At 46.2% G+C, this 143,133-nt stretch overlaps 2 protein-coding genes across 2 annotated transcripts; both read left to right on the top strand.

Moving 5' to 3' along the window:
• Positions 1 to 23,183: 23,183 nt before the first annotated feature.
• On the top strand, positions 23,184 to 97,412 carry SEL1L (SEL1L adaptor subunit of SYVN1 ubiquitin ligase). Its single transcript, XM_082275297.1, has 21 exons — positions 23,184 to 23,370; positions 31,809 to 31,843; positions 34,889 to 35,219; positions 56,094 to 56,261; positions 56,749 to 56,854; positions 58,202 to 58,364; positions 62,044 to 62,097; positions 62,271 to 62,330; positions 62,710 to 62,791; positions 70,699 to 70,853; positions 72,058 to 72,114; positions 72,816 to 72,884; positions 73,193 to 73,270; positions 74,997 to 75,059; positions 80,973 to 81,060; positions 82,404 to 82,552; positions 85,367 to 85,532; positions 91,813 to 91,887; positions 92,410 to 92,582; positions 94,163 to 94,291; positions 96,174 to 97,412. The coding sequence occupies exons 1-21, from the start codon at positions 23,277 to 23,279 to the stop codon at positions 96,402 to 96,404; spliced, it is 2,526 nt and encodes an 841-aa protein (XP_082131423.1). The 5' UTR covers positions 23,184 to 23,276; the 3' UTR covers positions 96,405 to 97,412.
• A 6,466-nt stretch (positions 97,413 to 103,878) lies between these two features.
• LOC309569450 (phospholipase B1, membrane-associated-like) lies at positions 103,879 to 141,666 on the top strand (the record flags this gene model as incomplete). Its single annotated transcript, XM_082275289.1, has 16 exons — positions 103,879 to 103,966; positions 106,632 to 106,696; positions 108,563 to 108,653; positions 113,396 to 113,454; positions 113,538 to 113,605; positions 116,410 to 116,453; positions 118,934 to 119,054; positions 123,366 to 123,417; positions 123,589 to 123,669; positions 125,571 to 125,636; positions 129,577 to 129,668; positions 130,980 to 131,061; positions 132,978 to 133,085; positions 133,222 to 133,317; positions 133,408 to 133,479; positions 141,246 to 141,666. 16 exons carry the CDS (start codon positions 103,879 to 103,881, stop codon positions 141,408 to 141,410), a joined length of 1,350 nt encoding a protein of 449 aa, XP_082131415.1. The 3' UTR covers positions 141,411 to 141,666.
• Between the last annotated feature and the right edge of the window lie 1,467 nt (positions 141,667 to 143,133).

The raw sequence follows: 143,133 nt of genomic DNA, 5'->3' as shown, positions 1-143,133 counted from the left end.
GCTGCTGTTTTTATTATTTTTCTTCTTTGAACTCCTTCTTAATGCAAACCCTTAGCTCCCAACTGTCCCTGATTTCCAGGAACTGTCCCTCTGTCCCTCTCATTTGTCCCTCATTTTGGTCTGATCTATATAGTTGTATATAAAATGCACATTTTATCTTTCAAAACAGCGCTAAACTTTTCACCCAACTTCTAAATTGCTGCATTTGTAAATTTCAAAAGCCAATACAAAGGAATAGTAGGGGTTAAAAAAAAAAAAAAAAAACACTTGTGGCTTCAACTAATCATGTTTATGTGTATAATTCTTCCTTTAGGGGCGTGTCCTCTGCCTACTGACTTTTGCTAATAGGTGTCCCCCGTTCCCATCTCAAACAGCTGGGGATCTGCCAGTGTCACCACCACATTCACCACCAGCATGCATGGGGGGTCCATGTTTTTGTGTGTGTTGCACAGAGCTTCAGACATGACACCCCCAGAGAGTCAACACCCCCCGCATTCTCTGCGATACAAACCCTTGACCCCTGCACTCTCTGCATTGCACACTCCTGACCCCTGCACTCTCTGCGATTGGAACCCCTGACCCCTACACTCTCTGCGATTGGAACCCCTGACCCCTACACTCTCTGCGATTGGAACCCCTGCACTCTTTGCATTACACACTCCTGACACCTGCACTCTCGTCATTACACATTCCCGACCCCTGTGCTCTCTGAAATTTGAACCCCTGAGCTCTGCACTCTCTGCATTACACACTCCTGACCCCTGCACACTCTGCGAAACGAACCCCTGACCCCTGCACTCTCTGCATTACACACTCCTGACCCCTGCACTCTCTGCGAAACGAACCCCTGACCCCTGCACTCTCTGCATTACACATTCCTGACCCCTGCACTCTCTGCATTACACATTCCTGACCCCTGCACACTCTGCGAAACGAACCCCTGACCCCTGCACTCTCTGCATTACACACTCCTGACCCCTGCACTCTCTGCGAAACGAACCCCTGACCCCTGCACTCTCTGCATTACACATTCCTGACCCCTGCACTCTCTGCATTACACATTCCTGACCCCTGCACTCTCTGCATTGCACACTCCTGACCCCTGTACTCTCTGCGATTGGAACCCCTGACCCCTACACTCTCTGCGATTGGAACCCCTGCACTCTTTGCATTACACACTCCTGACACCTGCACTCTGCATTACACACCCCTGACACCTGCACTCTCTGCATTACACATTCCCGACCCCTGTGTTCTGTGAAATTTGAACCCCTGAGCTCTGCACTCTCTGCATTACACACACTTCTGACCCCTGCACTCTCTGCGAAACGAACCCCTGAGCCCTGCACTCTCTGCATTACACACTCCTGACCCCTGCACACTCTGCGAAACGAACACCTGAGCCCTGCACTCTCTGCATTACACACTCCTGACCCCTGCACACACTGCGAAACGAACCCCTGACCCCTACACTCTGCATTACACACTCCTGACCATTGAACTCTTAAGCAAAATGCTCATCTGACCCGTGAACTCTTTGCATTACCCAATCCTGACCCCTGCACTCTGCATTACCCACTCCTGACCACCAAACCCCCTGCAGTATGCTTTTCTGACCCCTGGACTATCTACAATATGAAACCCTGAACCCAACACTCTGTGCGATATGCTCTCCTGAGTCCTGCACTCTTTGCATTATGCATTCCTGAACCCTGCACTCTCTGCAATATGAACCCCTGGCCCTTCAATCTCTGCAATACAGACCCCTGGCTCTTCCATCTCTGCTATATGCTCTCTCCTGACCTATGAACTCTCTGCAATATGACCCCCTGGCCCTTCACTCTCTGCAATACAGACCCCTGGCCATGCACTCTCTGCTATATGCTCTCTCCTGACCCATGAACTCTCTGCAATATGAACCCATGACCTCTGCATTTCATACCCCTGAGCCCTGCACTCTCTGCAATATGAACCCCTGGCTCTTCCATCTCTGCTATATGCTCTCTCCTGACCCATGAACTCTCTGCAATACAGACCCCTGGCTCTTTACTCTCTGCTATATGCTCTCTCCTGGCCCATGAACTCTCTGCAATATGAACTCATGACCTCTGCATTTCACACTCCTGAGCCCTGCACTCTCTGCAATATGCATCTCTAACCCCAGTATATGAACCCGAGCCCTGTGCTTTCTGCGATGTGCACTCCTGACCCCTGCACTCACTGTGATATGCACTTGTGACTCCTGCACTTCCTTGAATATGCCCCCCTGACTCCTGCACTCTGTGATATGCAATCCTGAACCCTGCACTTTCTGCAATATGAACAACTGAACCCTACACCCTCTGCAATATGCTCTCCTGACCCCTGAAATCTCTGCCATAAGAACGTATTACCTATGCACGCTCTGCATTATACACTCCTGAGCCCTGCACTCTCCGCAATACGCATCTCTGACCCCTGCACTCTCTATGATATGAAACCATGAGCAGCTCTGTGCTCTCTGCAATATGAACCCCTGGCCCCTGCACTCTCTGCGATATACCCTTCTTACCTTTGGACTTACTGTGATATGCACTCATGATCCCTGCAGTATGAACCCCTGGCACCTGTGCACTCTGCATTACACACTCCTGAGCCCTTCACTCTGCGATATACAACGCTGAGCGATTCACTCTCAGTTATGCATTGGTGCGCCCTGCACTATAGACGCTATGTTGTACATTTCATACTCCTGGCTACTGCACTCCGCACCCCGCTATGGATCAGGATAAAGGGTTTTGAGGTGTTTTTTTAGCACAATTGTAGAAAGCCTGAATATGTGCGTGAATTTGATAAGATATTTGGATCTGATCATTCATACAGAGTAATTCTTTAGGGGTAAAGTGTGTTTGGATTACAAAGGGTCCTCAGGCTGAAGGCGGTACAGAGCAAGGGCAAGCTTAGCTTTGGTCAGAAGGATTTTGATGGTCAAATCTGGTACAAAGTCCGAGGCATACAAACTCAAGGCAGTTTTGCAGCTCCGTGATGAGCACTCTGGGCTTACAAATCAAGAGGCCCTGCTGGGCTTATAATGAAAAGCAATGAGCAGAGGATTTGCATTCAAGTTTGGGCATATCTGAGCCATTTGTGGCAGTAGTAGGCATCTTATATCTGATTGTATAGCAAAGGGATCAGTAGTAGGGGAGAGAAAGCTTTTTCATGGTGTCCCTGTTGGGGCTACTGCCTGTGACAGCGCACCTGGCATCCAGCCTAGGTGCTTCCGCCAAGATACAGCTTCCTCCACTCTGGAGCCAGGAACCAGGTATTAGAGCTGAATATTGTACCCAAGAACTAGACAACACTAGCTTAGGTGCAAACTGGAACTGACTTCATTGTAAACTCACACAGAATATATACCACACAAGATCAGGTAAGATTTTGATCACATTATCCTAAACAATGTAAACTGTAATGTAATAAGTATATTTAATGAATAGCTAATATAAACAGTAAGCTAATTAACAACTAGTCACCTAGACAAGCCTAGGTGTCAGTGCCCACCCAGACAAGTTCAGCATTAGTATTCACCCAGGGCTGTCCAAATCTCATTACCAGCTTTCTTTTCAAATACATCTTCTCACTGAGTTCCACGTTGGCAGAGACCATCATGGCTTCATTGACTGTTAAATGTGGTAACGTCATCTTGCATTATATAGGAAGACATCTTCCTGAATTCTTGTAGCATCCTTAAATGCCAGGGCCCATAGTCCGTAAGTAAGAGTTCACCCTACAGTCCCCCCCAACAGCCCCTGTCCCGATTGGGTCTGTCACACTGCCCATAAAGGAACGTTGTAGTCATCAGTTTCCAGCCATATCTCAAAGGTTGGTTGGCGAATGATGCCATAGCGCAGGGGAAGCCAACCTCAGCACTCCAGTGGTAAAACTACAAAGCCCATCATGTCTATGGTTATCAGTTTTGCAATGCCATAGTGGGTGAGGGGGATGCAGTATCAGCTTTTTGAGGATGTCAATGAGTTTAGGAAAAGTGGTGAAACTGGTCAGGCAGCTTGGTCTAAAATGTGTTAGAGGCAAATTTTTCATTAACAGCATGGCTTTAAAAGTGTAGCACTTTCCCCGCAGGAACTGCTGGATACTATCTTTACGGGCTCCCCTGGTTACCAGCACATAGTTACTTAGGAAAGTCTCGGAATCCTTCCTGGTTCCCAAAGGCTCGACACACAAATGAACAGTCTAGGTGTTGTTTTATTGTTAATTTGGGATGAGAGAAGGCAATGGTGGGATTTCAATTGAACTATTCACATCGTTTGAGGACTTCTATCTTCTGATCTCTGTTGGTGGATATGAAACAGCGAGGCTGTTGGTTTACCCTGCCACTAGGGTGAATGGGATTAAGTCTCTTGTTCTGCTAGCTCTCCGACAAGATGACTTAATGGACGATAATCTTTCCTCAGGACACTCGCACTAGCATCTTCTTCCCACTGACACCCATCCACTGACTATCCTAAGAGCAGGGGTGGCCCCCCTCAGGTCAGGACCCCTGACACAAGTTCTGTTGTATTGTTGGTGTCAGTGGCAGGAATAAGGGCCGGATAAAGGCAAGCAAAGGGTTGCAGTTTGGAGACCACTGGTATCGAGATTCTGGAGCTGGGTGCATACAAGCCTCAGTGGAGTCGGCGAGGCCCTGGCAGCGTGCTCAGTCATAGGGTGGCAGGCGAGGTGCCAAAATCTGTGGTAGGGCTCCGTGTTGTGGAATAAATGTTTAAAATTGTTTAGTAAACTTGGGTTTCAGCAATTTTTACCATAAAGTAGTACTGTCTTTATTGGGGTGACAACTGGGATTGGGACACCCAAACTGGAGAGTGCAAAATCTGGTGTAGCTTTGCACGGTAGCCAATTTAACTTTCACAATAAAATGTGGAAGCGGATTGGTTTTCATGCAGAACTTCACACTCTCCAGTTTTTGTAAATGACCCCCCGTGTGGGTCATCCCTGGGCAGACATTGTATGTTGGTGCCAGCACCGGGGACCCTCTACCTGTACTGAGGTCAAGATATAACGGGGAGTAGTACAGGCCAACATGTATTATTACCAGCCAAGTGAGAAATCCGTACCATCCAATAGGTCTTCGGCAGAGCTACACTGATGGCTGAAATTCTAGGCATCTGACACTTCTATCAACATAAAATAATCATACTGGTGCAATGAAGAAAGGGGCTAATCCTCATAGGTAATGAGATAAAATGAGAAGTTCAATAAATGTTCAAATTGTCTATCAAAATTAATCGTTCAGTTGGTTGGTGATGATATTCATGTGCTGGCTCTTTAAGACGGCTGCTCAGTGTGCAAGCAAGAAGGGGCTTGTGGATGGCTGGGGAGAAAACACAAGCGCCATCTGAGTGTAGCACATGCTACACTCAGATGGCGCTTGTGTTTTCTCCCCATCTGAAACTTCCATAAGTGTCTAATCCCTGCAGGAAGGTAAAGTTTAAGGGAGGTGATGGCACAATGCCCTAGAAATTTTGGAACGGCAATCACAAATAGAGAAGTAGAATGCAAAAATAAAAGCGCCAGGCTCCTTCGTAAATAATTAAAGTAATTCCAAAGTTTTTTTTTTTTTTTTTTAACAAACATATATTTGCCTGCTCTTTGTAATGGTTTTGCACAGTGCAACCCAGATCCTCCTCTTCTCTGGTCCCCCGTTGGCACTACTGGCCCCTTCCCAAGTGCCCCCACAGCAAGCAGCTTCCTATGGGGGCACCCAAAGCGAGCCGCTGCTTTGTGTGTCCATTCAGCTACAGCTCAGCCCGCCCCCTTTCTATCCACTGGCACCCGCTGCTGTGTCTCAGCCAAACAGCTGAGTCTCTCATGGGCTCAGGTAAGTATTTGGGAGGCTGCTGCACACAGGTTTTTTTTTATCTTAATGCATAAAATGAATACAATAAAATAAATAAAAAAAAATAAATAAATCCTTCTGCCTTTAGAAACACTTTACAAGTCAGCAGCTGCAAATACTGTAGCTGCTGACTTATCATAAGGGCATTTACCTGTCCAGGGATCCAGCAATGTCCTCACCCAAGCAGATTCTTCAAATTGACTACCAGGAGTTGGTGCCACCATCTTGACTAAAGGGAAACCAACAGCAAAGCCTTGCAGCTTCACAGCCATTTTCCTACTGTGCGTGCATAGAGTGCGATGCGCTTTGCAAATGGGAAGCAGTCCTCTAGGACCTGTGAATTGTCCCAGAAGGCTGCAGGGGGGGGGGGAGAGAAACTGAGCCGGAAGTTGGCGTGGGCAGTCTGTCAAAAGCAGGTGGGGGGAGGTTTAGGTGGCAGACAAGCGGAGCTTCTCCTTTAGGGTGGAGCTCCACTTTAATAGACAGTTAGTAGTAGTAATGGATGGTACATGGTAGGGGTCAAAGCATACCCCCTCTTCCCCGGGGCTGATAAAATAACCGCAGCAATCTCTGGCAGTGCTTTTCCGTAAAAGCCAATAGTGTGTAGGCCCATTTGGTGTGTGCACCTGCACCAAGTGCTGGCTTTTAAAAAGAAAGTAAAGTCTGCCTTTTTCCTGCACAGTAAAGGCATAATGTGCTAGTATACATCGCATAAATGCATAATTGCGTATGCATTCGACATGTCTTTTTTTTTTTGGGGGGGGGGGGGGAGCACATACCTGGTTTTTGACAGGTACCCTCTCCCACTTCCGCCTAGGCGGCTCACGCAGAAGTTCTCCTCTCTCCCTCCAATCTTATGGGACACGTCACAGTTCCTGGCCACTAAGAAAGCGCAGCGCGACATGCGCACCCAGCTGTGAAGCCGGAAGCTGTCACAGGTGGGTTCCCACACTAGAGATGCCAACGCCACAGGTAGAAGAGGGAGAGAACCAAGGCTCCCGCCGGCCGCATTGCTGGATCATGGGACAGGTGAGTGCGTGTTTATTAAAAGGCAGCAGATCCACTTTTTGTAGATGCTGACTTTTAAACACAAAAACGGCCGGACTCCTGCCTAAAAGACTAAGCCCCTTTGACACTTGTTGCTTACAAGTTAAAATGAGTATTGCTAGAAAATGTCATATTTTTTATATATATATATATATATATATATATATATATATATATATTTATTTTAGCAGAGACTCTAGAGAATAAAATGGCGGCCGTTGCAATGTATGTAACACTGCATTTGCGCAACGGTCTTTCAAACGTAATTTTTTGGAAAAAAGTACACTTTAATGAATTAAAAAAAAAAAACACCACACTAAAACAGTAAAGTTAGCCCAATTTTTATTTGTAGAATATAAAAGATTGTTATGCTGAGAATTGTGATCTTTATTCTAAGCAAAAAAAAAAAAAAAATTTAGATTCTCATTTTATCCAGAATGGTGCAGCTCTATAACATGGGATTTCATATGTCATGCGACTTGGGGGTCTCACAAGTCGGATCCCAAGTTGTGGCAGTGTGAACCAAGCCTCGCCCCTTTAATACTGAGAAGGATTGCAATGGGCCCGAGAAAAACACCATCTTGGTATCGTCTGTACCGGCCCATTTAGACACCAAGGCGTTGATTTACTAAAACTGGGAGAGTAAAAAATTTGGTGCAACTGTGCATGATGATCAGCTTCTAATTTAGTCTTGTTCAATTAAACTCTGACCAAACCTGGAAGCGGATTGGTTCCTTTGCACTGCTGGGCCAGATTTCAACCTCTCCAGTTCTAGGAAACCAAAGGCCTACAATTACATCCCCCTCATGCTGTGACAGGCAGTTGGGAAGCACATTCGGTCAGAGCTGTCCATGGTGTACTGCCGGCCCTTGGCTCCTGCCCAAGTTACCTTATAAAATATGTCCTGATGCACCATGACACACCTCCATCACTCAACAACATTGAAAGTTGCAAAGATTTGCCCTTGGAACTTAGAAATACCATATTATGAAACAGAAACGCGTCCGATTACCAGGATGCATTTTCATACCTACCATGGATTGCTCTATGGAATACTGAACTTGACTATGAATATACCATGTATAACATTGCAATCTGTTTCATAATTTGATACCTGTCTGTGTTTACTTGCTGACATTGTAGGTTTCAATAAACTTGCTTTTCCCATTGGATCATTGGGCGTATCGCACCTCATTCAATGTCCCAAGGGCAAATCTTTGCAACTTTCTAAGGGTCCTTTCACACAGGTTTTTCGCCCAACAGACTCCGTTTTGCTCAGCAAGGGGGGGGGGGGGGAATTGATCCTCCTATCCCCGCTGAGCCGGTGGAGGCCGGGGCTGTCTCCGCTCACTGTGCGAGGATGGACCTCTCAGAGCCCCGTGATTTCACACACAGGATTGGTCGGACATGACTCCAATGACATCAGCTGCTCCATAGAGGTGCATGGAGCATCCCATCAGGTCCGTCTGAAAAACCGGAAAGAAAAAAAATGCAGAGGGTGCACCAACCTAGGCAAAAATTTATATGGTAAGTCCACCAAGAAGGTCCACTGGGCATGGTATACAAGTAAAGACCGAATTGAGATGTGGAACCTCTAAGTGCCGCTTACGCGTTTCAGGGGCGTACCCCCTTCCTACCGATGAAAAACCGACAGGCAGACCTGATCGGAAAGCCCCTGTGAAAGGGACCTAAATGATCTAGCTTCAGTTCTGAGTGAAGGCAACTCAGACTTATGTGAGGGAATAAAAGGTTCTCAAATAAAACAGAGGCTACCATCCACGGATTTAAAAATCAACTTTATTCTGAATATCAAATTAACCTTTTACTTATTTCTCTTCAGACAAAGGCCATCACTTCCGCCAACCTGAAAAAATAAAATAAAAAGTATTAAATTAACCACTTGAAGACTGGGCTTTTTCTGGCACTTCATTTACAAGTAAAAATCTGTATTTTTTTGCTAGAAACACTCAGACCCCAAACATTATATATATTGTTTTTATCAGAGACCCCAGAGAATAAAATGGTGAGCGTCGCAATTTTTTATTTATTTATTTTTTTAAATTAATGTCATACGGCATTTGCACAGCAGTATTGCAAATGCAATTCTTTTGGAAGTACATTTTGATTCAAAAATACATACATATACTGTGAGTGTGTGTGTAATATATATATATATATATATATATATATATATATATATATATATAATCTCCAGGATCATAGAAGCTCTCAGAGATGATCTAGTCTCTGTTCACTGCTATGGCCAGCCGCACAAACTGTTGGATCTTTTCCGGGGCTCGCCAGTAAAAGGGGTAAGCCCGAGTAACAACGACAAGCGGCGGGAGACAACCCCCTTCTGCTGCTTCTGAAAGTGATTCAGCTGCCAATTAGCTTTCATGAGAAAGCCAATCGCTGGCTGGAAAAATATCTAAGACAGAATGACTCCAATATCCTGGTTACCTTAGCTGATGTCATACCAAAGGAATGTCATTACAAACTGACCAAATCCATAAAAAGGTCATGTTGCTTTAAGAGGAGTTGGCCAGGGGTTGGCCATTTCTTTATACACAAGTCCTATATACAACAGCTAAAACTTGGAATAACTGTCTCACCTCAGAGATGCCACCATGCATGCGCCCGATTCTGATCATCTATTCCATGCCATATAAAATGGCGGGACTCCGTAGTGAGACAGCATCTTTAGTTAAGTATTCTTGTTAAATTTTCTAATATTACATAATGTTATCTGTATTTGTCACTACTTTACCACTTTCCATCTGTGCTATAGCTGAATGATAGCTACAGTGCAGTCGTCCAGTTCTGGGAGGGCATCAATAGAAGTCTTCCCAAAACCCCACCCCCTGTGTGCCTCCTGTGGTGTGGATCACACGCTTTGCGACTGCTGTGTCCCTAGGACACAGCTGATCAAAGATCAAAATAAAGGACCAATCACAGTGACCCTTTACTTTGTGATCAGCTGTGTCTAACCACCTGTAAACAGACTTGCCAGTTATCAGCAGTCCTTTCCTCCTACGCTGTGTCTGTGGGAGTAAAGAAAAGCCGATAATTGACAAGACTGAGGACATTGTTCACTCTGATCAATAGTGCAGCCCATTAGTGCTCATCAGTGCTGCAGAAAAATTACTAAGGCCGGCCATACATTATACAATTTTCTTATTCAGTTTCCTTTAGGATTTACCTTTGACTATGTAGTGCAAGGGCCTGCCTGACTGCATATGTATTGAAAGTTTAGGTTTGAACTCATATTATATGGTTATGGTAAATCTAAAAGGGAAACTATAGAAGAAAAAAAAAAAAAAAAAAAAGAGAAAAAAAGAGAGACTCTCTCTGCCGACAGCCACTAAGGATGTTGGGGCTTCTAGTTCATTCAGACACAGAGCTGTGTGAATGAAGGACGTGGCTCTGCGGGTGGCACGGCAGCACAGTGACAGCTAGTATGGGGATCTTTGCCCCGTACTGCTGCCACAGGGAGTGAGGGCAGCAGCTGCAGCAGCATTGAGTACATGTTACACCCTATAATTGGGTGTAACATGTGCCCAAGGTGAAACAAGTCCCACTGCTCCAGGTGAGCAGGCAAGGCTGCAAACCCAAGCAATTTGTGAAGTAGGGTGCACGCCCTGTCACTGCTGTAGAAATCAGGATAAAGAAACTGGATGGCTGCACTCCCACATCGATGCAATTCAATTTTATTAAAGGAGATGTACGGGAAAGCTCATTTGGCTGTACATCTCCTATGGATCACAGGAGTGCAGTTCATTTTGCACTCCTGTGGCCAATTTTCAGCAGAGAGCAGACTGAAGTCCACTGACGTCACAGAAGTCAGTCCAGGCTCCGCGTCAACACGACCATGGAGTCTGGATCCGCCAGACCCCTGGACCTACAACCAGCTCAGCCTCTCAGCAAACCGCTAAGAGGCTGAGCCGGCCGCTCCCCACCCCCTCCACAGCCCAGCGCTCCAGTGAGCGAGGAGGGGGCAGAGCAGAGAGCTGTGACTGACCGGCAGCAGCTCTCTGCTCACGGAGCTGTAAGAACCAAGTGATCGACGGTGTAAGGCCGATGCTGCATCCACCAAGTATAAATCAAAAAAAAAAAAAAACAACAGAAACCCCATACTTCTTTTTAAGGAGATCAATAAAAGCATATCATAGTGGGCATACAGGCAGGGGAGGAACAGGTTGACACATTTCACACAATGGACATGCACCCAAGGTGTGGTTTTGACAAAGCACATCCATTACATGAAACGCGTCAACCTGTTCCTTCCCTGCCTGTGCATTGTGTTATGCTTTTATTGATCTTCCTAATAAAATTTGAATTGTAATGGTTTGTGGGAGTGCAGCCATCCTGTTTATTCAAATATGTTCCCAAAGTGAGCTTATCCTTTAATGCTGCAAAAGTGAATATATATTACACACATATGGTTTTTTTTTCTCAGAAAATAGGTGCAGGAACTCAACCACAACCCCTCAAAACCCGCCTCCACCCTCCACAAACCCTCCAAAACTCAAATAATGGGTGTGGTCAAATTTCACAAACAGTGGAAGGGTCTTACAGAGGCATTAAATACCCCCATCCCCCCCCCCCTTAAAAGCTCCCCAATCTTCCACATGTCTTACTTGTGTTGCGGTATTAAGCTGAAGCACACAGCTGGCTCTAGTAGGCCCCCACAAACTGTAGGTGGCTCTGCCTCTCTCACTTGCAGTGAGATCGTCCAGTGGGGGTGTCAGCATCCGTACTGCACCCTAGGCACCTGCATCTCCCTTGTCACCATCCTGCAGTCAGGGGGAGCCACTGGAAGACAAGCTGTCATTTGTAAACACAGAAGTCGGACTTCTGTGCTTACAAGTGATAGTGGTGAGCAGGGAGCAGAGGGCCTGAGCCAGAGGGGGTGGAACGGAGTTCCACCAAATTCCAGCTGAAAAAAAAGCATATATATATATATATATATATATATATATATATATATATATATATATATATATATTGTGACAAGCTTCCATTTTGTAAAATCCTGGTTGGTCGAGAGGTTGTATTCCATCAGTAAAGACCCCCCACAGCTGCCATTGTGTCTCTCCGGAGAGTTGAGCAAAGCAGCACCTCAGACAAAGTAATTACAATATAAGAAAGCGGATTTCACAAATGTAAACCCCACACAGACATCAGATTATACAGAGGATGGCATTCAATTTGTAAGAGTGGCAATATCTGCGATCCGTCCACATGAGGCGTCCGCACTGCTGAAATCACCGTCTGTTCATGTGCCTCCGGTTCTTACGCACCTATCAACAGGTATAACAGGCACGCCTTTGTGGGAGGGGAGGATCTCCTATACTTCATTACAATGCTAAGTGACAGAAAGCTTAGAGGAACCATAGAATCAATTTTCTGTATAATGGCAGCTGCAATGTTCTCCAGCGAGGATACTCCTAATTATCTCTGTAATAAAGAAATAAGTGATACCCCTGTAGAGATCGCTGCGCTCCCCAATAAAATATACAATATGTGGGGGAGATTTACTAAAACTGGTTAGCAGTGCATAGTAACCAATCAGCTTCTTAGGTTAGATGTACATATGTCCCGGCTGCAGTTTTGTTCAGTTCAGGTGCAAATTCAAGTAAAACCAGACCCCCCCCCTTGCATGTATGTTTAACCCTTTATATGAAATGTCATACCCCATATTCACAAGGAGCTTTGCCAGAAATGTGCCCGGTCGTCCTCGCCACATCCATCTCAGGAAGATTGTACCCGAAGAGGACTCCACAGAAATCTGAGCGATGAGCAGGTACGGTCTTATCCATTTCCTTCTGACATTCTTCCCTTCAGGTGTGGGCAGTCCAGACTTCCACTTAGAAAAAAGAAATCACATTAGATTGTAAGCTCTTCTGAGCAGGGCCCTCTAAATCCTCTTGTATTGTATATGTACTGTCTCCCTCTAATATTGTAAAGCACTGCGTAAATTTCTGGCGCTATAGAAATCTTTAATAAAAATAAAATATAAATACTTATGTTCTCGGTCATCCACAGTTTCCACGCTGTGCATATTTTGTTCTTGCGACTTATTTTTGCTAACAATGTATACGCCATTTATACGTATTACCCTGTGTGATATTTGACGACGGTCAATGTACAAGCTGTTATTTACTTGTTCATTTAGGTTTAAACCTAATCAATAAAAATCATTGAAATCAAAAATAAAATATAAATAAAAAGTGTAAAATACTAAAAAAAGCTGAGTTGGGACTTGAGAGGTGCTGGTGCCAGAGCCCGAGCCTGCTGCCTGAGCAGTAGCTGCAGAGGAGTCCATCCTGCTCTGCGTTTCACAGCCTCTGCTGGGTGTCAGACTACACCAGCCGCCCAGCAGTCCCCTGTTTGCGCCTTTGAGACTGGAACCAGCATCTCCGGCGCCCGCTGAGGACTTCACCGCGACCGGAAATGACGCTGCGCCACTTCCTCTGGGCCAGCATAGAATGCAGGAGCTCCACCCCTTCCGCCCTACAAGCTGTCAGGCTGCCGGCAAGGACGCCGTTTTTCCGGATGCATCATGCAAGGTAGACAGAGACCATCCTTCCTGCTCCCGACATCACCAGTGGTCTTGGCCCTCCCCAGGCACTGGAGGACAGGAGAAAAGCAGCCACTACAAACCTGCAGGTATGGAGGTATCGTACTGGGCAGGAGAAGGCTGTATAGGATTCTCTACCAAGTCCATAGGACAGATCATGAGACCCAAAGAACCAGGTTCCAGGAACATATTACCCCCCCCTGTCAGGAGAAAACCCTATTACTGAAGGGGGGAGATACTAGAGGACCGCCTTTTATCTGGTGGGGTTAACGCGTTTCCTGTCCTGGTAGGAGGAGCCCTAGGTCTCATGGGCTGTCCTGGAAGACAACTTGAAAGGAAGAAAAAAAAAAAAAAAAAACACAACTGTATTGGGTGGCTTTGTGTATAAGGTGTAGCAGTGTTGACTTTAAATACTATGTTATTATTATGTTTATTAAACTGGGAATAAACTCCCATGCATGATTTTTACCTATAGGCATGCCTATAATAAGGCTTACCTATAGGTACTGTAAATATCTCCTAAACTTGCACCGTTTAGGAGATATTCACTGTACATGCAGCCAGTGACGACACAGGCGCATGCGCTCTGAAGGAACGGCCTCCCAGGTCATTCCTCCAGAGCCCTGTCCCGTACACAGCGGCTCGCATGTGCATTCGCAGGAGTGATGTCACCGCGGCTCCAGCCAATCACACAGCTGGAGTCTGCAAACCCGGAAGGAAGACCGGGTGAAGACGGGAGCACCTTCAGCTGTGACAGCACTCCGCTGGAAGGCTTTGTTTCCAGGTAAGTTTCACATGCATACTACCCTGTTTCCCTGAAAATAAGCCCTACCCCGAAAATAAGACCTAGCATGATTTTCAGAGATAGCTGCAATATAAGCCCTACCCTGAAAATAATCCCTATTAATATCCTTGATCTCAGCCCCTCCGTCTGCAGTATTCGGAGAAGGAAAGTAGAGCTCCGGAGGGTCACGTGAGTGCCCAGCAGAGCTGTAAATAAGGTATTTTCCACAAAAAGGAGACACACTGCACATTACATAATCTTTTTACAAAATAGATTACATAATTTTACAATGACTTTATCCAAGGTTTATTTTTGGGATTACAGAATGTCATAATTGCTGACTTCTGAGCTGAGAGGGGGAGAGAACTTTTTTTTAACATTTTATTTTTTTATTACAGGTTTTTAGAACATAGAGAGGGCTAAATGACACAGCACAAGCACTGTGCTGTCTATCACGCTTTAAAGGATCAGAATATTTATTTATTTTAGGGCTCTTTCACACGGTCCGCCTCCGCAGGCGGATCCGTGTTGCTCAGCGGGGATCGATCCGCGATCCCCGCTGAGCCGGGCGGATGACAGCTACGTCTCCGCTTGCAGAGCGGAGAGGGAGGTGTCTCAGCACCCGCTGCCCTCTATGGGGGATCGGAGGAGAGCGGACCGCCTGTCCGCTCTCATCAGATCCGATCCGATTACTGAACGGATGGAAAAATAGGGTTTCCATCCATCCAGATTTCAGCACAGGATCGGATGCGGATGGCAGCGGGTGTCAGCAGAGGTGTCTCCGCTGACACCCGCTGCCCCATAGAGCTGCATGGAGGATCCGATCAGATCCGCCTAAAAAACTGACAGGCGGATCTTATCGGACCGCCCGTGTGAAAGAGCCCTTAGGGTTACAATCACTTTAAGATCGTCAATGTACGTACCGTAAATAAATAAGACATCCCCTGAAAATAAGCCCTAGTATGATTTTTGTAGCCAAAATTAATATAAGACCCGGTCTTATTTTCGGGGAAACACGGGTAGCACATTAGGACACTTTCAGGAGAAAAAAAAAAACCCCACACCTAGTGGTTTACTACTGCTTTAAGCATGTGTAAAGGGAGCATAATGAAATCACACCTCCAGCCTTCCCTTCAATCTTGCACATAAACGTGGAGCAGATGGAGGATATTTTGATTTTTTTGTAAGGAGCGGCGATAGCTGCGATCCGTCTACACGAGGCGTCCGCACTGCTGAAATCACCGTCTGTCTCTGTGCCTCCGGTTCTTACGCACCTATCAACAGGTATAACAGGCACGCCTTTGTGGGAGGGGAGATGTTCTATACTTAATGTAATCTTAAAGAATATCTAGACAATTTTTTTTTGTATTGGATGGAGTGGAGGATTGGAACATCTGTTGGGTTTTTATTGCCATCTGTCTCACCAAGAGACGAGAATCACACAGGTGTCATGCTTCAGGAATATTAAAACTTCTGCATGTATGTTTAACCCTTTATATGAAAGGTCGTACCCATGTTCACAAGGTGCTTTGCCAGAAACAGCGTGCCCAGTCCTCCTCTCATCACATCCATCCAAGAAATCTGAACGATGAGCAGGTACGGTTTTATCCATTTCATGCCGATATTCTTCCCTTCAGGTGTGGGCAGTCCAGACTTCCACTGAGTAAAGAAAAATCATAAAATAAAAAAAAAAAATTATACACACCCCCTTCAGTCTTGCACATAAATGTGGAGCAGATGGAGGACGATCTTAAATTTGTAAGAGTGGCGATATCTGCAATCCGTCTACACGAGGCGTCCGCACTGCTGAAATCACCGTCTGTTCATATGCCTCCGGTTCTTACGCACCTATCAACAGGTATAACAGGCACGCCTTTGTGGGAGGGGAGATGTTCTATACTTAAAGCGGAGTTCCGGGCACAAAATCTGCATTTTTTTTTTGTGCCCCTCCGCTAGCTACACATAACCTGAAAAGGAATTGGATCGTTATTTTTATTTTTTTTTGTATACTCACCTTGTAATCGAAGATCGTAAATACTCACCTCAGAGTACTTCCTCCTCCAGCGCCGAGGCTCTCCCCGTCACTTCCTGCCTCGCGATGATTCCTGGGAGCTGAATGTCATCGCTCCCAGGAATCAATGCGACGGCACCGGCCCCGCACGTCACTTCCGGGCGACGCCGCATTCCCCTGCTAAACCGCTTCTGGGCATGCCCAGAAGCTGTTTAGGAATGCGGCGCCGCACCGGAAGTGACGAGAGGGGCCGGTGCAGGCGCATTCTGGGAGAAGAAGACGCGGAAGAAGACAGAGAAGAGGACCGTGCCGGCTTCAGCTGCCCACAAGAGAGATGGAAACGCTGTGGAAGAAATTTTCAAAGTAAGTATTTCTTCTAAAAGGTAAGTGCGAACCGGGACAGATCAGAGGCTAGCCATTGTGGAATGTGCTAGCCCTGACTGTCCCGGGGGTATGTTCATTAAAAAATTAGATCTGTGCCCGGAACTCCGCTTTAATGTAAGCTTAACAAGATCTAGACTATTTTTTTTTTGTATTGGATGGAGTGGAGGATTAGAACATCTGTTGGGTTTTTATTGCCATCCGTCTCACCAAGAGACGAGAATCACACAGGTGTCATGCTTCAGGACAACAGGAATATTAAAACTTCTGCATGTATGTTTAACCCTTTATATGAAATGTCATACCCATGTTCACAAGGTGCTTTGCCAGAAACAGCGTGCCCAGTCCTCCTCTCATCACATCCGTCCCAGGAAGATGGTACCCAAGGAGGACTCCACAGAAATCTGAGCGATGAGCAGGTACCGTTTTATCCATTTCATTCCGATATTCTTCCCTTCAGGTGTGGGCAGTCCAGACTTCCACTGAGTAAAGAAAAATCAAAAAATAAAAATAGAAAAAAATGAAACACACACACCCTTCAGTCTTGCACATAAATGTGGAGCAGATGGAGGATGTTCTTAAAGCGGAGTTCCACCCAAATGTGGAACTTCCGTTCATTTGCTTCCTCCCCCCCCTCCGGTGCCATATTTGGCACCTTTCAGGGGGGGACGGGTACCTGTCTTTGACAGGTACCCTTCCCCATTTCCAGGAACTGCGCCGCGGCAAAGTGAGGTTCCCTCCTCCTACACTCCACCACTGAGCCACTCGGAATGCTTCGTGCAGTAAGGACCCGCCGGGTTCCCTGACCGGCAATGGTGGCGGAAGCAACCGACAGCCGATGGAAACATCGTCTGCTGTGCCGACAATCGCTGGACTCCAGGACAGGTAAGTGTCCTAATATTAAGGCCCCTTTGACATTTGTGCGACTTGTCATGCGATTTGGGACTGCAAAAAAAATCGCATTACAAGTCGTTCATTATTTCCAACGAGTGCCGTTCATATCTGTGCGACTTGAAGTCACACCGCCTTTAAAGTAGTCCCTGCACTACTTTGGCCCGATTTTGAAGCGTTTTAAAGGCAAAGACATTCAAGCCCAGTCAAACTCGCGGTAAAAAATTGCGCAACTTTGAAGTCGCACAAGTTTGAAAGGGGCCTAAAAGTCAGCAGCTACAATTTTTTTTTTTTAATTTGTAAGAGTGGCGAGATCTGCGATCCGTCTACACGAGGCGTCCGCACAGCTGAAATCACCGTCTGTCTCTGTGCCTCCGGTTCTTACGCACCTATCAACAGGTATAACAGGCACGCCTTTGTGGGAGGGGAGATGTCCTATACTTAAAATGTGAGCTTAAAGAATATCTAGACATAACTCTTTAGTATTGGATGGAGTGGAGGATAAGAACATCTGTTGGTTTTCTTTATTGCCATCTGTGTCACGAAGAGAAGAGAGAAGAGAAAAGAGAAAAAAAAAAAAAAAAAGGGAAAAAAAAAAAAAAAAGGGGAAAAAAAAAAAAGGGAAAAGAGAAGGGAAAAAAGAGAAGACATTTTGCAATGGAGACACCCGTTCCAGTGAACACTGGCCAAAAGGAGGATTTTTTTTTATTGCCATCTGTGTCACAAAGAGAAAAGAGAAGAGAAGAGAAAAAAAAGAGAAAAGAGAAAAAAAAAAAAAAGAGAAGAGAAAAAAAAAAAAAGAAGAAATTTTGCAATGGAGACACCTGTTCCAGTGAACACTGGCCAAAAGGAGGATTTTTTTTTTTTATTGCCATCAATGTCACAAAGAGAAACGAGAAAAAAAAAAAGAGAAAAGAGAAAAAAAAAAAAAAAAAAAAAGGAGAAAAAAAAAAAAGAAGAAATTTTGCAATGTAGACACATGTTCCAGTGAACACTGGTCAAAAGGAGGATTTTTTTTTTATTGCCATCTGTGTCACAAAGAGAAAAGAGAAGAGAAAAGAGAAAAAAAAAAAAAGAGAAGAGAAAAGAAAAGAGAAAAAAAAAAAAAAGAGAAGAGAAAAGAAAAGAGAAAAAAAAAAAATTTTTGCAATGGAGACACCTGTTCCAGTGAACACTGGCCAAAAGGAGGATTTCATTCACTTCCTGTTATGTTTTCTAGGTCAGAAGTTCCCCCGCCCCCCCCCCCCCCCCCCACAAACAAAATTGTTTGATTTGCTGGCCAAATAGTCTGAATCACAGACCAAAATACTTCTGGTTCAGCAACTCAAATGCCAGGAATGTATGATCAGTCTTCTCTCTGACAGGTCTAACTTAAGGCTAAACTCCAAGAATTCAGCTACTTAGTAAAAACGGCAGGTGCCTGTAGCCTCATAGACTTATCTCTATTACTGTCATCTGACAGGTTGATTGTGCTCCAGGAGGATATTTTCTGGAGTTCCCACACTGCTTGCTGTGATGTCAGCTCCTTCAAGAGCAGAGTCACAGAATCTGCTATACCTGCCCCTTCCCAGAAGCCTTTGTATTATGTGAACTCAAAGTATCAAACTGCAAAGGCTTCTGTGAATGGGCAACAGAGGGGATAGGAGGGGGGGGGGGGATGTGCATAGCTGCCTAGTGTACCTAGTCTTAGGTGCCACTGAAAATAACACCCAAACCTGCGTTTTGAAACTGCAGGCAGAATCACAGCAATTCTGCCACAATCTCAAACACACAGGTGTGAATGGAGCCTTAGAAGTAGGTCTAGTATGGAGCCAACAAGTGATGTCCAACTCTCACCCAGATATCCGCACCTGCCAATGGGTAGTTTGGCCCACTATTCTTGAGACAATTTCTCCAACTGTCTCAGGTTTGAATGGCGCCTTCTCCAGCTTGCACATTTCAGCTCCTTCTATAGATGTCCAGGGCTCACAGGAGGCCACTACGGAATAGTCCAAGTTTTAGCGCTTAGCCATTCTTGGGTGTTCTTTGCTTTGGGTTTGGAGTCATTTCGACACTGGGCTGTAAGTTTTGCTCCAGAATTCCTTGATAGTCTTGAGATTTTATCATACCCAGAAGATTCAAGGCCTGTGCCAGACACAGCAAAGCAGCCACAAAGCCTTCTCCATGTTTCACAGTTGGTATGATATCCCTTTCATTTTTTTTATATTAAGTGAACATAGAGCTGATGGGACTTCCAAAAAGCTCATTTTGCCACATCTGTCCTCCTAGAAGCACTGTGGCTTGTCAACATGCATGGTCTGTTTTTTTGCCTTTCCTCGTAGGTCCCCTTCCTTTGAGCCCGCTCTCGTTCAGGAAGCGGCGGATGGTGCGTTCAGACACAGATATACCTTGGCCCTGGAGGTCAGCTTGTATCTCTTTAGGGGTTTTCTTTGGCTCTTTGTCTACCATTCGCTCTATCCTGCTGATCAAGCTGGAGTTGATTTTCTTCTTGCGGCCGCGTCCGGGGAGGTTGGCTACACTGCCGTGGTCCTTCACCTTCCTGATAAGGCTGGCAACTGTAGTCACCGGGACCTCAAGCTGCTTGGAGATGGTCTTGTAGCCTTTACCTTTGATATGCTGGTCTATGATCTTCATTCTCACCTCCTCGGACAGCTCTTTCTTCTTTCCCTTTCTCTGCTCCATGTTCAGTGCGGTGCACAGCGACACCAAACACACCTCAAAGCCTATATCTGGGCAAATAAAGAAACAAATAATGATGATTTTTTATTTTTAATTATATACTTTTATTAGTTTTTTCAAAATAATGATGATTTTTTTATTTTTAAATATTTAAAAAAAAAAAAAAGGGGGGGGGGGGGGGGAGTATAAAAAGCGCTCACAGGAGCCTTACTACAAAAAAAAAATACTAAAGGTGTGAGCCAACTGTCCTAGAGGATTCCTTCCTGGAGTGGGGGGGGGGGGGGGGGGGAAGGGTTTGCAGAAGATATCACTACTGGGGTTCCCCCAAAATGTAACAACTGGAATCGTTAGATCACCCCCCCCCTCTCAAAAATATTACTAATAGGATTATCAGATCACCCCCCCCCCCCACAATAATAATTAAAAAAAAAAAAAAAGTTAGCAATTGGGTCACCAGATAATCCCTTTTACCCAAACTGTCACTACTGGGGTGACAAATCTATCTGTCCCCCCCCCCACCCCCATATCTCTACCAGTCTAGCATGTGTGCCACTCCTCCAACCCCCCCCCCCATACATCTCTACTGGAGTCATCAGGTCTACTACCCCCCCCCCCTCCAATATATCAATACTGGGGTCATCAGATCTGCCCCCCTCCCCCATATATCAATACTAGGGTTACCATATGTACCCCTCTCCTCAGGTCACTACCAGAGTCACTGTTTATTCTCTCCCCCCACCACCCAAATATATCACTAATGGGGGGCGTCACCATATGCACCCCTATCCCATATATCACTACTGGAGGTCACCATATGCACCCCTCTCCACCATAGAGGACTACTAGGATCACCATATGCACCCCTCCCCATTTATCAATACTGGGGGTCACTATATGAACCCCTCTCCCCCATAGATGACTACTGGGGTCACCAAATCCACCCCTCCCCCCACATATCACTACTGGGGTCACCAAATCCACCCCCCCCCCCCAGATATTACTACTGGGGTCACCAAATCCACCCCTCCCCCCACATATCACTACTGGGGTCACCAAATCCACCCCTCCCCCCACATATCACTACTGGGGTCACCAAATCCACCCCTCCCCCCACATATCACTACTGGGGTCACCAAATCCACCCCTCCCCCCACATATCACTACTGGGGTCACCAAATCCACCCCTCCCCCCACATATCACTACTGGGGTCACCAAATCCACCCCTCCCCCCACATATCACTACTGGGGTCACCAAATCTACCCCTCATCCCAGATATCACTACTGGGGGTCACCAAATCTACCCCTCCCCCCACATATCACTACTGGGGGTCACCAAATCTACCCCTCCCCCCCACATATCACTACTGGGGTCACCAAATCCACCCCTCCCCCCCCCAGATATTACTACTGGGGTCACCAAATCCACCCCTCCCCCACATATCACTACTGGGGGTCACCAAATCTACCCCTCCCCCCACATATCACTACTGGGGGTCACCAAATCCACCCCTCCCCCCACATATCACTACTGGGGTCACCAAATCCACCCCTCCCCCCACATATCACTACTGGGGTCACCAAATCCACCCCTCCCCCCACATATCACTACTGGGGGTCACCAAATCCACCCCTCCCCCCACATATCACTACTGGGGTCCCCAAATCTACCCCTCCCCCCACATATCACTACTGGGGGTCACCAAATCCACCCCTCCCCCCACATATCACTACTGGGGACACCAAATCCACCCCTCCCCCCACATATCACTACTGGGGGGTCACCAAATCCACCCCTCCCCCCACATATCACTACTGGGGGTCACCAAATCCACCCCTCCCCCCACATATCACTACTGGGGTCCCCAAATCCACCCCTCCCCCCACATATCACTACTGGGGGTCACCAAATCCACCCCTCCCCCCACATATCACTACTGGGGTCACCAAATCCACCCCTCCCCCCACATATCACTACTGGGGGTCACCAAATCCACCCCTCCCCCCACATATCACTACTGGGGTCACCAAATCCACCCCTCCCCCCACATATCACTACTGGGGGGTCACCAAATCCACCCCTCCCCCCCACATATCACTACTGGGGTCACCAAATCTACCCCTCCCCCCACATATCACTACTGGGGTCACCAAATCTACCCCTCATCCCAGATATCACTAATGGGGGGTCACCAAATCTACCCCTCCCCCCACATATCATTACTGGGGGTCACCAAATCCACCCCTCCCCCCACATATCACTACTGGGGTCACCAAATCTACCCCTCCCCCCACATATCACTACTGGGGTCACCAAATCTACCCCTCCCCCCACATATCACTAATGGGGGGTCACCAAATCTACCCCTCCCCCCACATATCATTACTGGGGGTCACCAAATCCACCCCTCCCCCCACATATCACTACTGGGGTCACCAAATCCACCCCTCCCCCCCCCCCCCAGATATTACTACTGGGATATCAATGACGTATCCTCTCTATACACACAGAGTGCTGTGAGCCCCTCCCCCTCGGGTCACCATTCATACCCCCAATCCTCCGATGTCTCCGGATTGTCTCTCCTCCTCCTTCCCGCACACTCACATGGCATCTCCGCACACGAGGATGAGTTCTGCCTGCACTATAGAACAGCGGCCTACAAAAATGATCGCCTTCGTAGATTGGCTGCTGGTCATGTGATGAGATAAGCCGCCGGCTGATTGGCCCGGCCTCCCTTTCCCACAGCCGCAAAGTACCCCGAGGCACGCCGGGATTTGGAGTTTGTTTACTATACCCCGCGAGCAGCCAATCAGGAAGGGCCATGTAGTGGAAGGCCGCTGACAAGCCCTCTCATCCGGAAACACCTCCCCTCGCTGTTGGTTGGTGGCTAGGCAGGCGCCGCGAGGTGATTGGTCCAGGTAGAAGAGTTGCGGGCTTCGATTGGTTGGGAGGGTGGTGCGGCTTGGCTGGTTTAGGCCGCTGCCGGAGCCGGGGACTGACAGACGGGAGGATGCGGGAGAGGAGAGCGCCGTGTGCGCTGCTGGTATTCATATTACTGAGCGGACTCTACTGCCGGGCCACCACCGAACTACCGGACCGTGCTGGTGAGACACGGAACCCACTGGACCTGACACCAGTACCTCCCAGCACTGATACCAGTACCGCCCAGCACTGACACCCCGACACCAGTACCGCCCAGCACTGACACCAGTACCGCCCAGCACTGACACCAGAACCTCCGAGCACTGACACCAGTACCTCCCAGCACTGACACCAGTACCTCCCAGCACTGACACCCTGACACCAGTACCTCCCAGCACTGACACCAGTACCTCCCAGCACCGACACCAGTACCTCCCAGCACTGACACCAGTACCTCCCAGCACCGACACCAGTACCTCCCAGCACTGACACCAGTACCTCCCAGCACTGACACCAGTACCTCCCAGCACTGACACCAGTACCTCCCAGCACTGACACCAGTACCTCCCAGCACTGACACCAGTACCTCCCAGCACTGACACCCCGACACCAGTACCGCCCAGCACTGACACCCTGACACCAGTACCGCCCAGCACTGACACCAGAACCTCCCAGCACTGACACCCTGACACCAGAACCACCCAGCACTGACACCAGAACCACCCAGCACTGACACCCTGACACCAGTACCTCCCAGCACTGACACCAGTACCTCCCAGCACTGACACCAGTACCTCCCAGCACTGACACCAGTACCTCCCAGCACCGACACCAGTACCTCCCAGCACTGACACCCTGACACCAGTACCTCCCAGCACTGACACCAGTACCTCCCAGCACCGACACCAGTACCTCCCAGCACCGACACCAGTACCTCCCAGCACTGACACCCTGACACCAGTACCTCCCAGCACTGACACCAGTACCTCCCAGCACTGACACCAGTACCTCCCAGCACTGACACCAGTACCTCCCAGCACTGACACCCCGACACCAGTACCGCCCAGCACTGACACCAGTACCGCCCAGCACTGACACCAGTACCGCCCAGCACTGACACCCTGACACCAGTACCTCCCAGCACTGACACCAGTACCTCCCAGCACTGACACCAGTACCTCCCAGCACTGACACCAGTACCTCCCAGCACTGACACCAGTACCTCCCAGCACCGACACCAGTACCTCCCAGCACTGACACCCTGACACCAGTACCTCCCAGCACTGACACCAGTACCTCCCAGCACTGACACCCTGACACCAGTACCTCCCAGCACCGACACCAGTACCTCCCAGCACCGACACCAGTACCTCCCAGCACTGACACCCTGACACCAGTACCTCCCAGCACTGACACCAGTACCTCCCAGCACTGACACCAGTACCTCCCAGCACTGACACCCCGACACCAGTACCGCCCAGCACTGACACCAGTACCGCCCAGCACTGACACCAGTACCGCCCAGCACTGACACCCTGACACCAGTACCGCCCAGCACTGACACCAGAACCTCCCAGCACTGACACCCTGACACCAGTACCTCCCAGCACTGACACCCTGACACCAGAACCACCCAGCACTGACACCAGAACCACCCAGCACTGACACCCTGACACCAGTACCTCCCAGCACTGACACCAGTACCTCCCAGCACCGACACCAGTACCTCCCAGCACCGACACCAGTACCTCCCAGCACCGACACCAGTACCTCCCAGCACCGACACCAGTACCTCCCAGCACTGACACCCTGACACCAGTACCTCCCAGCACCGACACCAGTACCTCCCAGCACCGACACCAGTACCTCCCAGCACCGACACCAGTACCTCCCAGCACTGACACCCTGACACCAGTACCTCCCAGCACTGACACCCTGACACCAGTACCTCCCAGCACTGACACCAGTACCTCCCAGCACTGACACCAGTACCTCCCAGCACTGACACCCCGACACCAGTACCGCCCAGCACTGACACCAGTACCGCCCAGCACTGACACCAGTACCGCCCAGCACTGACACCAGTACCGCCCAGCACTGACACCAGTACCGCCCAGCACTGACACCCTGACACCAGTACCTCCCAGCACCGACACCAGTACCTCCCAGCACCGACACCAGTACCTCCCAGCACCGACACCAGTACCTCCCAGCACCGACACCAGTACCTCCCAGCACTGACACCCTGACACCAGTACCTCCCAGCACTGACACCAGTACCTCCCAGCACTGACACCAGTACCTCCCAGCACTGACACCAGTACCTCCCAGCACTGACACCCCGACACCAGTACCGCCCAGCACTGACACCAGTACCTCCCAGCACCGACACCAGTACCTCCCAGCACCGACACCAGTACCTCCCAGCACCGACACCAGTACCTCCCAGCACTGACACCCTGACACCAGTACCTCCCAGCACTGACACCCTGACACCAGTACCTCCCAGCACTGACACCAGTACCTCCCAGCACTGACACCAGTACCTCCCAGCACTGACACCAGTACCGCCCAGCACTGACACCAGTACCGCCCAGCACTGACACCAGTACCGCCCAGCACTGACACCAGTACCGCCCAGCACTGACACCCTGACACCAGTACCGCCCAGCACTGACACCAGAACCTCCCAGCACTGACACCAGAACCTCCCAGCACTGACACCCTGACACCAGTACCTCCCAGCACTGACACCCTGACACCAGTACCTCCCAGCACTGACACCCTGACACCAGAACCACCCAGCACTGACACCAGAACCACCCAGCACTGACACCCTGACACCAGTACCTCCCAGCACTGACACCAGTACCTCCCAGCACTGACACCAGTACCTCCCAGCACTGACACCAGTACCTCCCAGCACTGACACCAGTACCTCCCAGCACTGACACCAGTACCTCCCAGCACTGACACCAGTACCTCCCAGCACTGACACCAGTACCTCCCAGCACTGACACCCCGACACCAGTACCGCCCAGCACTGACACCAGTACCTCCCAGCACTGACACCAGTACCTCCCAGCACCGACACCAGTACCTCCCAGCACCGACACCAGTACCTCCCAGCACTGACACCCTGACACCAGTACCTCCCAGCACTGACACCCTGACACCAGTACCTCCCAGCACTGACACCAGTACCTCCCAGCACTGACACCAGTACCGCCCAGCACTGACACCAGTACCGCCCAGCACTGACACCAGTACCTCCCAGCACTGACACCCTGACACCAGTACCTCCCAGCACTGACACCAGTACCTCCCAGCACCGACACCAGTACCTCCCAGCACCGACACCAGTACCTCCCAGCACCGACACCAGTACCTCCCAGCACCGACACCAGTACCTCCCAGCACTGACACCCTGACACCAGTACCTCCCAGCACTGACACCAGTACCTCCCAGCACTGACACCAGTACCTCCCAGCACTGACACCAGTACCTCCCAGCACTGACACCCCGACACCAGTACCGCCCAGCACTGACACCAGTACCTCCCAGCACTGACACCAGTACCTCCCAGCACCGACACCAGTACCTCCCAGCACCGACACCAGTACCTCCCAGCACTGACACCCTGACACCAGTACCTCCCAGCACTGACACCCTGACACCAGTACCTCCCAGCACTGACACCAGTACCTCCCAGCACTGACACCAGTACCTCCCAGCACTGACACCAGTACCGCCCAGCACTGACACCAGTACCGCCCAGCACTGACACCAGTACCGCCCAGCACTGACACCCTGACACCAGTACCGCCCAGCACTGACACCAGAACCTCCCAGCACTGACACCCTGACACCAGAACCTCCCAGCACTGACACCCTGACACCAGTACCTCCCAGCACTGACACCCTGACACCAGTACCTCCCAGCACTGACACCCTGACACCAGAACCACCCAGCACTGACACCAGAACCACCCAGCACTGACACCCTGACACCAGTACCTCCCAGCACTGACACCAGTACCTCCCAGCACTGACACCAGTACCTCCCAGCACTGACACCAGTACCTCCCAGCACTGACACCAGTACCTCCCAGCACTGACACCAGTACCTCCCAGCACTGACACCAGTACCTCCCAGCACTGACACCAGTACCTCCCAGCACCGACACCAGTACCTCCCAGCACTGACACCCTGACACCAGTACCTCCCAGCACTGACACCCTGACACCAGTACCTCCCAGCACTGACACCAGTACCTCCCAGCACTGACACCAGTACCTCCCAGCACTGACACCAGTACCTCCCAGCACTGACACCAGTACCGCCCAGCACTGACACCAGTACCTCCCAGCACTGACACCAGTACCTCCCAGCACTGACACCAGTACCTCCCAGCACTGACACCCTGACACCAGTACCTCCCAGCACTGACACCCTGACACCAGTACCTCCCAGCACTGACACCCTGACACCAGTACCTCCCAGCACCGACACCAGTACCTCCCAGCACCGACACCAGTACCTCCCAGCACCGACACCAGTACCTCCCAGCACCGACACCAGTACCTCCCAGCACTGACACCCTGACACCAGTACCTCCCAGCACTGACACCAGTACCTCCCAGCACCGACACCAGTACCTCCCAGCACTGACACCCTGACACTAGTACCTCCCAGCACTGACACCCTGACACCAGTACCTCCCAGCACTGACACCAGTACCTCCCAGCACTGACACCAGTACCTCCCAGCACTGACACCCCGACACCAGTACCGCCCAGCACTGACACCAGTACCGCCCAGCACTGACACCAGTACCGCCCAGCACTGACACCAGTACCGCCCAGCACTGACACCAGAACCTCCCAGCACTGACACCCTGACACCAGTACCTCCCAGCACTGACACCCTGACACCAGAACCACCCAGCACTGACACCAGAACCACCCAGCACTGACACCCTGACACCAGTACCTCCCAGCACTGACACCAGTACCTCCCAGCACTGACACCAGTACCTCCCAGCACTGACACCAGTACCTCCCAGCACCGACACCAGTACCTCCCAGCACCGACACCAGTACCTCCCAGCACTGACACCCTGACACCAGTACCTCCCAGCACCGACACCAGTACCTCCCAGCACCGACACCAGTACCTCCCAGCACTGACACCCTGACACCAGTACCTCCCAGCACTGACACCAGTACCTCCCAGCACTGACACCAGTACCTCCCAGCACTGACACCAGTACCGCCCAGCACTGACACCAGTACCGCCCAGCACTGACACCCTGACACCAGTACCTCCCAGCACTGACACCAGTACCTCCCAGCACTGACACCAGTACCTCCCAGCACCGACACCAGTACCTCCCAGCACTGACACCCTGACACCAGTACCTCCCAGCACTGACACCCTGACACCAGTACCTCCCAGCACTGACACCAGTACCTCCCAGCACTGACACCAGTACCTCCCAGCACTGACACCAGTACCTCCCAGCACTGACACCCCGACACCAGTACCGCCCAGCACTGACACCAGTACCGCCCAGCACTGACACCAGTACCTCCCAGCACTGACACCAGTCCTGACACCCTGACTGCACTGACACCAGTCCCTCCCAGCACTGACAGGTCATGTTTAGCTGAGTGTGTCCCAGCACTGACTGAGCCAGGAACGGCCTTCCCTGAACCCGGACCAAACCCAGATCTGACTGGAGCCGCCAGCTGGACCTGGCTCGGGCTGGAACCACCCGGGGGACCTCTCACAGACTGGGCACACCGGCTACACCTGTCATATTATGTAGTCCGGCATGGACTGGATCTCTTCTTGACTGCCCATCACCAGACAGTGCCGGAGGGGAGATAACGCTGTGCCAGGTCTGGCCGGCTGCTGAGTGAGGGGTCTGGGAGGAATACTGTCCTATACATGGTGCTGAGTGACCGGTGTGAGTGCGGTCCCATGTATGGTGCTAAGTGACAGGTTTGGAGAAATGCGGTCCCACACATAGAATGGGGAAGTGCGGTCCCATATCTGGTGCTGAGTGATGGGTCGGGGGAAGTGCGGTCCCATACATGGTGATGGGTCGGGGGAAGTCCGGTCCCATACATGGTGATGGGTCGGGGGAAGTGCGGTCCCATACATGGTGATGGGTCGGGGGAAGTGCGGTCCCATACATGGTGATGGGTCGGGGGAAGTGCGGTCCCATACATGGTGATGGGTCGGGGGAAGTGCGGTCCCATACATGGTGACGGGTCGGGGGAAGTGCGGTCCCATACATGGTGACGGGTCGGGGGAAGTGCGGTCCCATACATGGTGATGGGTCGGGGGAAGTGCGGTCCCATACATGGTGATGGGTCGGGGGAAGTGCGGTCCCATACATGGTGATGGGTCGGGGGAAGTGCGGTCCCATACATGGTGATGGGTCGGGGGAAGTGCGGTCCCATACATGGTGATGGGTCGGGGGAAGTGCGGTCCCATACATGGTGATGGGTCGGGGGAAGTGTGGTCCCATACATGGTGATGGGTCGGGGGAAGTGCGGTCCCATACATGGTGATGGGTCGGGGGAAGTGTGGTCCCATACATGGTGATGGGTCGGGGGAAGTGTGGTCCCATACATGGTGATGGGTCGGGGGAAGTGCGGTCCCATACATGGTGATGGGTCGGGGGAAGTGTGGTCCCATACATGGTGATGGGTCGGGGGAAGTGCGGTCCCATACATGGTGATGGGTCGGGGGAAGTGCGGTCCCATACATGGTGATGGGTCGGGGGAAGTGTGGTCCCATACATGGTGATGGGTTGGGGAAAGTGCGGTCCCATACATGGTGATGGGTCGGGGGAAGTGCGGTCCCATACATGGTGATGGGTCGGGGGAAAGTGCGGTCCCATACATGGTGATGGGTCGGGGGAAGTGCGGTCCCATACATGGTGATGAGTGATGGGTCGGGGGAAGTGCGGTCCCATACATGGTGATGGGTCGGGGGAAGTGCGGTCCCATACATGGTGATGGGTCGGGGGAAGTGCGGTCCCATACATGGTGATGAGTGATGGGTCGGGGGAAGTGCGGTCCCATATCTGGTGCTGGGTGATGGGTCGGGGAAAGTGCGGTCCCATACATGGTGCTGAGTGATGGGTCGGGGGAAGTGCGGTCCCATACATGGTGCTGAGTGATGGGTCGGGGGAAGTGCGGTCCCATATCTGGTGCTGGGTGATGGGTCAGGGGAAGTGCGGTCCCATACATGGTGCTGAGTGATGGGTCTTAGGGAAGTGCGGTCCCATACATGGTGCTGAGTGATGGGTCTTAGGGAAGTGCGGTCCCATACATGGTGCTGAGTGATGGGTCGAGGGAAGTGCGGTCCCATACATGGTGCTGAGTGATGGGTCGGGGGAAGTGCGGTCCCATACATGGTGCTGAGTGACGGGTCGGGGGAAGTGCGGTCCCATACATGGTGCTGAGTGACGGGTCGGGGGAAGTGCGGTCCCATACATGGTGCTGAGTGACGGGTCGGGGGAAGTGCGGTCCCATACATGGTGCTGAGTGATGGGTCGGGGGAAGTGCGGTCCCATACATGGTGCTGAGTGACGGGTCGGGGGAAGTGCGGTCCCATACATGGTGCTGAGTGACGGGTCGGGGGAAGTGCGGTCCCATACATGGTGCTGAGTGATGGGTCGGGGGAAGTGCGGTCCCATATCTGGTGCTGAGTGACGGGTCGGGGGAAGTGCGGTCCCATACATGGTGCTGAGTGACGGGTCGGGGGAAGTGCGGTCCCATACATGGTGCTGAGTGACGGGTCGGGGGAAGTGCGGTCCCATACATGGTGCTGAGTGATGGGTCGGGGGAAGTGCGGTCCCATATCTGGTGCTGAGTGACGGGTCGGGGGAAGTGCGGTCCCATACATGGTGATGAGTGATGGGTCGGGGGAAGTGCGGTCCCATACATGGTGCTGAGTGATGGGTCGGGGGAAGTGCGGTCCCATACATGGTGCTGAGTGACGGGTCGGGGGAAGTGCGGTCCCATACATGGTGATGAGTGACGGGTCGGGGGAAGTGCGGTCCCATACATGGTGCTGAGTGATGGGTCGGGGGAAGTGCGGTCCCATACATGGTGCTGAGTGACGGGTCGGGGGAAGTGCGGTCCCATACATGGTGCTGAGTGACGGGTCGGGGGAAGTGCGGTCCCATACATGGTGCTGAGTGATGGGTCGGGGGAAGTGCGGTCCCATACATGGTGCTGAGTGATGGGTCGGGGGAAGTGCGGTCCCATACATGGTGCTGAGTGATGGGTCGGGGGAAGTGCGGTCCCATATCTGGTGCTGAGTGACGGGTCGGGGGAAGTGCGGTCCCATACATGGTGCTGAGTGACGGGTCGGGGGAAGTGCGGTCCCATATCTGGTGCTGAGTGACGGGTCGGGGGAAGTGCGGTCCCATACATGGTGCTGAGTGACGGGTCGGGGGAAGTGCGGTCCCATATCTGGTGCTGAGTGACGGGTCGGGGGAAGTGCGGTCCCATACATGGTGCTGAGTGACAGGTCGGGGGAAGTGCGGTCCCATACATGGTGCTGAGTTGAAATGTTTTTTTGCTCTTCTCTTGCAGATGATAAGAATGAAGAAGACGCGGAGGAAATCACGGTGAGAAGTTGGCACATCTCTGACCTCAGCCCCCCCTCACTGCCTCCTCTAGAATTCAGTCAGTCAGTCAGTCAGTCAGTCAGTCAGTCATTCCCTGAAGACGGTCATCTCAATCCTCTGCTGATATTCTGATGGCGGACGAACATTCAGAGTCACCCAATCAGATTGATTGATTATTATCCCATCTATGCGGCTTCTCATTCAGCTGCCTTCTGTAGACGAGTTGGGGGGTTCAGGGCAGATTGTAGGGTTTGGTGTTGCATTGTCTGGATGTGTTGGAGGTTCATTGTGGAGAAGAATTGGGGATTTAGAGCAAATTGTTGTTGTTGGGGGGTTCAGGGCAGATTATGAGGTGCTGGAGGTTCATTATCTGGATGTGCGGGGGGTTCAGGACAGATTATAGTATGTTGAGGGTTCATTGTAGAGATGTATTGGGGGCTCATTATGTGGATGTGCTGGGGGTTCATTGCAGAGATATGTTGGAGGTTCGGGGCAGATTATAACATGATGGGGGTTCATAGTACAGATGTATTGGGGGTTCATAGTACAGATGTATTGGGGGTTCATTGTACAGATGTATTGGGGGTTCATAGTACAGATGTATTGGGGGTTCATTGTACAGATGTATTGGGGGTTCATAGTAGAGATGTATTGGGGGTTCATAGTAGAGATGTATTGGGGGTTCATTGTACAGATGTATTGGGGGTTCATAGTACAGATGTATTGGGGGTTCATTGTACAGATGTATTGGGGGTTCATTGTACAGATGTATTGGGGGTTCATTGTACAGATGTATTGGGGGTTCATAGTACAGATGTATTGGGGGTTCATAGTACAGATGTATTGGGGGTTCATAGTACAGATGTATTGGGGGTTCATTGTACAGATGTATTGGGGGTTCATAGTAGAGATGTATTGGGGGTTCATAGTAGAGATGTATTGGGGGTTCATTGTACAGATGTATTGGGGGTTCATTGTACAGATGTATTGGGGGTTCATTGTACAGATGTATTGGGGGTTGAGGGCAGATTGTAATATGTTGGGTGTTCATCATATGGATGTGTTGGGGGTTGAGGGCAGATTATAACATGCTGGGGGCTCATTGTAGAAACGTGCTGGGGGTTCAGGGCAGATTGTCATGTGTTGGGGGGTTCAGGGCATATTATATAGTTTTTTGGGGGTTCATTATAGAGATGTATTTAGGGGTTCAGTGCAGATTATAGCATGTTGGGGGTTCATTGTACAGATGTGTTGGGGGTTCAGGGCAGATTGTAATATGTTGGGGGGGGGTTCATTATAACAATGTGTGGAGGGTTTAGGGAAGATTATAACAAGCTGGGGGTTCAGGGCAGATTGTAATATAATGGGGGGGGGGGTCATTATAGAGATGTGTTGGGGGTTTAGGGAAGATTATAACATGCTGGGAGTTCATTGTAGAGATGTGTTGGGGGTTCAGGGCAGATTGTCATGTGTTGGGGGTTCAAGGCATATTCTAACGTTTTGGAGGTTCATCATAGAGATGTGTTGGGGGGTTTAGGGAAGATTATAATGTGTTGGGGGTTCATCATGTAGACATATAGGGGGTTCAGGGCAGATTATAATGTGTTTGGGGTTTATCATATGGACATGCTGGGGGTTCAGGGCAGTTTGTAATGTTTTGGGGGTTCCTTGTAGAGATGTGTTGGATGTTCAGGGCATATTCTATTTTGTAGAGGGTTCATTCTAGAGATGTGTTGGGGGTTCAGGGAATATTATAATGTGTTAGGGGTTCAATGCAGAATGTTATGTGTTGGGGATTCATCATGTAAATGTATTGGGGGTTCAGGGCAGATTGTAATGTATTGGGGGTTCATTATAGAGATGTGTTGGGGGCTAAGAGCAAAATGTAACATGTTGGGGGTTCATCGTGTAGACGTATTGGGGGTTCAGGGCAGATTATAACTGGTTTGGGGTTCAGGACATATTGAAATATTTTGGGGTTCATTGTAGAGATGGGTTGTGGGTTAATTTTGTACATTAGGTGGGGGTTTAGGACAGATTGTAATGTGTTGGGGGGTTCATTTTAGAGATGTGTTGGGGGTTCAGGACAGAGTATAATGTATTGGGGGTTCATTGTAGAGATGTGTTGTTGGGGGGGGGGGGGGGGGTCATTGTAGAGAGGTGTTGGGGGCTTAGGACAGATTGTAATGTGTTGGGGGTTCATTGTAGAGATGTGTTGTTGGGGGGGGTTAATTTTAGAGATGTGTTGGGGGTTCAGGACCGAGTATAATGTTTTGGGGGTCCATTGTAGATGTGTTGGGGGTTCAGGGCGGATTGTACTGTGCTGGGCTGTGTTTGACATGGTGGTGATCAGTCCATGGCACTTTGTAGGAGGTTTTTGCCATTACATTAAAATAAAAAATGGAAGAATTCTTGTTGTGGGGACCCCCAGCCGACCTATGCATGAAATCCTGCCCAGTGTTCACCTTGTAATCCCCTGCAGAGATGATATTCCAAGGCCAATAGAGTCCACAAGTGATAAAAGCTGATCAGTGATTACAGATTACACATAGAACTGATTATTTGCTGTCTTCTAACTTATATCTATGCATCATTGTACATGCTAAGTATTTCCTCTGCACAGGGTGCCCTCACTGTGATTGGATGGATCGGCTCTTCTAGGGGGTACAGTGTTGGGTGGGGTGGGAATATCATACAATGACATTCTGTCTGATGTATGATAGTCAGGTTTATAATATGATTGTGCACACTGGGGGGGGGGTGTGTCTGTGCACACTGGGGGGGGGGGTGTGTCTGTGCACACTGGGGGGGGGTGTGTCTGTGCACACTGGGGGGGGTGTGTCTGTGCACACTGGGGGGGGGTGTGTCTGTGCACACTGGGGGGGGGGTGTGTCTGTGCACACTGGGGGGGGGGTGTGTCTGTGCACACTGGGGGGGGGTGTGTCTGTGCACACTGGGGGGGGGGTGTCTGTGCACACTGGGGGGGGGTGTCTGTGCACACTGGGGGGTGTCTGTGCTCACTGCCGTCTCTTCTTCTGCCCCCAGCAAATTTCTGAGCCCAGAGAAGAGGTGGAATCGGAGTTCCCCACCGGAGGTGATCCAAAGACTGAACCCGAGGAGCAGCATGATGACAAAGCAGCATGGTGGGCAGAGAATGTGATCACCCTGGACAGTATAGAGACCGATTCAGAGACGACGGACGGTTCCCAGTCCTCGGAACCCTTAAATCCAGATCTGGAATCCCCATATGAGCCAGTTGTATTCTCAGAGAGCACACAGACAGTCACATTTCTGGAAGATACGGACAATCCGGAGGGAGAATCTGCAGTCCAAGATCAGGAGGAGAGACAACTGAACGCAGAGCCTCAGAGACCAGGTAATGCAGCCAATGTCCGCCTAATGAGCTGTAAGGGGCTTACATTAATTTTTTTTTTTTTAAATTGATTTAAATTTACTTTTCTAAGGGCTCTTTCACACTGTCCGCTCCGTAGGCGGATCCGTGTTGCTCAGCGGGGATCGATCCGCGATCCCCGCTGAGCCGGGCGGATGACAGCTCCGTCTCCGCTTGCAGAGCGGAGAGGGAGGTGTCTCAGCACCCGCTGCCCTCTATGGGGGATCGGATGAGAGCGGACCGCTTGTCCGCTCTCATCAGATCCGCTCCGCTCCGATTACTGAACGGATGGAAAAATAGAGTTTCCATCCGTCCAGATTTCAGCACAGGATCGGATGCGGATGGCAGCGGGTGTCAGCGGAGGTGTCTCCGCTGACACCCGCTGCCCCATAGAGCTGCATGGAGGATCCAATCAGATCCGCCTAAAAAACTGACAGGCGGATCTGATTGGACCGCCCGTGTGAAAGAGCCCTAACACTGTACCGTTTTTTCCTGATTTTGCTTTATTGCTATCACAAGGGATGAACAACATCCCTTGTGATAGCATGGGCGGTGACAGGTCCTCTTTATGGTGAGATTTAGGGTCTTTTAGACCCCAGATGTCTCCTGTAGCCTCCAAATCATCTGATCGAACAAAATCCTTTGTTGGTAATGACAGCTTCAAGACGCCTCCTGTATGGAGAAACTAGTCACATGCTTTGCTCAGGTGTGATTTTGGCCCATTCTTCCACAAATCTTGATGGTTCCATGGGCCTCTTCTATGAACTCTACTCATTCCATAGATTTTCTATTGGGTTCAAGTCAGGTGGTTGGCTGGGCCTATCACCAGCAGCTTTATTTTCTTTCTTTGCAACCGATTGAGAGTTTCCTTGGCTTTGTGTTTGGGATGATTGTCTTGCCGAAATTTCCACCCTCGATTCGTCTTCATCATCCTGGTAGATGGCAACAGATTTTTATCAAGAATGGCTTGTTACATTTTTCTGTTTCAAGTATTTTATTGAAGAATGCAAATGAGTAACAATGTTTGACATACAGAATAATGAGAAGAAGTGCAATCAAAGAGTCTTTATACATTTTTATATAGAGTCTTCATTCAATGATTTGAAGTTTGCCAGTACCGTATGCTGAAAGCCCCACACCATGATGTTCCCAACTCCAAACCTCACTGTTGGTATTGGGGTGTTTTTGGGGTGATGTGTCATTTCACCTCCAAACATGATGTGTATTATGGCAACCAAAGGGTTCGATTTTGGTCTTGTCTTACCAGACTATATTCTCCCAGTATTGCACAGGCTTCTCTAAGCCCCCGTTCACACTGGGGCGACCTGTGAGGCGACCTGGTCGCCTCACAGGTCGCCTCCCATAGGGAAGCTGCGGACCCGTTCTGATAGGAGCGACACAAGTCGCTCCGACCTAGAAAAAGGGTCCGGAGCTTCTTTGGGGCGACCAGGAGGCGACCGCCATAGACTTCAATGTTATGAAGTCCGTGGCGGCCGCTCCGAGGTCGCGGCGCGCTGCTCGCACCGCGACCTCGGAGGTCGCGGTGCGAAGTAGCGTCGCCCCAGTGTGAACGGGGGCTAAATGTTGTGCAGCAAATTTTAAACAAGCTTTAACCACTTAAGCCCCGGAGGATTTTCCTGCTAAAAGACCAGGGGGTATTTTGCGATTCGGCACTGCGTGACTCTAACGGACAATTGCGCAGTCGTGCGACGCTGTACCTAAACGAATTTGACGTCCTTTTTTTCCCACAAACAGAGCTTTCTTTTGGTGGTATTTGATCACCTGTGCGATTTTTTTTTTTTTTTTTTTTTTTGATCACGCGCTATAAACAAAAAAAGAGTGACAATTTTGCAAAAATAGCAATATTTTTCACATTTTTTTTTATATGAAATTCCCCAAAAAAAAATGTAAAAATCAAAATTTTTTAACATTTTTGGCCAATTTGTTTTATCCTACCTAAGTTTGGTAAAAAAAATCGCAAAAAGCGTATTTTGATTGGTTTGCGCAAAAGTTATTGCGTTTACTAACAAAGGGAAAGATTTTTGTCATTTTTGTTGTTTTTTTTTTAACGCGTAATGGCGGCGATCTGCGATTTTTTTTTTTTTTTTTTTTTTTTTTTTTTTGCGGTACTGCGACATTGCGGCGGACAGATCAGACCCTTGACTGACATTTTTGACACTTTTGGGGTTACCAGTGACATTTCTACAGTAATCAGTGCTATACATATGCACTGTTACTGTAAAAATACACTGGCAGTGAAGGGGTTAACTTTATTTGGGAGGGAGGGACTGTGTGTGTCCCTAGGGGCGTGATTCTTACTGTGATTGGCTGTGGCTCTAGCTGTAAGGACACTGATCAACGGATCTACATAGTAGATCCGAGTGATCAGTGTCTTTACAGCGAGGAGAATGACAGGTGGCTTGTTTACGCAAGCTGCCTGACATTCTCCCTCTCCCCCGACGATCGCCGAGTGACCGGCGGACATCGGGTCCGCTGGTCACACGCGCGGGGGGGTCCGTGACCGCGCGGGAGTGCGCCTCCGCGGGCGCGCGCTCGCTCCCCAGACCCTCCCAGGCTAGTGACGTTAATTAACGTCACTCTGCCTGGCAGGGGCTGACCGCCGCAGTAAATCTACTTGCGGCGGTCGGCAAGCGGTTAACATGCTTTTTATTCAGCAATGGAGTCTTGCGTGGTGAGCGTGCATACAGGCCATGGTGGTTGGGTGCATTACTTATTGTTCTCTTTAAAGTGTGGTTGTAAAACCGAAAATAATTTTTTTTTTTTTCACCCTGAAAGAGAAACCCATAATGAGCTAGTATGCATCGCATACTAGCTCATTATGAAATACTTACCTTAGAACGAGCCCCCGCCGTGCCGCCCACTTACCTCTATGACGGGCGACATGTTCAGTCGCCTGTCTTCCGGGATTGCGGTATCCGGCCATCTGATTGGCCGGAGCCGCGGTGACGTCGCTCCCGCGCGGGAGCCGACGGTCACGGCACGGGGCTCTGAAGGAACGGCACCAGCGGCCGTTCCTTCAGAGCGCATGCGCCAGTGATGTCACTGGCTGCATGTAAGGTAAATATCTCCTAAATGGTACATGTTGTTTAGGAGATATTTACAGTACCTATAGGTAAGTCTTATCATAGGCTTAACTATAGGTACAAGTTGCAGAGGAGGGTTTACTTCCTCTTTAAAACAATTGTACCTGCTAATTCCAGGTCTTTCTGAAGCTCTACACAAGTGATCCTTGGCTCTTGGATAACTCTTCTGATAATTATTTTCACTTCTCTGTCAGAAATCTTGCGAGGAGCACCTGGTCGTGGCCGGTTTATGGTGAAATTATGTTCTTTCCACTTCCAGGTTATGGCCCCAACAGTGCTCACTGGAACGTTCATAAGTTTAGAAACCCTTCTGTAAGCAATGCCATCAGTATTTTTTGCAACAATAATGTTGCAAAGGTCTTAATGGAGCTCTTTGCTTTGATCCATCATGAGATGTTTCTTGTGTGGTTGGTAATCAGACCTTTTTATAGGCCATCAGTTGAGACTGAACCGGCTGATATTAATTTGCACGGACAAGGGGCAGGATTGCTTTCTAATTACTGATAGATTTCAGCTGGTGTCTTGGCTTTCATTTACTTTTTGCACCTCCCCTTTCTTCATGTGTTCAATACATTTTCCCTGTCATTCCATTTTATTACACATAACTTAATTTCTAAAGGAATTTGTTTTGGTTTCTTTGTATGGATTGGATGGGTTGTTACTGACATGGTGAAAAGTTCATGTAAATAGAAACTTTAGAAATATACTTGCCTAGAAAAATGGTGACGTGTTCAATACTTATTATTTTACCTGCTGTATACTATATGGAGTACAGAAAATTATATGTTAGAATTCTTACTCCAGCGCTTGCAACTTACAACTTTAAATGCTGCTGGGTTCTTCTGTTTCATTTTTGCTTCTCTGAACTTCCCGTCTTCACAGAAAAGAGTTGGCAGTGGACAGGCAGTCTTAACCACTTTACCACCGGAGGATTTTGCTGTCTTACGTCCAGGCCACTTTTTGCGATTCGGCGCTGTGCGACTTTAACTGACAATTGCGCGGTCGTGCGACGCCGTACCTAAATGAAATTTACGTCCTTTTTTTCCCACAAACAGAGCTTTCTTTTGGTGGTATTTGATCACCTGTGCGAATTTTACTTTTTGCACTATAAACAAAAAAAGAGCGTTTATTTTGAAAAAATAACAATATTTTTAACATTTTTTTTATATGAAATTCCCCCCAAAAAAATGTAAAAACCAATTTTTTTAAAAATTTTTGGCCAATTTGTTTTCTGCTACATATGTTTGGTAAAAAAAATCACAATAAGCGTATTTTGATTGGTTTGCGCAAAAGTTATTGCGTTTACTAACAAAGGGAAAGATTTCTGTCATTTTTGGTGTTTTTTTTTTTAACGAGTAACGGCGGCGAACTGCGATTTTTTTTTTTGCGGGACTGCGACATTGCGGCGGACAGATCAGACCCTTGACTGACATTTTTGACACTTTTGGGGGTACCAGTGACATTACTGCAGTAATCAGTGCTATAAATATGCACTGTTACTGTAAAAATGACACTGGCAGGGAAGGGGTTAATTTTATTGGAGAGGGAGGAGTTAATGTATGCCTGGTGCTTACTGACGTGTGTGGGGGGAGGTGACTGAGTGACACAGGGACAGATCGGATGTCCAGCTATGCTGAACCCTGCAATCTGTCACTCCCTGTCACTTAGGAGATCCGCCCACTCTGTTTACACAGGCGGGCGGATCTCCACACTAGATCCCCGACGATCGGGGATGAGCGGCGGCGATCACCGCTGCTCCTCCCCTGGCCCGACTCCCGCTGTGACTGAAAACAGCGGGAGCGAGCCTCCGGCGGCGCGCAAGCGCCGCCCAGAAGGGGGAGTGTCTGACGACGTAGTACTACGTCGTCAGACGATAACGAGCCGCTCTGCCGCAGTAATATTACTGTGAGCGGAGGTAAAGTGGTTAAGCCAGTCTAGTCCAGAGGAGGAGAGGAGAACCTTGCCTTCCTAGGTTATGTGGCTGTGTGTTTCTATTGACACCCAGAGTGTAGGGAGACAGACCTCTAGCACCTGCATGCAAAGGTGGCTCCATAGGATGCTGCAAGAGAAAGGAGCCACCCTGAAACAAGAATCTTGGGGTAGTGATCATGTCACCAGCCTAAACCGGAATATAGGCAAGGATTAAAGAAGCTGCATATTCAGTAGGTCAGGGATTCCCAAACTATGGCCCTGCAGTTGTTCAGGAACTACAATTCCCATCATGCCTAGTCATGTCTGTGAATGTCAGAGTTTTACAATGCCTCATGGGATGTGTAGTTCCGCAATAGCTGCAGGGCCGTAGTTTGGGAATCCCTGCAGTAGGTGAATAAAACAGCTGCTGAAGGGAGGGTTGCACCGATACCGAGTAGTTGTGCAATTGCTCCAATACCTGAAATTGATACCTTTTGTGGCGCAATTTGAGCCCATACAAAATGAATGGGCTCAAATCGCACTGCAGAGAATTGCATGCAATTTGAGATGGAATGCGGTGTGATTCCTGTCCTAATCGTATTCTATATCCCACACTGCTCCTGTGTGAACCCAGGCTTGTCATTGTGACTTCAGCCTCTGTTCACACAGGAGCGCTGCAGGAAACCGCATGCAATTTGAATAGGAATAACACTGCATTCCTTTCCAAATCGCAGGCGATTCTTTGCAGTACGATTTGAGCCCATTCAGTTTGTATGGTCAAAAAAAAAATTGCACCGCAAAGGTATCTGTACTCTTACTCACTAGTTATAAAAATAAAAAAAAGGGAAATCGGTGCAATCCTAACTGAAGTTTTACTATCACTTTAAATGTTCATCTCTCTCCTAAAGGGTCATACACACTATACAATTTTCTGTAGATTTTTTCCTTTAGATTTACCAAAACCATATAATATGAGGTCAAACCTAAATCTAACAACAAAAGTTGTATAGTGTGTATCCAGCTTAAGAGTACTGGAGATCCTGTTTAGGGCTGCAACTAACCATTATTTTCATAATCGATTAACCACTTAAGCCCCGGAAGATTTTACCCCCTTCCTGACCAGGGGGTATTTTGCGATTCGGCACTGCGTGAATTTAACGGACAATTGCGCGGTCGTGCGACGCTGTACCTAAACGAATTTGGCGTCATTTTTTTCCCACAAACAGAGCTTTCTTTTGGTGGTATTTGATCACCTGTGCGATTTTTTGATCACGCGCTATAAACAAAAAAAATAGCGTCAATTTTGCAAAAATAGCAATATTTTTCCCTTTTTTTTTTTATATGAAATTCCCCCAAAAAAAATGTAAAAATCAAAATTTTTTAACATTTTCGCCCAATTTGTTTTATACTACTTATGTTTGGTAAAAAAAATCACAAAAAGCGTATTTTGATTGGTTTGCGCAAAAGTTATTGCGTTTACTAACTAAGGGAAAGATTTTTGTTGTTTTTTTTTTTTAACGCGTAATGGCGGCGATCTGCGATTTTTTTTTTTTTTTTTTTTTTTTTTTTGCGGTACTGCGACATTGCGGCGGACAGATCGGACCCTTGACTGACATTTTTGACACTTTTGGGGTTACCAGTGACATTTCTACAGTAATCAGTGCTATACATATGCACTGTTACTGTAAAAATACACTGGTAGTGAAGGGGTTAACTTTATTTGAGAGGGAGGGGCTGTGTGTGTCCCTAGGGGCGTTATTCTAACTGTGATTGGCTGTGGCTTCAGCTGTATGCAGAGTGATCAACGGATCTACATAGTAGATCCATATGATCATCTCTCATACAGAGGGGAGAATGACATTCTCCCTCTCCCCCGCCGATCGCAGAGTGGCCGGCGGACATCGGGTCCGCCGGTCACACGCGCGGGGGGGGTCCGTGACCACGCGGGAGCGCGCCTCCGGCGGCGCGCGCTCGCTCCCTAGACCCTCACAGGCTAGCGACGTAGCCCTACGTCACTTTGCCTGTGAGGGGCTGACCGCCGCCGTAGATAGTCGTGCGGCGGTCGGCAAGTGGTTAATTGGTCGATTCTTTTTTTGATTAATTGGATAATTAAAGTGTGGTGTATAATTTATATTATTAATACGAGGGGGTGGGGGGTTATTTGGGACTTTTACATGAGACTCCTACAATTGAGTCTCCATCCCTATATGCGACAAAGCAAAAGAACACAAAAGTGTTCAAAAAAAGTTTGGGACTTTCTATGAGGTATGACCAGTCTACAAATAATAATGATAATGAATAAAGGCACATTGGTAAACACAAAAAAACAAATATATATATAATGTATGTGTGTTTATTTATTAGACCATCCATTAGTAATAGGGTCAATACATCTGGATATAACCCAATCAATTGAAATAAACCTAAATGAATGATGCAATAAAACCATAAACAGTATTAAAGAAATATTAGAAAATTGTCCAAGTAATAATGTTGTTGGCATGGATACATGTTTTGAAAATTGTTAAGGAAGTAGATAATTGGAACTTGATGATGGATATGCCTCCTATTAGTGAAAAGTCACTTCACCAGGTGCAGGTACAATTCAAGTATCTATGAAGAATACATATATGTAAACAACAATGTATCCAATGAATAAAGACACCTAGATATCCAATCGGGAGTATAACTTGCAGTTGGCTGTCAACTGTTACTAAGGTTGCGAATCATCCAGAAGTACGTCCAACTATATACAGTCAGGTCCATAAATATTGGAACATCGACACAATTCTAATCTTTTTGGCTCTATACACCACCACAATGGATTTGAAATGAAACAAACAAGATGTGCTTTAACTGCAGACTTTCAGCTTTAATTTGAGGGTATTTACATCCAAATCAGGTGAACGGTGTAGGAATTACAACAGTTTGTATATGTGCCTCACACTTTAAGGGACCAAAAGTAATGGGACAATTGGCTGCTCAGCTGTTCCATTATAGATAAGCCTTATTATAGGCTTATAAATATACAGGGAAGTAGGATATATGGGCATTTTAACTAGGAGTCAGACATGAAGCTATATGAAGGGTGGAAGAGCTGCACTCTGTCCTCTGACATGTATGGAGGGTGTACTGAGCTGTATGTGTGCTGCACTGTGTCCTCTGACATGTATGGAGGATGTACTGAGCTGTATGTGTGCTGCACTGTGTCCTCTGACATGTATGGATGGTGTACTGAGCTGTATTTCATATGTAAACAAATGAATGCATTCTGCATGCAGGCCAACTAATAGATTATCAAAATAGTTATTTTCATAATTGATTAGTTGTTGATTAATTGATTGGTTGTTTCGGCCCTCATCCTGTTTAGTTGATTTTTCTGCTGGTGATTTCCAGTTTGGATTTATTATCTCTGGTTGAGTCATTTCACATGTAAATGTGCCCTTTGTACGGTCTTATATAAGCCTGCCGGCTGTTCTATGCCTCACAGTGCACCCGGAAAGTATTCACAGCGCTTCACTTTCTCCACATTTTATGTTACAGCCTTATTCCAAAAAGGATTCAATTCATTATTTTCCACCAAATTCTACAAACAATCCCCCATAATGACAATGTAAAAGACATTTGTTTGTAATAATTGCAAATTTATTAAAAATAAAAAAACAAAATAATCCCATGTACATAAGTATTCACACCCTTTGCCATGACACTCAAAATTGAGGTCAGATACATCCTGTTTCCACTGATCATCCTTGAGATGTTTCTACAACTTGATTGGAGTCCACCTGTGGTTAATTTAGTTGATAGGACATGATTTGGAAAGGCACACACCTCTCTATATAAGGTCTCACAGTTAACAGTGCATGTCAGAGCACAAACCAAGCCATGAAGTCCAAGGAATTGTCTGTAGACCTCTGAGACAGGATTGTATGGAGGCACAGATCTGGGGAAGATTTCTGCAGCATTGAAGGTCCCAATGAGCTCAGTGGCCTCCATCATCTGTAAATGAAAAAAAATTGGAACCACCAGGACTCTTCCTGGAGCAGGCTACCTGGCCAAACTGAGGGATCGGGGGAGAAGGGCCTTAGTCAGGGAAGTGACCAAGAACCCGATGGTCACTCTGACAGAGCTCCAGCATTTCTCTGTGGAGAGAGGAGAACCTTCCAGAACAGGGGTCTTCAAACTACGGCCCTCCAGTTGTTCAGGAACTACAATTCCCATCATGCCTAGTCATGTCTGTGAATGTGAGAGTTTCACAATGCCTCATGGGATGTGTAGTTCCACAACAGCTGGAAGGCCGTAGTTTGAGGATCCCTGTTCTAGAAGAACAACCATCTCTGCAGCACTCCACCAATCAGACCTGTATGGTAGAGTGGCCAGACGGAAGCCACTCCTCAGTAAAAGGCACATGGCAGCCCACCTGGAGTTTGCCAAAAACACCTGAAGGACTATCGGACCATAAGAAACAAAATTCTCTGGTCTGATAAAATGAATATTGAACTCTTTGGCCTGAATGACAAGCGTCATGTCTGGAGGAAACCAGGCACCGCTCATCACCTGGCCAATACCATCCCTACAGTGAAGCATGGTGGTGGTGGCAGCATTATTCTGTGGGGATGTTTTTCAGCAGCAGGAACTGGGAGACTAGTCAGGATTGAGGGAAAGATGAATGCAGCAATGTACAGAGACATCCTTGAAGAAAACCTGCTCCAGAGCGCCCTGGACCTCAGACTGGGGAAAGGTTCATCTTCCAACAGGACAACGACCCTAAGCACACAGCCAAGATAACAAAGGAGTGGCTATGGGACAACTCTGTGAATGTCCTTGAGCGGCCCAGCAAGAGCCCAGACTTGAACCCGATTGAACATCTCTGGAGAGATCTGAAAATGGCTGTGCATCGACGTTCCCCATCCAACCTGATGGAGCTTAAGAGGTCCTGCAAAGAAGAATGGGAGAAACTGCCCAGAAATAGGCGTGCCAAGCTTGTAGCATCATAACCAAAAAGACTTGAGGCTGTGATTGGTGCCAAAGGGGCTTCAACAAAGGCTATAAATACTTATGTACATGTGATTATTTTTTTAATACATTTTCAAAGATTTCAAACCAACTTCTTTCACATTGTCATTATGGGGGATTGTTTGTAGAATTTTGATGAAAATAATTAATTTAATCCATTTTGTTCCTCTACCCCCCCCTTATCCCTCTATCCCTAAACCTAACATAATTTAACCCTTGCAGTATGGATGGCCTCACTGTAAGTGTAGTTTAACCACTTGCCGACCGCTTACTGTATATTTACTTCAGGAAAGTGGCTCTCCCAGGCAGAATCACGTTAATAAATGTCATCTGCCTGGGAGGAGCTAGGGGGCCGCGCTCCCGCCCCCTGATCGTAGGCGGGGAAGCCAGTGCGGGTGTCAGGCGGCTCAGATTGCCACCTGACACCGACGATCTCTCCCCGCTGACAGAGAAGGAGGACGGCTGATGTAAACACAGCCGTCCGTCCTTCTCCCTCGGATGATCATAGAGGCAATGTGATCCTGCTATATAGGATCGCATGTCTCTATGGTCATCTCACAAGCCCATCCCCCCCCCCCCCCCCACACAGTTAGAATCACTCCCCTAGGCTCACATTTAACCCCTTGATCACCCACAGTGTTAACCCCTTCCCTGCCAGTGTCATTATTACAGTAACAGTGCATATTTTTAGCACTGATTACTGTAGTAATGTCACTGGTCCCCAAAAATGTCAGTTAGGGGTCCGATCTGTCTGCCGCAATGTCGCAGTCCCGCTAAAAATCGCAGATTGCCGCCATTACTAGTAAAAAAAAAAAAAAAATGAAATAAATCTCTTCCGTAGTTAGTAGATGCAATAACTTTTGCACAAAACCAATCAAAATACTCTTATTGCGATTTTTTTTTTTTTTTTTTTTTTTTTTTTTATTGAGAATGTTATATAGCAGAATGTGAAAAATATATATTTTTTTTTTTTTTTTTTTTTTTTATTGAGAATGTTATATAGCAGAATGTGAAAAATATATATTTTTTTTTTTTTTTTTGCAAAATTGTCGCTCTTTTTTTGTTTATAGCGCAAAAAATAAAAATCGCACAGGTGATCAAATACCGCCAAAAGAAAGCTCTGTTTGTGGGGAAAAAAAAGTACATCAATTTTATTTGGGTACAGCTTCGCACGACTGCGCAATTGTCCGTTAAAATAACGCAGTGCCGAATCGCAAAATAGGGCCTGGTCATTAAGGGGGGAAATCCTTCTGTCTGAAAGTGGGTTAAGTCCTGGTTCAGTTTTATTTTTGTTTTTTTTTCACTACTTGGAGTGAGGCTTTGGGCCCCTTGCACACGGGGCCATCCTTGCTGCTGTGGCAATTTAGACTTGTGTTCCAGAATTCGCTCCTGAACACATAGGGACCTAAATGCAAGTACCACTGGCCAGGTGCAGCCGGCCACAGACTTTGACAGTGCAGGCAGCAGGGCTTAACATTGCACCTGCACTAAAATTCTAAGAGGGCGCACAGCAGCCAGGCGGCTCGTCTCCAATAGGCCTTGGAGAGATCCAGGTGCAGGGAAAGCATGGTGTATGTGGAACCGGAACACATCCTAGGTTGCTGCCTTTCTGGTCATTTGGGTAATCCATTCCTGGGTATAGGGTTAGTAATATTATTATTATACAGGATTTATATAGCGCCAACAGTTTGCGCAGCGCTTTACAATGTGAAGGAAGACAATACAGTTACAATACAGTTCAAAACAGGAGGAACTAGAGGGCCCTGCTCGTTAGAGCTTACAATCTAGAAAATCTAGTAAAGACCGTCATTAAAGAGGAGCTTGAGATTTCCACAAAAAAAAAAAAAACATTTAAAATTCAGCAGCTACAGATACTGTAGCTTCTGACTTTCAATATAAGGAAATTTACCTGTCCAGGGATCCAGTAAAGGTAATCAGTCGATCCCTACTCCTAAGCCCATACCCAGGACCAAAATGTAAATTGTGGAAAAGATGGGGTTCTGGTGAGAGGACCCCCCCCCCCCCCCCCGAGGTTCCACTGGAGGGCTACCATTGCAATCTGATTTATACATGCCTGGGGGGTATCTTAGGTGTTCCCCCCCAGATTGCACAGTACTGTAGTGCTGACATGGGTTGTAGCCCCCCCTTGTGTTCATCATGACTCAGCTTCTCTATAATCTGCTAAGCCTATGCCTGTACTGCACACCACCTTGTATTGGGGTGTCTGTGTATGTAATGTGATGGTTTGGGGGGTGTCTGGGTATGTAATGTGATGGTTTGGGGGGTGTCTGGGTATGTAATGTGATGGTTTGGGGGGTGTCTGGGTATGTAATGTGATGGTTTGGGGGGTGTCTGTATGTAATGTGATGGTTTGGGGGGTGTCTGGGTATGTAATGTGATGGTTTGGGGGGTGTCTGTGTAAGTAATGTGATAGTTTGGGGGGTGTCTGGGTATGTAATGTAAAAATTTGGGAGGTGTCTGTGTATGTAATGTGATGGTTTGGGGGGTGTCTGTGTATGTAATGTGATGGTTTGGGGGGGTGTCTGTGTATGTAATGTCATAGTTTGGGGGGGTGTCTGTGTATGTAATGTCATAGTTTGGGGGTGTCTGTGTATGTAATGTGATGGTTTGGGGGGGTGTCTGGGTATGTAATGTGATGGTTTGGGGGGTGTCTGTATGTAATGTGATGGTTTGGGGGGTGTCTGGGTATGTAATGTGATGGTTTGGGGGGTGTCTGTATTTTGATGGTTTGGGGGGTGTCTGTGTATGTAATGTCATAGTTTGGGGGGGTGTCTGTGTATGTAATGTCATAGTTTGGGGGGTGTCTGTGTATGTAATGTGATGTTTTGGGGGGGTGTCTGTGTATGTAATGTCATAGTTTGGGGGTGTCTGTGTATGTAATGTGATGGTTTGGGGGGTGTCTGTGTATGTAATGTGATGGTTTGGGGGGTGTCTGTGTATGTAATGTGATGGTTTGGGGGGTGTCTGTGTATGTAATGTGATGGTTTGGGGGGGTGTCTGTGTATGTAATGTCATAGTTTGGGGGGGTGTCTGTGTATGTAATGTCATAGTTTGGGGGTGTCTGTGTATGTAATGTGATGGTTTGGGGGGGTGTCTGTGTATGTAATGTCATAGTTTGGGGGGGTGTCTGTGTATGTAATGTCATAGTTTGGGGGTGTCTGTGTATGTAATGTGATGGTTTGGGGGGGTGTCTGGGTATGTAATGTGATGGTTTGGGGGGTGTCTGTATGTAATGTGATGGTTTGGGGGGTGTCTGGGTATGTAATGTGATGGTTTGGGGGGTGTCTGTATTTTGATGGTTTGGGGGGTGTCTGTGTATGTAATGTCATAGTTTGGGGGGGTGTCTGTGTATGTAATGTCATAGTTTGGGGGGTGTCTGTGTATGTAATGTGATGGTTTGGGGGGGTGTCTGTGTATGTAATGTCATAGTTTGGGGGTGTCTGTGTATGTAATGTGATGGTTTGGGGGGTGTCTGTGTATGTAATGTGATGGTTTGGGGGGTGTCTGGGTATGTAATGTGATGGTTTGGGGGGGTGTCTGTGTATGTAATGTCATAGTTTGGGGGTGTCTGTGTATGTAATGTGATGGTTTGGGGGGTGTCTGTATTTTGATGGTTTGGGGGGTGTCTGTAATGTGATGGTATGGGGGGTGTCTGTTTTTTGATGGTTTGGGGGGTGTCTGTGTATGTTATGTGATGGTTTGGGGGGTGTCTGTAATGTGATGGTTTGGGGGGGTGTCTGTTTTTTGATGGTTTGGGGGGTGTCTGTGTATGTTATGTGATGGTTTGGGGGGTGTCTGTGTATGTTATGTGATGGTTTGGGGTTCTCTGTGCTCTGTAGATATTCAGCGGCTCGCCTGCAGCAATCATTATAGAAGAGATTTATGCCATACATGTCAGGAGTTTCATCAGCCAGATGTCTGTCCATGTGAAACCACCATCTGTCATTCCTGGCTGTACACGGCGTCCCCAAGCTCAACAGGTGAGGAGGTGTCACCTCTTCCTGCACTTTCATTGGCCCACGACAGTGTTTCATGTGAACGCTCTAGAAGCCTGCGGTGAGGAAGTGAACTGAAACCGGTTTCTCAGAGCTTGTTTATATCGCTAACCGGAAGATAAACACTTGTATGTGGATGTATATACACTGATATTTAGGTGCACAGCAGGTAAAACACTGGACAATAGTTACATTACAAAGACTGAATCCCACTCAGCAATGCCGGCTTCTCTTCTGTAGATATCAAAGAAGACGCCTCCAGTGCATTTCTTGCAAGCTTTCAAAATAAGCGCAAAGTAGCTCTGCCTTTTCCGCTGCATTAAACTCCGGAGCATCGTGTTTTTTGAGCAGATGAGTTATCATCTCTCACCATTTGTTATGTTTTTCAGCTTTTTCATCCACTTTTATTAATTATTAATATTCGTTTATTACTTTTCTTGTAAGGGGTAGTGTTAGCTTTTAATATTAGGGTTAGGGATTAATGCTAGGGTTTAGGATTAGGGGTTAACATTAGTGTTTGGTTTTAATATTAGGGTTAGGGGTTAATATTAGTGTTCGGTTTGGGGTTAGGGTTTATGATTAGCGTTAAGGTTTAAGATTACAGGTTAATATTAGGGTTAGGGGTTAATTGGGTTATGGTTTAGGATTTGGGGTTAATGTTAGGGTTTAGGATTAGGGGATAATAGTGTTCGAGGTTGGGGTTAATTTTGGGATTTGGGGATTAATATTCGGGTTAGGTTTAGGGGTTGGGGTTTAATATTTAGGGTTAAGGTTTAGGATTAGGGGTTAATAGGGTAAGGGGTTAATATTAGGGTTAAGGTTTAGGATTAGGGGTTAATAGGGTAAGGGGTTAATATTAGGGTTAAGGTTTAGGGGTCAGGGTTTAATATTAGGGTTAAGGTTTAGGATTAGGGGTTAATAGGGTAAGGGGGTTAATATTAGGGTTAAGGTTTAGGATTAGGGGTTAATATTAGGGTCAAGGTTTAGGGGTCAGGGTTTAATGTTAGGGTTTAGGATTAGAGGTTAATAGAGTAAGGGGGTTAATATTAGGGTTAATGGGGTAAGGGGTTAATATTAGGGTTAGGTTTAGGGGTCAGGGATTAATATTAGGGTTAAGGTTTAGGATTAGGGGTTAATAGGGTAAGGGGTTAATATTAGGGTTAAGGTTTAGGATTAGGGGTTAATAGGGTAAGGGGTAATATTAGGGTTAGGTTTAGGGGTCAGGGTTTAATATTAGGGTTAAGGTTTAGGATTAGGGGTTAATAGGGTAAGGGGTAATATTAGGGTTAGGTTTAGGGGTCAGGGTTTAATATTAGGGTTAAGGTTTAGGATTAGGGGTTAATAGGGTAAGGGGTAATATTAGGGTTAGGTTTAGGGGTCAGGGGTTAATATTAGGGTTAAGGTTTAGGATTAGGGGTTAATAGGGTAAGGGGTAATATTAGGGTTAGGTTTAGGGGTCAGGGTTTAATATTAGGGTTAAGGTTTAGGATTAGGGGTTAATAGGGTAAGGGGTTAATATTAGGGTTTAGGCTTAGGGGTTAATGGAGTAAGGGTTTAATATTAGGTATAAAGGTTTAGGATTAGGGGTTAATATTAGGGTTAAGGTTTAGGATTAGGGGTTAATAGGGTAAGGGGTTAATATTAGGGTTAAGGTTTAGGGGTCAGGGTTTAATGTTAGGGTTTAGGATTAGAGGTTAATAGAGTAAGGGGGTTAATATTAGGGTTAAGGCTTAGGTTTTAGGGGTTATTGGGATAAGGGGGTTAATATTAGGGGTTAATAGGGTAAGGGGTTAATATTAGGGTTAAGGTTTAGGGTCAGGGTTTAATATTAGGGTTTAGGATTAGGGGTTAATGGGGTAAGGGGTTAATATTGGGGTTAAGGTTTAGGATTAGGGGATACGATCAGTGTTAGGGCTTAGGTTTTAATATTGGGGTTAGGGTTTATTAGGATTAGGGGTTATTGTTAGGGTTTAGGATTAGAGGTTAATGTTGGGGTTTAATATTGGGATAAGGGGTTAATATTAGCGTTCGGGTTGGGATTTGTTTTTTTTTTTTATGTATTTTATTTATATTTTTATTTTATTTTTTTTTAATTTTGGTATCACATTTGAGCAGGAAATGCTTCGAAGCCCCCTATAGGTCATCAGTTTAACGTTACAGAGGAGGTATTTTGCTAGGATTATTGCTCTGACTCCGGCGTCCACGGCAATATGTAACATGTATCACAATCAATGTTTTCATGCGTAGACGCCCCTAATGCGTGCATTTATGATCATACATGTGTGTGTGTATATACACTGCTCAAAAAAATTAAAGAAACACTTTGAAAGCACATCGGATCACAATGGGGAAACATATAGGATACTAAAGTTTTTTGCTATATCACGGGTGCACATAAATTTAAGGTTTGACATGTTGGGTATCTTTTTACTCCCTGTGCAACCTCGTCTTTTATATTTTACCAAAATTGTAGGTAGTTTATTACCTTTGTTTGCCCTAAAATTTTCTTTTATTGTGTTTTTTACTGAAATTTTGGATTTCCTAGACCTTTGCAGTAATATTGCGTGACATTAATAAATTGGAACTAACACTATTTTATTCTCTAGGGTGTCTGCTTTCAGAAAATTAATAATGTTTGTGGGTTTTGTGTAATCTTCAGGCCTAAAATTATTTTTTAGATACGTGTAAAAAAAAATTAATTAATTAATAATATATGCAAAAATGCTTTTGGCAGTGAAAAGGTAAATAATAAAACTTTGAAGCTAATTGGATTCCCTGCTGAGCTGCACCATATTCTGTGTGCTTTAGTTTTGGTAAATAACCCCCTGTATCAGATCTGCAAATCCCCTAGCGTCATGTAATCTTTGATCTCTGCCAAACTCCGCCCATTGTTAGCTCCACCCACCGCCTTGCGTTATGTCATCATCTTTGGGCCCCCACTTGTAAGTACGGTACCATCCCTAAGCATGATGAGATTTGTAGTTTTATGAGAGAGACCGAGAAAAGGACGTGCAGCACCAGAGGCCCCTCCCATTTTTTTAGCCCCACCGTAGCAGGAAATCAAAGTCCATATGATGACATCACAGGTACATTTAGATTTGTTTTTTTTTTTGGGTGATTTTATGTTTCATAGTAAACGGCTTCAATCTTATTTTTAGGAGCTGTGGAAAGTTCTAACATATACAGATGGTGCCCTGTGGGATGGGTATTAAGGTGCGCCTAGTACAAATGCTTATATCACTAATGCCTCGTTTCCACTGAGCGGTTCGGTTCGGTGCGCAATTTTTGCCGTTTCCATTTTCCAAAAGTTGTGAATGGTACCCTAATTCCGAGCTGTACCGAACTAATTTTTTGGGACCTGTTAATTGGGGTACCAAGCACAATTGTACCATACCAACAGGGTGGAGCTACACTCTGCAGAATGTTGATTGGTTGATTGGCCTATCACCACGCCTATCAAGTGACGCTGATCACTACTTTCTGGCTACACCACGCCTATCATGTAAGGGTATGGCGGTGGAAACGCAAGCCTGATAAAGGTGTAATGTTCCGAACCGTACTGAACTGTACCAAACCAAGCCGTACCGCTCAGTGGAAACGAGGCATTAGAGGGCTTTTTGAAAGGTTTATTGGTAAAGCCCAACTCTCGGGGGAAGTAGTTCTGGGTGTGCGCTGATGTGACTCCTCCCCTGACACATCTGGCCCTTAAAGGATAAGTCCTGCCTAAAACTAAAATCCCTGCATCTATAGATCCTCTTGTTATAACATTACCCTATCTAGCCCTGTAAAGAAGAAATCAGTATACATACTTTTTTTTAAGCCGATCCGACCCGATCTCTAGCTGCGGAAGCTCGGCAGAGGACACGGCCAACAACGGCTGTGAAATGAATGGGAGGTGACGTCACCCATAGAGTTACTATGGGGTTTCCGTTGTCGGCTGTGTCCCCTGCACCTGCCTCCACAGCGAGGCCGCGGCTGACAGCTCAGCGTAGGATTGGGTCGGCTTCAAAAAAGGGAAGTATACTGATTTCTTCTTTACAGGGCTAGATAGGTTAGTGTTAGAATGTGGAGATCTATAGATGTAGGGATCTTATAAGCGTGGACTTATCCTTTATTGGTGGTAAACCTCAGACATGAATAAAGCATATCCCTCCTCCATAGTGTGTACTTGTCTCATTCCAGAGCACCAAGTATCATTTCTCTCTGCTACCTTGTTCCTCTGCTATTAGCATTAATCACTTCTGACACCAAGAGATAAAAGGTGACATGGGGAGAGAGCTCCAGCACACAAGTCTTTGATTGGCAGCCTCCGCTTTGTTACTGTGTGCTCATTGAAGGGGGGTGTGTCACTTCTCTCCAATCACCTCTGTGCTCTCCTCACTAAGTGTAACTTCAGCTCTCCGCCCCCTGTTTTTTTTTTAACGTTCAGACAAGCGTTCTAAATTCTGCACTTTGAATGGATACAGGGAAAAGATAGCTGTAGATAAACCAATGCAATTGATGCAGAAGGATTTGTTTCATCTCTGTGTATCGCTTTACTGGGTATATGTAAGGGTTTAAAACCACTTTAAATTGCCATGGGTGCGGGCCAGCCGTGGTATTAAAGCTTTGTTTTTTTGTTTTTTTCAAATAAACATGTTCTACTTCGCTGCTCTGTGCAGTGGTTTTGCACAGAGCACCGATCCTCTTTTCAGGTCCCGTCGGCACTCCTGGCTCCTCCCCCTCAAGCAGTGCCTCCAGAGAAAGCCGCTTGCCCCGGGGGTCACCACTGCTCGCTCCAGAGCTGCTGCTCTTTCCCCTCCGCTCTCTCCTTATTGGCTCACTGGCTGTGTTTGACAATGAGGAGGAAGAGTCTCAGTATAGCCGTGGCTATTGTGAACATCACTGGATCGGAGGGGGGGCTCAGGTAAGGATCGGGGGTTCACACAGAAGGTTTTTTACCTTTTATGCTTCGAATGCATGAAGGTTAAAAACCTTCTGCCTTTAGAACCACTTTAAAGCGGAGTTCCAAAAAATGTTTTTCGATAAAAATACCCCCCGGGACAGTCAGGGCTAGTGCATTTCAGCAACTATAGCCTCTGTACTGTCCCCGGTTTCACTTACCTTTTAGAAGAAATACTTACCTTAAAAATGTCTTGTCCAGCGCTGCCATCTCAGGTGTGGGCAGCTGAAGCCTGAGCGTCCGTCTTCGGTGACGTCAGAGTCCCAGAATGCCTTCATGCGTCATCCCTGTACAGCTTCTGGGCATGCCGGAAGCTGTACATCAGGGAATAACGGGCCTGTACTGGAAGTGACGAGCGGGGCCGGCGCATTGATTCCTGGGAGCAAAGATGCTCCTCTCCCAGGAGTCAATGCAAGCAGGAAGTCACGGCGTGGGCCGCGGCTGCAGAGGGAGGAAGGGGAAGGAAGGTAAGTATATTTTCTTTAATAACAAGGTAAGTAATTAAAAAAAAAAATTGAAATGATCCAATTCTTTTTCAGCTACATTACAGCAAGCGGATGGGGCAAAGTCGATTTTGAGGCCGGAACTCTGCTCTAGGGCCAAGACACAAGGTGTCCCACCAACACCTAATCTAGGGCAGGCAGCATGCTGGGCCACCCAAGCCTAAGGGAGAGAATGGAGTGCACTCCAGACCTTTTATGCCTCACATGGGTATCCTTATGTCCTATTAACGTCACTAGCCTGTCACTGGCTTGTGAGTCAATAGCGGGCGAGCGAGCGCCCGCCCGCCCCGGCTCGTTCCCTAACAAGTCAGTGCGTGTGACCGGCGGACCCGATGTCCGCCGGTCACTCGCGATTGTTCGCCGGGAAGGGAGAAAGGCAGGCGGCTAATGTAAACAAGCCGCCTGTCACTCTCCCCTGTGTAAAAATGGAGATCAGACGGTTCTACTATGTAGGACCGTTGATCTCTGTTTTTACACTAGTAGCCATGTCCCATCACAGTTAGAATCACGCCCCTAGGGACACACTTAACCCCTCCCTCTCCAATACAGTTAACCCCTTCCCTGCCAGTGTCATTTTTACAGTAACAGTGAATATGTATAGCACTGATTACTGTAGTAATGTCACTGGTACCCCCAAAATTGTCAAAAATGTCAGTCAAGGGTCCGATCTGTCCGCCGCAATGTCGCAGTCCCGCAAAAAAAATCGCAGATCGCCGCCATTACGCGTTAAAAAAAAAAACACCAAAAATCTTTCTCTTTGTTAGTAAACGCGATAACTTTTGCCCAAACCAAAATACGCTTTTTTTTTTTTTTTTTTTTTTTTTTTTTTTTTTTTTTTTTACCAAACATATGTAGCATAGAACAAATTGGCCGAAAATTTTAAAAAATTTTGATTTATACATTTTTTTTTTGGGGAATTTCATATAAAAAAATGTGAAAAATATTGTTATTTTTGCAAAATTGACGCTCTTTTTTTGTTTATAGCGCATGATCAGAAAATCGCACAGGTGATCAAATACCACCATAAGAAAGCTCTGTTTGTGGGCAAAAAAGGAAGTCAAATTCGTTTAGGTGCAGCGTCGCACGACCGCGCAATTGTCTGTTAACTTCACACAGTAAAAAATCGCAAAAAACCCCCTGGTCAGGAAGGGGGTAAAATCTTCCGGGGCTTAAGTGGTTAAGTCCTGCAATGTCTTGTAAAATATAAAATTGACAAAAAAAAGGACTTTTTACGTAACCGTTATGCTAATGGGTAGAATTGGTTCATCACAGAACATATTCAGTGGATTCTTCGGTTTTTTTTTTTTTTTTTTTTTGTTTTAATTATTTAAAGCAGGATTTTTAACCCGTATGTGTTCTTTTTTTAGTCACTACTGCCATTGGAGGGACAGCAGACGGGGAGCCTTGTCACTTCCCTTTCCTCTTCCTGGAGAAGGAATATGACGAGTGTACATCGGATGGGCGGGAAGACGGCAGGCTGTGGTGCGCCACCACCTATGATTACAAGAGAGACCTAAAGTGGGGCTTCTGTGAAAGTGAGTGTTTAGTGGATGTCTTCACAATATAACACAATCCTGATAATGGGAAACGTTCTGCATAGATAGATATTACCTACTCCAGATCAGACCCAGTTCCCGCACCTTCCCACCTCAGATCAGACATAACCACCAGCACCTATCTTCTCCTTTCTATCATGACTGTGCTTCCCCTCTCTTTAAACACTCCTCTCACTCTGCTCTGTGATTCTTGCACTTCCACAGCCAGCTAGCTGCATTCTGATTGCCATAATGACACCCAGCAGTATGCTTAGATGATCTTGAGTAGAACCCGTGCTTAGCCAGAACCACCACTAGAGGATGCTGCATTCCCACAGGAAGAAGTGTATTCAGTGCAGGAGGGACAGCAGTGGTTGCCACTAAAGAAGTCATTGTGTGCCAATTGGTGATATTTTTGGAGTGCCCTGCATGTTGCGGGTTGTACAAGGACTGCAGTATTGATGCTTTCTGTATCTTATGCCCACAGCGGAAGAACAGGCTAGTAAGAGACGGCAGATGCAGGAAGCCGATGACCTGTACCAGTTGGGCATGAAGATCCTGAATGGAAGCACAAAGAGGTCTCAGAAAAAGGAGTATGTTGTCTATATTGTGTGTTCTCCCCCCACATCCCACCCATCTTGCACTCTAGCCTAGCTTCTCTATAAGACTATGCACCTCTTATATTTATCAAGTATCCTCTGATGTGGATTGGCTAACCCAAGTAACCCTTTAAATGAAGGTCCACCTTACATTGATGGGCAATAGGAGAAGGTCTGCCTTGCATTGATGGTCAATGGGAGAAGGTTCACCTTACATTTATGGGCAATGGGAGAAGGTCCGCCTTGCATTTATGGGCAATGGGAGAAGTCCGCCTTACATTGAAGGGCAATGGGAGAAGGTCCGCCTAACATTGACGGGCAATGGGAGAAGGCCCGCCTTGCATTGATGAGCAATGGGAGAAGGTCTGCCTTACATTGACGGGCAATGGGAGAAGGCCCGCCTTGCATTGACGGGCAATGGGAGAAGGCCCGCCTTGCATTGATGGGCAATGGGAGAAGGTCCGCCTAACATTGACGGGCAATGGGAGAAGGCCCGCCTTGCATTGATGGGCAATGGGAGAAGGCCCGCCTTGCATTGATGGGCAATGGGAGAAGGCCCGCCTTGCATTGATGGGCAATGGGAGAAGGCCCGCCTTGCATTGATGGGCAATGGGAGAAGGCCCGCCTTGCATTGATGGGCAATGGGAGAAGGCCCGCCTTGCATTGATGGGCAATGGGAGAAGGCCCGCCTTGCATTGATGGGCAATGGGAGAAGGCCCGCCTTGCATTGATGGTCAATGGGAGAAGGTCCGCCTTGCATTGAAGGGCAATGGGAGAAGGTCCACCTTGCATTGAAGGGCAATGGGAGAAGGTCCGCCTTGCATTGAAGGGCAATGGGAGAAGGTCCGCCTTGCATTGACGGGCAATGGGAGAAGGCCCGCCTTGCATTGACGGGCAATGGGAGAAGGCCCGCCTTGCATTGAAGGGCAATGGGAGAAGGCCCGCCTTGCATTGAAGGGCAATGGGAGAAGGCCTGCCTTGCATTGAAGGGCAATGGGAGAAGGTCCGCCTTGCATTGACGGGCAATGGGAGAAGGCCCGCCTTGCATTGAAGGGCAATGGGAGAAGGCCTGCCTTGCATTGAAGGGCAATGGGAGAAGGTCCGCCTTGCATTGAAGGGCAATGGGAGAAGGCCCGCCTTGCATTGAAGGGCAGTGGGAGAAGGCCCGCCTTGCATTGAAGGGCAGTGGGAGAAGGCCCACCTTGCATTGAAGGGCAATGGGAGAAGGTTTGCCTTACATTGGTGTCTGATGCCATATAGCTTCATGGGCCTTTTTTCTAGCAGGATGCAAGATCTTGTGATTCAGTGCCCTGTCCAACCCTCTGTGTTCTCTCCCTGCAGGGCCTTCCAGTACTTCATCAAAGCTTCAGACATGAATCATGTGAAAGCTATGGAGAAAGTGGCGTATGCTTTACTGTTTGGGGACCCCATAAAGCAAGATATTCCTGCAGCTAAAGATCTCCTGGTAAAACTGACCGAGCAGGGATCCCCCAGAGGACAGACGGTAAGGTGGCCTTGTGATTTGGAGCTGTAGAATGTGACACTTCTCCTTGCTGCCAACTCCTAATTGTTCCTGGTAATATTTTTTTCCTGATACACTTCCTGTTTTTCATATTCACCTTCGACTAAACAACGTGCTACTTCTCTCAGCCAGCCTGCAGTCTTCAATACTGTTCAGAGCTGTTTTGAGTATTTTTTTTCTGATGCATATATGACTTCTGTATGAGAGGACCGAGGACCGATTCTCTCTCAATAAATATTTTCCTACTGTGTGAATATGCAGCCAGTGATTGCTTTTTTCCTTTTTCTATAACAAAATGGATCTGTGGCGTCACTAGTGTTGGTGTCACCTAGTGCAGTAAAACATGGTGTCACTCCCCCACTAGCCTGCCACTGCAGATGACAGCAGGACAGTCAGTAGGGCACTGAGCAGGCTAGCACATCGGTGCAGCTTCCCCCCCCCCCCTTTCCTAGCCTACCACAGTGCTACTTGATGGTATCGCCCGGGTCTGCACCCCCATAGCGACACCACTAAAATAGATACTGATTTGGAATAGGAGGTTAAGATCACTTCTACCCAACCCTATGCTTAGGTGAAAGATAATATAATTTTTTATTTAACCCCTTGGCGCCGGCCTTACACAAATATGCGGCCTATCGTGTCTGGTGCTTAGCGCCGAGGGGGGGGGGGGGGGGGCGCATTTTTGCGTGAATTGCTATGTTTACACCTATGCTGAGAGCGCGCGTACTCCCAGCACAGTTACTGTCGCCGAACCGAAAGCTATGAGCGTTCAGGAGTTTTCGGACTACGTGACCGCTGTGACAGCCAATCATGGTGGTCACATGATCTTAAGCTGCATCCCACCTCCGGGCGTCATAAACCTCTTAAAGGACCGGGAGGAACCAGTGCTAAGAGGTTATATTTGCGCTTTCTAATATAAATGCTAGCTTGTGACGAATAACGACGCGCCCGGCCCCAGAAGGTCATAGAGATGGCTGGGGACCATCTGGTCCTCGGTCAGCTCTATGGTAAACGGGCAATTCATTCTCCAGCTAAGCCGATCGCACAGGCAAGCCGGTAGAAGCACCAGAAGGCGGCAGGGGGTGGTTGACCTCTCCTCCCGCCGCCTATAAAACAATCCAACCGCTATGATTGTTTTTACTTTGCAGAAAATCGTCGACAGAATTGAATGATATCTGAATGATGCCTGCAGCCCCAGGCATCATTCAGATATCTCCACTCAAAGTCCAGGATGTCATACGACATCCAACGGCCGGGAAGTGGTTAAAGAAGGACTCCAGCTTTTCCTCCCTTAAACACCAGATGCTTTGTATATGTGAATGAATCACAACCCTGCTGTCGGTTTGTGTAACTTACCTCCTTTCGCTGTATACAGCAGGTTTCTGTGTCTGATGCCATTCCTCCTGGCTGAATTTCTAAGTTCTCTGACTTCCTGCTTCCTTCCTTTTCAAGTCCTGATCCTATATGTCCCATGATCTTTAGCCTCTGTAGCTTCAGCTTTCCTTCTAAGATGAAAAAGGACCTGGGGGTACTGGTGGACAACAGGCTTGGCAGTGGCATGCAATGCCAAGCCGCTGCAAGCAAAGCCAACAGAATACTGGCATGTATAAAAAAGGGGATTCACTCCAGAAATAAAGAGATTATTCTCCCACTCTACAAGACTCTGGTCCGGCCACATCTGGAGTATGCTGTCCAGTTCTGGGCACCGGTCCTCAGGAAGGGTGCTGGAACTGAAAAGAGTCCAGAGAAGGGCAACAAAAATAATTAGGGGAATGGAGGACATCAGCTATGAGGAAAGACTACAAGCACTGAACTTATTCTGGAGAAGAGACGATTGAGGGGGGATATGATATCAATGTACAAATACTGTACTGGTGACCCTAGCATAAGGAACAAACGTTTCAGAGAAAGGGAATAATATAAGACACGTGGCCACTCACTAAAACTAGAGGAAAAACAGTTTAACCTTAAAATACGTAGGGGGTTCTTCACTGTCAGAGCAGTAAGGATGTAGAATTCTCTTCGGCAAACAGTCGTATCAGCAGGGAGCATCGATAGTTTTAAAAAAAACTATTAGATGGGCACCTTAAAGACCACAACATACAGGGGTATACAATGTATGGTTAACAGCAAACACATCATAGGTTGAACTGGATGGACTGTCTTTTTTTTTTTTTTTCAACCTCACAAACTATGTAACTATGTAAGGGTGGGCTACGGGAGTCACTTGTACCAGTTCCTGAGAGTTGATGTGGGTGAGTCCTAGGGCTACTGTGGGTGTTTATGGGCCTTCATGTGGGTGGTGAAAGGTGTAAATGTGTCATACCTCCTCCTATGTCATTCCTGTCTTGCAGCATGCCAAAGAATAATGGCTTACTGCAAGAACAGAGGAAGAGCTATAGGAGGTTACAATTAAGGCGTTTCATAGTGGTGGGACTCTCCTGGTTCACACTGGTCAGCATATTTGAATGGGCAGGATATAATTATAAATGTGATCCATTCAGTCCTCTCCAGCAGCAACACAGCTAGCTTAAGAGCAGGCTGTGTATAGGCGTATATAAAGGGGTTTCCTTCCTGAATAATGCTGTGATCTGTGACGCAGGACTTGGCAGGTTTGGACTCCTTCTGTAGCTGTGACTGGGCGGGATTGAATGCTGTTTAGGATGTTTTCAATCTCACCCACCCAGAGCTGTGAAGTAAGTTGCATCATTTGCATAGTCATAAAGACTAAAAGGGGAGTGTTAAAGATCCGGCACTGCAGGAAGGGACAGAGTCTATCAGCAGGATATATAGAGTGTCACATGGTACAAAGTCAACACTAAACCCAGAATATCAAGGGATCTGCAGACAACAGAGCAACATGGTACAGAGGTATGATTTACGATGGGATTGATCATTCCACTCAGTTCTAATGAAAAAGTTGGAATTCAACTTTAATGCACAAAAAAAAAAAGAAAAAGAAAAACACTGTTCCAGCTGTAGGAAAAAAATTAAGTCAGCAGTTACAAATACTGTAGCTGCTGACTTTTAATACATAGACACTTACCTGTTCAGGGAGCCTGTGATATCCGCACCCCAGCTGATTTTCGGATCAGCTACCAGGTTGCTGCTGCCGCCATTCGCTCTGAGGGAAACCGGCAATCAAGCCTTTCTGCTTCTCAACCGGATCCCTACTGCGCATGCGTGCTGTGCAGTCTCATTGGCTTTGCAGTGGGGGAAGGAGAAAAAGCACGTAACTTCCGAAGGACGGCGCCGCGGCGATGTTTCCCGGAAGTGGGGAAGGGTACCTGTCAAAAACGGGTACCCATTCCCCTCTCCTCCCTGAAAGGTGCCAAATGTGGCACCGGAGGGGGGGAGGAAGCAGATGAGCGGGAGTTCCACTTTTGGGTGGAACTCCGCTTTAAAGTATATTCCCTGTCTCCAGCAGTTTGTATAGCACATCTTTACTCACTGACCATCTCCTCTACCATAGCCATAGTCTTTAGCTATCTCCTGCTGCTCACCTGCTTTCCCTGACAGCTTTCCATAGCATTTCTGTATGTTTCTGCTTCTTTAAGGGGTTTTTATTTAAAGCTTACACATTGCACTATAGTATTTGCATCTCGCCGATTTGTTTCTAAACCATTTGTTATAAGCCTTTCGCCATCTTCTCACTTTCTAGGCTCTGGGATTTCTGTACGCCTCCGGATTAGGGGTAAACAGCAGTCAGGCGAAGGTAATTCCCTTGTCAGTCATTCCTGTTACATTGTTGGGTCTGTGTATGTACATTGTTGGGTCTGTGTATGTACATTGTTGGGTCTGTGTATGTACATTGTTGGGTCTGTGTATGTACATTGTTGGGTCTGTGTATGTACATGCAATGTCACTTAGGAATTTTGTCCCCTCCAGGCTCTGGTCTATTACACGTTTGGAGCTTTGGGAGGAAATCTGATCGCACACATGGTTCTGGTAAGTCTTCTGTTTTCAGTTCCTGACCTGCAGTAATACAATCACTGTGGTGATAGTTCACACCTGATAGTGGGGACAGCTGATGGCCCTCATTTCTGTGGCAGAAATTATCAGGAGTATGTCCACCCATAGGTTTTTATCTCTCAGCTATGTTAGAACAGCAGTGCAGGAAAGGAAGGGATGTCTTAAGGTTGTAGTAGATCTAAGGCGGCCACTTCGAAAATACAATAAAGCAAGTTTATTGGAAGGGCCAGATATGAGGTCTGCATTTCCCACACTCCTCCCTGACAAATAATGAATAAAAACTGAAGCACATGTGCTGTTTAGTGTGCGTGCGTTCGTGTTTACTGGTTCTGATTATGAATTCTTTCTGCTGCAGGGCTATCGGTACTGGGCTGGGATCGGAGTACTACAGAGTTGCGAATCTGCTCTCACACATTACCGCCTTGTGGCAAATCATGGTAAGGAACTGTAGACTGAAATAATATGCAGGAAATGTGTCATATCATTTCTTTCGTCGGAGATATACATACATATATACATACACATGGACAAACACTACTGTGCAAAAGTTTCAGGCAAGTGTGAAAAAATTATGTTAAATTAAGAATGCTTTCAGAAATGGAAGTGATAATAGTTCTCCAAGACTTTCGAAACAACCTACCTGCCGAGTTCTTTCAAAAACTGTTTGCAAGTCTACCTAGAAGAATTGATGCTGGTTTGAAGGGAAAGGGTGGGCACACCATATATTGATTTGATTTGGATTTTTTGGATTTCTCTTCTCTTCATTTACTTTTCATTTTGTTAATTGATGAAAATAAACTAATGCTTCTATTTCTGAAAGCATTTTTCATTTACATAATTTAACACCTGCCTAAGACTTTTTCACAGTACTGTGTATTACACTGTATATATTACAATTGCAAAGATTGCATTTACAATAATAAACCCAGTGAACAGACCCAGTGAATCACACCTGGACACATGTAACAGGCATAACTAACAGATCAGGCTCCCCTGATAAGCAGACTGGAGCAACAATGCTTTTAACCTAGCACCTATCTAGGAGGGTGCTACATCTATTTATATAATTTTATGATATTATTATATCATTATATTATTATATTATATTATTATTATCATAATAATAAAAATCATAAAATTATATAAATAGATGTAGCACCCTCCTAGATAGGTGCTAGGTTAAAAGCATTGTTGCTCCAGTCTGCTTATCAGGGGAGCCTGATCTGTTAGTTATGCCTGTTACATGTGTCCAGGTGTGATTCACTGGGTCTGAGGGAGTGTCCCCACTGTATCCAATAGGGGAGCCTGTTGGACAGTGGAGGGAACCTGGCCAGTGGCAAACAGGCTTTTTGTGGCAGTCCCAGTTACATAGTTAGTGAGGTTGAAAAAAGACATCAGTCCATCCAGTTCAACCTATGATGTGTGTGTGTGTGTTTGCTTTTAACCGTACATTGTATACCCCTGTATGTTGTGGTCTCTAAGGTGCCCATCTAATAGTTTTTTGAAACTATCAATGCTCCCAGCTGATACGACTGCTTGCGGAAGAGAATTCCACATCCTTACCTCTCTTACAGTGAAGAACCCCTTACGCACTTTAAGGTTAAACCGCCTTTCCTCTAGTCTTAGTGAGTGGCCACGTGTCTTATTGTATTTCCTTTCTCTGAATAGTTTGTTCTTTATGCTAGGGTCGCCAGTACAGTATTTGTACATTGATATCATATCCCCCCTCAATCGTCTCTTCTCCAGAGAGAATAAGTTCAGTGCTTGTAGTCTTTCCTCATAGCTGATGTCCTCCATTCCCCTAATTATTTTTGTTGCCCTTCTCTGGACTCTCTCCAGTTCCAGCACATCCTTCCTGAGGACCGGTGCCCAGAACTGGACAGCATACTCCAGATGTGGCCGGACCAAAATCTTGTAGAGCGGGAGAATAATCTCTTTATTTCTGGAGTGAATCCCCTTTTTTATGCATCCCAGTATTCTGTTGGCTTTACTTGCAGCGGCTTGGCATTGCATGCCACTGCCAAGCCTGTTGTCCACCAGTACCCCCAAGTCCTTTTCCATCCTAGACTCACCCAGAGGTTCCCCCCTAGTGAGTAGCTTGCTTTCTGGTTTCTGGCCCCCAAGTGCATTACTTTACATTTTTCAACATTAAACCTCATCTGCCATGTAGTTGCCCACCCCATTATTTTGTTCAGGTCCGCTTGTAAGGTTTCCACATCCTGCATAGAAGATATTGGCAAGCCTAATTTAGTATCATCCGCAAATACTGAGATTGTACTAGATATCCCCTCCTCTAGATCATTTATGAATAAATTTAAACAGGATTGGTCCCAGGACAGAACCCTGGGGGACCCCACTTTCCACACCCGCCCAATCCGAGTACTCCCCATTAATCACCACCCTCTGTACTCTCCCCTGGAGCCAGTTCTCTATCCAGGTACTCACCTTATGGTCCATACCTACCTTCCTTAGTTTGTACAGTAAGCGTTTGTGGGGAACGGTGTCAAAGGCCTTTGCAAAGTCCAGATACACCACATCCACAGGCCTTCCTTTATCTAGGTGGCAGCTCACTTCATCGTAGAAGGCACCACTGCAGTGCATCCTGGGATTGACCATAAAAGCCAAGAGCACATGTGACAGGACTTCTTTGGCGGGAAGCAGAGTCCCAGGAGGAGGGTGACGGTTGTCTCTCCTCCTGCTGTCTGAGGAAGGTTGTCACTGGCATCCGGCCTAATGGACCAGGTGTGGAGCTGAGCCTAAAGGATCCTGGAAAGCTGACGGTGGAGTTGCGGGCAAAGTCCTCTGGGAAAAAAAACAGTGTCCATGAGTACCAGGGGGCTTGCCAAGGGGTCCGCCTAGGAAAGGGGACCACTCCAGGGAAGTCAGAGGATAGACGGTCAGCTCACACGGTTAGCAAGAGTAAAAGGGGGTGCCAAACGTGACCCTGAAGAGTAAGTTCAAAGAAGATACCAAGCGGGGCCCTGAAGAGTGATTCACTGTATAATTCGCTTATTTTATACTTCACTACTGTGGCAAGGCGAAGCAGTGGCCTTGCCGCATTCAACATAGCTAGAAGTCCTCAAGTTGTGCATAGTTCATTTATATGGAGTATCCCACTCATCCTATCTCCCATCTCAAGTTCTACAATAAACAACAAAAAAACAAATTCCCTAGACTGTTTTCTGACTGAGCAAAGAACCTAAAGTACAAAGGATTTGCATGTTGTTGCTATGGGTAACACAGCTCCCAAGGGAGTAGAGCTATCTATATCTATCTATTCTATATATATATATATATATATATATATATATATATATAATATTTATTGTATATATTGCAGTATTTGCAGGGACCTGAAGGGGATTCCAGCACTGGGGTTCTGGGTTCCTTTCCCATCTCTTTTCACTCTGGGAGTTTTGCTTCATGTTTTTGTGGCTTTCCTTTGATGGCTCTGGGGTTCTGTCACAATCCAAATACACACTGCTAACTTTGACTTCCACCCATACTAGCCAATGTGTGTGATGAGAGGCAGAGGACGTACATCAGAAAGAGATGGTTTGCACTGACCCAGATAGCTGGCAGGCAGGTTGCTGATTGAATTATTCCAGTATGTAAAATTGGAGCAGGATCACCGCAGGATGACGGGCCCCTGACAGAGTGCTTGTGAGCCGGGTTTTGCTGTGAACCTGCTGTGATTGTGTCACACTTTTATTTGCTGGAAGAGAAGTTAAGCTTAAGTAATTCACTACAAACCTCTAGAAATGTTGTATCTGTCTCCATCAGTCTCCTGCTGTTCATCTCTCTGGGGCAGTACACTCTCTGTCTTTCTGATGTCAGCTCCTACTGTTTGGGGAGAACTGCTCCTAAGCCTTGTACACACTGCTAGTTTTTTTTTTCACTCAACCCAGCAGGGCTGAACGAAATAAGCTCAGGAGGAACCTGCTGTTCTTTTGTGTTCGGGAGTCGGACGGCAGACCTTTTTAAGTCGTCCCTCTTTGACAAAAGAGGAAGCGGCTGCAGTACACACGGCCCAAATGCCACCCGACTTTCAGCCCATGTCTACCAGGCATTAGGAATCGCATGGGACTTCTTGGAAGTGCAAGAACATTGCCTCTCCCTTTTGACTGTATTTGGGGCATTAGTGCTGAACTTTAGCCTTTTCATCACAAAGCAAATCCTTTCCTGTATCAAAACTGATTTAATCTCAATCCTCTGCAAACTTCCATCTGCACAATATAACCCATTGAAGCTGCAGCAGCTTTCTTAAGCTCACCTTTATTTCCTGTCTGAAGGATGCCAATCATCATCAATCACTAATCCACCTAATTCATCCTTTTATGCAAAAGGAGAGAATTTGTCTATGACTTGCCACATAACATGTCTAGTGGCCTCCATCCCTGTATGTATACATAAAAACAAGAGCAAGAATATGGGACTTTAGATGAGGTTAACTAGACATGAAAGTTTATTTCAATAATACATAAACATATAAAGATATTGTTGCATAAGCACATACAGAGATGTAGCATACAGTAGATAGCATAGTACAAATTGATACAAATAAAATACAATGTTTCTAGGATCACACAAGGATCTCTCAAAAGTAAATGAGTACAATAGGACCTCATGATCTCTGTGTGCTCACAATCTAAGATATGTCATAATACATTAAAACGTATGAGTAATTGTAGGCTCGACGCGTTTCATGGACCTCCGTCCATTCATCAGGAGCTTGAATATGCATTTTTGTGTCTAAAAATAAATAAAAATATGGATTGTAAAAATATGCTGGTATAATATAATGAATTAAACTGGGGAGTATAGTGGAAAAACACTACCTTAAGCAGTGTCGTAGATCCATGAGCAGGCCAGTGTAATAGAGGGAGACCAAAGCCGATCCAGGGAACGCCTGACCTGGGGCTGAGGCATGAATCCCCTCCAGCAAAACGGGACAACATGGAGGAAAGGGCCATAAACAGAGGAAAATACAACTTGAGAAATTTCAGGAATAACACTCCAAAGAGAAGAACTAATTGTAGGCACGCTGGGACCACAGTGGAATCTAAAATGTATATAAATAAAAAGGGAAGGAAATGAATGAGTGGAGACACTCCATACTCCTTATAATTAATTAAAAATATATTTACACAAGTGGGTCCCGAAAAAGTGCCAAGGCAATGAGGTCAACGAAAAAAAGCCAAGTAGTGGTAGCCAAAGGTGGTACGGGATGGTGCGTGTGAGAATGGGTAGGAACTGAAAAAGCGAAAAAGAAAAGTGAAAAGGAGGAAGACCTCTTCCAATGAGAAGGAGGAAAAGTGATCAAGGAAAGAGTGATGAGATAAGACTAAGATAAAATGAGAAAAATGCATATTCAAGCTCCTGATGAATGGACGGAGGTCCATGAAACTCGTCGAGCCTACAATTACTCATACGTTTTAATGTATTATGACATATCTTAGATTGTGAGCACACAGAGATCATGAGGTCCTATTGTACTCATTTACTTTTGAGAGATCCTTGTGTGATCCTAGAAACATTGTATTTTATTTGTATCAATTTGTACTATGCTATCTACTGTATGCTACATCTCTGTATGTGCTTATGCAACAATATCTTTATATGTTTATGTATTATTGAAATAAACTTTCATGTCTAGTTAACCTCATCTAAAGTCCCATATTCTTTCTCTTGTTTTTATGTAATTCATCCTTTTCTTTGCTCTTCGTCAAGTGTGGGTGTGAGCTTTAGGCCCCTTTCACACATACGGTCCGTTTTTTCATCCATCTGTTGACGGATGAAAAACGGACATCAATGCATCTCTATGTAATAACGGATGACAACGGATGATCATCCGTTAACATCCGTTTTCATCCGCTTCCGTCAATGTCCGTTTTTGGAACGGATGAATGCCCTATTTTTCATCCGTCAAAAAAAACGGATCGGACGGAAAACGGACAAACGGTCCATTTTTCATCCATTTTTAAACAAGCAAAAAATTGGGGGAGCAAACCCTGAACATGTATATCTAAAGCTGGTGCAGCTATGGACCAAGCGACATGTATATTAAAAAAGAATAGCACACACATGCAAAAGAAATGACTATCAAATATGGAGACAATCCATAAATAAAAATGGGGGTTTAGTCCCACCATATGGCCATATCGTGCTCAAGCCCACTACTGCGTCAAAGTACCCCATTATCAGTGGGTCCTACACTATCCATAAAAAAGGGGTGAATCCAGCCTCTCTTACCCTTGAAGACCACACTCCTTGCTGGGAAGGTGTGCTAATGCACTACAAGGGACTCCTCCTGTATCTACTTGATAGTGGACACTGATAGTGTACAGGTGTGTGTGGGGGGTGGGATGCTCAACCGAATACATAATAAACAAGCAAAAAATTGGGGGAGCAAATCCATTTTTGCATTGGTAGTGGATGTAAAAAAATTGATGAAAAACGGATGAAAAACTGATACATTTTGACGTGACTGAACTGATGAACTGAACGGACCGTATGTGTGAAAGGGGCCATAGGGATGGCATCATTCACTGTAGTGCTGTTTCTGAGCATTCTAAGAACACATCACCTGTGTTCAGTTATTACCAAGCAGGGTGTGCCAATAGAGATCCAATAATGTTGTCACTACCTCGTGTTCCGACAAGCATCGCAGTCTCAACAGATGTATTTCTTAAAGCGTAGTTCCACCCAAAAGTGGAACTTCCGCTTTAGGTAGTTCTAACCCCCTGACGTGCCACATTTGGCATGTCATTGTTTTGGGGGGGGGAGCGGGTACCTAGTTTTGACAGGTACCCGCTCTCACTTCCGCTCGGAGTGCCGCGGCACCCTGAGCGGAAGTTCTCTCCCCCTCCCTCCCTGCAATCTTCTGGGACACGTCAGAGGTCCCAGAAGATTGCCGGCCAATCACGACACGTAGCGCAACTCGCGCATGCGCAGTGCGTACCCGGCTGTGAAGCCGCAAACTGTCACAGCCCGGTGCCCACAGCAGTGATGCCGGCACCGCAGAGCAGAGAGGGAGAAGAGCGAGGCTTCGGGCGGCCGCATCGCTGGACCGTTGGACAGGTGAGTGTGTGAGGCTGGAACTCCGCTTTAAATATGAATATATTTTTGTGACAATTTTTTTTAACTGCATGTTAATCGGGGAAGTGGGGGAGAGAAGGTGGAAGAAGGAAGGTGTTCTATGTGTAAATTACATTTCAGCTTTAATCACTTCAGGTCCACCCTAAAGCCGTTTCACCTGTGCATCGGATCACATATATACACACACAGCGGGAGCCCAGTGGCGGGTTCCGCGGACTCGATGTCTGCAAGCACCAGCCAATAATTGAGCAGCGAAGCAGAAAGGCGGTTTGCCTATAAAAAAACAAGGCAGATTGTCGTTCTGTCAGTACAGAAGGCATGGATCCTGTGTTCCTGCAAAGCAGGGACATGGATCCATGCCTTTCCCTAGTAAAGGCACCTAGGCACACAGGTAACCCTTTGGTCGCCTCTGATGTTAACCCCTTCCCAGCCAGTGTCATTAGTACAGTAACAGTGCATATTTTTTAGCACTGGTCCCCAAAAAGTGTCAGTTAGGTGTCCGATTTTGTCCGCCACAATATCACATTCCCGCTTTAGATCGCTGATCGCCGCCATTAATATTAATTTTTTATTTTTTTTTAATTAATAAAAATATCCCATAGTTTGTAGATGCTATATCTTTTTGTACGCACATTGGAATATTATTTTACCAAAAACATGTAACAGAACATATATTGACCTAAATTTATTAAGAAATTTAAATTTTTTTTTTTTTTTTTTTTTTTTTTTATTGGATATGTTTTATAGCAGAAAGGGGAATATATATATATATATATATATATATATATATATATGTGTGTGTGTGTGTATATGTATGTGTATATATATTTATATATGTGTTTATATAATAAATATAATTTTTTTCTTTTTTTGTTTATAGCGCAAAAAATAAAAAAAAATGCATGGGGTGATCAAATACCACCAAAATAAATCTCTTTGTGAGGGGGGGAAAAAGGACATACTGTTTATTTGGGTACAGCTTCGCACAACCGCGCTATTTTCAGTTACAGTAGCAAAGTGCTGTATCACAAAAAATGGAAAATGGCCTGGTCTTGAAGGGGGGGGTTAAATCTTCCGGAAGTCAAGTGGTTAAAGTGATTATAAATCTATTTCCGTACATAAGATGCAATGTTCTAGCAAGACATTTCCCGCATTGTTTGTCCAGCTAAGAAAGGGGACCTCGGCCTTCCTGAAGCCACTTTTTTACCAGTAGAACATTTAACGATTTATCTCCATTATCTTCCAGTTGCCAGTGACATTTCATTGACGGGAGGCACTGTGGTACAAAGGATCCGATTGCCAGATGAGGTGGAGAACCCAGGCATGGCTAGCGGGATGCTAGAGGAAGACTTGATCCAGTATTACCAGTTTCTGGCGGAGAAGGGAGATGTCCAGGCACAGGTCAGCCTTTTACAGAACTTTGTACTGTAATTTATCACAGTTAAAGTATAACTTATGGCAAAACTTTTTTTTATTGTTTTTTTTATTTTGGATGGAGTGGAGAGCTGTCTGTGGCCGCCGTTAAGGAGATTCACCCTCTCTATTTCTCCTGTTTACCATTCTCATTGAAAGTGAAAGATAATTTTTGTTGTCCACAGAAAAGTAATAGAGGGGGAAATCTTCCAATGGGGACACTAGTTCTGATGAGCTGGGGGTCCCCAAAGCATTCCCCTAATTTTGAAGAAATTTCCTCTCACTTCCTGTTTGGCTATTGGATAGTGAGGGAAGGGAAATCTTCGCAATGGGACACAGATGGCAAAAGAAAATCTTGACTGGGGTTATAACCCTCCCTTACTCCATCCAAAATGGAAAACAAAATGTTTCCTATAGTTCTACTTTAATACTGTAACATATGACATAATGTGTGACAGACGGACTGGGTTTTTAGCTGACAAACCAAAAACACCATCTAGTGCTGGCTCCCAGGACTTTCCGAAACAAGACTAAAGGCAGGCATTGGTTTCAGCGGTGCAGCCCTCCTTGGACTGGGCGGTCCTCCAAACATTGCAAAAACATACAAAAGAGGGCGCAAACGCCTAGTGCATTACCACCAAAGCTATTTATTAAAAGCACATATCAGTGTTATCACAAAGTAGGAAAAAAATCAAGCTTCGTATAAAACGCTCCAGCTGGTGAGGTGGGTGACACTAAGGCCACGCGGTGGCAAAAAGCTTACATGTTTCGGGGGGACACTCCCTTCTGTAGAGCGTTTTGTATGATGAGCTTGATTTTATTCCTACTCTGTGAGTATAACACTGTTATGTGCTTTTTGGCTCTGGTGGTATTGCACTAGGCGTTTGCGCCTTCTTGTGTATGTTTTTGCAGGCTTTTCAGCTGGACTGTTATGGTTAGAGCAATATGGATACATCATATTTCTGAATACATGCACACTGGTTTATGGGGGGGGGGGGGGCGGGGGGAGAAAACAATCAAGATTTTTAGCTTCATTCTCTTTCCTGGACCTGAAACAGCCCTGAAATCTGGTCTAGGCTTTCCTAGTACTGTTGTGTTTTTTATATATATATATATATATATATATATTCCCCCTAATCTTTCTATGTATTGTCCACAAGTTGTGTTCTATTAATGGTCTTTTATGCTTTAGGTGGGTCTGGGGCAGCTTCACCTACACGGGGGACGTGGAGTAGAGCAGAACCATCAGGTATGTCCAAGATTATTTAGTGTCTAGCATTGTAGATCTTTAATCAGCGCCGGGGTGTGTACTGTATGGTCGGTGCTGGGTGTGTGTGCTGTATGGTGGGTGTGTGCTGTATGGTCGGTGCTGGGTGTGTGTGCTGTATGGTGGGTGTGTGCTGTATGGTCGGTGCTGGGTGTGTGTGCTGTATGGTGGGTGTGTGCTGTATGGTCGGTGCTGGGTGTGTGTGCTGTATGGTCGGTGCCAGGTGTGCTCTGTATGGTTGGACCTGTCTGATCTGTGCCGGGTGTGTGCTGTATAATTGGTGCCGGGTGTGCACTGTATGGTCGGACCTGTATGGTTGGACCTGTCTGATCTGTGCCGGGTGTGTGCTGTAGAATTGGTGCCGGGTGTGCACTGTATGGTCGGACCTGTATGGTTGGTGCCGGGTGTGCGCTGTATTGTTGGACCTGTATGATCAGTGCGGGGTGTGCGCTGTATGGTTGGACCTGTATGGTCGGTGCCGGGTGTGCGCTTTATGGCCTGACCTGTATGATCGGTGCCGGGTGTGCTCTGTATGGTTGGATCTGTATGATCAGTGTCGGTTGTGTGCTGTATGGCGAGACCTGTATGATCGGTGCCGGGTGTGCACTATATGTATGTTGTATATTGATCAGTGTTGGGTGTGTACATTGTGCCAATTAACACTGAACACGAATTCTCTACAGAGGGCCTTTGAATACTTCAATCAAGCAGCCAACGCCGGGAATTCTCATGCTATGGCATTCCTGGGGAAGGTAAGAGCCAAAGAGGCTTGGGGACTAAATAGTTCAGGCAGAGCTGGCCAATCAGCAGCTGGATAGTTGCCCCCTTTCCTCTTTCCCCCATCCCCATTCAGCAGACATGATTTGTGATCAAAGTCTAGAAAATATTGGCCTGGGTCCGCACATGTGTTGGAGACTGAACAGAAGTGGGAAATCCCCAGGGAGATGTTTTGAATTCTGTGTTGCCGGTGTACAGGAACCATGCAGACTCCATAGAGAATCTTGGCCATGTTACATTGGAGGTGTCTGTGTGGTCAGCTGTGTCTTCTCATGTCTTTCAGATGTACTCAGAGGGCAGTGACACGGTGATGCAGAGCAATGAAACCGCACTTCAGTACTTTAAGAAAGCAGCTGACATGGTAAGACTGGTTCCCGGAGGAAGAGAGGGGCACATGGTGGATGGATGGGATGGTGGGGGGGCGGGGGGGGATAATGTTATAATTGGTGGGGCTGGACAAGAAGTCAGAAGAATCAAAGTGATGATTATTAGTGATGAAAATTAGCTAAAAGGTAACATTTTAGTCTGAGATTCATTTTCTATACAATATTGTCAATGCTGTAGCTGGTAATGTGTTTTATTTACAATTCTAGACTCTCCATAGTAATTATTTTTCGATAGAGACCATGTGATCTAGACTGATATTTCAGAAGCTGCACTTTTTTATTTATAGCAAAAAAATGTATTTATTAATTGATGTTTTTTATGATCGGTCCACTACTTTAAAGGCAGATTTAAAAAAAAAAACGTCATATTTACCTGCTCTGTGTAGTGATTTTGCACAGAGCAGGCCCGATCCCCCTCTTCTTGGGTCTCCCGCTAGTGCTCCTGGCTCCCATAGCAAACGGCTCCCAAGCCATTGCTCTGTGTGTCCATTCACACACGCAGCGCTCAGCCCCACCCCTGCTCTCTCCTCATTGGCTCACTTGCTGTGATTGACAGTAGTGGGAGCCAATGTCTCCCACTGCTGTCCTCAGCCAATGAGGAGGAAGAGACCCAGGGGAGCTGCTACTTTTGTGCACATTGCTGAATCATGATGGGGTTCAGGTATTAGGAGGGGCTGGTGCCTACAGAAAGCTTTTTACTTTGTGCATAGAATGATAAAAAGCCTTGAGCCTTTACAAGCACAATAAGGGCTCTTTCACACGGAGCAGACCGCATTGCGATCCGCTCCGGCACTTTTTTTTTTTTTTTCACGGAGCGGATGACATTTGCGTCATCCGCTCTGTATGTCCGCATATCATCCCATCCGTTTGCGGATGATATACGGACATAATGTATGTCTATGGGCATTGCGGATGTCAGCCGATGACACCGCTGACATCCGATTTTGCATCCGTTCTGTTTTGTCACGGAACAAAAATATAGGGTTCTGTTCTGTTCCAAAAAACGGAACAGAACTGAAAGGACGCAAATCGGATGTCAGCGGATGGTATTCCGCTGACATCCGAAATGCCATTGACATACATTATGTCCGTATATCACCCGCAAAAAAATAGGATGATATACGGACATGCGGAACGCCCGTGTGAAAGGGCCCTAAAGCGGAGTTCCACTGGCTTTTGTGTTTATTAAAAGTCAGCAGCTACAAAAAGTGTCTCTGCTAACATTTAATAAACACTCACTCACCTGTCCCATGGTCCAGCGATGCGGCCGGCAGGAGCCTCAGTTCTCTCCGTCTTCTCCCCATGGCGCCAGCATCTCTAGTGTGGGCACCTGGCTGTGACAGCTTGCGGCTTCACAGTCGGTTGCGCACTGCGCATGTGCGAGTCACGCATGCGAGTCCTGAATGAACGGGCAATTTTCTGGGACCTGCAACAGGTCCCAGAAGATTTCAGGGAGGGGGAGAGGAGAACTTCTGCCAAAGCCACCTAGGCTGCCCGAGCGGAAGTGGGACCTGTCAAAACTAGGTACCCACTCCCCCCAAAAAAATGGCATGCCAAATGTGGCATGTCAGGGGCACTTAAAGCGGAAGTTCCACTTTTGAGTGGAACTCCGCTTTAAGCCATCACATTAATTTCAGATTGCAGACAGTAGGTGGCAGCATGTGACCAAATGAACCTGATACAACTTTACTCTTCCAACAGGGTAATCCGGTAGGACAGAGCGGTCTAGGCATGGCGTACTTGTACGGCAGAGGTGTTCCTGTGGTGAGTATTATCTTGGGTGTGTTGGGTCCATTTGTTTCCTGGTGATAATGCTCTGTATTGATGATGATGCTTGTATTAGCTGTATTCTGTAACTTCATGTTGCTGCTAGGGTGACCGGTCTCTGTTCTGAAATAGCAAGTCCTAATATCGTCTAGCAGCATGTCTGACCTAGTTATTATGTTCTCTATAATGGGCGCATAACAGATCTTTCTAGAATAAGTCATTTTCTGATGGGAGGTCATTTCTGTTGCTTTATAAAAAAATAAAAAATTGGACTTGATCATTAATGGAGTCTTCACATTTCCAGCAATGTACAGGAGCCTGTAGAAAATGCTGCAGCTGGTATGTTTGAGTCTGCCCTTCCACTCTCTGATATAGTTTAAGTGGTTGCAATTAACCACTTTAACTACAAAGCATATCCCTCTATATTGTGTACTTGTCTCAGTCCAGAGCACTAAGTGTCATTTCTATATGCTGCTCTGTTCCTCTGCTATCAGCATGAATCACTTCTGACAGGTTTTCTTGACACCAAGAGAAAAAGGTGTCAGGGTAGGAATCTCTAACTGATTGACAGCCTCAGCCCTGTTTGTGTTAGCTGTGTAAAGAGCGAGTGTGTCATTTCCCTCCAATCAGCTCTCAGACCTCTCCTCACTGAGCTTTGCAGAGTTTAATTTCAGCCCTCCGCACCTTTTTTTTTTTTTTTTCTGAACTCTCACACAAGCTTTAAAAAAAACTGAACTTTGGATGTGGAGGGGAGAAGAGAAGACTGCAGATAAACGGGTACAACATATGTAGAAGGATTTGTTTCATATCTGTGAATCACCCGAGGCCAGTCGGTTCACTGGGTATATGTATGGTCTCTTTCACACCAGCGGACCGATCGCGTCCGTTTGCAGGCGGACCCGATCAGAATACACATTGTTTTCTATGGAGCGGCAGATGTCAGAGGTCTTCAGTCACCTGCCAGTATCCGATCCGGTCCGCTAAAAACAGACCGGTGGGGATCCATTCCCCATCCGTCAAGTGGATCGGATGACATTCGGATGGAAATGGCCATGCAGTCCGTTTCCATCCGTCCACCTCATATAGAACAGCGGGCTATGTCCATGTCTGCTCTGCATAGCAGAGCGGACACGAACCTGTCATCCGCCTGCTTAGAGAGAGATTCCCCCAGCTGAGCCGGCGGAGAGATTCCCCTCAGCTGAGCCGGCGGAGAGATTCCCCTCAGCTGAGCCGGCGGAGAGATCCCCTCGACTGAGCCGGCGGAGAGATCCCCTCGACTGAGCCGGCGGAGAGATCCCCTCGACTGAGCCGGCGGAGAGATTCCCCCAGCTGAGCCGGCGGAGCGATTCCCCTCAGCTGAGCCGGCGGAGAGATCCCCTCGGTTGAGCCGGCGGAGAGATCCCCTTGGTTGAGCCGGCGGAGAGATCCCCTCGGCTGAGCCGGCGGAGAGATCCCCCCGGCTGAACCGGCGGAGAGATCCCCCTCAGCTGAGCCAGCGGAGAGATCCCCCTCAGCTGAGCCGGCGGAGAGATCCCCCTCAGCTGAGCCGGCGGAGAGATCCCCCTCAGCTGAGCCGGCGGAGAGATCCCCTCAGCTGAGCTGGCGGAGAGATCCCCTCAGCTGAGCCGGCGGAGAGATCCCCCCGGCTGAACCGGCGGAGAGATCCCCCTCAGCTGAGCCGGCGGAGAGATCCCCCTCAGCTGAGCTGGTGGAGAGATCCCCCTCAGCTGAGCTGGTGGAGAGATCCCCCTCAGCTGAGCTGGCGGAGAGATCCCCCCAGCTGAGCCGGCGGAGAGATTCCCCCAGCTGAGCCGGCGGAGAGATTCCCCTCAGCTGAGCCGGCGGAGAGATTCCCCTCAGCTGAGCCGGCAGAGAGATTCCCCTCAGCTGAGCCGGCGGAGAGATCCCCTCGACTGAGCCGGCGGAGAGATCCCCTCGACTGAGCCGGCGGAGAGATCCCCCTCTGAGCCGGCGGAGAGATTCCCCCAGCTGAGCCGGCGGAGCGATTCCCCTCAGCTGAGCCGGCGGAGAGATCCCCTCGGTTGAGCCGGCGGAGAGATCCCCTTGGTTGAGCCGGCGGAGAGATCCCCTCGGCTGAGCCGGCGGAGAGATCCCCCCGGCTGAACCGGCGGAGAGATCCCCCTCAGCTGAGCCGGCGGAGAGATCCCCCTCAGCTGAGCCGGCGGAGAGATCCCCCTCAGCTGAGCCGGCGGAGAGATCCCCCTCAGCTGAGCCGGCGGAGAGATCCCCTTGGTTGAGCCGGCGGAGAGATCCCCTCGGCTGAGCCGGCGGAGAGATCCCCCCGGCTGAACCGGCGGAGAGATCCCCCTCAGCTGAGCCGGCGGAGAGATCCCCCTCAGCTGAGCCGGCGGAGAGATCCCCCTCAGCTGAGCCGGCGGAGAGATCCCCCTCAGCTGAGCCGGCGGAGAGATCCCCTCAGCTGAGCTGGCGGAGAGATCCCCTCAGCTGAGCCGGCGGAGAGATCCCCCCGGCTGAACCGGCGGAGAGATCCCCCTCAGCTGAGCCGGCGGAGAGATCCCCCTCAGCTGAGCTGGTGGAGAGATCCCCCTCAGCTGAGCTGGTGGAGAGATCCCCCTCAGCTGAGCTGGCGGAGAGATCCCCCCAGCTGAGCCGGCGGAGAGATTCCCCCAGCTGAGCCGGCGGAGAGATTCCCCTCAGCTGAGCCGGCGGAGAGATTCCCCTCAGCTGAGCCGGCGGAGAGATTCCCCTCAGCTGAGCCGGCGGAGAGATCCCCTCGACTGAGCCGGCGGAGAGATCCCCTCGACTGAGCCGGCGGAGAGATCCCCCTCTGAGCCGGCGGAGAGATTCCCCCAGCTGAGCCGGCGGAGCGATTCCCCTCAGCTGAGCCGGCGGAGAGATCCCCTCGGTTGAGCCGGCGGAGAGATCCCCTTGGTTGAGCCGGCGGAGAGATCCCCTCGGCTGAGCCGGCGGAGAGATCCCCCCGGCTGAACCGGCGGAGAGATCCCCCTCAGCTGAGCCGGCGGAGAGATCCCCCTCAGCTGAGCCGGCGGAGAGATCCCCCTCAGCTGAGCCGGCGGAGAGATCCCCCTCAGCTGAGCCGGCGGAGAGATCCCCTCAGCTGAGCTGGCGGAGAGATCCCCTCAGCTGAGCTGGCGGAGAGATCCCCCCGGCTGAACCGGCGGAGAGATCCCCCTCAGCTGAGCCGGCGGAGAGATCCCCCTCAGCTGAGCTGGTGGAGAGATCCCCCTCAGCTGAGCTGGTGGAGAGATCCCCCTCAGCTGAGCTGGTGGAGAGATCCCCCCAGCTGAGCCGGCGGAGAGATTCCCCCAGCTGAGCCGGCGGAGAGATTCCCCTCAGCTGAGCCGGCGGAGAGATTCCCCTCAGCTGAGCCGGCGGAGAGATTCCCCTCAGCTGAGCCGGCGGAGAGATTCCCCTCAGCTGAGCCGGCGGAGAGATTCCCCTCAGCTGAGCCGGCGGAGAGATTCCCCTCAGCTGAGCCGGCGGAGAGATTCCCCTCAGCTGAGCCGGCGGAGAGATTCCCCTCAGCTGAGCCGGCGGAGAGATTCCCCTCAGCTGAGCCGGCAGATCCGCTTGACGGATTCCACTACGTCTGAAAGCGGCCTAAAGGTTTACAACTATTTTAATAAACACAAAAATGACTTTTCAAGTGATACAACAACATGGCTTTGTAAAAATTCACCTGTCAGCCAACCACAACTAAAATCATATGAACATACAAATAGTAAAATAAAACTTGGAAAGTGAAAACGGAACAGATGGAGCTACAGAATTAAAAAAGTAAAATGAATATGCCAAAACATGGATCCGACTTTTAGATGAGATGAACAATCCCAAATGTAGCCTAACAGGTTTAAAGAAACTTTAACTGAGACACGAGAACATTTTATTGATGAGATCCATTTGAACTAAAACTGCTGTATAGAATATACATTATATTGTCAAAAGTATTGGGACGCCTGCCTTTACACACACATGAACTTTAATGGCATCCCAGTCTTAGTCCGTAGGGTTCAATATTGAGTTGGCCCACCCTTTGCAGCTATAACAGCTTCAACTCTTCTGGGAAGGCTGCCCACAAGGTTTAGGAGTGTGTCTATGGGAATGTTTGACCATTCTTCCAGAAGCGCATTTGTGAAGTCAGGCACTTATGTTGGACAAGAAGGCCTGGCTTGCAGTCTTCACACTAATTCATCCCAAAGGTGTTCCATCGGGTTGAGGTCAGGACTCTGTGTAGTCCAGTCAAGTTCCTCCACCCCAAACTCACTCATCCATGTCTTTATGGACCTTGCTTTGTGCACTGGTCCAAATCATTTGGTGGAGGGGGGATTATGGTGTGGGGTTGTTTTTCAGGGGTTGGGCTTGGCCCCTTTGTTCCAGTGAAGGGAACTCTTAGACTCCGTTCACATCTAGGCATCCTGGATCATGGACAGAATCGCCGCGATTCTGCCCATGATCCCGAGTCACGGAAAATCGCGCACACAGAATCACGGGACGCCTGTCTCCCAAAAGATGTACATGAACTTCTTTTGGGCAACAGGCGTCCTGCGATTCTGTTTGCGCAATGTTACCATGATTCGTTGGGCGACAATTGAGGCAAAATCACGAAGTGATCGGGGTGGCATGGAAGTGATGGGGATCGACGGGCATCCCATGATTCGCCGTGATAAGGGATCGTGGCAATTCTGCCTGCAGTCCGGGATGCCTAGATGTGAACGGAGCCTAATGGTGTCAGCATACCAAGACATTTTGGGCAATTTCATGCTCCCAACTTTGTGGGAACAGTTTGGGGATGGCCTCTTCCTGTTCCAACATCACTGCAAACCAGTGCACAAAGCAAGGTCCATAAAGACATGGATGAGATAAAATAACGTTTATTTAAAAAAAAAAAAAAACTAAAGCCTTAATATCACTTTAAATTCTGTCTGTGCGCTCAGAATGTGTAAACCGCCTCAAAATAGCCTGATACTCTGTATTTTACATTTTTTAGCCACTTTGATAGGTCATAATGGGGTTGAGTTACTAAAACTGGAGCATGCAAAATCTGGTGCAGCTTTGTATTGAAACAAATCTGCTTCCAGGTTTGTTTTTTTGTGTTTTTTTTTTTTTTTTTGTCAAAGCTTAAAGTGGAGCTCCGGCCACGGGGGTGAAATTTAGCTAAAAATACCCCTGGGACAGTCAGGGCTAGTACATTCCACAATGGATACCCTCTGAACTGTCCCGGGTCGCACTTACCTTTTTAGAAGAAATACTTACTTTGAAAACTTCTTCTCCAGCGCTGCCATCTCGGATGTGGGCAGCTGAAGCCAGCGCGTCCTCTTCTGTGTCCTCTTCTGTGTCCTCTTCTCCCAGAATGGGCCTGCCCTGGCCCCGCTAGTCACTTCCGCTGCGGGCGCGTCATACCCTCCACAGCTTCTGGGCATGCCCAGAAGCTGTTTAGCAGGGAATGCCGCGCCTGCACCGGCAGTGACGAGCGGGCCGGTGCAGGCGCATTGATCAATCAATGCAAAGAGGAAGTGACGGTGCGGCCGCAGAGGGAGGAAGTGGAAGAAAGGTGAGTATATTTTTCTTCAATAACAAGGTAAGTAAACAAAAAAAAAATCGTAACTATCCATTTCTTTTTCAGGTGACCAATAGCAAGCGGATTGCCCAAAATCGGCTATGTCGATTTTGTGGCCGAAACTCCGCTTTAATTGAACAAGCAAAAGTTAGAAGCTGATTGGCTACTATGCACAGCTGCACCAGATTCTGTGATCTCCTGCTTTAGTAAATGAACCCCTTTTTTCTTTAGGTTGGTGTCACAGTACAAGGCCTGCTACTCATAACTGTAGATTTTTCCTTTCCCTGCATACTTATCTGGCCCTGGTGCTCCGACATCTTCCATCTCAATCTGACTCTTTTTCCTAACAGAACTACGACTTGGCACTGAAGTATTTCCAGAAGGCGGCTGAGCAGGGCTGGGTGGATGGGCAGCTTCAGCTCGGCTCCATGTACTACAGTAAGTGACACTTTGGATGCTATCTTGTGCACATACATTAAGCAGGGAGGGTGTTTAGTATGGTAGTCATTTATGGATTGGTAGAGCGAATAGATCGGGTAGTCTGACGGTGATGGCACTGATAAAAGTGGAAGAACATTAGGGGAACAGATGGCAAAGTATTAGGAAGCAGCTGTCACATAGCAGCAGTGATCCTAGCAGGAGATGCGTCTAGTTTGTGACCTTCTACCAGCATAATATGATAAGTGGCAGCTGAGTTGATGAGATTTATTATGATTAAAGTAATAATATTGGGCTTGGTGGCAGTATAGATCTGTTTAGGTTGTGGTGACCAAAAGAGACAAAAATCCTTCCACTAGAACAGTGGTCTCCAAACTATGGCCCGTGAGCCAAATGTGGCCTTTTGCTTGTCTTTATCTGGCCCTTGGGGCACCATTCCTCCCACTGACACCAGCAATGGAGAATTATTTCTCCCAATGACGCCAATGATGGGGCACTAGTCCCTCCCAAAGACACCAACAATGGGGCACTATTCCTCCCAAAGACACCAATGATGAGACACTATTCCTCCCAAAGACGCCAACAATGGGGCACTATTCCTCCCAAAGACGCCAACGGTTGTGCACTTTTTTCCTCCCGAACGACGCCAACGATGGAGCACACTCCCAGTGACGTCAACGATGGGGCACACTTCCTCCCAGTGACGTCAACGATGGGGCACACTTCCTCCCAGTGACGCCAACGATGGGTCACACTTCCTCCCAGTGACGCCAACGATGGGTCACACTTCCTCCCAGTGACGCCAACAATGGGTCACACTTCCTCCCAGTGACGCCAACGATGGGTCACACTTCCTCCCAGTGACGCCAACGATGGGTCACACTTCCTCCCAGTGACGCCAACGATGGGTCACACTTCCTCCCAGTGACGCCAACGATGGGGCACACTCCCAGTGACGCCAACGATGGGGCACACTCCCAGTGACGCCAACGATGGGGCACGCTTCCAGTGACGCCAACGATTCCGCACTATTCCTCCCAAAGACGCCAATGCCAGGGCACTCTTCCTGCTCCTACTGACTAGAGGTGCTATGTTCTTTTTATTTACTCCCACTGACCACCAAGTCATAGACATTGTTTACTGACACTGGTGCATTTTCTACTCCTTGAGGACCACAGTCCAGCCCCCCTATTGTCTGAAGGACAATAAACTGGCCCTTTGTTTAGAAAGTTTGGAGGCCCCTGCACTAGAATATTGTGAATCATGCAGGTGAAAACAGTGTATTGGATAGGAATGTAATCTTGTTGGGTGACACTGACTTGTTCTTTCTGTTCTCCCTGTAGACGGTGTCGGAGTGAAGAGAGATTACAAACAGGCCCTGAAATATTTTAATTTGGCATCCCAGGGGGGTCACATTTTGGCATTTTACAATCTGGCTCAGATGCATGCCACCGGCACCGGGGTTCTTCGTTCCTGCCAAACCGCTGTGGAGGTAACTGGGAAATAATATTCCTATAGAATACCATATGTAACACAATTCACCGACCCACATCTACAAATCACAGTTCATTTTTTATTGGTGCAGCATTGCAGTCCTTTTACTAATTAGAATGCACATACATTAGGCGTAGAAGTAGTTTGCAAAGCTTTAAAGTACATATACCTGTTCTATCTGTCCACAATCACATTTCACCACTTACTGCCAAATCACGTACTTGTACATCATTTGACTTCCAAGTGGTTGTGCTTGGATAATGGGCGCAGCTGCAGGTGTCATCCCAGTACTGTTTTTTAGAACGGACGCTCTGCTCTCTTCTAATAGCAATCTGAGTGGCTAACTAGCCACTCGATTGCTTTTAGAAGCAGCAGGAGGGAACGTCCTGCCATCTTCTGCAGCTCTCTCTCACTCTCCTGTCCCACCGGGGGAACCGAGCTTCCAGCCGGCTCGTCTGTCAGCTGCCCGGAGACCCATACAAAACCGCAGTCGGCTTTGATCTGGTCTCTGCTATAGTAACATGACATCACTTCCGGATTACCTGGCTGTCACTGGTGCCATTTTTTTGAAAATCGAAAGTATTAAAAAAATGCCCATCCTGGCATTTTGAATGCTTTTTAAGTGCAAAGGAGGGATCTGGGGTCTTATTCACCCCATATCTCTCCATAAAAGAGTACCTGCCTTTTGCTGTCACATCACAAGAATGTTTGTTTACATTCCTTGTGACAGTAAGAGCCGGTTCACACTGGGGCGACTTGGTCACCTGACAAGTCGCCGTGGGTCGCCTGCCATAGATTAGCACAGGACCGTTCCAATAGGAGCGACACAAGTCGCTCCGACTTAGAAAAAGGGTCCTGAGCTTCTTTGGGGCGACCTGCATTGACTTCAATGATATGAAGTCCGTGCAGGTCTCTCCGAGGTCGCGCTGCGCACCGCGACCTCACAGGTCGCCCCAGCAAGTCGGGTCGCTGCTATGTGAACCGGCTCTAATAAAGAAAAAAAAAAGTGTAAAAAATTAAATTGAATTAATAATAAAAAAATAAGTAAAAGTACCCCCGTGCTAGCACGCAAAGGCGAACGTGTGCGTCTGTCCCGCATGCAGACAGCAATCGTCCCAAACATATGAAATATGGCTGCAAACGTCTGATCACAGGCAGTAATTCTAGCACTGGACCTCCTCTGTGGATTCAAAGTGATAACCTGCAAAGGCATTCAAAGCGTCGCCTATTTATAGTAAAATGTGCGGCGTTTGTCACCGCTGCACGGGCGTGCGCAATTTTAAATCATGACATGTTTGGTATCTATTTACCCGGCGGGACATTATCTTTTTATATTTTACAAAAACATTTGGTTATGTATTGTGTTTTTTTGCATTATAATTAAAAAAAAAAAAAAGTGTATTTTGTCCCAAAAATTGTGTTTAAAAAGACTGCTGCGCAAATACCGTGTGGCAAAAAAATGGATGACATCATGATCTCCGCCTCAGCCAATCAGAGAAAGCTTTGTATTCGTCCATAGAAAACATAGCTTCCGATGAATGGCGCCCAACTCTTATTTTGTTCTAGTAGTGAGACGGAAAGTTCCGGTCCCACTGCCGGAACACAGCTGTATACTCTAACTATCTGAGGCTACCTAGAGGTAATACAGCTCAGCCAGCAAGTGCAGTAAATAGTTTGTGGGGGCCAGCTTGCGCCTTAACTATTTTAAAGGGACATTAACCGCTTGCCGACTGCTGCCCGACTATATACGGCGGCAGTCAGCCCCTCACAGGCAAAGTGACGTATGGGTACGTCACTAGCCTGTGAGGCTCTAGGGAGCAAGCGCGCACCGCCAGAGGCGGGCTCCCGCTCGCTCACGGACCCCCCCCCGATGTCCGCCGCTCACTAGCGATCCTCCGGTACAGCGGGAGAAAGGCAGGCGGCTAGTGTAAACAAAGCCGCCTGTCATTCTCCCCTGTGTAACAGCACAGATCATACGGTCCTGCTATGTAGGACCGTAGATCTCTGCTGTTACACACACACAGCCACATCCAATCACAGTTAGAAGCATGCCCCTAGGGACACACTTAACCCCTCCCTCTCAAATAAAGTTAACCCCCTTCACTGCCAGTGTCATTTTTACAGTAACAGTGAATATGTATAGCACTGATTACTGTAGTAATGTCACTGGTAACCCCAAAAGTGTCAAAAATGTCAGTCAAGGGTCTGATCTGTCCGCCGCAATGTCGCAGTCCCGCAAAAAAAAAGCAGATCGCCGCCATTACTCGTTATAAAAAAAAAAAACAATAAAAATGACAATCTTTCCCTTAGTTAGCAAACGCAATAACATTTGCGCAAACCAATCAAAATACGCTTTTTGTGATTTTTTTTTTTTTTTTTTTTTTTTTTTTTTTTTGGGGGGGAATTTCATATAAAAAAAATTTGAAAAATATTGTTATTTTTGCAAAATTGTCGCTATTTTTTTGTTTATAGCGCATGATCAAAAAATCGCACAGGTGATCAAATACCACCAAAAGAAAGCTCTGTTTGTGGGAAAAAAAGGACATCAATTTCATTTGGGGACAGCGTCGCACGACCGCGCAATTGTCCGTTAAAGTCACGCAGTGCCGAATCGCAAAATAGGCCCTGGTCAGGAAGGGGGTAAAATCTCCCGGGGCTTAAGTGGTTAAAGTAGTATATAAAAGGTCATTGACAAGATGGAGTCAGAAGACAGATATAAAAAAGGCTGTATCTGCTTCCCTGCACCCTCCAGCCTGTTATCCTGTCCTAGGCTTTCAGTCCTCTTCACTTGTTTTCCTTCTTCTCTGCCCAGCTGTTCAAGAACGTTTGTGAGCGCGGCCGCTGGTCTGAGAGGTTGATGACGGCGTATAACAGCTACAAGAATGGAAATGCCAACGCGGCTGTAGTGCAGTACCTGTTACTGGCTGAGCAAGGCTATGAGGTGGCACAGAGCAACGCGGCCTTCATCCTGGACCAGCGTAAGGGATTTTGTTATTGTGAAACCCGTGAGGTGTAATACAGAAAGGGTTAAAGTGGTTGTAAAACCTCAAGGCTTTTCTATGCATTAGGGTGAAAAACCTGCTGTGCTGCAGCTCCCCCCCCCCCCCCCCCCAGACCTCCCCTTTTTTCTAACCTGAGCCCGATCCGATCCAGCGCTGTGCACGAGAGCAGCAACTCCAGCCACTGCCTCTCTCCTCATTTGACAAATTGATAGCTGCAGGAGCCATTGGCTCCCACTGCTGTCCATCAAATACACTGACATGGAAGCAGGGGGTGGAGCCAAGTCCCGCTGTCTGTGTCAATGGATGCAGCAACGGGACTCAGGAGCGAGCTCCCATGGGTGCCCCCAGGTAAAGCAGCTTTCTGTGGGGGCACCCAATGAAGAGGAGGGGCATGGAGCGTCAGCAGGGCACCCCAGAAGAAAAGGATTGGGGCTGCTCTGTGCAAAAGGATTGCACAGAGCAGGAAAGTATAGGCATGTTTAGAGACTGAAGGTAATGGTCGTGGGACTTTAAGTGAGGTCAGTCATTGTTCTAAGTATAGAGAGAATTTGAAATCCTAGGATGATTAATAATTTTTTGGATGTTTCATGATTGACACAAAAGTATAAAATACAGATATGGATAATAAATATAGACATAAACAGATGGAGAATAAGACATGGGGTAAATGAGTTCATATAAATACTTTTTTATAATCATAAATAGCTGTATTATAAATATAGTATATCATAAACATGTAGTCAGTCTCCAAATAGTGTATCTTCTATTCATAAGCTCTACGCGTTTCGTGGCTCGTGGTCCACTCTTCAGGAGCGATTTAAAATTTATAACTGTAAATGTAGGCTAGTATTAGAAAACAAAAACGCATATAAGCAAAAGGATATAACAAATTATTCCAAATAAATATGGATATAAATAAATACTTACAAATGATAGGAAATGACCCGGTTATTATGGGAGGAAATGAGACCACCCCAAAGGCAACTGTCTGCACTCAGAGGCGCTCTCCCTTTCTTTCAAACAAAATTTATTACAGTGTTAAAAAATGTAGTAACTCACATGGAGGTAAGTGTTACAAAGTTATCCTTTTCTCCCTTTCTTTCATTCATATCTATGCAGAGCTAACTTCACTCTTCCAGAGAGCCTGCCCTGAGCAACAACCATCCATCCATCCATCCCTGGAACTGTTCTGGATCCCCTAGATCAGGGATCCTCAAACTACGGCCCTCCAGCTGTTGCGGAACTACACGTCCCATGAGGCATTGTAAAACTCTGATATTCACAGACATGACTAGGCATGATGGGAATTGTAGTTCCCAAACAACTGGAGGGCCATAGTTTGAAGACCCCTGCCCTAGATGGACTTTCACACAGTCCTTTTTAATGCCCTTCATCCCTGGGACATGCACATGGACTTTTAATCCCCCCCCCCCCCCGTGCCTGCTATCTTTATGTTCCCCCCCCCTCCCCTTTTTGTCCCTTATTGTAGTACAATTGTTCTTACACCGTTTAAGCGCCAACACCCCACTGTTTTTTACAAAGGCAACTGTCTAACCCGGGGCTGAGGCGGGTAAAAGCCGAGGTCCCCACGTGGGGGGGGGGGGGGGGGTATAATCACCCCCCAGGAGTATAGGCATGTTTGTTTATTTTTATTTATTTTTAAACTAAGGCTACATTCACACCTGAGCGTGGCGTTTTTTACCGCGATTTTTGTGCAGGCGTTTTTAGATTGAATAGAGATCAATGGAAAACGCCTGTAATCTGCCCAAAAAGAAGCTCATGTACTTTTTTGAGCGTTGGGCGTTTTGTATACAGCGTCAAAACACTCAGATGTGAACAGGGGCCATTGAAATGAATAGGATTTGTCTTGTTGGGCGTTTTGAGAGCTGATCCTAGAGCAGAAAAACGCCCCAAAAACGCCCCAAAACGCCTAGATGTGAACGGAGCCTAAGGGGTTTACCCCTTTAAGTCATGTAATATTTGGGATACATAAGAGAAAGAAAAGAAGGCACAACACCTAGTGCATTACCCGTGGTCACCGTATAAAATGTTTTATTAAAATGCCAAATGCATACTCACAGACGAGAAGAGTATAAAATCGCATTAAAAGATTCTACCACAGATGAAATGGAACACGTCCTTGTAGATGAGACCGCTAGCGCGTTTCGGGACTCAAGCTCCCTTCATTAGAGCCCTGATGTATGTATCACAGTTGGAGTTCCCCGTCTGAGGAGAGCAGCACGCCGGCCTTCCCCTTCGGAGTAAGCGCTTGGCTGAATTGATTGCATCTAATATTTGGGGTTATCTCTGACATTCCATCCATATTTATTTTTATTTTTTTTCTTCATTACAATTTATAGCGCCAAAATGCATGCAAAGCTATACGGTACATACACATCAGTCCCTGCCCTCAGGGAACTTACAGTCTAAGGGCTGTATATGGCATGCATGCATACCTATACTAGAAACTATGTAGACAGCAGCCAATGAACCTACAGCATGTCTTTGGGGAGTGGTTGGAAATCCACCCCCAGCATCAGAACATACAAACTCAATGCAGATTGTGTCCTGGCTGGGATTTAAACCAGGACCTCAGTGCTGCAAGGCAGAAGTGCCTGAATTCTTACAAGTCATTTGGAGGCGTGCTTTAGTCCTAAGTGGCCAAAGGTAATAAGTAGATGAGTTTTATAAACAGAACGTTACTAATCTCCTCATTCAGAAGCCCTTTGCCCGGTGATAACGACCTGAATGTATTTACTGTTTTATTATAGACACCGAGAGTCTGATTCACCATTTGCTGCACATCCATAAACTGACATGCAATTGGTGATAAAGGTTACTGTATAAAGCCTTGTTTTTTTTTCCTTTAGATTAATAAACACATCATACTTGCCTGCTCTGTGTAATGGTTTTGCACAGAGCAGCCCCAATCCTCTTCTTATTGGGTACCCTGCCAATGCTTCTGGCCACTCCCCCTGCCCAAGTGCTTTGGGGCACTCGTGCGTTGTCACTCCAAAGCCGCCTCTGTGGGTCTATGGAACACACAAGGCATGGCTCAGTCCCACCCCTCGCTCTCTCCTTACCAGCCAATGGCTCTCGCTGCTATCTCAGCCAATCAGGAGCGAGAATCCCAGGAGAGCTTAGGCTCTCATGCACATCGCTGTATCAAGATCGGGCTTAGGCAAGATTTAGGAGGTGCTTTTGGGGGAGCTGCACCCTGAAAGTTTATTGCCTTCGTGCATAGAATGCATAAAGGTGAAAAACTTTACAACCACTTTAAATTCAAAAGCAAACATTTTATTATTTTGCAGCTTACCAATTCTTAGATGTGAGGGCTGCATTCGTTTTTTTTCCTTTTTTATGCTTTCTTTCTTTTGCTTCCCCCTGGTGATCCACCCAGTAAGTCTGTTATTTTTCAACAGACCAAGCTCTCCTGCAGATGTAGCAATGGCAGGGATGAAACAAACCATTTACCACTGATGGGGGGAGATTCCCATGATCAGTTGTATTTATTCACTTAACCGCTTTACGACCGCCCACCGTAGTTGTACTGCGCCAGGCCGCCACTCCTGCGCGAATCGCCATAACTATACGTCGGTCGCGAGCATGGGGCTAGGGGGCGAGCGGGGAAGCCGATGCAGCGAGCAGGCGGCTCCAAATGCCGCCTGACAACAACGATCGTTCCCCGCTGAGAGAGAACGGTCAGCTGTTGTAAACCCAGCTGACCGTTCTTCTCCCTGAAATGATCATAGAGCGCCTGTGATCCTTCTATATAGGATCACATGTCTCTGTGATCATTTCAGAAGCCACGCCCCCCACAGTTAGAATCACTCCCCTAGGCTCACATTTAACCCCTTGATCTCCCACAGGGATTAAACCCCTTCCCTGCCAATGTCATTATTATAGTAACAGTGCATATTTTTACCACTGATTACTGTAGTAATGTCACTGGTCCCCCCCAAAAATGTCAGTTAAGGGTCCGATCTGTCCGCCGCAATGTCGCAGTCCCGCTAAAAAAAAAAACTATAAAAATGACAAATCTTTCCGTAGTTAGTAGGCGCAAACCAATCAAAATACGCTTATTGCGATTGGCCTAAAATGTTAAATTTTTGATTTTTAAATTTTTTTTTTTTTTTTCAAAATTGTCGCTCTTTTTGTTTATAGCACAAAAAATAAAAATTGCACAGGTGGTCAAATACCACCAAAAGAAAGCTCTGTTTGTGGGAAAAACATCAATCATTTGGGTACAGCGTTGCACGACAACGCAATTGTCAGTTAAAGTAAAACAGTGCCGAATTGCAAAATATGGCCTGGTCAGGAAGGGGGCAAATCTTTCCGGTCTTAAAGTGGTTTAATCATTTTTCTCAAAAGGAGAAAAAAAAAGTGTTGCTGCAGTGTTAGCTGGAGATTGGCTCCAATTTGTGTATCTAAATCTGCTAGTCCATCTGGCACTCCCCACCCCCCAGACTGACAATGCTGCTGTCCAAAGGTGCCCCCCTGTGCACCTTCATCCAGAGTGAAGCCACTTTAAAATAGGTGTGTTACTGGCCAGATCACCAGGTGAAAACAGAGGGAAAATAAAAGAAAAACGACTGCAGCCACCAAATCAAATGATTGGTAAGCTGCAATTTATCGCATTTTAGGTTTAATACTGCTTTAAGAAAGTGCTGTAAAACATGCATTGAACCTTTAGAGATAAATCCCACCCTTAATAGAACATGCATCGTATAGCGGGTATGCACGGCGAGGAGGAGGAGGGGCTTCCCCAGTCTCCACTGATATAAGCTGGCAGGGCAATGGCAGCAGTTTAATCACTGAAGTCACTGCAGGAAGATTCCATGATGTCATTGCACAGTCTTACCTATAAGTGAAACCCAGCTGGCAGACCCGGAGCGGTGCAGCAAATGCTGAGACAAGCAGTGACAGCTTGGAATGGAATCCTAGCTGCAGAAGACCATCTGTGTGCATATTTGGGGGGTTGCAGGGAGCTGCAGTTTGGTATCTTTGCCCTGGGCCCTGGGTGACTTTGTCCCGGCATTGTAGATCTGATCCTTGAGAGAAATGTCAGTAGTGTGTAAAGGGATGAATGGATATATTCCATTGTTGACTAGAAGGCTTCAGAGGAGTTTAGGTTCTACTTGCTTCTACCTACTTAACTAACCCCTTAGAACCAGGCGTCTGCCATCCCTTAAAGGTGTTTAGAATCCCGGGAGTCAGGGCGGGGCTTGTGGTCATGTGACCGCCATGATTGGCTTTCGCTGTGGTCATGTGATCGGAAAGCTCCCGATTGCAAGCGGTGAAAGGGAGCTTTCCAGTAACTGTGCCAGGAGCGTGCTATCGGCACAGCTGTATTGGCACTTTTGCACCCAAATATGTGGCCGCTCTGTGCCAAGGCCCGGCTGCTGAGAGGCCGCATATTTGCGTGGGCTCTGCGCCAATGGGTTAAACTCGGAAATTCAGTCTAACTCTAAATTCCAGGAAAACCGCCAATGCACAGATTAATTACATATAAGGAAGATGTTTTAGCTGCCAAAGGCTTTGTATTTCTGTCCATCCGGCCCTGAGGTTTTCTGTCCATTCGGCCCTGAGGTTTTCTGTCCATTCGGCCCTGAGGTTTCCTGTCCGCCCGGCCCTGAGGTTTCCTGTCCGCCCGGCCCTGAGGTTTCCTGTCCGCCCGGCCCTGAGGTTTCCTGTCCGCCCGGCCCTGAGGTTTCCTGTCCGCCCGGCCCTGAGGTTTCCTGTCCGCCCGGCCCTGAGGTTTCCTGTCCGCCCGGCCCTGAGGTTTCCTGTCCATCCAGTCCTGAGGTTTCCTGTCCACCCGGCCCTGAGGTTTCCTGTCCACCCGGCCCTGAGGTTTCCTGTCCACCCGGCCCTGAGGTTTCCTGTCTACCCGGCCCTGAGGTTTCCTGTCTACCCGGCCCTGAGGTTTTCTGTCTACCCGGCCCTGAGGTTTTCTGTCCACCCGGCCCTGAGGTTTTCTGTCCACCCGGCCCTGAGGTTTTCTGTCCACCCGGCCCTGAGGTTTTTTATATAGGTGCCAGACGGTAGAGCCAGGCTGGTGGTGACCTGACATTTCTCTCCTGCAGTCAAGCAATAATGCTTGGTCTTCTCCCAGCCCCCCACACTGTGATTGGACAGCAGCTCATCTGTCTGTCACTGTGCTTTTTCCTCCTATAAGCATGTTCCTTGTCACATGTGCTGCCCCCTCCCTCCCCGACCGCTTCAGAAATGTAACCTTCTTCATCTCTGTCCACAGAAGAAGCCTCTCTGGTCGGTGAGAATGAGACCTTCCCCAGAGCTCTGCTACATTGGAACCGAGCCGCCGCTCAAGGTTAGTGCAGATATTTTACATGAAGATATATCTGCCATATAAAGCGAATGTCCAGTCCAAACTGGGTTGTGTGGGGTTTTTTTTCTTTTTTTTTTTTGTTTTTTTTGATGGAGTGGATTAAAGCTAGACATGTTGTTTTGTTCCTAATTGAAATTTGAGCGAATTTTACATTGTTCGGAATTTCGGATGTATCCGAATTACAATAGTGATGAATTTAAAAGGAATCCGAAACAAAAAACACACTTTCGGACTAAATTTGAATCGTTTTCATATCGAATTTGAATAATTTTCGAATAGAATTCTGTACCAAAGAAGGATCAGGCGCCAAGATAATCAATGGGCATACGCCACTACGAAGGAGTCTAAGTAAACTGCTGCAAATTCACTGCAGGTGATCCCACATCAAAAATAAATGAAAAATATATCGGCCCAAAAAAAGTCTTGTCTGGACATGCACCTTGTGACTTTCATTAATTTCACAGGAAATAACACTGCAGTAATTTGTGTCTTGGTGTCTTGCAGGGTACACGCTGGCGCGGCTAAAGCTGGGTGACTATCATTACTACGGCTACGGGACGGAGGTAGACTACGAGACGGCGTTCATTCATTACCGCCTGGCATCAGAGCAGCAGCACAGTGCCCAGGCCATGTTCAACCTGGGATACATGCATGAGAAGGGTCTGGGCATCAAACAGGTCAGTGAGGAGTGAGACCTTTATACAGCATGTGACCTAAAAGTATGTGTAATATATTTACGTGTGTATATACAATATGTCTGTGTATATGTGTGTGTGTGTGTGTATAATTATATATAATGTGTCTGTATAGCGTGTATGTATGTGTATATATACAGTGCCTTGCGAAAGTATTCGGCCCCCTTGAACTTTGCAACCTTTTTGCCACATTTCAGGCTTCAAACATAAAGATATAAAACTGTAATTTTTTGTGAAGAATCAACAAGTGTGACACAATCATGAAGTGGAGCGAAATTTATTGAATATTTCAAACTTAACTAAACTTTTTTATTTGTTAACAAATAAAAAACTGAAAAATTGGGCGTGCAAAATGATTCAGCCCCCTTTACTTTCAGTGCAGCAAACTCTCTCCAGAAGTTCAGTGAGGATCTCTGAATGATCCAATGTTGACCTAAATGACTAATGATGATAAATAGAATCCACCTGTGTGTAATCAAGTCTCCGTATAAATGCACCTGCACTGTGATAGACTCAGAGGTCCGTTTAAAGCGCAGAGAGCATCATGAAGAACAAGGAACACACCAGGCAGGTCCGAGATACTGTTGTGGAGAAGTTTAAAGCCGGATTTGGATACAAAAAGATTTCCCAAGCTTTAAACATCCCAAGGAGCACTGTGCAAGCGATAATATTGAAATGGAAGGAGTATCAGACCACTGCAAATCTACGAAGACCTGGCCGTCCCTCTAAACTTTCAGCTCATACAAGGAGAACACTGATCAGAGATGCAGCCAAGAGGCCCATGATCACTCTGGATGAACTGCAGAGATCTACAGCTGAGGTGGGAGACTCTGTCCATAGGACAACAATCAGTCGTATACTGCACAAATCTGGCCTTTATGGAAGAGTGGAAAGAAGAAAGTCATTTCTTAAATACATCCATAAAAAGTGTCGTTTAAAGTTTGCCACAAGCCACCTGGGAGACACCAAACATGTGGAAGAAGGTGCTCTGGTCAGATGAAACCAAAATCAAACTTTTTGGCAACAATGCAAAACGTTATGTTTGGCGTAAAAGCAACACAGCTCATCACCCTGAACACACCATCCCCACTGTCAAACATGGTGGTGGCAGCATCATGGTTTGGGCCTGCTTTTCTTCAGCAGGGACAGGGAAGATGGTTAAAATTGATGGGAAGAAGTCAAAGAAATCAGATCAATATTCAGATGAAATACATATGATAGCTGTAAAACCTACCATAGGTTTTGTATTTCTGTCCATCCTGTTCTGTGATTTACACAGCTCTGCCACACAGAGTCACCCTGTCTGCAGTTCAATAACATTAACCGATATAATGTAAATTGCAGTGCAGCACAACTGGTTGACTCCTCGCCAGTCTGAGCTCTGTTGTACAGGGATTGATGTCCGGCTACATTCTGGTACTTTGTGGTGTTTGAATTTAAAAAAATGCACCAAATGATGTTCTAATGAAATCAGAGCTGTATTGTTCTTCGTCTTTTTATAGCTGCATGCAGTTCAGCCTTAACAGTTTCTCTCTCTCTCTCTCTCTGTCCCCTCTTTTTAGGACATTCATTTGGCCAAGAGGTTTTATGATATGGCAGCTGAGGCCAGCCCAGACGCACAGGTCCCTGTCTTCCTGGCGCTCTGTAAACTGGGAGTATTGTACGCTACACAGTACATGCAGGAACTGAATGTAAGTCGCACACACGCATGTATGTATGTATGTATGTATGTATGTAGGTGAATGTGAGTCACCCACCGTAGGAGCAAAGTCTGTGCATGTAACCAAGAATGGGAGTCTGCGACATCTGCTTATGCAGACCATTCCTTCTCTGATTTTGGGGTGTGTATTGTGTGACCTACAGTATGTCCATGTACCTGTGTACCTACCTACCTGAGAGAGATGTAGCCGGTGAAGGGGAAGGTGGGGAGAGAGAGATGTAGAGGGCGAGGGGGGAGAGCGAGACATGGAGGGGCAGGGGGAGAGAGATGTTGGGGGCGGGGGGGTTGTAGCGGCAGGGGGGATGGTGGGGGGGGGGGGAGAATGAGATGGGGGGGGGGGAGATGTAGAAGACAGGGAGGGGGAGAGAGAGATGTAGGGGACTGGGGGGGGGGAGTGAAATGTAGGGTATGGGGTGGGGGGGGAGAGTGTGAGATGTATGGGGGGGGGAGAGAGTGTGAGATGGGGGGGGAGAGAGTGTGAGATGGGGGGGGGGTGAGTGAAATGTAGGGGACTTGGGGGGGGGGGGGTGAAATGTTGGGGACTTGGGGGGGGGGGGAGGGGGAGATGTAGGGGACTTGGGGGGGGGGGGGGAGGGGGAGATGTAGGGGACCTGGTGGGGGGGGAGAGAGATGTAGGGGACGGGGGGGGGGAGTGAGATGTAGGGGACGGGGGGGGCGATGTAGGGGACTGGGGGGGAGAGAGAGTGAGATGTAGGGGATGTGGGGAGAGGCAGAGAGGGAGAGAGATGTAGGGGATGAGGGGGGAGGGGGATGGGGTAGAGGGAGATTTAGGGGACGTGGGGAGAGAGATGGGAGGAGAGATACAGAGGGAAATGGATGGATGGATGGAGGGAAGGAGGGAAATGTAGACAGACTTGCAGAAAGAGACAATGTGTGAACGAGGAAATTGTATCACCCAGAATAAAGTCAGACATGTATTAGCTGTATAGATGGAGAACTCCTAAGACATGGGTGCTCAACCTGTTGTCCTTAAGCTGTTGTGGAACTAAAAGTCCCATCATGCCTCTGCCTTTGGGAGTCATGCTTGTAACTTTTCAGCCTTGCAATGTTTAATGGGACTTGTAGTTTTGCAACAGCTGGAGGGCCTCAGGTTGAGCACCCATGTCTTAAGACTAAGCCCAGTTCTAGGGTAAAATACTTTAAAAAGGGGAGGTGCTAGACCAGTTTCTAGGAATAAGGTGACATTATCAGTGTGTGGGTGGAGTTTGTGATACGGCTTGTTTAAGGTGATTGTAGCCATATTAGTGCCCTACAAGTGTCCATGATACTGCTTGGACCTTGAAGAAGGGGTTACACCCACCAAAAACCTTGTCCTGAAAGATTTGGATTTTAGTGCAAAAAAAGAAAAAGAAAGTACCACGGACACTCGGACAGTACTCAATGGTTTGTGATACAGCTTGCATTGGGACTGTGGACTTGCTCCTATCTGCATGGACCAGACTTCTTTGGACACCAGCACACCATATAAGCCCGAGAAACTTTTTCTCAGTTGGTACAGCTGGGAAGGGCTGCTAATATGTAAATTAGCAAATTTCCTCTACCTGACACTTGGAATCATTTGTGGTCTGTGCCAGTTCTGCTTTTACTATCTGTTGAATTTGTGCCATTTCTGTGCCCTTTGTGATTCAAAGATTGTTAATCTTGTAATAACCTTTTAATGGAGTTGTAGCTAAACCATTCAGCCACTGCACACTAAAGATTTAGTTTAGACTGAGCTGTTATTTTTGGATTAATTTTCCTTTGTTTAGGGTGAAAACTGCTGACATGAGTCTTAGCATAGCCCCCCCCCCCCCGTCCCTACTTCTAATGTGTGTCCCCTGTTCCTCCATCAGGTGAAGGAAGTCATGTCCCGTGTTGATATGGATCAGTTACTGGGGCCAGAATGGGACCTCTATCTCATGACCATCATCGCATTACTCCTGGGAACAGTTATCGCTTACCGGCAAAGACAGCCACAGGTGGTCCCGCGACCTCCAGCACCCAGACCTGCCGCACAAGACCCCCCTCCTCCACAGCAAGATCAGCCCCAGCAACAGCCGCAGGAAGACCAGGCACCACAATGACATGGCGTCACTTGATGTTACCACGGACTGTCCCAAAGGCTTCCAGGAGTCGGCTCCGATCTGAACATATGCAACCACTTGGCCACACCGAGTGACATCTGAAACGAAAGCGAGATCAGTTTTTTGCTCTCTTCTTTGTCATTGTTTGTTTGCTGTACAAAGAAAAAAAAAAAAAAGCTTATTTTAAACAGCAGAGCACAGTCCGCAGTGATTTCCATTATTTATTACAGACTTATGGAACTCTACAAATACTTTTTATTCAGAATTTCAGTGCCGAGCCTGGGCTTTTATCGAAGGCTGTGGGGATGGACGTCGCTCTGGTTTTGCTTTCCACATGTCCAGTGACGCAATTCCTGCCAGTCTGCACATAATGTAACCGTCCCATAGTCAGACCATACGCCTGGGTGTTTCCTATAGATGGGGTGGCAGGTGGCACTAATAGGACTCTCATTTTCCCAATCTGTATCCAGCTGAGCAGGAGTTCTGCGGACATGGGGGCACCTTTTATAGGGCTTCACCATTATTCGATCAGCAACTCTAGGTGGAGGCATACTTCTTACTGATTTTATATGAACCCAGTTGATGCTGAAAAGATAACATTTTTTGGTTTCAGCATTTTTTTTTTCTTGTTTCTGTTAGTCACTTGCATAAAGGACTGTGCCAGCGGCTTCAGACATCTGCCTATTCGTTTGCAAATGTTACTGGGTAACGATGGCTTCCTCTGGAAGACTCTCTGTGCTGTCCCTTTGGAAAACCCTCTCTAACCTACTGGCTGCCAAGTGTACCTGTCTTCTGTACATGAACGGAAGAAGCCATGCTGTGCATATACAGTTGCCCGTCCTCGGGATTCTTTCAGAAACTTGTAAACTGCGTCCTCTGTGTGTACGTGACAGGTACGCTTGATCAGGAGAGGAAATAGTGCTGCTGTATTTGTACAGTGTAAATTCAGGGTTCGGCAAAGGGCTGTGACTTGTGAGTTTTATTTAAGTAATAAAATCTGAAAATAAATCTCTGGCTTCTTTTTCTCAGGTTTAATGAGCTGTGTTTATATTCTTCCTATTTTGAGTTTAAATATCAGCTAGGCCCCCCCCCCCCCCCCATTTTCACACACGGGGATGAAAAGTCCTAAAAAATGAGATCCACACTGCTACGTGTTTCGTTTTACATACTGTGAGTGGAGGATAGGTAGCAGGTACCAACCTCCCTGGGGGTGAGCACACCAGCCAGAGATACCAGTCCAGCAATGTAGTGACAAACAGTGGTGTGTTTATTTTTGCTATTTAGAAAGTGCTGTACAGTAATCCAAACCGAAAAAAAAAACCTCCAACAAACCAAATCCTAGCTGTGTCCTGGCACTAACTACACAATCAAAATCAACATGCACCATTTGACAGCTTTCCACCAACCTTTCAGCTCTAACAGACACGACTTGTCTGTTCCCCAGGCTCAAGAGCCCTGACTGTGTGTGCCCAGGTGAGTCTTAATTACCAAGAGAGAGGTGCAAAACCAGGACTGGACATCTGTACATGAACAGACGAAGCCATGCTGTGCATATAAAGTTGCCTGTCCTCAGGATTCTTTTAGAAAGTTGTAAACTGCATCATCTCTGTGTACGTGAGCGGTATGCTTGACCAGGAGAGGAAATGATGCTGCTGTATTTGTACAGTGTAAATTCAGGGTTCGGCAAAGAGCTGTGACGTTTTATTTCATTAATAAAATCTAAAAAAAAAATCTCTGCCTGTTTTTGATATTTTTCTTTTGTTTTTTTATTCTCCGGGTTATATGAGCCATGTTGTTGTTTTTTTTTTTTTTTCCCCTATGTTGAGTTCAAATATTAGCTAGGCCCCCCATTTCCACACACGCCATGAAGCTTCCTATTCAATGAAATCCACATTTATACGTTATCCCTTCTTACATACTGTGAGCTGGGGATAGGTAGCAGGTACCAATCTCCCTGGGGTGAACACACCCTCAGGCACAGATGCCAGTCCAGCAAAGTAGTGGCAAACAGTGGTGTGTATATTTGCGCTATTTACAAGTGCTGTACAGTGATCCAAAATTAATTACAAAAAAAATTCCAAAAAAGCCAAATCCTAGCTATGTCCTGGCACTAACTACACTATCAGGCTGTCCAAGCCTAATACTTGTCAGCCTTCACATACAGTTTGACAGCTTTCCACCAACCTTTCAGCTCTAACAGACACAACTTGTCTGTTCCCCAGGCTCAAGAGCCCTGACTGTGTGTGCCCAGGCGAGTCTAAATTACCAAGGGAGAGGTCAAAAATAATAATATAAACATGTGCTGTTTTGCTGTGCTCAATACATAACCACATAGAACGTGAAACAATGATCAAAAAGTGCACAATATAAATTTATAACACAATGTGGTAATATAATGTGATTTATATAAGTGAATGCAAATAAATCAACAAAACCAAATAAGTGAAGAGTCCAATTACATCATTGATCCAAAAAAATAATGAAAAAATCCAGTGTAGATATAGGTGAAAAAACTTTCAAGATATTCCTCTACCAGGTGCAAAGGGGATGTGGTAATTTTAACCCTGTGAGTAGTGTAGAACACATATGCTCACCAGAAAATTTCAGGCCCCCAGGACCTATATCACTTTCATATAAGATATTCGCATTCCACTACTGTAACACCCCAGGATATCCACAATTGAAGATCATCAATACATAGAAGACACAGAAAAGAGATAATCCCGATTATTGTCAAAAAGTAAGAACAGAAGGATAACCTGCTTACATTATACAGTGCCCATCCTGGCACTGGTGAGAAACGCCACAAGCAACTAGAGAACAGACATTACTTTCCGCATCAAACAGCTGACTCTGTCCCCTGAATCTGGCTCCTGTGGTTGCGGCCGGCATGCCTTTCACCGAGAACACAACCAGCCCGCAATGCATTTGGCCAGAGGTCGCTTGTGGCGTTTGTGAATATCTTATATGAAAGTGATATAGGTCCTGGGGGCCTGAAGTTTTCTGGTGTGCATATATGTGTTCTACACTACTCACAGGGTGAAAATAAACCACGTCCCCTTAGCAGCACCTGGTGGAGGAGTATCTTTAAAGTTTTTTCACCTATATCTACACTGGATTTTTTTTTCTTTTTGGATCAATGATGTAATTCTCTCTTCACTTATTTGGTTTTGTTGATTTATTTGTATTCACTTATATAATCCCATCATATTTCCACCAGTGGCAGCTGGCACGCTGGAATTCAGGGGGGGTGGCAAACCAATGCCCAAACCCCCCCCCCGGGTCGGTCAGGTCAGTCAGTCAGGTGACACATTCCTCCCCCCGTCTGCCTCCTTACCTCCTCCCTCCTGCCAAGCCAGGGAGTGCTGGATGGCTGAGCCGCTGTGTCTCTTCTGCCTCTTCCTGGCCACTGGCCAGTAAGATCGCTTCACCTTTTCAGCCGATTGGGAAAGGGGCCTCACAGCCCTCTTCCTGATTGGCTGGGAGGAGAGTCAGTGTGACAATAGCGAATATTCATTTGCTATTGTCACACAACTGGGTGGGCTCAGGGCGCACCATTTTTTGAAGCCTATTAGAGCCTCTAGCTCTAATCACGTGCTTCAAAAAGAAAAAAAAATCCCCGATTGGAATCCATGTGTCCGGCACACTGCATGTAGATTAGGGGGCCGGACGCATGGATGGGGGGGGGGTGGCACCCAAAATGGACGGGCCGTCCCTGATTACCACATTGTGTTATTTATATTGGGCACTTTTTGATCATTGTTTCACATTCTATGTGGTTATGTATTGAGCACAGCAAAACAGCGCCTGTTTATATTATTTTTTATTTCTGTATGTGTTCATTCACATTTAAAGGGACAGCAGTTTATTAGCATAATGCATTGTTATTTTTTGGCGCCTTCATCCTATTGCACCAAGGGAGAGGTGCAAAACCTGAACTGGACATCTGTACACGAAGAGAAGAAGCCATGCTCTGCATTTACAGTTGCTTGTCCCCAGGATTCTTTCAGAAATTTGTAAATGGCATCCTCTGTGTGTACGTGACCGGTACGCTTGATCAGGAGAGGACATTTTGCTCCTGTATTTGGACGGTGTAAGTTCAGGGTTTGGCATAGAGCTGCGACTTGTGAGTTTTATTCAAGTAATAAAATCTGAAAAGGAATCTCCAGCTTGTTTTGTTTTCTTCCTCCGATTATATGAGCCATGGTAATATTTTTTTCCTATGTTAATTTCAAATATCAGCTAGGACCCGCATCCCCATTTTCACACACCGCATGAAACATCATACAGTAGAAGTTCCATGTTGATACGTTATCCATTTTACTTACCTCCACATACAGTTTGACTGCTTTCCATACAACCTTTCAGCTCTAACAGACATGACTTGTCTATTCCTCAGGCACAAGAGCCCTGACTCTGTGTCCAGGCAAGTCTAAATTACCAAGGGAGAGATGCAAAACCCAAACTGGACAGAGGATTAGAGGTCTCTAAATGTGTATGAGAGGAGCCTGGGAGACCTGTAAATCCTGAATATGACTTTTCCAGGCTCCCTTTGAGACACTCTGCTTAAAAACATAAAATGATACAGAATAATCATTAAAGATGAGCTCCAGTCATATTTCCTCAAACTTTTTAAAGTCAGCAGCTACAAAAACTGTAGCTGCTGACTTTAAATAAACAGACACTTACCTGTCCCAGGATCCAGCCCTATGCTCACCCGATCTGTTTTTTCCACTGGTCTTCAGTCCCTGACTCTGGCATCTTAAAGTGGAGGTAAAGTCCACTTTTGATCGTGTACCTACAGGTAAGCATATAAGAGGGTTTACCTGTAGGTACAGTGACTACCTCCTTAACTTGCACTGTTTAGGAGATATTCACACGGGATGCAGCCAGTGACGTCACCGGCACATGCGCTCAGAAGGAATGGTATACCCGTGCCGCACCTTCAGAGCTCCGTGCCAAGGCCACATGTGAGGAACTGACGTCATCGTGGCCCCAGCCATTCATTCATACAGTCGGGGCCCATGAACCCTGAAGTAAGACCGGGTGAAGATGGAAGCGCTGGACAGCCATGACAGTGCTGCGCTGGAGGGCTTGTTGTGCAGGTAAGTCTGTCGTAATGTGCTACTACAGTATCATGACGACATGTGAATGGTCCAACAATCTTCTGGGACCTGTGGCAAGTCTCAGAAGACTGTGGGGAGGGAAAGGAGAACATCCACACAGATCGCCCAGGCGATCCGAACGGAAGCAGGAGTAAGTATCTTATCAATCCAGGTACCTGCAGCCCCCCCATTTAAAAAGAAAAAAAAAGCCAAATATTGCAGAGGAGAGGAGGAATACAGCAGAACTTCCCCTTTTGGGTGACCAAACACATGATCTTTGTTGTTCACAGAGCGTGTCTCTGCTAATAGGCAAAGTATCCAATGATCTAAGAATAAAGCATAGATAGTGGTATTGTAAGGCCATGGATAAAGTTGGTAAGATTGGTTACAGATTCTGCCTATCTGATGATACTGGAACATGGGTCCTAATGTGGTCATGAGGAAGATTGATTGGTGCATGTGATAGTATATCGGCAAAGAAGAAGGGAGGGGTGTAGGGAGGTGGCGTAGGAGGAGAGAATTTGGGAATAGGGGAGTTAGGGGTGATGCAAATGGTAGAGGGAGCATTTGCATTTTTTTTTTTTTTTTTTTTTTTTTTATTCTCAGGTTAAATGAGCCATGTTAATTTCTTCTATGTTGAGTTAAAATATCAGCTAGGACCTCCCACCAATTTTCACACGTTGCTACGTTTTCCATGTGACATACTTCCACATTCAGTTTTACAGCTTTCCACCAACCTTTCAGCTCTAACAGACACGACTTGTCTGTTTCCCAAGCTCAAGGGCCCTGACTGTGTGTGCCCAGGTGAATCTAAATTACCGATAGAGGATCAGAGGTCTCTAAATATGTACGAGGGAGACCTGTAAATCCTGAACAGGACTTTTTCCAGGGTTTGGTAAGATTGGTTATAGATTCTGCCTATAAGATGATACTAGAACATAGGATCTAATGTGGTCATGAGGAAGACTGAGTGGTTCATGTGGTAGTATATCGGCAAAGAAGAAGGTGGTAGAGGGGGTGTAGGGACTTGGCATAGGAGGAGAGAATTTGGGAATAGGGGAGTTAGGGGTGATGCAAAGGTTAGGTAGGAGGGAATGTAGGGAGAGAAGATAAGGTGGTAAAAGGAGAAGGTAGAAGAAGAGGGTAGGTGGGATGTAAAGATTGGGAAGGGGGGAGAGAGGTTGGAAAGCAGTGGCTAGTGATGGATGAGTAGGGGGAAAGCTATGGAGGGCAGATACCTGGCCCTCATTTATTATCCATAATAGCACCAAAGAGCTTTGCATTCATTGTCTGTTCTGTTGCCACTCCAAATTGAGGGACCCATTGTGACAAGCCAGCATGGAGGCCAATAAAGTATTTGGCAACCTAAAGGTTATGTACAGGCAGAACTTTTCTTTATGGTTTTGGATAGAGTGGTGAAGGATTAGAACCTAAGCAGAGGTGTGCTGGATGCAGATTTTTCACATATTGTGAAAATGTGGACAACGTTGTGGCTTGAGCCCAACTGGCCTGTATTCCGCATCTCATCACAAAGATGGGTGATCCCCCAGGAGAGTACATTTACTTGAACTGAGAAATTGTGTAATAGGTTGAGAAAGCCAAATGGAAAATCCTTAGGAGTCCAAAGTCTTTATAGTTCAACTGGTTTCAACAAGCAGGGCAAAGGATAGCCAATGTGTTTTCCCCCACATAATCCCCCTTCGTCAGGGCTCGCGCAAAAGTTTAATACAACAGATAAAATGATGATAAAGAAGAATTGCTGCTAAAAATCTATTTTATAATCAACAATTAGAAACTGTGAAGCCCCAACAGGAAAGAACAAAAGTTCATCCGCCTTATGTTTCATCCCATGGCTTCATTCACGGCCCTGGTTGTAGAAAACTGTCTTTACCTTACAAATAAAAGTCTCTTTCATTGATTGGGTTATTTATTAATGGGCAATCACAGATGTTCCCATGTGTGTTGAGATTTTGCATCCTTGGATGTTGTTGATATGTGAGCTTTGATCCAGAAGTGGAAGTCTTGTTGGCTCTCTATAAAGTGGTGAACGCGATAAGCAATTGATAATATTAGGGAGAAATCGCTGATGATGTATTTTGTCTCGTAATCTTGCACAAACAGTTTATATCGAACAATTATTGCAGCTCTTCTGCCAGGAAAATGACCCAACCTCCCCCTAAACTCTCACAAACATGCGGGAGCTATCTCTCCGGGGTATGGACTTTGACAGCGCAATTAAACTGATGCACAAAATAACCCCCTACAGGGAAATGCCTATTAGTGCTGCCAGCCAGCTAACGGACCACATTGCCCTGTGTTCCCCTTTCTTTTACCCTGCTGGGGGCTGACAACTCCTGGACATTAAATGTATGAAATGTACTAGAGAAGACAGAAGAAAGATGGCGGCATCACAGGAGACCCTACTAATCTGCATGCTGTGCCTGAACTGCGTATATGGTGAGTGGCTTATCCTGCTAATATAAGAGGTCTCATCCATCAAAGACAAGTACATAATATATTCTGCAGATTATCCCATCACTAACATCTATAGAGATCTGCAGAACATTGCTTTGTACTGTTTTTACCCCGACAGATACATAGTAATAAGTTGCAGATTATTTCATCATTAGTTTCTCTAGAGATCTGCTGAACATTGCTCCCTTCCATCCCCAAGAGCTGCACGTTGATTGATTCTTCTGAATAATACTGAACTTTCTACTCAGATTTGGAAGCTTTATGTGCCATTAATGACTATATGGAAATAAATGTGTGTAGTAAGGCACTGGGCCCTCTAATGCAGTCATTCCCAACTAGAGTTCTATCAAAGTTTGGTGTGGCTGACTGACCTCCCATTGGATGCTTAGTTCTGAGGCCAACTCCAGCCAGCATTATGACACAATCTTTAATTGCGTTTAGGGGAGGCATTCCAGCCACTACTGTAAGGTGAACATTCTTCCCACTGATCACCAATGTAAAGCCCCGTACACACGATCAGATTATCGAACAATCTGTCATCCGTTTTTTGTGGCATGCTAGTCTGATGTGGAAAGTGAAGAGGTTTTTTTCATACGAATTTTCCCGTACGACAGAATTCTACTTCAGAAGTGATGTCATGTGTTGGATTGCTTTTTATGTGTTCTTTCGTCTCTGAGCATGCCTAGTCTTGCTCTTAAGATTTTTTTCCGTCAAAATCTGTACTAATGAGACGAAAATCGGACGTTGTATTAACGGACAACAAAAATTTTATAGCCTGCACATCAGGATTTTGCCAGCCGAAAAGTCGGAGTCGGCTGTCGAAAAGCACCATACTAACAATCCGAAAATCGGCAGATCGGTCGTTGGACGAAATTTCCCTTCATATTTTCTTATCGTGTGTACGGGCCTTAAGGACCAATCTTCCCACTGATCACCAATGTAAGGACCATTCTTCCCACTGATCACCAATGTAAAGAACTTTATTCAAGCTCACTACCAATGTAAGGAGATTTTTCCCACTGGCTACGAAATGTAAGGGGCATTCTTCTCACTGGCCCCCAATGTAAGGACTATTCTTCCATTGACCACCAATGTAAAGAGCATTCTTCACACTCACAACCAATGTAAGGAGCATTCTTCCCACTGACCACCAATGCAAAGAACATTCTTCACACTGACCACCAATGTAAGGGACATTCTTCCCACTGATTCCCAATGTAAGAAGCATTCTTCCCACTGACTGCCAATGTAAGAAGCATTCTTCCACTGACCACAAATGTAAGAGACATACTTCCCATTGACCATCAATGTAAGGAGCATTCCTCACACTCACAACCAATGTAAGGAGCATTCTTTCCTCTGACCACCAATGTAAGGAGCATTCTTCACACTTTCAACCAATGTAAGGAGTATTCTTCACACTGACCACCAATGTAAGGGGCATTCTTGTCACTGGCCCCCAATGTAAAGAACATTATTCAAGCTCACTACCAATGTAAGAAGCATTCTTCCCACTGACCACCAATAAAAGGTGCACTCTTCCTTCCCACTGACCACCAATGTAAGAAAAATTCCTTGATGTGTGGCTGATTAACCTCCCATTTGATTGTGTATTCATAGTGCCAGCCCCAACATCACTTGACAGAGCGAGCAGCATGACACCCATGATCTACGGCTGTCTTTAAGGGAGACATCTTTTTTTTTTTTAACACAAATCGTCCCTCACTGTCAACTAGACTATGATGTTCCTGAAAGTCAAGGGACCGATGGACTAGCACACTCACCCCACGGGAGTAGGAGGTGTGCGTGGAGTGGTATTCCCAGCCCGCCCAGGCATAATGCAACCAGGATCGTGACTCAGCAGCCATCTAAGTGGGTCTCCTGCAACGAACAGATGGCTGGAAAATGCCTGCGCAGGGCCGAAGAGACCATAGACCACTTAAGTGGGTCCCTCAGTCCCCTAACATTCCAGGAAATAACCGGGACAGTAGTCATGGTGGGTGGCAGAACAGCATAATCCCGGATGGGACAGGGGCACTGGTCAGTGGACACCACACATGGTAGAGTATGGGATAGGGAACACGGCCATCACTAGCTAGGCATATAAGAAAGGCACATTTCGGACTCCAACCCAAGGAGGTCAACAGGACCTTCCAACTAAACAGTGTAAAGAACAGAGCTCCGGGCCGAGGGTGGCCCGACCAACCACACAGTCTCCTACTGTCAGGGCCCTCGGACACCGGTGTCACAGACATCGTCCCTGGGGAACACCCCAGCTCAGCTTCCCCTCCCACTGACCGCCAATGTAAGGAGCATTCTTCCCACTGATGGTGAATGTAAGGAGTATTCTTCCACTGACCACAAATGTAAGGGACATACTTCCCGTTGACCGTCAATGTAAGAAGCAATCTTCCCACTGACCACCAATGTAAGGGACATTCTTCCCACTGATCACCAATGTAAGGAGCATTCTTCCCACTGACCACCAATGTAGGGAACATTATTCACACTGACCAGCAATGTAAGTAATATTCTGCCCACTGACCACCAGTGTAAGGAGCATTTTTTCCACTGACCCTCGTTGAAATGGTCTTATGAGAGGTACCCTAAGACCTCTAATGAACCCTCTAAATCTTGTGCTCTGCAGGAGTGGACTGGATGGCAAATTATATGGATGGAATGATAGAACATATCTCTCGATACGGGCTGCAGGTAAGGGAGTCCGATGACTGTATTATATGTACAGTCTATATAGCAGATAGTAGATCTCACTTAGGAACAATAGATCCCCCACCAGCAACAGTAGACCCCCCCAACAACAATAGATTCTCTAGCAAACACCTGCAACAATTGAGCCCACCCTGTAACAGTAGATCCTATCTGGTAACAATAGCCCTCCCTCTAGCAACACTACACTCTCCTCCCCCAGCAACCATAGATCTGTAGCTGAAACAGTCTAGGAGAATGCAATCGAGGAGAATGCAAGTTTTTTTGTGCTATTATACACTAAGGGCTTAAGAACACAGGCATATGCAGCCATACAATGTTAAATACAAGTGTAATTCGGCACCCGGGAAGCCACAGGTGATATGTACAACCGCCTGTACATATCAATTACTGGATACAGTAGCAGATGAGTATATGCTGGTCCTAGTGTAAACCACGGAAGCATATGGACATACCAATTTGCATCTGCATTAAGCTCACAATGCATACTATCAGAAGGAATAATTTTCCTCTCTTCCCACAATTAATATTTGGACCTATGATAGATTAAATAATATTCCCTCAGATTGTTGGAAATGACAAACAACTGCAGTGTATAAAGACCAGGGATGAAGGTAGGTGAAACTGTCCTGCAGGAAACTGCCATATGACAGTAGACTGCCATCTCAATCTGATGGGATTCCCCACCCCACAGCCACCTGTAATAAACATTTAGGGATGATCATCAGCTCCATCTAGTGGCCATAATGTGGTATTTCCTTGATTCACGCTTACCTGTATGAATGACTTTTGACCTGGAGAGAAAATAGTCTAATAATATTCAATAATATTCAATTTGGCTCCCAGTTGAGAGTAGGAAAGCTCCATAGTGTCATACTGTTTAAAAAGGTTTATTCAAAAAACAGTAGCAAGGTACTCAATTTTAAAAAAACTGACAGGTGTATCACATCCACGAGCACCGAGCTCGTCTGTACATCTCTTTCCGGTATACCGAGGCCCTACGCGTTACGTCACTAAGTCACGCATGTGACTTCTTCAGGGTATCCTGAATGTGAAGTGCAGTACAGTGCAGTGACGTAACACGTAGGGCCTTGGTATACTGGAAGAGATGTACAGACGAGCTTGGTGCTCGTGGATGTGATACACCAGTCAGTTTTTTTTAAAAGTGAGTACATTACTACTGTTTTCTAAATAAACCTTTTTAAACAGTATTACGCAATGGAGCTTTCTTAACCTCTAACCGAGACTTAATCTGGAGTGAATCTAACATCTAAAAGAAAGGAATCCAGATGATACAATCTCTACTTTAGAAGTACTGAAAACAAAGGATCAGCAGAGAAAGGGCTTCTTATGCTGTTACCTTACAGCAGTAAGGTGAGCGGCTTGTGCACTTATAGGTGTCACTTGCACTGAAGACTCACACACTATTCAAACACCTGAAGATTACACAATTAATTGTATTCAACATTCACAGTGTGCTATTTGTCACATGGTGAAGGATAACATTTATTTTTTGACTATTGATTTAACAGTCGTCACCTCTTTTTCATTGTTTATGCACTTTATTCATATTATTACTGCTGGATTATTATTCATATAATTTTTCATTGATTATTTATTGATTCACTATTGAGATTTGAAGTCATTCATTGCTTAATATTAATTTTCAATAACACAGCACTAGCCCCACAGCGCAGCACTCCACTATCAGTATTTCTTCACACTTAATAGCTTGGGTATAGGCTAAATCTGTGTTTGCTAGCTGTTTGGGTTACTATTGGTATTTTTTGAGGATAGCGTGAGAGTCCCACACTACAAAATGTATGAACAATATCATTCAATCGTCTTCAGCAATTTCCAGAGAAGGCGGCAGGTCGAGTGAGCTACCACCGACAACTTACCTGTCCTGACACCTCCCCCTCTCCCCTGACACCCACTACAGGTAAGTGAATCATTTACATAATCTCACTCTTTATAGTGTATCTATCTTTTATAATGTATATATATATCTTTATAATGTATCTAACTTTTGGTTGGAGTAACGAATGGTTAAAACCCTAAGAGGCATGGGTTAAACTTATTGGATTATGTATTTTTTAGCTGGATAATGTTCCAGTAAATATTATTTTTTTCTGCTAACCTGAAATATAATATAATAAAATATAATATGATGTAGTATAATATAATATAATAAAATATAATATGATGTAGTATAATATAATATAACATAATATAATATAGTATAATATAATATGATGTAGTATAATATAATATAATATAATAAAATATGATGTAGTATAATATAATATAATATAATATAATATGATGTAGTATAATATAATATAACATAACATAACATAAAATAATATAATATAGTATAATATAATATAATATAATATAATATAATATAATATATATCTTACAATATAAGATTTTAGCACTCAAGCCCACCTACTTCATGTAACTTTCCCACCCTCCGATGCTGCTGCCCCATTTAGATTTTTTTCCCCAGTTTTTCTAATATAGAATTTCCTGACATCATTCCCAGAATTTATTTCAACTTCCAGAAATCAGGTAACTGCATCATTAGGCCCCATGCACACGGGGCGTTTTTAACGCCGCTGTAAGCAGCGTCAGACGTTTTCTTTTTGCAGCCTAAAAACGCCCCTCCATGTTATTCTATGGCCTCATGCACACTCAGACGTTTTTGAGCTGTAAGTGGCCTAGGCGTTTTTAAGCTGCAACAAGAACCCACGACCTGCGCGTTCTGAGGACCAGTGTTACAGCGTTAAAAACGCCTGACGCTGCTAAAAGCTGAATAACTTTGCTATAACGTTGCTTAACGTGCGTTAAGCCACGTTATACGTTTTTTTTTCTTCCATTCAAAATCAATGGTTCCCTATGGGAGCCTATTGATTTGAATGGAGGTCGCACCGCAACACCGCAAGTCGGATCCGACTTGCGGGGCGACTTGCGATGTGAGAATCTTGAGGGGGAACTCCACGCCAAAATGGGAAAAAAACGGCGTGGGGGTCCCCCCCAAGGTTCCAAACCAGGCCCTTCGGGTCTGGTATGGAATTTGAGGGTAGCCCCATGCCGAAAAAACGGCGTGGGGTCCCCCCTCAAAATCCATACCAGACCCTTATCCGAGCATGCAGCCCGGCAGGCCAGGAAAGGGGAGGGGATGAGTGAGCGGCCCCACCCCTCCTGGACCACACCAGGCCACATGCCCTCAACATGGGGGGGTGTTGGTGCTTTGGGGCAGGGGGAGCTCTGCACCCCCCACCTCAAAGCACCTTGCCCCCATGTTGATGAGTACAAGGACCTCATCCCCACAACCCTGGCCGGTGGTTGTGGGGGTCTGAGGGCAGGGGGCTCATCGGAATCTGGAAGCCCCCTTTAACAAGGGGCCCCCCAGATCCCAGACCCCCTCCATATGTGAATGGGTATGGGGTACACTGTACCCCTACTCATTCACCACATAAAAGGCAGTGTATGGAAATAACGACAAGAGACGTTTTGGAAAGTTTATTAAAAATCTTCATCCGACTCTTCTTGTCTTCTCCTCTCCGGGGTCTTCTCCTCTCCGGGGTCTTCTCCTCTCCAGGGTCTTCTGCTCTTTTGCTGTCCGCCCTTCTTGTCTTCTCCTCTCCAGGGTCTTCTGCTCTTTTGCTGTCCCCTCTTCTTGTGTTCTTCTTTCCGGGGTCTTCTGCTCTTTTTCTGTCCCCTCTTCTGCTGTCCACTCTTCTTTTCTTCTCCTCTCCGGTCTTCTGCTCTTTTGCTGTCGGCTGTCGGCTCTTCTTCCTCCGGTCCTCCGACGACGACGTCTCCGCTGATTATGCCTATCTCCGGTCTCTGCAGCTTATTATATAGCCATTAGGGGCGGGGCCTCCCGATGACGTCACCGGGAGGCCCCGCCCCTAATGGCTATATAATAAGCTGCAGAGACCGGAGATAGGCATAATCAGCGGAGACGTCGGAGGAGGAGGACCGGAGGAAGAAGAGTCGACAGCCGACAGCAAAAGAGCAGAAGACCGGAGAGGAGAAGAAAAGAAGAGTGGACAGCAGAAGAGGGGACAGCAAAAGAGCAGAAGACCCTGGAGAGGAGAAGACAAGAAGGGCGGACAGCAAAAGAGCAGAAGACCCTGGAGAGGAGAAGACCCCGGAGAGGAGAAGACCCCGGAGAGGAGAAGACAAGAAGAGTCAGATGAAGATTTTTAATAAACTTTCCAAAACGTCTCTTGTCGTTATTTCCATACACTGCCTTTTATGTGGTGAATGAGTAGGGGTACAGTGTACCCCATACCCATTCACATAGGGAGGGGGTCCGGGATCTGGGGGGCCCCTTGTTAAAGGGGGCTTCCAGATTCCGATGAGCCCCCTGCCCGCAGACCCCCACAACCACCGGCCAGGGTTGTGGGGATGAGGCCCTTGTCCTCATCAACATGAGTGCAAGGTGCTTTGAGGTGGGGGGTGCAGAGCTCCCCCTGCCCCAAAGCACCAACACCCCCCCATGTTGAGGGCATGTGGCCTGGTGTGGTCCAGGAGGGGTGGGGCCGCTCGCTCGTCCCCTCCCCTTTCCTGGCCTGCCGGGCTGCATGCTCGGATAAGGGTCTGGTATGGATTTTGGGGGGGACCCCACGCCGTTTTTTCGGCATGGGGCTACCCTCAAATTCCATACCAGACCCGAAGGGCCTGGTTTGGAACCTTGGGGGGGACCCCCACGCCGTTTTTTTCCCATTTTGGCGTGGAGTTCCCCCTCAAGATTCTCACATCGCAAGTCGCCCCGCAAGTCGGATCCGACTTGCGGTGTTGCGGTGCGACCTCCATTCAAATCAATAGGCTCCCATAGGCAACCATTGATTTTGAATGGAAGAAAAAAAAACGCTGCTAAAAGCAACGTGGCAAAACGTGCAATAATGCCAATGGAAAAAGCTACTGAAAGCACGTTTTTACAGCTGCTTTTTCCGGCGTCAGAACTAACTTTGACGTACGTTTTTTCTAACGCCCCGTGGGCATGGGGCCTTAAAGTGGAACAAAATGGCAAAATAAAAATATACAACGCAGTCTGTCTGTGGTAGTAACACAGCAGTTCTTATTTCATTGCTGCAATGTACTTTTAGGACAGGTTCATCCTGCCAGTCAATACATTATATACCCTGTTCTTCCTGTAACAGGGTGACAATGCTGCAAATTTGCACAGCAGCGTTCCCCCGTTGTGGACAGGGGAGTCTTTCATGGACATGTCATTTTTAATGGCCTTTACCTAACCACTTGCCACTGTGCCACTGCACCACTGTACATTTATTGCGGTGGGGTGGCATGGCCAGGCTCAGTCATGTACAGTAATATACAGTGTATGTGACTGCGCTCTTACGGGTCTGTGGGCGCCCGCTGCCAACCTGCATTGTGATTGGACTGACAGTGATTTTGTCAACAAGTATCAGCCAATGATTTTGGCTAAAACCTACTGATCAGCTGTGTCCAATCACAGCCCAGAGTTCTGTGTTGACAAACACACAGGACTCTGTGTAAACAGAAGACCGATCTTGCGGTTTCTTCTCCCTGAAAAGCAGGGAGAAAGAAAAATTGGAAAGATTGCAAATAAAGGCAACTCATATTACACACATTACACATTGTTAGACACACAGGTAACCCCTTGATTGCCCCTAAATGTTAACCCCTTCCCAGCCAGTGTCTTTAGTACAGTGACAGTATTACAGTATCTCACAAAAGTATGTACATCCTCAACATTTTTGTAAATAATTTATGATTTCTTTTCAACAACACTGAAGAAATTACACTTTGCTACAATGTAAAGTAGTGAGTGTACAGCTTGTATAACGGTGTAAATTTGCTGTCCCCTCAAAATAACTCAACACACAGCCATTCATGTCTAAACTTCTGGCAACAAAAGTGAGTACACCCCTAAGTGACAATGTCCAAACTGGGCCCAATTAGCCATTTTCCCTCCCCGGTGTCATGTGACTCGTTAGTGTTACAAGGTCTCAGGTGTGATTGGGGAGCAGGTGTGTTAAATTTAATGTTATCGCTCTCCCTCTCTCATACTGGTCACTGGAAGTTCAACATGGCACCTACCGGTGGGACGGGAGACCCGGGCGAGCCGCGGAAGGCGGGGGGAGGGGAGGAGCGTCCTCTCCCTCTCCTTGTGATGACAGCTTAGCGGCTTCTCAGCCGCATCGGTTGTAATTACAAGACTGCCGACTGTCGGCTATGGACGCCGGTACCGGTGGTGATGCCACTAGCTGCAGGCATCACTCCGGTACAGCACTTTCCCGAAATATCGGCAATATCGGTAACCTCAGGGGCTAATTCCGATATATCAGGGAAAGTGCATATCGGCCCCCGATATATCGGCATTGCCGATAACCGGTCGATCCCTAGTTTTTTTCTTAACAAAAGTGGAGTTATGCTTTTAAGCAGCATAGTGCTCAAATCTTCCGGAGGTCAGGCCGTTAAAAGACAAACTATATGTAAGAGACAAACTAAAGTCTAACTCCGGCTAACACGTTTTAATTAGTTACAGCAACATTTTTTTCTTTTTTGAAAAAAAGGTTTGAACCACATTAATAAAAGCTCAATGTTGTAAGCACTCCTGCCAGTGTTGTCTTTTTCTAGCACATATAAACTCATACAGCCACTGACGAATCATCTTCCCGACAGCCGACCGCGTCAAGCCTGCCGATGTTAAAATCGTAGCCGCCTTGGGAGACTCATTAACGGTAGGAGATGCCGGGTGATCTTTGAGTGTTTGGGGACTCTGGTTGTATTTCTGAGCCATCCAATAATGTGTTTATTATTACAGACAGCCATTGGGGCCAACGCCACCAGCGTCCTGCAGCTCCCAACCGAATACCGACAATTCTCCTGGAGGTAGGCAAGTCAACCGCACTCAGATTGGGGCTAATTCACTCTATATGCGGTGAAAGGCGTTTTATGGTATGGTAAAATATCTGTCACCGCAGAGACACACAGGAAACAAGTGTTTGCTATGTGTCCCATTCATACTCCAACACAGGCAAGTGCTGTGCCGCAGCGTGCTGCAGAAAGTTGTAGACATACTGCATTATATCGCAGCACACTGGCCCGAATCGCACCGCAATGTCAGTCAGTGCAGCCCATCGAGTTTCCCGACATAGCAGTGAATGAAGTCTATGTTTTGTACACTTCAAATAAAGCTTATACAAAACCCCCCAAAAAGGGAGCCATGTGATGCATAGCTCCCAACCGTCCCTGATTTCAGGGGACTGTCCCTGATTTGGAACACTCTTTCCTCCTCATTTGTCCTTATTTTGGTCTGATCTATGTACAGTAGTTGTATAAAAAATTCACTTCTTATCTTTCAAAAAGTGTTTCCTAGTGCTAAACCATACCTCCCAACTTTTTAAAATGGGAACGTGGGACGCCTATTAGCAAAAGTATGCAGGCATAGGCCACACCCCCTGCCACGCCCCCTTAAAGAAAATTATAAAAAAAAAAATGATTAGTTAAACTTTTTTTTACTGCTATTCCTTTATACTGGTTTTTGAAATTTACAAATACAAGAATTTAGAAGTTGGGTGAAAGGTTTAGCACTGGGAAATACTTTTTGAAAGACAAAAAGTGCATTTTTCTATACAACTATATAGATCAGACCAAAATGAGGGACAAATTAGGAGGAAAGAGGGACTTTATTCCCTATCAGGGACAGTCCCTCAAAATCAGGGACAGTTGGGAGCTATGGCTAAACCTTTCATCCGATTTCTAAATTTCTGAATTTATACATTTCAAAAGCCAATATAAAGGAATAGTAGTGGTAAAACAAATGCACTTGTGGGTTTAACTATTTTTTTTTTGTATAATTCTTATGTTTACATTTTTTTAATTAAATTTCTTTACATACATAACAGATAAAAATATGACATTAACAAAAACATCACTTTATACAAGACAATAAAATGTTGGTCTCCAGCATATATGTGTTACCCTTCAACTATTTTTCTTTTCATTTCCCCTTTCTTTTTCTTCCTTTTTCCCTCCCTTCCTTCCTTCCTCCCTTCCCACCTAATCTCTCCACCCCCCCCCCCCCAAAAAAAACCCTAAAAAGTTGTGCTCAATTTATGTATTAGCGATTAAAGTAAGGGGTGTATCTCAGGGTAGAAACCATGTTCATCCACTCTATATAATGTGAACAAAAACCTTAAAACATTTGTAAATGTTACACTAAATAATTTATTTAAGGGTATATATATATATATACACAGTATCTCACAAAAGTGAGTACACCCCTCACATTTTTGTAAATATTTTATTCTATCTTTTCATGTGACAACACTGAAGAAATGACACTTTGCTACAATGTAAAGTAGTGAGTGTACAGCTTGTATAACAGTGTAAATTTGCTGTGCCCTCAAAATAACTCAACACACAGCCATTAAGGTCTCAACTGCTGGCAACAAAAGTGAGTACACCCCTAAGTGACAATGTCCAAATTGGGCCCAATCAGCCATTTTCCCTCCCCGGTGTCATGTGACCCGTTAGTGTTACAAGGTCTCAGGTGTGAATGGGGAGCAGGTGTGTTAAATTTGGTGTTATCGCTCTCACTCTCTCATACTGGTCACTGGAAGTTCAACATGGCACCTCATGGCAAAGAACTCTCTGAGCATCTGAAAAAAAGAATTGTTGCTCTACATAAAAATGGCCTAGGCTATAAGAAGATTGCCAAGAACCTGAAACTGAGCTGCAGCATGGTGGCCAAGACCATACAGTGGTTTAACAGGACAGGTTCCACTCAGAGCAGGCCTCGCCATGGTCAACCAAAGAAGAATAGCCTGTCACTGTAGCCTGCCACCAGAAGTAGCCTGTCACTGTAGCCTGTCACCAGATGCAGCCTGTCACTGTAGCCTGCCACCAGATGCAGCCTGTCACTGTAGCCTGCCACCAGATGCAGCCTGTCACTGTAGCCTGTCACCAGATGCAGCCTGTCACTGTAGCCTGCCACCAGATATAGCCTGTCGCTGTAGCCTGCCACCAGATGCAGCCTGTCACTGTAGCCTGCCACCAGATATAACCTGTCGCTGTAGCCTGCCACCAGATGCAGCCTGTCACTGTAGCCTGCCACCAGATGTAGCCTGTCACTGTAGCCTGCCACCAGATATAGCCTGTCGCTGTAGCCTGCCACCAGAATCAGCTTGTCACTGTAGCCTGCCACCAGATGCAGCCTGTCACTGTAGCCTGCCACCAGATGCAGCCTGTCACTATAGCCTGCCACCAGATGCAGCCTGTCACTATAGCCTGCCACCAGATGTAGCCTGTCACTATAGCCTGCCACCAGATGTAGCCTGTCACTGTAGCCTGCCACCAGATGCAGCCTGTCACTGTAGCCTGCCACCAGATGGCCTCCCCAGCTTTGTGGCCTCTCTAGGAATCCAGCATTCAAGTACAGAAACAGGGAAACTGGCATATGCACAGTACAGGACAGGGTTCTGCTCCAATCAGTTTTTGGAATGTATGGAGGTGGATCCAAGAACGGTGATACGGGAGGTGATGCAGTCTCTCTGCTCCCCCGCTGCTCACCATTCCCCAGCTTCAAACAGGGCACAGCATGGCACCGGTCTGTGGCCCAGGACCTATAGACAGGACCTTCACCTGCTACAATCTTACACATTGATATAATTATTATTTTTTTATCTTTCCAGTATTGGAGGTTATGGAAATATGTCTAATCTCATCACCCTGCCTAGTAAGTGTTTTATAATGATTCATATCGTTATTATATTTTGTTTTATTTTAGATAAACCATGAAATATATTTTTAGAAAGACTAGTACCGAATTCTATAATTATATCCGCTACCTACCATCCCCTCTACAGCAGTGCTAAGGGCTCTATTCCTAACATTGACAATGCTAACAGGAGGGGCAGAGACACAGACTATTGAGAGGAAATCTCATCATTGTGGGAGGAGCAGAGACGCAATCTACTGCAGGGAAACCTCCCCATTGTGGGAGGGGCAGAGACACAAACTACTGCAGGAAATCTCACCATTGTGGGAGTGGCAGAGACACAAACTACTGCAGGAAATCTCACCATTGTGGGAGGGGCAGAGACATCAACTACTGCAGGAAATCTCACCATTGTGGGAGGGGCAGAGACAAACTACTGCAGGAAATCTCACCATTGTGAGAGGGGCAGAGACACAAAATACTGTAGGAAATCTCACCATTGTGGGAGGGGCAGAGACACAAAATACTGCAGGAAATCTCACCATTGCGAGAGGGGCAGAGACATTGTGAGAGGGGGGGAACCTCTGGGTGAATTTAAGTTGGAAAAGGATCTGGGGGTCCTAGTGGACAACAGGCTTGGCAGTGGCATGCAATGCCAAGCAGCTGCAAGCAAAGCCAACAGAATACTGGCATGTATAAAAAAGGGGATTGACTCCAGAAATAAAGATATTATTCTCCCACTCTACGAGACTCTGGTCCGGCCACATCTGGAGTATTCTGTCCAGTTCTGGGCACCGGTCCTCAGAAGGGATGTGCTGGAACTGGAGAGAGTCCAGAGAAGTGCAACAAAGACAAATAGGGGAATGGAGGACATCAGCTATGAGGAAAGACTACAAGCACTGAACGTATTCTCTCTGGAGAAGAGACGATTGAGGGGAGATATGATATCAATGTACAAATACTCTACTGGTGATGACCCTAGCATAAGGAACAAACTTTTCAGAGAAAGGGAATACAATAAGACACGTGGCCACTCACTAAAACTAGAGGAAAAACTGTTTAACCTTAAAATACGTAAGGGGTTCTTTACTGTCAGAGCAGTAAGGATATGGAATTCTCTTCCACAAGTAGTGGTATCAGCAGGGAGCATCGATAGTTTCAAAAAACTATTAGAGGGGCACCTTAAAGACCACAACATACAGGGGTATACAATGTACGGGTAACATCAAACACACACACACATCATAGGTTGAACTGGATGGACTGCTGTCTTTTTTCAACCTCACAAACTATGTAACTATGTAACATAAACTACTGCAGGAAATCTCCCTATTGTGGGAGGGGCAGAGACACAAACTAATGCAGGAAATCTCATCATTGTGGGAGGGGCAGAGACATAAAATACTGCAGGAAATCTCACCATTGTGGGAGGGGCGAGGCACAAACTACTGCAGGAAATCTCATCATTGTGGGAGAGACCAAGACTAGATATGTATTGTTCAATTTGTTTCGAATTAAAATTCAGAAGAACTTTTCGTTATTAATTACAAAAGTAACAAATTTAAACAAATCAGAAATAACAAATCAAAATTTTGGACAAAATTTGAATTAAAATAGTTTTCTACTCAAATTTGAATTTCCAAAGAGAAAAAAATAGAATAGAAAATAAAGGAATAGAATAAAAAAGAATATAATATAAAATAAAAGAAAAGACTAAAATAGAGTAGAACAGAACAGAATACAAAATAAAAGAATAGAAAAAATAGAATAGAGAAAAAAAAGGTTAGAATAGAAAGTAAAAGAATAGAGTAAAACAGAGCAAAATAGAATATAAAGAAAAGAACAGAATAAAATAAAATAGAATAGAAAAAAGGTAATAGAATAGAATAAAAAACAAAATAGAAAATAATATAATAAAAAAAGAATATAACCATGTTATAAAATACGAATTTTGAAAAGCATAAATTCAAATTCAAATAGAATAGAATAGAATAGAAAAGGAATTAATAGAATAGAAAATAATAGAATAGAATAAACAATAGAAAATAATAGTATAAAATAGAAAGAATATAACAACTCTACTGTTTTCTGAAATTCAAATTTCGAATAGAATAAACTCAAATTTTTAATAGAATAGAAAAGAAAAGAACAAAGCGGAAATTAAAAAATAGAATAGAAAAAAACAATAGAATAGAATGAAATATAAAGAATATAATTATCTTCCACAATTCAAATTTCAAAATGTTATAAATTTGATTAAGAATGGAATTACATTTGAATGCAATTCAAGTGGAATTAGAAAAATTCTAATTGATTTGAATTCAAATGAATGAAACGAATTCCAAAAATGAATTAAACTAATTTAACTAAACAAATTTATGTAAATAACAAATTGAAACAAAACAATTTTTTTTTCGATCTGCACATGATTAACCAAAAGAGTTGCACTTGAATAATTTTTCTTTAGTTATTTTAGTTATATAATGTTTTTTACTTAGATATTTTGAAGATTTTTAATCCGGATGTTGTTGGCTTTGCAAAGAAAAGCACCTTGAGCTACCGACCAGCTGAGCTGGAGGCTACTGGACTAAACCTGGCCGTAACTGGAGCCAATTCTAAGTAAGGATTATACATCTAATATATTATGTATTTCATAACTATTGCATTTTTTTATAGTGTTTATATGTTATACCTGGAGAGCGCTGATGTCACTTCTGTACAATATAATTTGCATCTAGAAAGCGGTGATGTCACTTCTGTATAATATAACTTACACTTGTGCTCATAAGTTTACATACCCCGGCATCTTGGCCATTTTTCAGAGAATATGAATGATAACACAAATACTTTTCTTTCACTCATGGTTGGTGTTTGGCTGAAGCCATTTATTGTCAATCAACTGTTTTTACTCTTTAAATCATAATGACAACAGAAACTACCCAATTGACCCTGATCAAAAGTTTACATACCCCAGTTCTTAATACAGTGTATTGCCCCTTTTAACATCAATGACAGCTTGAAGCCTTTTGTGATATTTGTGGATGAGGCTCTTTATCTCCTCAGATGGTAAAGCTGCCCATTTTTCCTGGCAAAAAGCCTCCAGTTCCTGTAACTCTTGGGCTGTCTTGCATGAACGGCACGTTTGAGATCTCCCCAGAGTGGCTCAATGATATTGAGGTCAGGAGACTGAGATGGCCACTCCAGAACCTTCACTTTATTCTGCTGTAGCCAATGACGGGTGGACTTGGCCTTGTGTTTGAGATCATTGTCATATTGGAATGTCCAAGTACGTCCAATGCGAAGCTTCCGGGCTGATGAATGCAAATTTTCCTCCAGTATTTTTTGATAACATACTGCATCTATCGTGCCATCAATTCTGACCAAATTTCCTGTGTCTTTGTAGCTCACACATCCCCAAAACATCTGCTATCCACCTCCGTGTTTCACAGTAGGAATGGTATACCGTTCATCATAGGCCTTGTTGACTCCTCTCCAAATGTAGCGTTTATGGTTGTGGCGAAAAAGCTCAATTTTGGTCCCATCACTCCAAATGACTTTGTGTCAGATGGTTTGAGGCTTGTCTCTGTGTGGTTTGGCGTATTGTAGGTGGGATACTTTGTGGCATTTGCGTAGTAATGGCTTTCTTCTGGCGACTCGACCATGCAACCCATCTTTCTTCAAGTGCCTCCTTATTGTGCATCTTGAAACAGCCACACCACATGTTTTCAGAGAGTCCTGTATTTCACCTGAAGTTATTTGTGGGTTTTTCTTTGCATCCCAAACAATTTTCCTGGCATTTGTTGTTGAAATTTTAGTTGGTCTACCTGACCATGGTTTGGTTTCAACAGAACCCCTCATTTTCCACTTCTTAATTATAGTTTGAAAACTGTTGATTGGCATTCTCAATTCCTTGGATATCTTTTTATATCCCTTTCCTGTTTTCTACAGTTCAACTACCTCTTCCCGCACGCAGATCCTTTGACAATTCTTTGCTTTCCCCATGACTCAGAATCCAGAAACGTCAGTGCAGCACTGGATGAAAGATGCAAGGGTCTGTCAGGAGTCCAGAAACTCATCAACCTTTTATAAACACACACTAATTACCAGCAAACAGATCACAGGTGAGGATGGTTACCTTTAATAGCCATTCAAACCCCTTTGTGTCAACTTGTGTGCATGTTATCAGGCCAAAATCACCAGGGTATGAAAACTTTTGATCAGGGTCATTTGGGTAGTTTCTGTTGTCATTATAATTTAAAAAGAGTAAACACAGTTGAATGATAATAAATGGCTTCAGCCAAACACTAACCATGAGTGGAAGAAAAGTCTTTGTGTTATCATTCATATTCTCTGAAAAATGGCCAAGAAATCATTTATTCTGCCAGGGTGTGTAAACTTATGAGCACAACTGTATATCTAGAGAGCGGTGATGTCACTCCTGTATAATATAACTTATATCTGGAGAACGGTGATGTCACTCCTGTATGATAAAACCTATATTTAGAGAGCAGTGATGTCACCCCTGCATAATATAAAATATCTAGAGAGCAGTGATGTCACACCTGTGTAATATAATTTGCATCTAGAGAGTGGCGATGTCACTTCTGTATAATATAACGTATATTTAGAGAGCGGTGATGTCAGTTCTGTATAATATAAGATATATTTAGAGAGTGGTGATGTCACTTCTGTATAATATTGTTATGTAACGGTATGAGCCAAATGATCAGACCAGTGGTGATGTGCAATTTCTACTTTACTTAACAATGAAAATCAACTTAGATTACACAGGAGATCATGTGAACAAGGGTTTGCAGTACAAAACAGCAATATAAGAGCAGGGAAACAGGCATAAAATATATGAAAACAATTCTACTGCATTTCTACTAATGGCCACTGGATGGCAGCAGAGTGCTCTGAGTTCAGTTTACTGATAGAATAGAGAGCTAGAGAAATCTCACCTGTCCAAGATATTAATCATAATTCAGCAGACTATGAGCTGAGGGGATTTCCTGCTGGCACAGACTTCACACTGGCACTGCTGATGCTGACTTTGGCCAGGAGGCTCTGGGGGCTATAGATATGACCACCCCACTATTTGGACAGCTTCTCCACATGGACTGTAACAGAGTCCTCTCCAGTGACTGGGGCTTGGACAGATGCTGCGTGCTCTTGTGCTCACTGCTGGTGGCCCGCACACCAGACTTATCAGGTGAGGACCCAGCACCTGGGGACAGCACACTTTCCCAGTCACTGCTGTCCCATCAGGCAGGATCTCTCTGAGCACAGGAAGCTGGGAGGGACTTGTGATAGTGGCAGGTATTAGACCCCTGGCCTTCTCATCCACCTCGTGACCAAAGACTAAGCAATCGCACACCCTGCCGTCACTTGCGTTACCATGTCATTCTCATCTGCACCCGGCACACAGATTGTCCAGCTTGCGGGACTCCAATCTAGATGCCAGCAGACTGAGAGCGATTGTCACCGGGCTAATTAAACAATTAACCCTTTCTCTGCCACCACCTCTACGTTATAATGAGCCTAGAGGACACTCCTGATTTTACAAATATCAATTATGACTTTAGAATAACCGCCTGTAACACACACTGTCACCTCAGACAAGAATGTTTCAGATAGGTTAGCCTAAACAGTAGCGCGCTTTCAGGAGGCAGGTTCGTTTGGGTCAGTTTGCGTGTAAGAGCTTAGAGACAAAGTTACCACTTTTCAAAATAAGGTTTAATTATAAGAAAGGTTAAAAGTGGTGCGAATAAAAATATTTACAGAAAAATGGGTTACAAAGAAATAGAGACACAATACAGCAATTTAGAAATATGAATATAAAGAGTGAAAATACTTGCATTAAAACGGTCCTTGTATTACCTTAGTTTCAGAAGCTGAACAGGTATGATTGGTTCCCCTTGGGCGATGTTATGGCTTCGATGGTAGGATGAGAACTGAGCTCTCGATCAGTTCCTGCCCTTTTTCACTGACCCCCCAGGGGGTGTCATCAGAAGTACTTGGCCAATAGGCTCTGAGTCTATAAACTTCTAAGGGACCTCCTGGTTTGACAGATTATTAAAAGCACCCATATCTTGAGATATGTAACGGTTACATGCTTGAAACCGATATTTTATGGTCCGGTTTTGATATCCTATCTTTAGACACTAAACATGGGTTATCTCGGAATAACCTCTGACCTGTAAGGCAGCTGATCAATAGCTTGTCTTTCCTAGGCATGAAGGTGTTCAAGTTTGATCTTAATTCGATCTGTATTTTATCTGGCATTCAAATATATATTTTCTAGAGACATATCTTGCTTGTGTATGAAATTAGGATGTTTTGTGATTAACTGTGTCATTTTCGAATGACCTAGGAGCCATATGGCTGTGTTCAGATTACCAATTAACTCTGAGGACGGGGAGACGGAATGTCTGTGCGGTCAGTCGGCTTGTATATATTAAAGGTGTGAAAAATGTCAGCTGTGCAGGAACCTGGCATTCAGTGACCCAGGGGGTCATTAACACTGCCAAAAGGCTGGGGGGATGAGGGCTGGTAAGAAATGACCCATTTGAGCTCGAAACACAAGATGGATGCTTGCGACAGCGCTTGAACGAAATGGCTGCCTGATAAACTACAATTACAGGGCTGGCATTTATGCTCCCTGGGCATGTCCAGGAGCTCATGGGATGCTGGGAGCCCAGAGGATTGTGGGGAGTTGAGTTAAAGGGACTTGCACCTGAATCTGGATAAAGGGGCACACCACTACAATATAACATATTTAGAGAGCAGTGATGTAAGACCTTTAACTTATATCTGGAGAGCAGTAATGTCACTGGTGTCACATGACTTGGCTATTTAGTGCTCCTAATGGAATTAATCATGTTTGTAGATATTTTCTATCACCTTCTGCTTAATTTCCTTTCATTTCAGCAAGTTTCCGGAGCAGACCAGACATTTGATTGATACAATGAAAACTCTCCCGGTAATAGTCTGTGTTATATAAATCTATAGACAATACTGGGGGGGGGGGGGGATTATGTGAAGTATGGCTTGTTAGTGGCTCTGTCCTTGGTGACACCGATTGGCCACACAATAATTTGCCACATTGTATTTTTCCGCTGGATCCGCTCTCAGTGTCTTCCTGTCTCATTAGGGGATAAACTATGGAGAGGATTGGAAAGTCATCACCATATTTATTGGCGCCAATGATCTGTGCGACTACTGTAAAAATAAGGTAAGAGGAGCACTCATGAATTACCATGCAACATTTCTCCATGACAGGTCCACTTTAATATCATCGCACTCCCGGATGATTTATACTTGGCTACATTCTGTCTGAGGATACATCTGATTGGTTGCTGAGAGTTACTGTCCCTGTCCACCATAATCCAAGGATCAGCATTAAAACGTTATTAAACCCAAAATCAAACATTTATTATATTGCAGCTTACCAATTCTTAGATATGATGGCTGCATTTGTTTTCTTTTTTAGACTTTCTAAGTCTGTTGTTTTTCAAAAGAATAGGCTCTCCTGCAATTCTTTTCGGCTTACAGTGTTTAGACAAACCATTTACCAGTGGCAGGGGTGCTTACAATGATCAGCTTTTATTTATTCATGTAAAACCTTTAGGCTAAAAGGAGAAAACTTTTACTGTAACTGATTATAAAGTGTGGGCTGAAGCTTGTCTTTAATTTGTTAGTGCGAAAAAACTCACAGTTGTTTAGACTAGCAGCTCATTTTTTATCCTTCTCTATTTTAATTTCCTATTGATCTTAAGCGAGATTTTCCTAGGCGCGATCACGTGAGTGTACAACACTTAACATTTCCCATTTAATTTGTTAGTGTATCTAAATCTGTTAATACATCTAACACTCCCCTCCCCCCAGACTGACAATGCTACTGTTCAAAGGTGCCCCCGGGCTCCTTCATCCACAGTAGGGGCGCTCCTATACAGGAGGTGTGTTACTGGCCAGATCACCAGGTGAGGGGGAAAAGCTTAAAAAAAGAAAACGAATGCAGCCACCACATCTAATGATTGGTAAGCTGCAATATATTACATTTTTGGTTTTGGGTTTAATATTGCTTTAACCAGTTCTGGACCGGAAGGATTTTCGTGCGTTATTTTTACGGACAATTGCGCGGTCGTGCGACGCTGTACCCAAATAAAATTGATGTCCTTTTTTTCCCACAAACAGAGCTTTCTTTTGGTGGTATTTGATCACCTGTGCGATTTTTATTTTTTGCATTATAAACCAAAAAAACGCGACAATTCTGAAAACAAAAACAATATTTTTCACATTCTGGTATATGACATTCCCAAAAAAAATAATTAAAAAATCGATTTTTTCATCATTTTAGGCCAATTTGTATTCTGCTACATATTTTTGCCCAAAAAATACCAATAAGCGTATTTTAAATGGTTTGCACAAAATTTATCGCGTCTACAAACTAGGGGAAAGATTTATGTCATTTTTTTTTTTTTACTAGTAATGGCGGCGATCTGCGATTTTTAGCGGGACTGCGACATTGCGGCGGACAAATCGGACCCCTAACTGACATTTTTGACACTTTTGGGGGGACCAGTGACATTACTACAGTAATCAGTTCTAAAAATATGCACTGTTACTGTAATAATGACACTGGCAGGGAAGGGGTTAACACCAGGGGCGAACAAAGGGTTATTTGTGAGCCTAGGGGAGTGTTTTCTAACTGTGGGGGGGATGGCCTTGTGAAATGATCACAGAGACCTGTGATCCTATATAGAAGGATCACAGGCGCTCTGTGATCATTTCAGAGAGACAACCGGTCAGCTGGGTTTACAACAGCCGAAGGCTCTTCTCTCTAGACGGGAAGCGATCGCGGATGTCAGGCGGCAATCATTGCTGATTGCCGCCAGTCCCGTGCATCCGCATCCCCACTGCATAGTGGGGGCGAGAGCGCGCCGCTGGTGGCGTGCGCCACCAGGAGCACTACCGCAGATCGCCGTACAGCGAGCCGAGCCAGCCTGCAGTTTTTATGCAGCGGGCGGTCGGCAAGTGGTTAATGTCATATACTGTGTACTTACTGTATAAAATATTGTATACTGACAGATCATCATAGAGAAGATTATAACATCATGTATTATTATCTTGCAGACGCTGTACTCAGTAGAATCATTTATCAGCAGTGTGACTGAGTCTCTGGATATGATGCAGAAAGAGGTACAGTATAGCATAGGAAATATGAGATTGTATGAGCTAGAGGCTTTACTGCACACATCTGTCATACCAGAGGCATAACCAGAACCTTCAGGAACCCGGTGCAAGAAACCATCAAGGCCCCCCCCGACAGGAAGGGGGACCATGTGACAGGAGGGGGGGAGTGTGACGGGGGAGGGGCAGCATTACAGGAGGGGAGGGCCAGTATTACAGGAGGGGGGCAGTATGACAGGAGAGGGGGCAGTGTTACAGGAGGAAGGCAGTATAGCAGGAGTGGGGCAGAGTGACAGGAGGGAGGCACTGTGACAGGAGGGGAGCAATATGACATGGGGCATTGTGACAGGTGAAGGGGGCAGTGTGACAGGGTGGGAAGGCAGTATGACAGCAGGGGGTTGGTGTGACAGCAGGGGGAGGCAGTTTGACAGCAAGGGGGGAAGTGTGACAGGAGTAGGGAGCAGTTTGACAATATAAGCCAGCAATACCAGCCAGCAGTACCCGCCAGCAATACAAGCCAGCAGGTACTAGCCAGCTGTACCAGCCAGCAGTACCCACCAGCAGTACCCACCAGCAGTACCCGCCAGCAATTCAAGCCAGCAGTACCAGCCAGCAGTACCCACCAGCAATACAAGCCATCAGTACCAGCCAGCAGTACTAGGCAGCAGTACCCACCAGCAGTACCCACCAACAGTACCCGCCAGCAGTACCCACCAACAGTACGTGCCAGAAGTACCTACCAGCAATACCAGCCAGCAAACCAGACAGCAGTCCCCTCTATTAGTAGCCGCCAGCACTACCTACCAACAATACCAGCCAGCAGTACCTGCTAGCAGCTTCAGCCAGCAGTACCCATCAGCAGTACCAGGCAACAGTACCTACCAGCAGTACCAGCCAGCAGTACCCACCAACAGTACCAGCCAGCAATACCTGCCAGCAGTAACCACCAGAAGTACCAGCCAGCAGTACCCACCAGCAGTACCAGCCAGCAGTTCCCCCGCCAGCAGTACCCACCATTCTTCAGCAGTACCCGTCAGCAGTACCAGTCAACAGTACCCGCCAGCAGCACCAGCCAGCAGTACCCACCAGCAGTACTTGCCAGCAGTACCCACCAGTAGTACCTGCCAGTAGTACCAGCCGCAGTATCCACCAGCAGTACCAGCCAGCAGTAGTGATGGGCCGAATACCCCCCCCCCCTGTTTAGTTCGCACCAGAAAATCTCGAACAGGGAAAAAGTTCTAGTGAACATGCGAACTCTATTAAAGCCTATTGGACACGAACATGAAAAAACAAAAGTCCTCATTTTAAAGGCTTATATGCAAGTTATTGTCATAAAAGGTGTATGGGGACCTGGGTACTGCCCTGGAGGATGCAAAATACATTTTTAAAACGATAGTTTTTACAGGAGCAGTGATTTAAATAATGCTTCAAGTGAAACAATGCAAATTAAAAATTCCTTTAAATATCATGCCTGGGGGTCCCCTTAATGTGCCCGTAAAGTGGCACATTTGTGCAATGTATGTAGCCTGTTGCCGCAATACTGACATTGCTAAAGGAAAATATGTAATTTAAACTTGCTCACGGCTGTAATGTATTGTCGGCTCCCAGCAATACAGATAAAAAAAAACATGAAAAAATGGCTTGGGGTCCCCCCCCAAAATCCTTACCAGACCCTTATCCAAGCATGCAGCCTGGCAGGCAAGGATGGGGGGGGGGGAAAGCGAGCACCTCCCCCGAACCATACCAGGCCGCTTCCCCTTAACATGGGGAGAGTACTTTGGGGTGCCCTCCAAAGCACCTTGTACAACAAGGAAGACATCGGTCCCCAAAAAGGGGATTTAATACAGCATGGACAAAAGAGTAAAGAGAAATAGTATAAAAAGTCAAAAGTTTATTGTATACATAGTAGTTAAAAAACAACAAAAAGGGACTGGGTACAAATTACTCCAAGTCCTGTAAAAGCATACAGACTAATGCAGAGGACAAACGTGGTACAATCATTTGTGCCGTGATACAATTACCAAATCAACTAGTCGGCATATAGTTGGCCTGTGGATAGTGATTCGGAACAAATGACATGTTTCGAAATCTATTCATGATTTCTTCTTCAGGGGAAAAATGGCACAGGGATGTCTGTAGTTAGAGGTAATCAATGCAAACAGTCAGCAATAAATTACAACATTGTGTGTGTTAAAGAGTCATCATATGCAATTCAAAAAAAATAGTAAATATCAGTCTATAGTCAAAATGTTGATTGTCTATGCATGTGTTCACCCAGCGTGGTGCCCCAAGAGGATAACATAAATAAGTACCTTACCCTAGGTCTGTCTGTAGGGGTCAAGATAAAAAGGGGGTGTAAAAAAGGATCAGAGGAAACGAGGGGAATCCTCACTCATGAAAAACCAGCATAAAACTCAACACTGAAGCATAAACCATTGAATATAGATGGTGGTTTTTTGGGGTCCAATAGAGCGCACCAGGCCTGAAGTGTCCAGGTAGTATCATGTAAAGAGCAAAGAGGGAGTTGTCCTCAAAAACATGATGTTTTAATGTGGTGCCAAAAAGAGGGGCCTGTGGTAGGTAATACCCTCCCAAAGAAGCATCCCGCAAGGATCACCCAAAGTAGGTCAGGTCATGCAGGTCAGGTGCATGCTTTGGCCAATCACAAGCACTTAATGCACTGTAATCGCGCAGTGCATAATGGGTCACTCATCGGCAGGCAAACTTGCCGCCAAACGTCCCAGGTGTTCATGTGTTCAGCACCTCAACACCTGATGTTCGGGTCAAACTTACGTTTAACTCGAACATTAAGCCTATCTCTAACCAACAGTACCAGCTCTGGAGGACAGCCAGCAGCAGCTACCAGCTATACCCGCCTGGGGGACAGCAACAGCCAGCGATACCTGCAGTAATCCTGAGGAAGAAGTGAAGATTGAGGTCAGTTGAGGTCTGTTTTTCAGGTGGACCAATTCAGACCCTCTATTCACCTCTATAGAGTCCCTCTATTCACCTCTATAGAGTGGCAGATGTGTCCAGACTTGTGTCCGTTTACAGCTGCCTATCTACAATCCGATCCACTTAAAAAAAACAGAAAGGCATCCATACCCTTCTGTCTGGGCGGATCGGATTGGAGGGCCCATAGAGTAGAGCGGTCTGTGTCTGTGTCTGCTCTGCATATGCTGAGTGGACACGGACCTGTCATCTGCCCGCTCCGCTCATTGTGGCCTGAGACCGATTAACACGTTACTAAAGTGGCCCTCGCACCTCAAAAGGTATACATATACATACATACACACATACTTTTTTATTTTTGAGGTGGGGGGGAAGTTGGGTGGGTTCCCACACTTTTTTCCCCAGGACTTGACCCCCGAATACAACCCATTCTCTTTGTCGAGTTTACCATTTTTGAAAGTGAAAGTAGAAGAAAATCCCACATTTTGGGATGTCCCCAGAAAAGTAATAGAGGGAAAATCTTCCAATGGGGACACTAGTTCTGGTGACCTGGAGGTCTCCAAGGAATTCCCATAGTTTGCATGGATATTTCTCACTTCCTATTTGGCTGGGACAGGAAGTCAAGGAATGTCTCCACAACAGGACACTGATGGAGATAAAAAAATCTGACAGGGGGTATATAACACTGCCTTGCTCTATCCAAAATGAAAAAAAAAGTTTTGCCTATAGTTCTACTTTAAGTGGGTCCCCTCCCTGTATCAAATTTCAAAGTCAATTCCCTTAGTGATACAAATTAGTAATTGCATTCACAGCAGTCATATACTGGTCCCCAAACTCTATGTTCTAATTTTATCCAAAATCATCTGCTGGGTTCTATTGCTGTCACTGATGATGATCATAGATATGCCTTTCCTTGTCCATCATATTCAGTCTTTCCCATCCCCAGTGGTCCAGAGGACGGGGTCTGTTCTACATCATAATATTCTTCTCTCTTCAGCTGCCGCGATCCATTGTCAATGTGGTCCAGCTGCTCCAAATCCACAAACTCCGTCAGCTCAATGATAACAGCCTGGGATGTATCCTGCAAAGGTGAGATGCCGCCACTGTTAGTTTGTCATCCAATATTCCTCTACAGGTCATGGCCATCTGTTTAGGGTCGCCATCTGTCCTAACCATTAAAGTGTATGCAGTGGCGGCTGGTGCTAAACCTTTTTTTGGAGGGGGGGCGGCAAACAAGCTCCCCCCCCAGGTCTACACTCACTCCACCACAATCGCCAGGCCACAGCTTCCTCGGCTTCTCCTCCTGGCTAACCCCATCCTCCTCCTGTCCTGATTGGCTGGGAGGAAAACCCGGAAGACAATAGCGAACATTGACTCACTAGTGTTACAAGTGGTGGGTTCATTGTGCCCTAAGCCCAACCTTTTTCAAGCCAATTAGAGCCTCAGGCTCTAATCATGTGGCTTGAAATAAAAAAACTCATAAAACCCTTAAGTCTGGTGTCCCGCATGCAAACTAGGGGGGCGGCGCCCCTGCAACCCTTATGGACTAGCTGCTCCTTAGTGTATGTAAGGACAAATTTACTGGTATTTAAGTGTAGATAGAGCAACGAGGGGTTAGTCCCTCTGCCAAGTTGTATTTTGGACTTTGGAACTATTTTGGACTTTTGGTGGCCATTATCATCAGTACTGGTGGGAAATGGGACAATTTTAGATTTATCATGAGAGCAAGAGGGGAATAATGACATTGGCCATATGTCCATATTAGATGAATTACATTGACCTAATACAGCCGTAAGTCATTGAGTCAACATGGCCATGTGGCTATACTAGATCAATGACATCGACCTAATATGGCTATACTAGATCAATGCCATTGACCTAATATGGCCATTATACCATGGCTGCCTCTTTGTTTATGTGCAGCTGGGAAAGTCTGGGCCACAGCTGATTGGCTTGGAAATTACAGCTCACTTTTGGGTTTTGACCGAGCCCAAGCTCATCATCACTAATGACAACTAAGATGGGAACTCCTTTAACTTTGGGGAGATTCTTCATACATCCTGTTTTGTCTCTTAAGAGATAGAAAAATTATGGATAATCTCTCCAGAAGGACATACATGGCAAAGAAAAAAAACCCTGATGGCGTCTGTAACTTTTCCTTACTCTATCCAAAACCCCCCCAAAAAAGTTTGGGCTCTACATACCATTTAAATATCCAATTATATATATGTATAATGTACTGTATATGTGTGTGTTTTCGAATATATTAGAAGAATGATGTTAGACGTTACTTTCTGTTGACAATGGCAAGATATGGTATGACCAGGCAGAGGTACGGTGGGGAGGAGAGAGCCAGAAGATGTTCCATCCATCACATTCCACTTGTGTTCCTCACCACAGGTCCTTCTGCTCCTGTGTGGTGAAACCAAAAGAAAATTCTACGGAGTTGCTGGAGATCATAGAACAGAATCAGCTGTTCCAGGTAAATTTTCCATTGTACCTTCATCTGATCACACTAATATTATCAAAGAACCCCTGAACACCACATAGAAGGAGGCCCACTGAGCATTGTCGTTTTTGTATGTGGTCATGCTGCTCTAGCATCTCATCTGTTCTCTTTCTGTCCGCTCCCTCATATTTTCTCTCTCCACTGAGGAAAACTGTTACTTCTATATCATACAAAAACATTTTAGAAAATTGCACTCTTCCAAGTGTGGTAACAGGCTGGGAAAGATATCTTCCTGGTGCAGCATGACTGTGCTCCTGTGTACAAAGCCAGCTCCATAAACACATGGTTTGACCAGTTCAGACGCTCCATAAAGACATGGTTTGACCAGTTCAGACACTCCATAAAGACATAGTTTGACCAGTTCAGACACTCCATAAAGACATGGTTTGACCAGTTCAGATGCTCCATAAAGACATGGTTTGACCAGTTCGGACCAACTCCATAATGACATAGTTTGCCCATTTTGGACCAGCTCCATAAAGACAAGGTTTCTCCAGTTTGGACCAGCTCCATATAGGCATGGTTTCTCCAGTTTGGACCAGCTCCATAAAGGCATGGTTTGACCAGTTCGGACCAACTCCATAATGACATAGTTTGCCCATTTTGGACCAGCTCCATAAAGACATGGTTTGACCAGTTCGGACCAGCTTCATATAGGCATGGTTTCTCCAGTTTGGACCAGCTCCATAAAGGCATGGTTTGACCAGTTCGGACCAACTCCATAATGACATAGTTTGCCCATTTTGGACCAGCTCCATAAAGACATGGTTTGACCAGTTCGGACCAGCTTCATATAGGCATGGTTTCTCCAGTTTGGACCAGCTCCATAAAGGCATGGTTTGACCAGTTCGGACCAGCTCCATAAAGACATGGTTTGACCTGTTGGGACCAGCTCCATAAAAACATGGTTTGACCAGTTTGGACCAGCTCCATAAAGCCATGGTTTCACCAGTTCAGACCAGCTCCATAAAGACATGGTTTGACTAGTTCCAACCAGCGTCATAAAGACATGGTTTGACCAGTTCGGACCAGCCCCATTAGGACATGGTTTCACCAGTTTGGACCAGCTCCATAAAGGCATGGTTTGACCAGTTCCGACCAGCTCCATAAAGACATGGTTTGACCAGTTCGGACCAGCCCCATTAAGACATGGTTTCACCAGTTTGGACCAGCTCCATAAAGGCATGGTTTGACCAGTTCGGACCAGCTCCAAAAAGACATGGTTTGACTAGTTCCAACCAGCGTCATAAAGACATGGTTTGACCAGTTCAGACCAGCCCCATTAAGACATAGTTTGACCAGTTTGGACTAGCTTCATAAAGACATGGTTTGACCAGTTTGGAGCAGCGGAGCTTACACTGTAATGTTCAACCACAGCCAAACACTCACTTGTTATTATACATTTATATAGCTCTAACATATTCCGCAGTGCTGTACTGGGAACACTGAGCCAGTCCCATCAGTCTCTGTGCCTGAGGAGCTTACATTTTAACGTTACCTCACAGTCACTCACATTACTATTATACATTTATATAGCTCTGACATATACCACAGTGCTGTACAGAGAACACCGAGCCAGTCACATCAGTCTCTGCACCAGAAGAGCTTACACTCTAATGTCCTTGCTACAGTAACACACTATTATTAGTATTATTATTATCATTAATATACATTTATATAGCTTTAACATATACCGCAGTGCTGTACAGAGATCACTGAGCCATTCATATAAGTTTCTGTACCATAGGAACTTACACTTTAAGGTCCCACTGCATTCACACACTATTTTACATTCATATAGTCTCCGACATATTCTTCAGAGCTGTACACAGACAATAATACATTCATATTCTATATAGTTTATAATATTTTGTGTCTACATCCTGCAGGAGAAGTTGGAAGATCTGATAGAGAAGTCGGGAAGATTTGATGGGAAGAGGGACTTTGCTGTCATTCTGCAACCCTTTCTGCAGCACGTAGAGCCGGCCATTGACCAGGTATGTGACATGTTACAGATGCACCATACTTTGCTGTAGTTTTTATTCATTGTTGTATCTTTGTGTTCATGTCATGTGACATCTACCAGGGAATCTGCTGGCCGTGCAACTGAGGTGTCACTTTTATCTTGCACAGAGCGGTCAGATTGACTATTCGTTCTTCGCCGTGGACTGTTTCCACCTGACCATCAAGGGTCATGAGCAGATGGCCAAGGCCCTGTGGAATAACATGGTAATGTATGGAAGGTTCTGGATATACAGATTGTATATTACTTCAGATAACATTTCATCTTCTCATTCACATTGTCATTTTCTGGTCCAGCTGCAACCGGTGGGGAAGAAGTCTCTGCTGGAAAGGTTTTCAGACAATATTGAGCCTCTGTGCCCGTCCAAGGTAAGACCCATGTACAGCAGCGCAGGGTATTTCACTAGATCGTTATTTTATAATATATATATATATATATATATATAGTATCTCACAAAAGTGAGTACACCCCTCACATTTTTGTAAATATTTTATTCTATCTTTTCATGTGACAACACTGAAGAAATGACACTTTGCTACAATGTAAAGTAGTGAGTGTACAGCTTGTATAACAGTGTCAATTTGCTGTCCCCTCAAAATAACTCAACACACAGCCAATAATGTCTAAACTGCTGGCAACAAAAGTGAGTACATCCCTAAGTGAAAATGTCCAAATTGTGCCCAAGGTGTCAATATTTTGTGTGGTCACCATTATTTTCCAGCACTGCCTTAACCCTTTTGGGCATGGAGTTCACCAGAGATTCACAGGTTGCCACTGGAATCCTCTTCCACTCCTCTATGATGACATCACCTTCCATTTGAGGATGCCCTGCAGATGCTCAATAGGGTTTAGGCTACATTCACATCTAGGCACTGCTTTTTTTTCAGGCGTTTTTTTGGGCATTTTACAGCTGCTTTTCCAGCATTTTTGTGCAGGCATTTTTAGGTTGACAAGTGACCGCTGAAAAAAAAAAAATCCTGTAATCTGCCAAAAAAGATGTTCATGTACTTTTTTGAGTGACAGCGTTTTGCTTAAGGCTACATAACGCTCAAATGTGAACAGGGGCTATTGAAATAAATGGAATTTGTTTTGTTGGGCATTTTTAGAGCTAAGGCTTAGAGCAGAAAATTGCTCAAAAACGCCTAGATGTTGAGAGAGCCTCAGACTCCATTTACACCTTAGCGTATCTTTTTCAGGTGTTTTTTTCAGGCGTTTTTCAGGCATTTGTTCAGGCGTTTTTTGCAGGTGTTTGGAGGCAGGCATTCACATCTAACAAAAGTGCTTGTAATCTTCCAAAAAAAGAAGCTCATGTACTTTTTTGAGCTTCAGGCGTTTTGCTTCAGGCGACAAAACATTGTGAACAAGGGCCATTGAAATGAATGAGATTTTGCTTGTTGGGCATTTTGAGACTTCAGAGATTAGTGTTTAAGGAGCTGAAAAAGGCTCAGGTGTGAACAGGGCCTTAGGTCTGGAGTCATGCTTGGCCAGTCCATCAACTTTACCCTCAGCTTCCTTAGCAAGGCAGTGGTTGTCTTGGAGATGTGTTTAGGGCCGTTATCATGTTGGAATACTGTCCTGTGGCCCAGTCTCAGTATGTCACAGTGCATGTTGGCATTCATGGTTCCCTCAATGAACTGTAGCTCCCCAGTGCCGGCAGCACTCACGCAGCCCCAGACCATGACACTCCCACCACCATTCTTGACTGTAGGCAAGACACACTTGGTTGCCGCCACACACGCTTGACACCATCTGAAACAAATAATTTTATCTTGGTCTTATCAGACCACAGGACATGGTTCCAGTAATCCATGTCCTTAGTCTGCTTGTCTTCAGCAAACAGTTTGCAGGCTTTCTTGTGCATCATCTTTAGAAGAGGCTTCCTTCTGGGACAACAGCCATGCAGACCAATTTGATGCAGAGTGCTGCGTATGGTCTGAGCACTGACAGGCTGACCCCCACCCCTTCAACCTCAGCCGCAATGCTGGCAGCACTCATACATCTATTTCCCAAAGACAACCTCTGGATATGATGCTGAGCACGTGCACTCAATTTCTTTGGTCAACCATGGCGAGGCCTGTTCTGAGTGGAACCTGTCCTTTTAAACTGCTGTATGGTCTTGGCCACCGTGCTGCAGCTCAGTTTCAGGGTATTGGCAATCTTCTTATAGCCTAGGCCATCTTTATGTGGAGCAACAATTCTTTTTTCAGATTCTTAGAGAGTTCTTTGCCATGAGGTGCCATGTTGAACTTCCAGTGACCAGTATGAGAGAGTGAGAGCAATAACACCAAATTTAAATACACCTGCTCCCCATTCACACCTAAGACCTTGTAACACTAATGAGTCACATAACACTGGGGAGGGAAATTGGTTAATTGGGCCCAAGTAGGACATTTTCACTTAGGGGTGTACTCACTTTTGTTGCCAGCAATTTAAGACATTAATGGCTGTGTGTTGAGTTATTTTGAGGGGACAGCAAATTTACACTGTTATACAAGCTGTACACTCACTACTTTGCACTGGGGAGCTACAGTTCAATGAGGGAACCATGAATGCCAACATGTACTGTGACATATTGAAGCAGAGCATGATCCCCTCCCTTCGGAGATTGGGCCGCAGGCATAGGCGTGCGCACAGTGTGTGCCGGGTGTGCCTGGGCACACCCTAATCACCTAGGGCACATTAGTACTATCGCTCTGTTTGCCAGTGAGGAGATGGGAAAGATCTCCCTCGGACCTGCTCTGCCATAAGAGAAGTGCCACACACTTCTATTTCACTTTGCCAGCAGGGAGAGTAATGTACTGGGGCCATATACATGTAGGCAAACACATGCATGTGTATTTAAACTTTGGGGTGCACACCCTAATGCAATAGGCTGCGCACACCTATGGCCGCAGGGCAGTATTCCAACATGATAACGACCCCAAACACACCTCCAAGATGACCACTGCCTTGCTTAAGAAGCTGAGGGTAAAGGTGATGGACTGGCCAAGCATGTCTCTAGACCTAAACCCTATTGAGCATCTGTGGGGCATCTTCAAACACAAGGTGGAGGAGTGCAAGGTCTCTAACATCAACCAGCTCCGTGATGTCATCATGGAGGAGTGGAAGAGGACTCCATTGGCAACCTGTGTTGCTCTGGTGAACTCCATGCCCAAGAGGATTAAGGCAGTGTTGGAAAATAATGGTGGCCACACAAAATATTGACACTTTGGGCCCAATTTGGACATTTTTACTTAGGGGTGTACTCACTTTTGTTGCCCGCGGTTTAGACATTAATGGCTGTGTGTCGAGTTATTTTGAGGGGACAGAAAATTTACACTGTTATACAAGCTGTACACTCACTACTTTACATTGTAGCAAAGTGTCATTTCTTCAGTGTTGTCACATGAAAAGATATAATAAAATATTTACATAAATGTGAGGGGTGTACTCACTTGTGTGAGATACTGTAGATATAGATATACTGTAGATTATATATATATATATATATATATATATATATATATATATATATATATATATATATATATCTTTTTTTTAAGCAGAGGCCCTGGAGAATAAAATGGCTGTAACATAATTTTTTATGTTGGGCGATATTTGCGCAGTGGTTTATTAAACACAAATTTTCAGTAAATATACTTAAACAAATGTTAGGCATTGCACGGCATTTTCTTAACAAACCTTTTTCTCTGCATTTTAAAAAAAAAAAAGAAATTTTAGTACACAAATACTCATTATTTGGTAAAACATAAAAGATTTTGTTACACCGAGTAAATAGATGCCTAACATGTCACTCTTTAAAATTGACCATGGGGCCATGGCCTGATTGTACTTTTGTACTATTGTGATCTTTTCTTAAAACTCAATAAAAATATTGAAATCTAAAATTGACCATGGAATGGCACAAACGACAGTACCTTAAAATCTTTCCGATTGTCCAGGAGAGCCCAGTTATAATGGCGGGAGGGGGGAACCCCTTCCACCACTTGGAAAAGTGTATAGCCACTTGGATCACTTTTACCGTTTAGGAAATCCCTGGCAGACAAAAATGATATCTCGATCATTATTGCAGCCACAGCGATGACCGAGATATCACCCTTCCTGTCCAAAGACAAATATACTGTATAAAAGGAGAACAGAGTTGCACTAAAAATGGTTATTAAACATGCCAAATATTTAAAATGGAAGCAAACCAAGTGAACCTAAGACTACAAAGGTTGCAATATAAAAGTTCCAAATAAATTTTGAGCTCAAAAGTGCTGGATCATAAATGGTTCACCTTCAAAGTTTCACGCAGCCCACATCCACCACCGCGTGCAGCAGACCACCAGAGATACCTCCACCTTAGATGTAAAAAATGCCTGCTTACCGGCAGTACTGGACCTCTAACCCAGTCTTTTTCAACCAGGGTGCTGAGGCACCCTGGGATGCCTTGAGGTCTTTTCAGGTGTGCCTTGGCAAAATACCTAAAAATTGCCCAGAAATTGTATACAAGCCGGCTTGTGGATGAAGGCTACCTTTTAAATACACTGAGTCAAGAAGAAGAAGAAAAACATAGGAATGCTGGTCAGAAACAGTATGTAAATGTGTATTTGCTTTAGGAGAATAAATCCCCTCTAATGGCGGGTGTCCTACTTGGACATGTGGATGTTGCTGCATTATGTAAAACTATTAGAATAGGTGTTACTTGAGACTGCCCATAATTTTTAAAGGGTGCCTCGAGATTGTCCATAATTTTTAAAGAGTGCCTTGACTGAAAAAAGGTTGAGAAACACTGGTGTAACCACAAGAGGCCAGCAACACTTTTTGGCTGATTACCCTGCCAGGGCCTTGAGATGATATTCCTGCAGACTTTCACTATACTGTAAAATCAGGCATCCGGCTGGAATATCTGTGTTTTCAAGCTCAAAGACAAAAGGATGCTCCACATATGGTAAAATCCAAGTAACATTTATTTAAAAGTAACAAAATTGAACTCACATTAAAGAAGATTAAAAGAGCATTAAATCTCTTGCCGGCCGGTGTTCTTTCAGAAAACCCTACCCCATCAGATTTCCCTACCTACGTCATTTTCGGTGCAGGCTCGTCATGCACCAGCTGTAGCTGCGTCACACGTCCTACTGTGCATGCACGGAATAGGTAGGGAATTTTGATAACATCGTAAGGGGGTGAGGCAAAAGTCCTACTGCGCATGAGCGTGCGCACCAACGGATCGGGTAGCGGCATCTCTTATAACAAACATCCATCCGATCTCCATGGCATACACTGCACCGAGCCAACAATGGGACAATCCTATTCCCTACCCACACGCGCATGCCCACTGTCTAATTGTCGGGTTGGCGCAGTGTAGGGCATGGAGATCGGATTGTCGGGCCGCTGCAGTGTCGGCACGGCGCAGTGTCAGGTCAGCGCAGTGCAGGCCATGGAGATTGGATGGATGTTTGTTATCAGAGATTCCGCTGCCCGACCCGTTGGTGCGCATGCGCCGTCGCATGCACACTAGGACTTTTGCCTGACCCTTGCGATGTTATCAAAATGCCCTACCTATTCTGCGCATGCGCAGTACGACTTGTGACGCGGCTACAGCTGATTCATGACGTAGCCACAGCTGAGCCGCAACCGGAAATGACGGAGGTATGGAATTCTGATAGGGTATGGTATTCTGACAGAACAACGGCACATAAACAAACACCCGCACTTTCGGTACTCATGGTCAGCGATGACAATGACATTTGTAGGAATGTATTGATGTCCGTTTTTCATCCGTCAACTGAGGGATGAAAAATGGACAAATGGCCAGCATGTGTGAAAGGGGCCTACCTAAAGGTATTTTTTTATTGATAGATTGGAAAAGGAATTGGAACACCAGTCAGATTCTTATCCCTGTCCGTCCCCATTAGGGAGATCCACCCTCTTTATTTTCTTTTTTACTACTATCAGCAAGAGTAAAAATGCCAAATTTAGCCAAAACCGGAAGTGAGTGGAAATCCATCTAAAGTGAGTGAATCCATAGTTGTCACCAGGGAATGGAAGATTCCTCCTCTATTCCCGTTTTGGCCACAACTGTTTGGGCTATGGGATAGAAGGCAAAGGGAAATCTCCCCAATGGGAAACAGATCCTAAATCAAGAAAAATAAAAAAAAATCTGACAGGGGTTATAATAACCCTCCGCTATGCTATCCAAAATTAAAAAAGGGGTTGACTTTAGTTCCACTTTAACAATTTTGTGGGATGGACTTGGATATCTAAATTTAAAAGGAGTTAGAAAATCCGCGCTAAGGAATAGATTAAGGCTGCAGCCTACCTCAAGATACAGCCCAGAGGGTTGTAGTCAATAAATAAGGGGAGGGTGAGGTGAATGGCACTGCCTCTCAATTGGTAGATAAGGGCACTGTACACAAATGTTATAAGCAGGGGAATCCAGAACACATGTAATCGTATTACCACTTCTAACACCACATTTAATATGATCAATACATATGAATAAATAATTGTTAAAAAGTGCAAAACGTGCAACAAGTATCACTTCACGGTGTAGACAGTAAATACATTTAATTAGTAGATGTAAAAAAAAAAAAAATATATATATATATATATAGTGTAACGGAACAGGGCACCCCTGACTGGGTACCTCCGTTGACAGATGCTCCTAGTGCTTCCCGAAGGCTCCAAGCACTCCACCAGACACTGTAACCACTCCAGACCCCATGAACCGCCGCAGCTTGGTTAGGGTCTCGCCGTCTCCTACCCACCCTGGACCTATGACAAGGCTCCAGGTTTCCATGGGTGAACCTCTCTTTCCCCAGAGAGTGCAGCAGAACAAGCTCTTACACAATCTCTTACAAGAGCATAGTGATTATCCAAGGGAGTATGGAAGACCATAGCAATCCCTTGCAGCGTATTCCCCCAATAAGAGACAGGACTCTAGATTGAGGGTGAACTAACTCTAGAACAACTTTATTGAACAGACTTATATACAGTTTTCACCCACAAGGTTACCACCCAGGTGGACCTTGTTGAAGACTGGACGTACCATTCACCATCCAATGGGAACAGAGCTTTACACTCTCATACAGTGTACACAAAAATATACAATGTGGGACAATCCCCCCTCCCCCTTAGCATCCAATCCACATACCTATATACATCCCATAATAAATTTCTCTTAAGGCAGACAGACAGAACAATGGGAGGTCATTAACACTTAACAATGAGACAGGGCAATCCACATTCCCTCCCAATACACAACAAAAGGAAAACCTGTCTGACATTGAAAGATATGTAATATACACAGCATTTAGGAAGAACAGATTTCATGGCAAATGGGAATAAATCTTTATATTCCTATATGGAGATATTGCTGGCAAATATGACCGTCCCATCCGAAGCAATTCAAACCATTAATTATCTGTTTAACTTCCAGTGACTGTGAATACTGTCACATATAGTATATAAGTATAAAGTGCTTAGTGGGAGGTGACACCTTTGAGAAATAAAAAATATCCAAAGTGCATCAATAAGTGATCAATAAATATGCCAGCTGATAAGAAAAATATCTATATCTGTGAGTGAGCACAACACCTGTGAATTAAACGGAATTATTATATCCAATGGATATGTAATAATGAATATACAAGCCTCTGGGCTGGTGGATATGCCATTCACCCCGGGCCGGATTAAGAGCATCATGGGCTTGGTGCTGAGGATTTTGAAGGGCCTTAAGGGCCGTGCCTTGGCATGCACCCAGAGGAGGAAGGGTGCAGCCATGCATGCCTAATTCAACATGGGATGCTGTCTCTGAAGCCCATAAACACATCCATGCATCGGCAACTGTCCCTCCTTGTCCGGCCTTCGTGCTGTGTGGGGAGGTTCTGAGGGAGCTGCCTGGGGAAGCGAGCATAGAAGCCAGACTTCTGTGTTTACAAGTGACAGAAGAGCGGTAACAGTGAATATGGCCAACCCGGGGCCTATATTAAGGTAGGGGCCTGGAGCTGCAGCTCCAATAGCCCCTATGTTAATCTGGCCCTGCATTCACCTCACCACCCCCTTACTTATTTATTGGATATCTAAATTTGTTCTGTTTCCTTTTTCTGTCTCAATGCTTAATATTAAAAAACTTTAATATATTTTGCAGGAACATCCATACATCTATACCAGGAGGCCAGAGAACACAGAGGACAGAGAAGACACAGAGGATGAAAAGAATGTCAATGGGGCATCCAGTGTCCCCGTAGGATCCCGCGTACTGACTGCCCTATGTCTGCTTATTCTCATTGACCTGCTTGGCGCCTCCAGCTGATCCAGTGCAGGATGAGGACAGAATCGCTGTAATATATGATAATTATTATAAGTCACAGAATCTGACCTTATTCTGGATCTACAACTTATTGTGTGGAAGATAATCCGGGACAATTGTCCCACATACTCTCAGATCAGGAATCTGTAATAAAGAAATACGTATAATTAGAGAGATCCTTCTTCTTTACGGTTAGGAAGGGGGTGCAGAACAATATGTGAGTCCGGTCATCCCCAAAGGGACTTTGGTATAAAGAAAGATGAGAGAATTATTCAAGGAGCTGTGAATGCCTTCATAAGGTACTCTAGGGGGTTGATTTACTAAAGGCAACAAAGCTGTGCACTCTGCAATTTTCAGTTGCTCCAGAGCTTAGTAAATGAGTAGAAGCTCTGCTGAATTCCATCATCCGATCATGTGGAAGCAAAAATGCATTTTTTTAAAAAAAATTCCTTGCATGTGATTGGGTATTCTTTGCAAAGTAAAGCTTCACCTCATTTACTAAGCTCTGGAGCAACTGCACTTGCAGAGTGCACAGTCTATTTGCCTTTAGTGTATCTCTCCTTTCCCTGCAGAATATCTCTCCTTTCCCTGCAGAGTATCCCTCCTTTCTGTGCAGAGTGTCTTCCCTCTCCATGCAAAATATCTCTCCTCTCCCTGCAGAGTGCCTCTCATGTCTCCTCCTCTGTTCTCACCTATGGCATTTTTCTGTTACACATGAGAAGTATTTTTCCTCTCTCCTGACGGAGGATTCTGTAAAGTTTACATACCCCGGCAGAATTTATGTTTTCTTGGCCATTTTTCAGAGAATATGAATGATAACACAAAAACTTTTCTTTCACTCATTGTTAGTGTTTGGCTGAATCCATTTATTATCAAGCAACTGTGGTTTAGTGGTGAATTGGCGCAAGAAGAGGTCTAAAAAAAAGTCTGGTCCTGGGGACCCGGGGGAGGGGGGGAAGGGGGAAGGGAAACACCAGGGGTAGGGGGACCCCCAAACAGTTCAGGGGGTATCTGTCCACTGTAGCGGCTGCCGGCGGAAGAGACAGAAGATATCTCTGGGGGGAGACTAGAGGGAAGACCGCGCAGCGCCTTCTAAGTGCAGCAAGACATTTATTGAAGTATGTGCAGCAGTATTACACTCACATTTAGTCGGTGAATAAGATGCAGTTAGTCAAGTAATGTTGATCATCAGGAGCATCACTGGAGCGGGTCCTGGTGGTGGAGGCAGTGGATCCCGGTAAGAGCGGCAGGGGGGGTTCCTCCGTGTGTACAGGGACGGCCTCGGTGGTGTCCGTGGGCTCCCCGTCAACTGGTGGAACGCTGGCACTCGTGGGTCCTGGGATCCTGACGTCACTCCTGGCGGTGATGGGGGATGTTGCGGCGACGTGTTATCGGAACATGCGGCCTGAAGAAGGAGCGCATGCTCCGATAACGCGTCGCCGTAGCATCCCGCATCACCGCCAGGAGTGACGTCAGGATCCCAGGATCCACGAGTGCCAGCGTTCCACCAGTTGACGGGGAGCCCACGGACACCACCGAGGCCGTCCCTGTACACACGGAGGAACCCCCCCATGCGGCTCTCACCGGGATCCACTGCCTCCACCACCAGGACCCGCTCCAGTGATGCTCCTGATGATCAACATTACTTGACTAACTGCATCTTATTCACCGACTAAATGTGAGTGTAATACTGCTGCACATACTTCAATAAATGTCTTGCTGCACT

This window comes from Pelophylax lessonae, assembly GCF_965119305.1.
Source record: "Pelophylax lessonae genome assembly, chromosome: 13".
NCBI classification, from domain to species: Eukaryota; Metazoa; Chordata; class Amphibia; order Anura; family Ranidae; genus Pelophylax; species Pelophylax lessonae.
Note: the sequence above shows the minus strand (reverse complement) of the source record. Positions and strands in the feature narration are given on the sequence as shown.

What these genes read in the sequence shown, in the direction of transcription:
- SEL1L (XM_082275297.1), top strand. Translation starts at nt 23,277, where the DNA reads ATGCGGGAGAGGAGAGCGCCGTGTGCGCTGCTGGTATTCATATTACTG. An exon ending in AGGGAGATGTCCAGGCACAG is followed by an intron (nt 70,854 to 72,057) that starts GTCAGCCTTTTA and finishes TTTATGCTTTAG; the next exon opens with GTGGGTCTGGGGCAGCTTCA. An exon ending in GGCCTTCATCCTGGACCAGC is followed by an intron (nt 85,533 to 91,812) that starts GTAAGGGATTTT and finishes CTCTGTCCACAG; the next exon opens with AAGAAGCCTCTCTGGTCGGT.